The 144,179-nt window shown below is 44.2% G+C and overlaps 2 protein-coding genes, 1 long non-coding RNA gene and 1 pseudogene across 11 annotated transcripts in view; 1 reads left to right on the top strand and 3 right to left on the bottom strand.

Moving 5' to 3' along the window:
- The window catches only part of Gm34574, a 15,413-nt gene extending 325 nt beyond the window's left edge, over positions 1 to 15,088 (top strand). Inside the window, exons 1-6 of one of the 7 annotated variants that reach the window (XR_871995.2) lie at positions 2,843 to 3,074; positions 4,973 to 5,060; positions 5,327 to 5,450; positions 9,329 to 9,480; positions 11,940 to 12,025; positions 14,950 to 15,088. This is a non-coding gene — a long non-coding RNA (predicted gene, 34574). Of the gene's footprint in view, positions 1 to 2,842; positions 3,075 to 3,107; positions 3,247 to 4,972; positions 5,451 to 6,966; positions 7,005 to 9,328; positions 9,481 to 11,939; positions 12,026 to 12,122; positions 13,363 to 14,949 lie in introns of those variants that run through there. The other 6 variants (XR_380729.3, XR_871996.2, XR_380728.3 and 3 more) reach the window with 6 other exon arrangements.
- An 18,602-nt stretch (positions 15,089 to 33,690) lies between these two features.
- Positions 33,691 to 124,683, bottom strand: Poc1b (POC1 centriolar protein B). Of its 3 annotated transcripts, NR_153333.1 has the most exons (13): positions 124,542 to 124,683; positions 123,889 to 123,973; positions 106,763 to 106,934; positions 102,103 to 102,282; positions 87,423 to 87,530; positions 87,171 to 87,286; positions 78,831 to 78,964; positions 76,628 to 76,696; positions 75,414 to 75,563; positions 67,158 to 67,179; positions 66,816 to 66,896; positions 38,768 to 38,983; positions 33,691 to 35,139 (listed from the first exon to the last, which is right to left on the bottom strand). NR_153333.1 is itself a non-coding variant. In NM_027740.7 (12 exons), the coding sequence occupies exons 1-12, from the start codon at positions 124,554 to 124,556 to the stop codon at positions 35,035 to 35,037; spliced, it is 1,431 nt and encodes a 476-aa protein (NP_082016.1). In that variant the 5' UTR covers positions 124,557 to 124,683; the 3' UTR covers positions 33,691 to 35,034. The 3 variants fall into 3 exon arrangements, 2 of the variants coding, with proteins under 2 accessions (NP_082016.1, XP_011241804.1); NM_027740.7 differs by lacking the exon at positions 67,158 to 67,179; XM_011243502.1 differs by lacking the exons at positions 67,158 to 67,179; positions 106,763 to 106,934; positions 123,889 to 123,973; positions 124,542 to 124,683 and adding an exon at positions 97,298 to 97,454 and having other exon boundaries at positions 102,103 to 102,192.
- On the bottom strand, positions 118,518 to 123,630 carry Galnt4 (polypeptide N-acetylgalactosaminyltransferase 4). Its single transcript, NM_015737.4, has one exon. The coding sequence runs from the start codon at positions 123,348 to 123,350 to the stop codon at positions 121,614 to 121,616; it is 1,737 nt and encodes a 578-aa protein (NP_056552.1). The 5' UTR covers positions 123,351 to 123,630; the 3' UTR covers positions 118,518 to 121,613.
- A 19,304-nt stretch (positions 124,684 to 143,987) lies between the features above and the next one.
- Positions 143,988 to 144,179, bottom strand: part of Gm51755 — a 4,044-nt pseudogene continuing 3,852 nt past the window's right edge.

The following is a 144,179-nucleotide window of genomic DNA, read 5'->3' as shown; positions in this document are numbered from 1 at the left end:
AGTTAGTATGTGACAGAATATGTGAGAAATGGAAATTTGCTGATTTCAAAGGAATGCAGCGAGTTAAAAAAAAAATCTATCAGGGGAACCTTTATTTCCATGGACTTATTTCAGGGTTTCTTAGTCCTTCTAAGTGAGGACCCTGTCATAAGTACCCTGCATTTGTGGAATGTTCTCTGATAACAAGGAGAATCATTTTACAGTAATATTACTTGGTTTTGTGAGAAACAGTGACTAGGAATTTTCCTGATGTTGCAGGTCAAAGAACTAAGGCTCAAATAAGTTCCTCAAATGCAGTCCAGTCATTTCAGTTCTGTCTAGAAGGTGGGTCCTCGCTTTTCCTAGTCAACGCCATGGCCTTCAGGCCCGCCCCTGTCTTGTCTCCATCTTTTTTTTTAATCTATCATAACGTGCTTGGATGCTGTGTGTTCTGTGAATGAGCCATTAACCATCGTATTCTGATGGGAACTCAGAATACCCCTCCCCATTATCACACATCCCTATTGAACACGCATACCCATACTTTACTATTATATGACTTGTCAAAAATTATTATTTGTTGGTCACATATATTTTGGGGGAAGCATGACTCAGAGACTACTCCGGAAGTATTGGAGTTTTCACTATACTTTGTTCATATATGGGTCGTCACAGGGAGTAAACCAAAGAGGACACATGCATCTAATTTATGTTTCATGTAAAAACATTAGGAGCAAAAATATTGCCGACATACTCTTTACACCAGTCTACAGAACTTTAAAAACATTCTCTACCTTTCATACCCATTTTCTTGATTCATTCGGATTTGTAAAGTTGATTGTCTTAGCAAGAGTGAGATGGACATCACAGAAACCATTACAAAACCTTCTGCTTGCCTTTGCCAACAGGAGCTAATGTTTTTCTAACATACACTATAAAGTCAAGTGGTATGCTCAAAGTTTCATGAGGCTAGCTCATCTAATCATTTACCCTGCTTTTCCACATTCATAGGTTATTGCTATAACAGTTTTATAGAAAAGAACATCAAGGTCCCAATGGTTCACAAGTTTGCACTAACACAGCCAGCCAACACAGTGGTAGAGTCAGGCTCATCTATCTCTAGAATTCTCTTTTCTAGTTATTATTATTATTATGTTGCTGTTTTATTGGAGGAACATATAATTAGAGTTAGATCCTACTTCGGCTCCCTATTTAGATGAGAAAGATCAGGGGTCCTAACAGACTAGGGACCTGGTTAAAGCACCAGGTTCCATTCCCACAAACTAGTCTCAGATGTGCTGCCATGTTACCTCTCTACGGGGGGAAAATGGTTAGAATAGGTCTTTTGGTATTTGTCTAGAAATGTATAAAGGAATATCTTTTGAGAGTTTGGGTAGGAATACCCGTGTCACATAGAGTGGAATCTTGACAATCCTCTTTTTTAAAAAAGATTTATTTATTTATTATATATAAGTACACTTGTAGCTGTCTTAACACACACCAGAAAAGGGAGTCAGAGTTCATTACGGATGGCTGTGAGCCACCATGTGGTTGCTGGGATTTGAACTCAGGACCTTCGGAAGAGCAGTCAGTGCTCTTAACCACTGAGCCATCTCTCCAGCCCCTGACAATCATTTTACTAATAACTCAGCTATGAGGTTATTGTCTCAGTTATGAGGCATTTTTTAAAGGAAGCCAAAATGGGCCATTTTCTAGGAATCTCCAATCCCGCATGGCTCACTTGGTGAAAGTAGCCACAGAGAAAGATGGTTTTATAATTATGTGTTTGTCTCAGGCTTTCAAGGGGGTCTGAAACCCTCATGAGCAGGAAGTTAATTGTGATGCTAACCATAGTAGGTCAGCTTATGCCACTGTTATTTTGATTATTTTTTTAATGACTCAAAAAAAAAAATAGAGAAGAAAAACAAACCCACCCAGAATGCTAGCAATTTATTAGCTCTAAAGGAAACATTTTAGCTCCAAGAAAATTCTTGTTCCTTCCTAAATCTGGACCTGTACGCACAAAAGCTCTCTGTTTTAGGAAAAGGCTTAGCGTCGGCTGTTTCCACAAGATTAGCCCCATGGATCCGAAGCACCTGTGCTTCCAGCAACATAGAACATTATCAACTTTTTTTTTCCCTCCTTTTTACCATTTGTTCAGGAAGTTGTGCTTGGACTAATATTATTTATACAGCTGGGTATGCTGACCAGGAAAAAGAAGATCAAAGCGGTTGATGGTGGCGTAACATCTAAGACGGGTCCTGATAATCAATCAAGCCTAGAGCATATGGTCCTGATTACAAAACAACCCGGATACTCTGTCGGGATGTTCAGTGGAGGCCGGAGCCTGTCAGTAACAGCTGTAATCCACTTCAAGCATTCGGAGGGCCTCTTTTTAGATCATTTGCTCTTGCTTCGTTTTCTGGAGAGTGTGCAACCCAGAGAGTGCACGAGATGTTGAATTTGCATCTGTGAGAATCCTGAGGTTATTAGAACATATCCTAAGGGTGTGTGGGGTCTGTGGAACTCAGTTTGCTATCCCCACCCCTACCCCCACTCCCAACTGTCGGCTCCCTGACTCCACTGCCGGCTCCCTCCACCCCGCCAAGCCTGCTCAGACGCCTCTCTGGAAGGATGCAGGGCAACTGTCCCCTCGCCACAGGAAAGCCACAGGAAGTACATTTAAAAAGACAGCTTATTGAGGGAAACGGCTCTTCCTGTCCTAGTGTCTAACCTTGATTGTTCGGTTAAAATACTGGGGCTGGAGGGAGGGGCAGGACCCCAAAACAGGAAAAGTCGGGAAGCTTAGGCAAAAAAAAAAAAAAAAAAAAAAAAAAGCAAAAAATAAAAAGGGCTCCACTTGCCACATTGAAACACCATGAAAATCAAATACCAAACAAACACCCCCAAGAAAGTAAAAGAGCAGTTTCAACTGAAGGATGCAAGAGTGAGCCGTAACCAGGGAACATCTAATGCCTTCCGCAGCAGAGCAGCAAGGGTGCGCAGAGCCATTCAAACCAGGCACCTGGAGCCCTGCAAAGGTCGGCGCTATGAAGGATGTCTGGCCAGCTGTTTGAAATGGAATTTGCACGAAGGTAGGAGGAAAGGGGTGCCAGCATGCCTCTTCCCTGTCTAGGTTGGAATGCTTCTCGGAGAACTTTAAAAGCTGACAGCTAAATTTAATCAGGGCTAAATCACTGAGACGAAGACAGTGTTCTTATGCAACCAACGAACAGCCACTCTGCCAATGTTTTCTTTCCCTACAAGGTAATGAATGGTGCAGGCTCTCAGGAGTGCTCCAGCCATTTGGAAATGTTATGAATTCAAGGGAGGCAGGAAATGTGGAAGTCTAGTTCATTGCTAATGTTGTCTTCCGGGGATTGTAGGCCTGTAGGTTGAACAGCAGGGTTCCACAGCTGCTGTTGTGTAATAACTGGGCATGAGCTGGTTCTCAGTGCTGCAAAAAACGCTTCATATACAGCATCCTCACTGCAGTCTATATTTAAGACCAGCATTTCTGTTAAGGAAGTGAGCTAGCATAAACCTTATAACTGGGGCCCGGACTAAACACCATCTCATTGTTGTGTTTGCTTCAAGAGTTTGCCAACCTCATCTGCAGCAGCGCGATCAGTTTAGAGATTATGCAGGTCTCCTTCTAGCTTGGGGGTGGCGGCTTTCCACATGATTTGTTTTCTTTAAAAATAAATGTTAAAATCAACAGCTATCATGAATGCCTGGTACGGAGTGCTGAGAAGGGCACTTCATTCACCTTTGATGTGTCTTTCTCAAAACCCACGACCCTTGCCTAACCTTGAGAAAAATAGGCCAGTGAGCTTATACAGGAAGCAGTCCTCTAATCCTCCCCAGGATTCTGCAAGTAACCTAGCTAGCATACAGGAGTCAGGAAAACCAAGCCTGAGCCCCCCCCCCCCCCCCTGGCAAATCAGTGCAACAAGGAAACAAGGAATCTGGATGGATTCCTGGCAGGACCTTAGGAAACCAAGCCATGGAAGTCTGGGTCCATGGCGTGCTGTCAATTTTGTTTCCTTAAGTGGTAGCAACTGTAGACACTCAGGTAAAATATTCATGACAGAGGAGAGTGTACTCTCTTTAGAACCTTACCAGCTTCATTTTTGGTTTGTTTGTTTGTTTTTTTTTTTTCCCTATAAATCTAAAACCATCTTAAACATCGCTTCTCAAACAGCCATTGTGCCACATTGTCTTGCCTCGTGCTTCTGTAAAACCAATCATGTGAGTTCATTTCAATTTCAATTTAGGTCAGGATAATGTCTCATTCCCAGGGTCTGCTAAGTAGTGGAATTTTCTGAGAGGAAGACTGGAACCTAAGAATAGGCTTGGTCTGAGGAAAAGAGGGACAAAGCCATGAGGAGAATCTTTTCTAGGTCTTCTCCATCTGGCTACACATTCTACAGCTCGGGGGACCGCGTGCAGGTGTCCGGCTCTCTCCACGGGAGACCAGGGAATAGAGGAATTACAAGTGTGGTTTTGTTCAGGGTTTCTGCATTTTGACTAGGGTGCTGAATGGTATTTGCAGGAAAGAGGCAGCTAGGATAGATAATCGCTGTTTGTGCCCAAGCCTACTACACCCCTCAGGCCAGCTGCTTCTCATGTGACGTGAGGCCAGATAATATTAGGGCAGTGGCCATAAATGATTCTTGGGATTATGACACCCTGAAGTGATTCAGGGATACCTTGTCTTTTCAAAGGTATGAGATATCGCCAGTGTCAGAGTGACCCATGGAGCTGGTGATAGTCGGAGCCAGGCTCTGAGAGATGACTCAAACTTTGCCTTTGGCCTTTAATAACCCAACACTGTACTGCCAGCTATCTCAACAAGTTCCCGGTTGGTTGCCAGGAGTCATCACAGCAAACTTCGGACTCATAGAGTCCTGAGTTCAAGTTCTCACTCCCAATCTGCTATTTCCCCAGCTGGATGACCTGGGTGTGGCTAATGAACTTTTCTGATCTTCAGGTTTTCCAGGAAGGACACTAAAAGCTGATCACAGGCTTGCTGTGAAATCATCAAAGAGAATTAACCACTGAAGATATCTGGAATACAGGTCAATGTCCCCGACTCCACCTGCCCCCTCCTCCCCTTCCATTCTCACACAACCTGGGCAGAGGGGTCAGGCACAGCTTGCACAGCCCTTCACGAATGTCCTCATGACCGGAGCATATCTGACAGGATCAGAAATTCTTTTAGTTCATGGGTTATTAAATCCTGAGGTTTGAATATAATCTCTTATGTGTGTAAAGTCAAGCCTCTAGGGATATACATTTATTTTGTTGTTTTTCAATGGCATTGACTCTAACGTTTCCCTCCTAGGGCTTGTCTAGGTGGTTCTCTCCCAAGTTTGGTCGAACCCAGGAGCCAGGCAATTAGATACTAAAAGAAGATGGCTTAAAATACGAAAGAAACCATTTGCCTAGAGGATGCCTCACAGCAAAAGGTGCTAGCATGTCTCAGGTTGTCTGTGGGAACAAGCACATCAAGCAAGAAGCAGGATGTGAGCCCAGCATGGTGGCACACGCCTTTAATCCCAGCACTTGGGAGGCAGAGGCAGGCAGATTTCTGAGTTCGAGGCCAGCCTGGTCTTCAAAGTGAGTTCCAGGACAGCCAGGGCTATACAGAGAAACCCTGTCTCTAAAAATCAAAAAAGAAGCAAGATGTGTACTATCCAGAGAGAACAAGAGGCAGAAGCATAAGTGGATAGACCAAGGCAGGACAGGAAGAAGGAGAAGAAAGAACAGGAAGAGAAGAACTCTCTTACTACAGAGAGGGCCGGGGGGTGAAAGGGTTGGCTGGGGCAGTTCCAATATGAAACCCTGACAGCAGCTCTCAGGAGAAATCTTTCCCAACTCCTGCCCTTTGGGTTTGTGAAAGACAGCTGATTTTATAGGAAGGGCGCTTCCATCCCAGCAAGTCGACCAAGTATCTGTTCAACCAGGCTTTATAGTGTGGCCTGGTGAAAGAATGATTCTTTGGGATCTTTCAGTATTTAGTCACAAAAGGATCTTCTCAACCATGAGATGGGGGAGGGGGCAAGTAGGAGTATGGGGGGGGAGCATTGAGAACACTAGAAGTAATCTTTGCTGTGCTGTTTTGGAGAATTCTCTCTCTTAGGGAAATCTTTTAAAGCTAAAATAAAAGTTCTCGTAATAGTGCCTCACATCTGTAATTCCAGCACTTGGAAAGTAAAGCCAGGGAGATCGTGAGTTCAAAGCCAGCATTAGATAATAACAAGTTCAAAGTCAAAGAGCTACGTGAGACGCTACCTCAAGAAATTAAGGGGGACTGGTGGGTAGAGAATAGGACTCATTGGCAGAGTACTTGACTTGGATTTTACATCAACCCCCAGAACTGAAAAACGTATAATAGAAAACATGAAAAATAGGAAATATTATTCATAAATTATTCCTTCTTTGTTACTATCAGAAGTTTGGTATATTTCCCTCAGCTCATTTCTCTGTGTCTATAAACAATATTCCTGTCCATGCCACAGTTATGCACACTAAATATGCAATTTAATATTGGGACACATTCATCTGACATTGCTACAAAATACTTCAAGGATTCTTTTTAAAAGTTTTAATTTTGAGTCTGAAGTTAATATCATAGAAACCAGTTACATCGTCCCTATATTCCTCTGCAATTAGGGTCTAGTTTATTTCCAGATTTTGTTGCTTCAAATAGCAATGTGTCCATAGTGCTACTGTAACACTTTGAAAAAATTATTCTGAGGCAGCATAGGAAATAGTTTAGCAACCTAGAACTCCACTTGGTTTGGACTATGCACACAGTCTTCTTCTAATGTTGCCCTTGGAAACACAGCATCCTTGTCTTGAGAAGTCAAGAGTCTCTGAAGAGTGTACCCAGCAACCTATGTGCATTCCAGGACCACTCTCTTCACTGAGCTGCATCCACATACTCCTCTGAACAATGGACTGTGTTTCTATTCCTTCTAGTGACCATCAAACTTAGATTCTATTCATCTATACTCTGGGTAGGTAAAGGTCTAAGAATAAGAGGCCAGTCCGGCCTGAATTGGTTTTTGAGTGCATACACAATAAAATAAAAACTATGTCCCCAAGTGAGCTTTTAGGCAGAATCTCTTATTTGCCATCTTATCTCAGTGAGTAACTGGGTGTGTATATGATGGAAGTCAGATGCATCGTGGGAAAGGATATGTGCATGGGAGGAAATGGTTATATAACGATCTGGCAATCAAAATAGAGAGCCATCCAAACTAAGCCCCTAGTAATCAAACTCCTCTTTTTGTGGAATACCATAAACAGAAGACCCGAGCAATAACTGGGACCTTTGAGTGCTCTCCCTTGTGTGGCTGCCTGCCAGCTCTTGAGAGTGTGTCTGATTTGCCTTGCTGGTTTAGGACTAAAGTTCCCTTGCTGCTTTTGCAAGTCCACATAAGCCTTTCTCTTGATTCTCTGAGTAAGAGGCCAAGCAATTGGAAATGCCAGACCCCAGTCACTGATAACAACCCTGGAGATAGCATGATTTTGTTTCTGTTAAAATTGTTTCTATGTGTATAATAGACATTTTTGACTGCCTCATGTAGAGAGAATACCTTGTGTATTGAGTGGCTGCATCATGTGTCAATTAAAAAGCCTATATAGCCTATGGCTTAGGCAGGAAATAGAGGGTGGGGTGTTGGGAGGAGAAAGAAAGAATTCTGGGATAAAACGAGGCACAGGGAGATTCACCACGAAGACGTAACAAGATGGACACATGGTACCTGAGCACAGGTAAATAGCCAAGTGACAGAACATAGGTTAAAATAAATAATAAAATAAATGGGTTATCTCTAGTTATGGTCTAGTCAGAGAAGATCCTAGCTATATAGCCAAGGTAAACAGCCACGTGACAGAACATAGGTTAAGATAAATGGGTTATCTCTAGTTATGGTCTAGTCAGAGAAGATCCTAGCTGTATAGCCAAGGTATCTGTAAATATATTTTAAGTCTGAGTCTTGTTTCTGGGAACATGGGGCTGGGAGGAAGAACCAGCCTAGCTTCTACAGTTTTATATATGTAGGGTACAGAGACACCCAGTGAATCAGATACAGGACCCAAACTTAGACAACTTGCCACTAATTGTGGCAATGCGGTATAGTTTGATCTTCTAGAAGGCAGTTTCAAGACCAGAGAACTAATGTACAAAAATCATTGCCACTGTGTATGATACCTCATAAGAACCCAATAGAAAAATGTTAATGACTTCAGCTAGCTCATTTCTGGTAGGACCATGGAAATGGGTTTTTCTATGATTCACAGTCACAGGAAAATAAAATCAAGAGAGCCACAAAAACTCCTCATAAATTAAAAAAAAAAAAGTCACTACACCAACACATAGCAAAGACTGTCAGATTCCCTCTAGTCCATAAGAATGGAAACTTCTGGAATCAATTTTAAGGATACAATGTCATTGCTGCTTAGATATTGCTAGGCAAAATGACTTTGCTATTCTTATAGCTTGGGTTAGATAGCCATTTCCAGGTAAGAGCTAAGCCAGGCTTGCTACATGTCTATTTCTATAAGGAAACAAAACAAAACAAAACCCAAACAGGTATATATCCATTTTGATCTGATTTGGTATAACTTTAAGAGCCACAGCAGAAGAGGGAACTCTAAAATTTTCCATAGGTAAGAGTTCTGGCATAGAATTCTTGATTTCCCTCACCGCCTTCAGCAGCCAGGACTTCAGATCTGAACAATGGTTAATGTTTAAAAAGGCACAGTGTGTTCTGTTTCATGACCTGTTCATTTCCCTTCCCTGCCAGTGCAGGCCTCAAGTAAGAGCTTGTTACAGGGCATGAAAAGACACAGGGAGTGATACTCAGGTCACAGGGAAGTTGCTTGAAGACGAGGGAGCTGTATCTCCAAGGAAACACTCCAAATGAGTTGCTGTGGGCCACCGTGGGCGTGGGTTTACTGTAGCTTATGGAAATAACCCACAGCACCCACTGAGATGTGTGTATAGATTGCAGTCAGGAAATGGAGGGAATCCTGCATTAAGCCGAAACGGTGGGATTTAAAAATGCCTAAGAGCGACTCTCTGGGTGGAATCTGGTCAGAGCACCCATCAGCTTTCCCTCTCATCAGCAGTTGGGAGAAAAATTACATACTTTGGATATCCAAACCCGAATCCAGGGTGTTCAGCCCTTCAGCTATCTACCTTTCTGTAATTAACCCTATTTGTCACCAATCCTCATACTACATGCTGTGAGGGCCAGCCAGTGCAGACCCTAACATCTCCTATAAACGAAACATTCAGTCCTTTCCCCACCAACCCTATTTGTTCTACTTTCAGTCTTTATATAACTCCCAACTCATCTTTTCCTGTGACCTCATCGACTGGTCCTTGTCACATCAGACCATCACCAGTTATCCGTCAACTCCGTGCTCACTCTGACTGTGTATTGACTTGGACCTGGCACCGGACTTGGTTCTGAGGATACATAGGTAAATTCCAGTCACGGCCCTCTTGGAGGTCATGGTTCAGGTGGAGAAGATAAAATAAAATATGTTGAGGGCAAAGGTCAAGCCTGGCATGTGGAAGCCAGTCATTCTCCAGGGTGTTAGATGGCTTCCTGGAAAGACCGATGCCAGAGCTGAGGATTCTGGGAAGAGGAAGCTTCGAGAAGGTGAAAAAAGGTGGGAATATGTAGATAGGTTGGCAACGGGTAGGGTGAATTGGAGGCCATGTCGTGCTGGCATCTTGAACTTCTGCTTGACGAGAGGGACTCTGAATATGCCAGTCTTTCCCTACAGTTGAATGAAATGAACTCTCCCATGGCCTTTGGTTGTTTGTTTGGTTGTTTGTTTGGTTTTGTTTTTCTGTCTTTTTTCTCTGTGGATCTATTCCAGTCCCCAACGAGTTTTCAAGGAATATGCTCCACCATTCCCAGCAGCACTTTGCCAGGTCACTGACCCACCTCGTGCCACACTGCCCACCATTGCCCTCAAGATTCTAGAAGCCAGTGGAAAAATGTCTCATGGTTTCAGCTGCAAGCCTCCGATCAGCCGTCAGGTGGACCCGAGAGCTCATGAGGTTCTGACTCAGCACAGACATGTGTGCCCGAGTGGAAAAACCATGCCAAGCCCACACAAAAATTCTATGAGTCCCCACAAGCTTTCGACTGCTTTTGACTTTTAGCTTTTCTATGATGATTTGCACTCTGAATTTCAAACCCCACTTGCCGATATAATATTTCTATTAATATTTCATTGGGCAATAATAGACCAAGCAAGTATAGAGTAGGAGTTCTTGTCATCCTACAGACAGGAAGTAATCTTTTTTTTTTAATTACTGTTTGAAAATTAGTACGGTGGATATATTTTATTGATATGGTTCTTTACTCCAACATTGCCAGCCATCACTGGGTGAGTCACTGTCTTGCCTGGATCCATCTGACTTTAAAGATGGGAAAATTTTGCCAGCAACAGGCAGTGGGGTCCGAGCCTTTCAGAGTCTTCCTGAGTCTCTCTGCTTCTGAGATATATGTATGCATATATGTGTGTGTGTGTGTGTGTGTGTGTGTGTGTGTGTATGTATATATATGTATATGTATATATACGTATATGTGTATATATATATGTATATATATATATATATATATATATATAGAGAGAGAGAGAGAGAGAGAGAGAGAGAATTTCCTGGCACCTAAGTAAAAGTAAACAGACTGCAGATATGGCACTGCTGCTAAACTGCCATTGGTCATACTCAGTTAAATCCCAAGTGTCTTTGCCCAAGCCTGGGGTCTGAAGTGGAGGGAGAGAAGAGAGCTAGAAAAACATGGCAGATACAAACAAAACAAAAAGACAGAAACTAGCACTGGGCAAATTGGGAGTTCAGCTGTTCCAAAACAGTCACCTCAAAGTTGTAACTTTTAAAAACGTGCACCCACGCACACTCATACACATAGAGGAGAGAGGGAGGGAGGGGAGAAGGAAAGAGAAATTACTGTCTGCCTCATCTGGTCCTTGGAGGGGGGAAGGGGGGAAGGAGTGGGAAGTGGGGGATGGAACCTCTTTGGACAGAAGACATGAAAAGCTGAAGTTGAAAGCCAGACAGTCAATAGGAAATTTGGGCCATTGAGTCCAATGCTTTTAAAACTCTCAAATAGCAAACAAGGCACTCTGTTTCTTATAGGCCAAGGGAAGACCTAAAGACTACTACTGTAGAGAAGGATGGTACTGAAGGATGCTACTGTGAGAAGGATGCTACTGTGAGAAGGATGCTACTGACCTGCTTTAAACACCCCAACTTCTTGCCAAGCCTGGGCGGGATCTTAATGAGTAGCATCTACTTAAGCTCAAGGCTGTATCCCTGGAGCTGGAGGAGACAAGCAGTGACTCCTTAGCCTTAGAAACCAGGCCAAGCCATCACTGTCAAAAATCTTAGGTGGATGTGTGTGGGAAGCCACATGTGATATTGCAGAGTAGCGCTGGCTACTGCTGGCCACCACACTTAAGTTTGGACAAAGAACCAATGTGTACATATGCAGTAAAGCTTTTTGCCAAGACACTGCCTGGCCCGGGCATGATAATGAGGTTTTGAGAGTATAACCAATTAGATGTGAGACATGCAAATGAGGTATGATAATGAGGCTCTGTGAGGTACAGAGAGAGAGAGAGTAGCCAATCAGATGAGGAACATGCAAATGAGGTATAGTGCATAACCAATCCGGGTGTGAGACATGCCTCTCCTAGGCCTATATAAGCAGCACCAGTTCTGGGCTGGGGTCTCTTCGCCTCTGCAATCAAGCTTTCCCAATAAACGTGTGCAGAAGGATCTGCTGCAGCCTCGTTCTTGCTGGTCGAGTCCGGCGCATGCCAGAGATGTGAATACTTTGGGGGAAAATATCGTTCTTACTGTCTTGATAGTTACTATATAACTCAATCAACTTATTTTCTAGTTCATGTTTTCCTTTCTGGAGAACTCACTGAAGAGAGAAACCTTGGCAGCCGTGATGGTTTTCCCACCGTGGACTGCGTCGAATAGGTAGATGCCCAATTCATACTCGTTTCTGTGCCTTCAGTAAACTGCCTTCAATCTTTCTCAACTTTTCCTCCTTCTCTGTCCCATCATGGGATGCCAGGAACACTTGAATGCCTTCGGAGACTTCAGTGGCCTTTCCCACCTTTGAAGACAGAAGGGATGGAACCAGAAGCAGTAGGGTTATTTCCTAACATTTGTTGAGATAATTACAGGACAATGCCTGAATTTCCCAACCAGGGCAACATCACTGGGGAGAGTACCTACCTTCTGAGTGTCTTTTGAAGCACAACCATGGATAAATCCAAGTTCAAAGTGATTATCCAGTCAAGGGTGGGTTTTACAGATGACTCTGTGGTTTTGTTGAAAACACTCCTTTAATCTGTTGCAAAATACCAGCACTCTTGCAGGGGCTTCATTGATATCATCAAACACCAAACAGGGAAAGTTTGGGAAGACCTGAGATTGTCGGGATAAATGCATCCTGCAGACAGATACAGGGTGTTCAAAATTACCCCATCTTCCACTTCTCAAGTAAACGAAGTAAAAGTGGTGGAATTGTGATCTGCCCCAGATCACCAGGCCAGGCAGAGGTTAAGTAGGTTGGATGTACCTATTTCTCATGGTCTACAGTACGATGAATCTACTTCTTAAAAGAGTATAATTAAATGCCTACGATAGCCTCAGTGTGTTTGAGATACACAGACAAGCATGATGAGATTCCCTCCTCTACGGAGCATAGAAGGAATGAGAAACAGAAGATTGTCTATCTCTGTGTGACAATTTAGACTGATGAACCCAGAGCCAAGACCCCGGTAGAGAGTGATTTAGCCACTTTGAGTCCAAAATTTGAACAGACACTGATAACTCAAGAATCAAGTAATATTTCCCCAATACAAATAGTGTCAGTCTTGCTGGATTTTTTTTCTTCTGCCATATGCTGCCTGGGCTGTTCCTACTCCGTCAGGCCAGCCCTAATGGCCATGTGCTCATGATCCACACGACCTCAGGGTGACTTCCTTTCTTCCTCCTCTCTCTTCCTCCTGATCCCAAATCTCCGACCTCAAGCCCCAGTACTTTTGCTCCACCCCTCTCTTCCACCCAGTCTAGGCTGCAGTCATTATTAACCAATCAGTGATAACTTGGGAGTGGGGGTTGGAGGGGGGACGACAAGGATTCCATAGTCTCATCTGGGTATCCACATCTTGGGGCCAGTATTTATCATTTGGATACATAGCAGCACCAGATCGACCCCCTACCGAGAATGGATGATCCTAGAACATACAATATTGAATGAGTTCACACCATCTCAAAAAGTTCACATTTTTCTACCATATGTAGAAACTAGCCAAAAAAAAAAAAAAAATATATATATATATATATATATGTAAGCAATATACCCATGGGTATGATAATCAAAAGGCTAAATGTAAGCCAGGCAATGGTAGTGCAGGCCTTTAATCCCAGCACTCTGGAGACAGAGGCAGGGTAGACCTCTATGAGTTTGAGACCAGCCTGGACTATAAAAGGAGATCCAGGATAGCCAGGGTTACACAGAGAAATTCTGTCTCAAAATAAATAAATAAATAAATAAAATAATACACGCTAAATGTTAGTGGATGAAGAAGACTGAGTGCAGGAAATGAGCTAATTGTTTTTCTAGTTGTAACCCTATTGTGGATTTTTGATTTTTGGTGGTAGGTATGTGCATCTAACGAAGAGTAAAATCCACTGTGAAGCTCTTCGGCTTCAGAATGGCTGACTATTCTAACTATATAGGAGTTCATTGAGACGGCAAAGACTTCGGGGGTTTTTGTTTGCAGGGTTTTGGGTTGTTTTTTTTTTTTAAACACAATTCTTTTGTTGTTTTTTATTTCACATGCACTGGTGTTTTGCCTGCATGTATGTCTGTGTGAGCATGTCACAGATCCCCTAAAACTAGAGTTTCACACAACTGCCATGTGGATGATGGGAATTGAACCCTGGGCCCTCTGAAAGAGCAGCCAGTGTCCTTCACCATTAAGCTATTTCTGTAGCCCCTGTTTGGATAAACAAACAAACAAACAAACAAACACACACACACATACATATATATGCACACACACACACACACATATATATATGTATATATATATATATAGTAAAGTTTAAATTTATTATTATAACACTACGTTGAACCTTGTGCAAAGGCCTCACTCATCTCCAAGAGGGTTAACGAAGCCACACTTACTCGGACAGGGGTGAAAAGGTGTCACTTAGGTGTGCCCAGCAGAGATGCAAGGCCTTTGAGCTTTCTTTGCAAAAGGCCTACAGGACAACAGGGCCTTGATCTTTGTTAGCATCCTATAGGTCTCTGTGGTCTTTCTTGCTGGGAAAAAAAATGAGGATTCAAGTTTAAGAAACGTTTAAAATATTGCAATCAAGATGAAAGATGAGACTGAAAAACATAAATCCCACGGCAAACACTACAGGGCTTCAAGTGAATGAATAGACAGCATGGCCCAGGCCAGCCCCGGAAGATATGGAGGCAGATGCTCAGTTTCACACGTGATGTAATCACTGCAGAGCTTAGCTGTCTGTTTTCCTCCCAGCCATCCTCTCCAGAGCCGTCCGCAAACTCTTATAACATGTCTGATCCTTTCACTTGAACAAATGGCTTGTATAACACCCCCACTTCCAATGTCCCCCTGTCTCCACACCCCACTCTCTTCACACCCCACCCATACTGCCGCTTGCCCCATTTGTCCATCACAGAAACGTGGATTATCCCAAAGGATAATCCAAAATTTGATTATCGTGAATTTGCTATCTTTGGACTAATGGCTAACTCTGAGGAAGAAGGGTAGAGGCGGAGGAAGAAAATATCTTACAAACGATTGCTAAAATTCAATTCACTCAGCTAACCCTGTCTGGCCGCTATTTTCTCGTAGCAGCCCTGGAGTCATGCCGTGCAGAACCAACTGAGAGCTTCTCCATCCTCTAGCAAATAGCAGCTGTGGGGAGCCGCCCTCACATTCGCCTTACAAGATGGTGCTGACATCCTGTGTTCTAAGTGGTAAACAAATAATCTGCGCATGTGCCAAGGGTAGTTCCCCACCCCATGTGCTCTGCCTTCCCCGTGACGACAACTCGGCCGATGGGCTGCAGTCAATCAGGGAGTAATACGTCCTAGGCGGAGAATAATTCTCCTTAAAGGGGACGGGGTTTCGCCATTCTCTCTCTTGCTTTTGCTCTTGCACTCTTGCGCTCTTGCGCTCTGGCTCCTAAAGATGTAAGCAATAGAGCTCTTGCTCTCTTGCACTCTTGCTCCTGAAGATGTAAGCAATAAAGTTTTGCCGCAGAAGATTCTGGTTTGCTGTGTCTTTCCTGGCCGGTCGCGAACGCGTGTAAGAAGCAGCCTGTATCCACAAATCCACAAATCCAAACTCTAGCACTAGGCTTGTTTAGTTTTAGCAACCTGCCTTTGCACAGTCTGGAAGCTTTCTCTATTAAATGTGTCCAGTCATTTACTGGCCAGGAGAGAATTTTTCCCCCCTAATTTTGAATTCCTACCATTGTTAAAGAACAAGACGTGTATATTCAGACAAGTAGATGGAAGACAGGAAAAATTCAGGAGCCTGATAAAGTCAAGACTGCTATCAAAGGGGGCAAAATATCACTATCACAGACTGATTGCAAGACGCGACATTTTTGCAAGGCTATTTAAATGCATGTGGGTGGATGCGTGTGCAAAGTGTAAATGATAATACACATTAAAAAAAATAACCTGAAAGTGGTTTTTACAATTTTATCTAGTCGGCTTTCTCCAAAGTCACATGTAAACACAGGGAAAAGAACCGCAGCAAATGAAGGCTGGGCTATGAAGCTCAGGAATATAAGTATGATATTAAAACCAAGATCCTGGGATGGGATATACGGTAATTGGTAATGACCATTCCTTGCATGTTGAACTCTGAAAAATGGTACACCGTTCTTTCAGCCCCTGCTCCCAGAATGACTTTGAGACTATTTATTAATAAATGTCACGCCAAAAGCTTTGGCTCAGTTCCTGACTAGTTCAAAACTTATTTAATCCATTTAAACTATTCTATGTCTACCACGTAGTTACCTTTCTTCAGTCCCTGCCCACTTCTTTCCTCATATCTTCTCAGGGTCTACCTTAGCTATTCTCTCAAATCGCTCTCCTCAGGTCTCCTGGCTTCTCCTTTTATTCTCTATTTCCCAGAATCCTCTCTCTTCCTGCCAGTGTCCCACCTCTGGTTTCCTGCTTGAGCTCATTGGCCATAGGCTTTTTGATTGACAGGTGATGCTTCTTAGAGATTCTACTTTGGATGGGAGATACGGGTGAGCAGTGAACAGAGAGACCTCTCCTTCTCAGAGTTTTGCTAGCGGAGAAGAAAGGATCCTAGCTCTGCAGGTGGAAATGGGAGCAACAGTAGGAAACTGTCTACCCATTGTTTAAGGAAGGAAGAAATAAGAGTTGTGGGGAGGCTAATGAAAATGATCCACCGGAAATACAGGCAGGAGGAAACTGGTAATGGAGGAGATGTAAAAGAGATTCAGCTCAGCAGTGTGATTGGACAGGCTAGGGGAACAGGGTCAGAACCAAAGAGAAGCCAGCTCAACTGCCTCCAGGGACCTAAGCTAAGGACATGGACGCAGAGAGTGGAAAGTGGGTTGTGGAAACTTCCAGTAACATCTATTTTCTCACAGAAATCGGAAGCCCTGCTATCAGCTGAGAGTGGGAAGACTGGACAAGCAGGAGTTGCCGAAGGAAATATGATATGATTACTGGGAAGTACGAAAGAGGGAAACAGATATTATTCAATACAATGCAGAAAAAAAAAAGGAGAGAGAGAAAGAAAAATAGGCATGAACTTTCACTAGGCGTTGCTACATCTGGGGATTTTTCTTAAGGAAATAATCAAGATCCTTTGCCAAATTGTTCGCCCGCAGCAGTTTTCACAGGAGGCTGGGTTTGGAACACTTGCCCCTGGCAGTCAGTTCATCAGTGCAGGCTAACCATCACATGTCGTGGGCATAGTAAGGTGAAAGGCTGTGGTTATGGCCTATAAGCCCAGCCGAGGGAGGCCGAGGCAAGAGGACAGCTTCGAGGCTTATCTGGGCTACAGAGTTGAGCGGAAGGCCAGCCAGGACACCCTAGTAAAGCCTGTCTCAGAACTGAAAAGGACACGGCTCTGAAGCTCAGGGACAGAGCACTTGCCGGCACACAGGCCCCTGGCTCAGTCTTCAGTGTAAAAGAAAACCAGAGAAAATTGACCATATGCTTAGAAGAGAAAGAAACTTTTTTGTTTGCTTTTGTCCTCCCCCGACCCCCTCACAGGGTTTCTCTGTTTAGCTATGGCTCTCTGTGTAGCCCTGGATGTCCTGGGACTCACTCTGCAGACCAGGCTGGCCTCGAACTCAGAGACCCACCTGCCTCTGCCTCCCGAGTGCTGGGGTTAAAGGCATGCACCACACTTTTACATTTATGAAGTGTCTCTGTCCTTACGTGTGTTCATATTTCCTAGCATGGATGATGGGGTGCCCACACTTTCTTTCTTTCTTTCTTTCTTTCTTTCTTTCTTTCTTTCTTTCTTTCTTTCTTTCTTTCTTTCTTTCTTTCTTTCTTTTTTTCTTTTTCTTTTTGGCGACTGCATTTCTCTCTGATAAACAGAATAGAAACGTGTAATGAGACAACACTTAGAAAATCTTCTCTGTCTATGAACTCCTCTGTTTTGGGAATTCTGGAGCTGCCTAAAGCCTAAAGCCTCTCTCGTGCTTCTTTTGAGCTTCCTTAAGGTCAAAGCAGTCTATTAATGCCATGGCGTTAACAGCTGCACAAGTATCACTAAGTCCATGCTGGCAAAAGAAATAATATGCAATATATATATGAATATATATATATATATATATATATGTATGATATATGTCATAGAATATATATCACCCTTATGATTCCAGCCCTTTGAAGCTGAAGCAGGAGGATTACTATGAGTCTGAAGCCAGCCTGGGCTGAAAAGGGAGACTCTGCCTCAAGAAGCCAAAAGTCGCCCTTTCTCACCCACCTTGTTAAGGTATTTTTCCTACACTAAAAGTATCTAGTAGACCGAGAAAGCCAAGATTTTGCAAATAGAAGTGAAATATATTGGTATTATAAAGAACTCTTAGAAACCATCCCTGGATTTAGAGAAATAATTCATATCATCAGTATTGTTAACTTTCTGCCTGTAATACTAAATTATTAATTGGAATGAGTAAGTGGGCATATGTGTATATATGTATGTATGTGTGTGCCCACATGTGTGCATGCATGTGTGTAAAATTCTATATTTTAGCTTGTACATTCAAGAAGGTAGACTGAACAGAGTGGTGGCACACACCTTTAATACCAGCATTCAGGAGGCAGAGGCAGGTGGATCTCTGTGAGTTTGAGGCCAGCCTACATAGAGAGTTCCAGGACATTCAGGGCTACATAGAGAGATCCTGTCTGAAACAACCAAAAACCAAACCCAAATAAAGGAAACTGAAGTGCTAGCTCAGCCTTCCAGGCTACAAGCTTTTTATTTTTCATTTGTGAAATCAAATCAAATATCCCATGTCTCCCTCCTGTGTTTCGGCCCTCAGTCTAATATCAACTCAAGGGGGGAGTCATTAATGTATAAGGTGACCAGCTCAAAACCAACTTTTGCGGTAGATGATTTTTAGCATATGGAACGGACTTATTGTAGACAACTCCTGAAGGTAGTAGTAATACAGAAACCGTTAGAGATGGTGCTTTGGCAGGGTGGGAGGGTGGAGGGGAGAGGGGGGCAGGGCAGGACCCAAAGCCCCCTCAGGGACAATGTTAGGAACTGGCTGAGCCTGACATTCCGTGCCCACTCAGGTCTGGTAGATCATAAGCCTGGGTTCCTGGAGTCTATGGATTTTTCCATTTTCTAGGTCCAACTCAAACATTGCCTGCAAATCCCGTGGTGAGTATGGAAGGGGGTCTGGTACTCCCTGGGCTTCTGCTGAAAGGTATGGGAAGGCGGGACTAGTGGCCAGGATTGAGCGGTTTGCAATCGTGATTGGCTGGGCCTGGCTCTTGCTGACATGGGCTCCCAGGTTTGTTTATGATTGAAGGCTTAACTTGAATTTCAACACCCAACTGCTTTTAATCAAATCACATCTACTGGTCTCTTAGAGGGGACTACCGTAATTTACTGGAAAGAGCATCATAATTTTCTCTTGACCAGTCACTGCACGTGCTGTGCGGTGGACATTGTGTGGCATATGAATTAGATGTAAAACCAGAATTGGTAGTGGAGGCAGAGGTAAGAGGATTAGTTGTTACACAGAAAATTTAAAGCCTGCCTTGGCTACATGAGACTCTGCCTCAAAACAACAAAACCATACTGAACCCTGGTGGCTCACACCTTTAATCCCAGCACTCAGAAGGCAGAGGCAGGCAGACTTCTTAGTCTGAGGCCAGTTTGGTGTACAGAGTGAGTTCCAGGACAGCCTATACGGAAAAACCCAGTCTTGAAAGAAAAAAAGAAAAAACACCCGCCCCTTTCAAGGAACAAAAACAAAAATAAAAAGCATAAAACAATGATTCATTAAACAAATAAAGGATAAGTGACGTGGATTTTGCTCTTATTGATTTTTATGTTTCATAATTTAAGTTGAAAATCTGAGTCACTCTGACTTTGCTTTTGGCAGCTCGTAACTCTCTTTTAAATCACTTGGTTCCTGAGGCTCCACTCCATTGCTTCTGGTGCAGCCCCTACCACAGGAGTCTTGGGGGGTCTGCTGGAGGCTATGGGCTTGCTTCTGGTTAGCCACTTCCATTAGAAACAGCTCCCTCCCAGAAATTCACAGTTACAGCACCACGCAAATATCTCCCCAGTGCCCTCTCAACTGCTTCTAATGTGTGGATTCCACTGGGCACATCTGAAGTTAAACCTCATCTAGGGTCAGGGTTAGGCATCGCTGCAATAAGCAGGGTGGATCAATGAGAAGAGGCAGTAGACACCATGGCCCAGAGTAAACTCAAGGTTTGACATTGCACAACAGCGTTATAAAATTTAACAGCAAACATGGTACTTCCTGAATGTGTCAGTCGCACAGTCATAACACACCCTTGTCTATTAGGAGAAAAGAAAAAAAATTGTATTTTTCTTTGCATTACTAATCAAGGACATTATGAAGCTGAGGAAATCTAGTCACTTACGTCCTGTACTTTCTTGGGGTGTATTTGTGTTGTGTCGTTCCTGTACAGGGCTGGGGCAAGGTCGACTACTATACTCAAGTGTGACATTTAACCTCTTCTACTTTGTGTTAAGCGCATCTGCTTGGTTTTGTTGAGAGAGGAAAGTATCACTGACACTGGGACAAATTGACCTTGGGTCTTCCCTGGTATGACGTTCTGAAGAAACATATGACATTTACCATATACCTGGCCAAATGCATATATCCATCAAAGGGACATATCACACAAATCCAAGTCCTACCAACTAATGAGTCAAGTCTTTGAAAGTACAGAGGTGGTGAAAGTGAAACTACTGTAGAACCATTGCAGGCTGAAGCGACATCACAAGCAAATGTAACCCTGAGTCTCAGACAGCATATCAGAAACAGAAGGGAAGCTCATTTTTCTGCGTGTCTCACACCAATCTGACCGAAATGGGCCAGTTAAACAGCGATACTACACAAGTATCAACTTCCTGTGCTTGTTGACTTGTTTTTGGCCTTTAACTCACTTTGTAGCGGAGGACAACCGTGAACACTCGTGCCCAGTTGCTGGGATTATCGGCGTGGCACCACACCTGGTTTATGTGGGGCAGGCAACCTACCAATGGAGCCACATCTGTTAAGCCAGAGGTTTGGGGACAAAGGCAAGATGGCCTAGGTCAACAGGTCCCTGACATATTTTCTGACCAGAAGCCCACGCTTGCAAAAGACTCACAGAACACTGGGCAAAGCCAGCCCCTAGTTCCGGAGTCCAAAGTGACCACTGGACCTAAGGCCCACCCACCTACAGGGCCCTAAACTTACCAAACAATAAACAATTGGCTATAACCCAATACCCCAGCATCACATCACAACTCTGCCCCCTCCACTCCCCTTTTAAGAAACCTGGCCTTGCGTCTTCATCTTGCTCCTGTGAGGTCCATAAAGCCACTCTGAACACAGCCCCAATAAACCTGCCTTTTTTTTTTTATTACAAATTCAGTTCAATTCCATTTATTATGTTGGTGGAGAAGCTATTCAACATCAAGCCTGAACTTTTTGCTTTCATAACTGAATTGTGGTTATTTAGACTGTCCTTATAGATTAGAAATCCATATCCACAGTTCCAGTGACCCGAAACACCGTCTCTAATTTTCAGTTGTCTCAGGATGATGATGATGGACAGATCCTTGATGGTGATCAATCAACACTGACAAAACCTTAGCCTTGGAAGCGTGGGGGTGTGTTGGGTAAAAGGTATAGAGCAATCCTTTCTATTATTTTCCATGTTTTTGTAAATTTGGAATTTGAAAATAGAAAGAAAAGGGAGTAGAACTATTGTATTTTTGTTTGGTTTAGTTTGGGTTGGTGTTCTGAAGTCAGGTACCTCGTAGCCCTGGCTGTCCTGGAACTCTCTTTGTAGACCAAGCTGGCCTTGAACTTAGAGAATTGGCTTCCTCTGCCTGCCAAGTGCTGACCGAGGGATGTAGGCATGCCCCCTTGCTTGAGCTCCTCTGGGCTCATTCCAGTGGTCTCCAGGGACCCAATCACATCGCCCCATCCACAAGGGGGCGAGTGGGTAGAAGGGTCTCTAGAATATCCTCAGAATCTGGTCGTGGACCAAGGGAGCTCTGCATTGCTTTTGATCTCTGACAGCCTGGTCTGGGATGTGGAAATGGTTCCACGAGGTATAATCCCTTCCTCTTCTGGGATGGAGGATGGAGAACAGGGGCTGGCCGATCCCAGCAGGGCAATGAGAAGTCAAGAAGCCAAGCTTTTAGGAGATTGCCTTAGTGATAAGGCAATTGTGCAGCATGTGGGTGTCCTCGGATTCCGCTACAGCATTCCACACAAAGGAATGAAAAAGACGAAAATCCATCCGGAAGCACTGACAACCATTTCTTGCCCGTCCCTCCCTTTCTTATTCAGTCTTTTCACACACGTGGGTTTTCCTTTCTCTAGCCCCACCCAGGTTTCCTGTAAACCCTGGCTTTAGCGTGCACCATTTAAGGTTGACCTACATTCAGTGCACTTCAGAAAGGAACCACATTTGCTCCCAGTTCCCTCCCTAGAGCTTGAATTCCAAAGGTTATTTTCCAGAAGCCGTAATCTTAACCTTTCACCTCGTAATTTTGAAGTAAAATCCTTCTCAGGACAGGTCTCCACAAAGGGCTGAGAACTGAACAATGCCATCCTTATGACCTTGGCATCGATTTCCAAGTGCCACGTGGCCAACTTCAACATCTGTAACTTGGCAGGAATCAGCCAGGCTGTGATCACACTGGGGCTTTGGGGTTGGTTCTAACAGTAAGCAGAAATTAATTCGAGTCAAATGTTCCCTCTTTCCCTGGGAAACAGGCAATCTTAATATCATAAGAATAGTGCTTTTCTAGATTGGATGGCCTTGAACATGGGTTGTTTCTCATGCATGGAAGTAGATGAAGGATTCTAGAGCTCAGTCAAGAGTTTCAGGAAGTCCCAGGTTTAGGGAGCAGGTGTCTAATTGTATGTCAAGATCACACCCTCACCACCACCACTGTGTGCGTATGTGCGTGCACAGTGTGTGTGTGTGTGTGTGTGTGTGTATGTACACATGCTCATCTGTGCAGAAGCTTGTGGAGGCTAGAGGTTAACTCATCTTAGATATCATGCTTAAGGAGCTGTCTAACCATCTACCTTGTTTGGTGAGATTCAGTTAACTGCCAGCCTGCAGTTCATCCATTAGCCTAGCCTGGTTGACCAGCAAACTCCAGAGATCCTTTGGTCTCTGCCTCTCTCCCCAGTGCTGGAAGCACAGGAACTCCCCACCATGCCCAGTTGGTTTTCTTTGCTTGTTTTCTTAAATGTGGACTCTTGAGGCTGAACTCAGACCCCCAGGCTTATAGGGCAAGCACTTTACAGACTGAGCCATCTCCCTCCTCCCCTTTCCCACCTTTTTAAACACAGGATTTTCAACAACCAATTTTTTTTTATTACGTATTTTCCTCAATTACATTTCCAATGCTATCCCAAAAGTCCCCCACACCCTCCCACAACAACCAATTTTAAAGCACAATTGATAACTGGTATTCACACTAACCTAGAAGTGAATTGGATTAGAAGCTTTTGAGGTCACCTTCGAGTACTGGTGACCTCTTTTTTTTTTTTTTGGTTTTTCGAGACAGGGTTTCTCTGTATAGCCCTGGCTGTCCTGGAGCTCACTTTGTAGACCAGGCTGGCCTCGAACTCAGAAATCCACCTGCCTCTGCCTCCCGGGTGCTGGGATTAAAGGCGTGCACCACCACGTGACCTCTTAAAGCCTGTCTCTAGCCAAAGCTTGTCAAAAGGGGTCAGACCCTGCGACTTGCAATTGTGATGACTGCAGTCATTCTGAAGAGTTCCCACCCTGGATCCTGGTTTTAGGTTGAGGAAGTTCAGCTTAGATCCTAACTCATTACTTTTCTAAACAGTTTCCATCACCTTCCTGGGCTGACATAACTGAGCTCTGGCCTTCCTTAGCGTTACATATGCCCTTTAAAACGACCCTGTTTCACTGATGTAAACCAAATGCATCCTGAATCCTTCAGCCACCAGAGTCTAACCAGTTGTTAGGGTCTTCCTGCCTTCTTTCAGTCTGGTCTGCACCATGTAGCCTAGCTTTGTGAGGTGACATTCAATGTCTTCATCCCATCCACATGCTGGTCTTCCCCAGTTCACATTTCTAAGTTTCTCTCACCTCTGAAGGTGACATTGGCATCACTGGTGAAGATCAAAGGTCAGCTTGAGCCGAGTGTCAAGCTCTCCAGCGGAATGCCTGTAAAACCGAACACATCTCTTCCCATTTGGAGAATGATCAGAATAAAGATTTCTCTACTCGGTCAGCCTCGTGGGAACCAGGGATTGTTAGACCCAAACTTGGGGAAATGAACAAAGTGGATGGTTACCAGCGTGGTCAGAGAGAGCAGGCAGTGTGGTTTGCTATTGATTTTTCTCACTAGCCTTTTCCATCGGAGCAGATAATCGAAAGTCTGGCTCTTGTTTCAAGTTATTTAGTTCTATTGGTAGAACTAAAAGCTAATGTGTTTGCAGTTACTAATGAGAGAAAGAGAGAGAGAGAGAGAGAGAGAGAGAGAGAGAGAGAGTGTGTGTGTGACATTGTTTCTAACCTGGGACAAATGGCAGAGTTGCCTATTTAACATATCAAAGCAGATCTGGCTGCCAGGTTCTCCCAGCATGCCTCAGTCCCTACCTGGAACAGGGCTTGGCTGCCATACCCCGCCTTCTACCCTAAACTCTCATAGACCAGGGGGTGGGCTGCCCTTCCATCTTAGGCTCTTCCCTATACAATCCAAACGTTTTGGTTACCTCCCCCACCCCCACCCCCTTTTTTTTCTTTTGACCTCTGGCTGCTGCACCTGGATCCTGTGTCCCCCCACCCCCCCTCATATTTGGTCACATATACTCTGGATTCCTGCAGACGTCCCTGTCCACGCCTCTACCTATGTTCTCCTACATATCTATATAAATATCCTCCACCATACCTAGAACTGTCATGCCTTTTCCTTCCTTCCTTCCTTCCTTCCTTCCTTCCTTCCTTCCTTCCTTCCTTCCTCCCTCCCTCCCTCCCTCCCTCTCTCTCTCTCTCTCTCTCTCTTTCTTTCTTTCTTTTTCATTCAATATTCAACACACACACACACAGCTGCAAGTAATTGAAAAGCTCACAGGGCTTAACCCATAGGGATAATACTTAAATTAACACAAGGGTTTTTGCTCTTGGTTTCTCTACCCCCTTAGAGGGTTGGTCTAAAACCTGTACCTCTCCTCTAGAACGCTGCATGGAATTTTATACAACTCTGTTTAAAACTGAGGGTCTTGAAAGTCTTGACCAACGTGAAGGCTTCCCCTTATACCTTATTAGCCAGCACAAGGGCAGGCACACGGCCAGTCTGTGCCTCAGGGGAGTCAGGGAAATGGGTATGTGACAAACGGAAGTGGACCGTGGTAACTGGGCCATGTGCCTATTTGACTGTGCTCAGAATTACTCACCACATAAAGTTTTATTGTTAAAATTAATGGGTGCCCTTTTGGAGAGAGGGGACAGGATCTGGCCAGCCTTCTGCTTCAGTCTCCAGAGTGCTCAAATCACAGGCATGCGCCACTGTACCAGTGTAATATGCAATTATTAAAGTAAGAGGAAATACCATGAAAACTTCTCAGATTGCTTCCCAAAGGCGCTTCTTGATACACCCTCGGGTTTCCATCTCCTTAAAACTCAAGAGTTCTGCACTGTCAACCCTGTGAGGTGGTGATCGCTCAGCCTCCTAGCACAAAAGTCACACCAAAAGTGCAGGTGTGGTCGCAAAGACAAGTAGGTCAGGTGAGTTGGAAGGTGTGGCCCGTGAAACCAAACACTTAACAAAGCTCTAAGCAAAACATGACAGCTAACACTCTAGCCTCCCACTTCTCAACAGAAGCCAGAGATTTAGCTTTCGATGTAAAAACGCTTTTTGAAGTCTTAGCACCACATTTAGAAACGAAGAGACTCTAGAGACCAAGTCATCTGTTGAGTTTGTAACTCAGGCTAAGAGCAGAGCAGCTAGGTTGGTCAAGCTTGGAATGGGGAGGGATGCAGGGAAGAGGGATGGGGAGGGATGTAGGGAAGAGGAATGGGGAGGGATGTAGGGAAGAGGATGGGAAGGGATGTAGGGAAGAGGAATGGGAAGGGGTGTAGGGAAGAGGAATGGGAAGGGATGTAGGGAAGAGGAATGGGAAGGGTTGTAGGGAAGAGGAATGGGGAGGGATGTAGGGAAGAGGAATGGGAAGGGATGCAGGGAAGAGGAATGGGAAGGGTTGTAGGGAAGAGGAATGGGGAGGGATGTAGGGAAGAGGAATGGGAAGGGTTGTAGGGAAGAGGAGTGGGAAGGGATGTAGGGAAGAGGAATGGGGAGGGATGTAGGGAAGAGGAATGGGAAGGGATGCAGGGAAGAGGAATGGGAAGGGATGTAGGGAAGAGGAATGGGGAGGGATGTAGGAAAGAGGAATGGGGAGGGATGTAGGGAAGAGGAATGGGGAGGGGTGCAGGGAAGGGGGGTTAAGAGGGTTGCTTCTTGGGGGGCTGGAGAGATGGCTCAGTGGTTAAGAGCACTGACTGCTCTTCCAGAGGTCCTGAGTTCAATTCCCAGCACCCACATGGTGGCTCACAACCATCTGCAATGGAATCTGATCCCCTCTTCTAGTGTGTGTCTGAAGACAGCAACAGAGTACTCACATACATAAACAAATCTTTAAAAAAAAAAAAAAAAAGAGGGTTGCTTCTCGGTGCCCGATGCTTCTGTTAAAGGTCAATACAGTGCAGGGGTTCACATTTCCAGCATCTTCTCTTTTAAGCTTTATTTCTTTTATATATGTGAAGAACACTGTCCCTGTCCTCAGATGCACCAGAAGAGGGTATCGGATCCCGTTACAGCCACCTTGTGGTTGCTGGGACTTGAACTCAGGACCCCTGGAAGAGTAGTCAGTGCTCTTAACCTCTGAGCCATCTCTCCAGATCCATTTCTAGTTTTTTGTGTTTTATTTTTTAAACATTGTCAGTGCCATTACTTCCCTTGCTGGGTCCACAAGACCCTCTGTGGTTAAGCTGGGCTTTGATGTGCTCTCTGAAAAGTAGCTGTCACTTAGAAACAAGAGTCAGGCCGTCCTGCTCCTTTTAAATGTATTTTTTTTTTTTTTCTGTTCACGTCTGGAGCCACATCAAATCCCGCGCCTTTTGCCTTAATCACGGTTTAAAGGTGAAAACGAAACTGGTGACAGTCTCCGGCTGGTGCTGCAGTGCGAGGAAGCCACCCAAGGAAGCCACCCGGGGAGGCTGACACTCTGGTTCCCCATCTATCTCCCCTCCTCACGGCAAAAACCAAGACTCCCTCCTCTTGCTCAATGAAAGTGGTGAATCGAGGGGGGTTTAATAACTTTGAACTCTCTGTGTGATTTCTGCCTTTGACACAGACATTATTAGAGAGTCCCGAAGAAACACATCCCCCCACCCTCCCACCCCCACCCCCGCTCGCAACACCAAGTTTCTAAATGATTCATCTCAAAGACCTTGATATTCAATCCAGGTGTAGGAATAAACAGTACAGCCCTCCGGCTCTATCCCGGGGCTTGGACAGGCTTCAGTGAAATTCTATAGCGAAGGCCCAGCCGCTTCCCTGACTGTCTCTTTGTTCTACTAACTTTTTATCTCTGAAAAGCAAAGGGATTTCCTCCAGGGATTAAGGAGAGGAAACAACCTGAGGTAGGATAGTGTTTCATTAGAACTAATTCAGGCAAAAGTATCCTGAAGCCATCTCAGCAAAAAAAGTCCTTCGTCCCAACCTTGGACTGCTCCCTGAAATCCAACATCCAGCCGGAGAAACACGCCTCGCCCAGGGAGCTCTCCCCTTCTCCTGTCTCCCCAGCCGGAGGATCCTGGGCAAACAGAATAAGGCGGAAGAGCGTCTCATCAGAAAACACGCCTTCCCGCCTCCTCCTCCCCCCCTCAGTATTTTTTAATTTCAAAACTTTTAACAGGTACTACTTTGTGGACACGAAATTATTTTTCGAAATAGTTTTAAAAGCAGTAGACGGGTTTGGTTTGAAGTAAAGAGACAGAGGGGGAGGTCTCCCCCCACCCAATCCGCCTGCCTCCTTCTCTTCCTCTCTTCCCCTCCCTTTCCTCAGCTCCTGTTCCGGATTAATCTTTTTTCGTGGCAGCTCAGATACAACCGGACGAAGAACTGGAGAGCGGGTGTGCTGGCCGAGGTTTCTGGCCTCTGTTCTCCTTTTTTATCGCAAGCCTGAAGTCTGCAGGATTAAGTGTGACAATACAGGATGAGACCCGGGGTTAAAGAGGGCTAGTGCGTTAGCTCAGCGGTAGAAGGCTCGCCTAGCAAGCGCAGGGGTCTGAGTTCCAAGAGGTGGGGGGTGGGGGTGGGGGGTGGGGGTGGCAGTGCAATGGCAGCCTGGCTCACGCATCTTCTGCCTCCCCTAAGAGTAGATGAAAAGCATACATTTTAGCCAGGACTAAAACACTAACATTTTACAGTTCAATTTGTCACCACCCACTTGGAAATCTTCAGTGATAACTGTCATGGCCGGTCTCTAAGGCCACCACATTTCAAATATTTCGGGAAGTGAAACAAGTGCTTTCTCTTCTGATCAATGACTAATCTCATTTTCAAAAAGTTAGTTACTCTGCTCTTCTTAGGCCCTCTTCCTCAGGTATGGCTACTCTAAAATTTTAGAGAGGTACTTGGTCCCGTCTAATTTGATTGAAAATACTTCGATTTACTACAACTTAAGTTTCCTTTCTCACATTTCTTGTATTGTTAAACATTAAAGGAAGAAACAAAACCACTTGACTACTCACGCCGAGAATCCATGGTGCATAGAATATTAACTAACTTTATATCGGTGGTCCCGAACACAAAAGTAGCCAATCTTTATCTCCTTTGATAAAAAGCCAAATCAGCTTACACAGAAACAGCTTTGCATAGTTTCATATCACAAATATCAACTGAACTCTACTTTCTAAAGATATTGGCAGTCTTAGTTTTGGTATGAATTATATATATTATACATATATATATATATATTCTATTCATGATTTTTATTCACGTACTCTTGTTTTTGAAACTTACTTTCTCAGTGATCATTTCTTTTATTGCCTCGTTCTGGAATGCACTTTCATTTGTAAAAAGTTTCAAGTTGGGAGTTGCTTTTGGAAACAGAGCTTACTATGCAGCTCTGGCTAGCCTCTAAATCAGAGATCTGGCTGCTCCTGCCTTTTGAGTGCTGGGCTACCACACAGGCGACGATGTCTGTTTCTAACAGGAACATGTTTGACATTTGACTCCAAGGAAAACACAAACCATCCTCCCTTATAATACGTGCACGCACACTATCCCTCTCTGTCCCTACTGTGACCTCTGCTTCATGACAAACTATTGACCTATTTTCCTAGCAAGCCCAGGCTGCCGGCTGCCATTGTTACCTGGTTGAGTCATAGCTGGAGACAGCCAGGCAATCACACTATGTTCCTAGAGTTCAATGTTCAACCCTCTGCTGTGTGAAATCTAAAACCCGTGCCCGCTACCAAAGCATAAGCCGTTTGGGAACAATATATATATATATATATATATATATATATATATATATATATATATATATATATATACCACGTGGTGCTGGTATGCCATCACTTCAGAACAACATCTAGTTTCTGTTTTATTATTAAATTTGCTCATGGGCTAATTATGATTAATTTGACTCAAATCACCAAGTACTCTGATGACCTTATCCTTTTGGTAGTTAAGAGACTTCTAGAGACAGATGGTTATCTTCCAGTTCCCTTGCATGTGTGAAATTCCTCCCACCCAGCAAAGAAATGTGAGGTAAGGATCCCGGCTGGCTTATCTTTATAGAGAGAGAAAAAAAAATTGGAGGAAATACTATTTGTTTTGCAAATAGCCAAAGGGCTGGGAAGAAGAGGTGCAGGCAAATCTTTTTCTTAATGACACTCACTTGATTCACATTCCAGTTCCCTCCTCCACTTCCTGTGCTTGCCAAGCCTTTAGTTATAATCAAGGCATTAGCATTCTCAGGCCAGTTCCTCAGGAGTTATTCAATGGCTGGCCTTAGGCCAGCACCCTAAGGTTTTCTTTATATGAGATGCTAATTTCTTTTATGTACTTATTCTTTTTGTTGAACTTAAAAAAAATGAAACATTAATATAGTATTAACTATTATACTTTCACTCTCCACCTCTTTAATATTAGTCTGTGCCCCTTCCAGTGACAATGGAAATTATATTACTTGTGAAGGGAGCCCAGTGATAAGATGTATAAATAACGGCCCACAATTATTGAACAGTTTCTCTGTAACGGCTACTGTATAGACCATTTTGCAAACAACGTATATAATTATTTTCACCTTTCAGAAGCAAAGAAACTAAGATTTGTGGATATTTCTCTACAGGTCAGACTAGTAGAGAATGGCCCAGGTTGAGTCTGGCTTCAAAGCCTCTAGACGATTACTGGGCTCAGTAATAGAACAAATACCAGGGTATGGTAATGACCACTCATTCTCAAATACACATACACTAAAAAAAAAATTACCCTGGCTGTGCCAGTTCACACATTCTACTTTTTACTGCATTGGGCTCTAAGAGAAGACCTGTGTTTTGAAAATGTCTCAAGTGAGAACACTCCTTTATTCAGCAACCCATCGCTGAGCTGTTCCTAGGAACCAAGTGGCAACGTTAAAGATGAAACTGTCTGCCTTCTGCGAATGTCAAACCAGAATGGAGAAGGCACAACTGTTAGCCACACTGCAACCTAGGTCAAGGGGCAAGGCCTGGAGAGAAATTAGACATAATCCATCTGGAAATGACATCACACTAATCTTTGGCTGAAAGAACTGAAAGGCCATTAGACTGAGGCAGTGCTGTTACCCTGCACATCTCTGAGAACAACTGGGAGAGAACCATACACCAGAGACTTAGCCAATCAGAACTTTAGCGGCAGATTTTTCTTTCTTTCTTTTTCCTTTTTTAGTGAGACAGTTTTTCTTCGTAGCCTGGCTGTCCTGGAATTTGCTCTGAACACCAGCCTGGCCTGGAACTTGCAGAGACCTACCTGCTTCTGCCTCTCGAGTGCTGGGATTACAGGCGTGTGCCACCATGGCCTAGTTCCCTGCTTCTAATAGCTGTGTTCTTGTGTGTGTTGCTGGGTGAGACTCAAACATTTTATAGTGTGGTGAGGCCTGGTTCCTGAGTTAGTGTCCACCCAAATAAATAATAGCAGGGGAATGAGCATATAGAGAATATGTATAATATACACTTGCATGAAAATGTCCTCTTATAATGTCATGAACAATAAGTATGCATAATAAAACTAAACAAAACAAAAACCAATAGCTGTTTAAGGGGATGGAAAAGCTAATTTGATTTGAGTATTCTATATTATACACATGCACTATCACTGTAAACTTCACAAATACATATAATTATCTGTTTATTAAAAAAAAAAGAAATACTGTTGCGCATGGGGTGGCATGTGCTTGTGATTCCAGGCCTCAGGAGGACAAGACAGAAGGATCCTGAATTTGAGTCCAGCTGAGGCTACTTTGCAAGACTCTATTTCAAAACAAACAAAATTTTAAAAGTAATAAAAAGGCCAATAATTTTTTTTTTTTTACTACGCTCCACTATAATCATTTGACAGGAACCCCAAGCTAGCAGGAAACCTTTACATCTGTTAATACAACTTGGATGAGTCCAGGAGAAGAATTTATATGGGGCAGAAAATCTTAAGCGGCAGCTAGGCAGAGAGGTTTGAGAACTGTTGGTGGGAGTTACCATGTCATTGGTTGGACAGGTTATTAAGGAGAAAGTGACAGTCTCAAACGATGTGACACATTGGTTCAGTAGGTGTTCTCCCTTGATCCCAGATATCCCAAGGACTCAGAGTCACTCATTACCTCACTTAACACTGAGATTCTTGCAATGGGCCGCTCGGGCATTCTTCTCAGAAGCCCCTGCCAGAGCAGAGTTGCTGCAAAGAGCCGCCTTCCTCTGTCTGGGACCCCCTGAGCAAGGCTCACTACAATCTGGGCCTTGTTCTCAGCCCTAGGGTTCTAGTAGGGAGTGGTAGGCAGAACTCCGGCCTGGAAGTCAGGTTTGCAGGAGGCAGGTAGATCAGAGGGTATGCACACTGGAGGAAGCCAGGCTGGGGTGTAAGAAGTATAGGGAGGGTTCCTATTTCAGTCTGGGAGTCTGGAAGTGAAAGGAACCTGAATGGAGAACTAACTCCCTCAAGGCAGACAATTCCAATCAAGGGAGGCCCAAGGGGGAGGGGTAAGCGTAATGGTGTTTACCCAGAGGAAGGGATACAAGGGTTGGGGGTGGACGGACAATGTGTAGTTAAGACTAGAGCCTTTACTATTTACTAGTCTTACTAGACTTTACTAGTCTTCCTCACTAGCCTTTACTTTGTTACTAAGATGGGACCATGCTTGGTTGCAATAGCCTTTTAGACAAGTCTCTCTTGGCAACCCATCTGGCTTCCTGCCTCAGCCTGGTGAACACTCAGATTGTAGGTCTGTGTCACCACCGAGAGAGAGAGAGAGAGAGAGAGAGAGAGAGAGAGAGAGAGAGAGAGAGAGGCGCTTGGTTGACTCTTGCTCTCCTAGAACCACGCTAGCCAGCTGTGTGAGCATGGGAAGGGGTGACCGGAGGGAGACAAGTTATGGGTCACCTGAAAAATGATCCAGGCAAGAGATGACAGCGATAGAGATGACAGAGATTTGGATTATTCACGAAACGGAGGTGGTAAGGAGTGACTGGGTGTTTTATATACTTGATAAAGCCTTCCTGAAGGGCTGAACTGTTGTTAGTGAGACAAAGCCGTTAGAATGACTCCACGTGTTGAATCTGGGCAATGAAGGAAGTTAGTCACTCTTGAGGTGGTGAAGATGAAGCAAAGAGCTCCTAGTGATGTGGTGTTCTGGGATGGCATTTGGCGATGCCAATGAAGAACTTTTTGGGTTTTTTGGTTTTTTTCTAAGCGTGGTGGTTCGTGCCTTTAATATCAGCCCTTGGGAGTCACAGGCAGGTAGATATTCTGAATTTGAGGCAAGCCAGGTCCACATAGCAAGTTCCAAGTCAGCTAGAGCTCCATAATTGAGGCCCTATCTCTACAAAAGTTTTAATATAGCCCAGGTTTGCCTTGATATCCTCATTCTCCTGCCTCCATGTACCAGTGAGGGAACTACGTGTGTGTGTGTGTGTGTGTGTGTGTGTGTGTGTGTGTGTTAGCAGCTCAGCTTCTTTGGGGAGCTCAGAGGGGAGAAACTCAAGTTAGGAAGCAGAAGGTGCTGCTGTTGCTGGAGGGAATTTCTTAAGAGCAAGGAGAAAGGGGTAGGGAAATCAGAAAACGACCCTCTTGGAAAAGTTTCAGGGCTTTTTGCCCCCCCCCCCCTTTGTTTTTCCGAGACCGAGGTTTCTCTGCATAGCCCTGCCTGTCCTAGAACTCATCCTGGAGACCAGGCTGTGTTCAAACCCAAGAGATCAGCCTGCCTCTGCCTCCTGAGTGCTGGGATTGAAGTTGTCCGTCACCATTGCCTGGCTAGGACTTTTGGTCTTATCGAGGTTCTGTGGCGATGAGGAAAGTGTGGTCCCCTCAGGCTGTGGGGACGGAACCAGCGGAAGCTGGATCACTGATCTCTAAATGGGGGCCCCAGGCTTGGAGCAACCAAATCAGCTTAAGCTTGTTACAGACGCAGGGCCCCTTCTGCAACTGATGAGTCACAAGCACTAGAGATAAGGTTAGAGATCGAGAGCTGGGAACCCTTCAGGAGCTTGCTATGCACACTGGGGCCCACAGGACTGCGGTAATAGGGTCAGTGACAAGGTTGTCAATGTTTAAAAAAAGAGAAGACATTGATCTTTTTAAAAAAGAGAAGTGTCTTTATTGTTTGAAGCATAAAAAAGAGGAAACAAAAGTTGGCATTACATTTCATTTTTTTTTATGTCGTCTTCTCAATGAAGGTATAAAAATACATGGCCACTTAGTTTTGTGAGCTGGGAAAAATGTCAAGATGGTTACACTCACAGGACAGAGAAGGCACTTACAACACACAGGAGACAGAAGAGAAAAGCAGCTCAGAGGCACAAAACCGAAACCGCTTGGAGAACAACCTCTCCATTCCCACACCATTGTTTCTCCATTTTTCTGTACACAGATGGCATCTGCCCCTGCTACACAGCCGTGCCGGCCTTTGTTCTGTGTGCCCAGAGCCAGCTGCCTTGAATTTGCCTTTTTTTTTTTTTAACTTTGATTTCCATTTTGTTTAAGATAGAGAAACGTTCTTAACTTGTGTTCAAGATCTTTTAGAATGCCTGACCCATTTTCATTTCAAATCACAATTCATTAAACTAAAATAGACGATGCACTTTTTTTTTTCCTAAATAAAAATGCACTTATTTCAGCCACCAGAATCACCTTAAGCAATAATACATGTGATTCATGTGTGCATCCTTTTCATCATTTTGGCTTTTTAGCGTACTGAAAGCACACAGGCATAATCTCTGTGAGCTGTGGCCACAGGTTCAGTATGACCCAGACCACTCAGTGTGTTCACCTGTAACACCAGAGATGCGCACGTCCCATGCAGTTCCCACCAGACAAGGAAAACGCCTGCCTTGTCACGTGAGCACGCTTGCTAATCACAAGCAGCTGATTCTTGCTGTGGCAATACTGAGGGAGGGAGCATGGTTTCAAGGCAGACTCTTTTTGACCTGAAAGAACTACGAGCCAGCTCAGTTTTCTACATCTCAGATGCTATCTGAAAGCAAGCGAATGGTTTCCCCTCAAGGCTGTGCTCACCTAAGAAACACATTCATTACCTTCAGGAACTGCCTGGGCATGGTCATTCTGCGATGGTGCAACAATAAAATCTAGAGGTCCGCTTACTTTCCTGGTGGGGATCTGCATGTTAAATAAAAGCTGACATTTCAAATAATATGGGGGAGGGGGGAAATGGGGTGATTAAAATGTTCATAACTTTATTACTGCAATTAGACCTGGGAGGAGCATAACTTGATCCTTGACATTGATTTGTGTGTTTAAGTCAGTCCCTGAGAATGCCTGGAACCTTTTCGGTTTCGTTGCTCACCCTCTGAAGAATCGGTTAGTGCGTGGCAGGGGTGTGGAAGGCCTCGGCTACCTCCAGAGTGTGTGAGCCCGTCTTCTGGCGACTGACCTGACCTCGCTCACGGCCCTCCCTGCTCAGCTCTTCTGTTGGACAGCGCTGAAAAGCTTTTGCTGATTCTCAAGGCAGTCTCTCAGCTTATCTTCTGTCAAAGACAGTCGCTGCTCCAGAATTGAAACAGTCTGCAAACAAAACAACAACAACAACAAAAAAACAACGGCGTCAGAGCCTGAGACCCTGCTCATGAGGGGGACAGTAAGCGCACCTCCATATGAGGCTCTTGTAGGGCCTGGATATCAAACACCTGGCCCCAAACTGGCTAAAAAAAACCGAGCCTGCCTGCAGAGCAAAGCACTATCAGTTATGGAGGAAACTAAAAGAAAACCACCCAACCCAACCCAACCCAACCCAACCCAACCCAACCCAACCCAACCAAAACCCCAACCAAAAACCTGCCGAATATGAAGAAAGAGGGCTCTGAGCCCAGGCCTCCGGAGAATATCCTTGCCTATGGTCTAAAAACTCAGGGTCAGAGATGAAGTCATCCCCAGTCCTCTAAGCCATACAGGTTAAAGCACACGTTCCCGGTGTAGGCACTACTGACGTGTTACCAGTGGCCACTTTGTCACAGTCCACCCTGTAGTGGCCATCCTTATAGCATTACAGAAAGGTGGAAGGGAGACTGCTACACAAACACCATGGCTGCCACCAGCTTGGCAGGAGGACTGATGAATCAGGAGTGTCTTAGGCTGCTGGACACACAGGACACAGTGGACTGAGGTTCTCCTAACTCCTTCAGCATAGAACGACGTGTGCGTGTAATAATACCGTCACACTGTAGATGTTAAACTTGGGAAAAATAATTGTGTTGTTGACCAGACTTTTATAGCTTTAAAAAAAGATTTATTTATTTTATGTATATGAGTGCTCTGTCTGCTGCACTCCAGCAGAGCTCATCAGAACTAATTATAGATGGTTATGAGCCACCATGTGGATGCTGGGAATTGAACTTAGGACCTCTGGAAAAGCAGTCAGTGCTCTTAACCTCTGAGCCATCTCTCTAGCCCTAGCTTTTCTTAAAAAAAAAAAAAACAAACAAACAAAACAAAAAACAAACCCCCCTTTTTATTATAAACTGAAATGTAGACCAGGAAGCCACATGAAACTTGCATGTTGCATGGTAAGTCTTCCTAAGAGACCAGCTGACATTCCCAGCCACATCCAGAACTTTCTGAGTGGCTTCCACGGTTTCATCCCGTACCCTCCTTTATGCCCAGCTTTAAATCACCGGCTCACTTATGGTTTTAATTCCCAAATGGTCACACCTCTCCCTTTTTCTTGACTCTCAACCACTAGCAGGCTCGGGCCGTTTGTCTATCCGTGACATTTATACTGATCTGTACTGCAGGGACTACCCAGTTAGCACACAGCTCAACCTGTCGTCTGAGGTGGCAGCAGGTGATCTATCTCCTCATGAGAGGGCACAGTGAAAGTGCCCGGTGTCTCCCCTTCAGGGATGTTCACTGACTAGTCACTAGGGAGTGGAATGATAACTTAGCACTAAAATTCTTAGTTTGTGTACTTAGTTGGTGTAAATAAGAGGGGTTTTCAGTTTTGTTGTTCGTATTTTTTGTTTTTCGAGAAAGGGTTTCTCTGTATAGTTCTGGCTGTCCTGGAACTCACTCTATGTAGACCAGGCTGGCCTCGAACTAACAGAGATCTGTTTGCCTCTGCCTCCTGAGTCCTGAGATTAAAGGTGTGCACCAGCACTGCCAAAATAAGTAAGTGTTCTTAAAAGGGGGAGAGACAGAGGGGGTGGAGGAGAAAGAGGGGAAGAGGAAGGAGGGAGGGAGGGAAGAGAGGGGGAGGGAGGGAGAATTCGCTTATTGATGGACTACTTAGTCATCTAGTAATAGGGTTCATACAGGAAAGGCAAACAAGATAAATGTCAAGATAAGGAAGTGACTGTCCTTCCTTCCTTCTTTGAAGGTAACAGTCATCATTTAAAAGCTTTCGCTTTCATATTCCATAGAACAATTCATCATTATATAAAGATAATCATGATGCTGATATTTTCTTAAATGTCTATTATGTACCAAGTAACTTGTCAGATAGTTATTACAGTTATACATGCTAAAGTTGTTGATGTGTGCATTATATTATCTTTGATTATACTTCCTCTATCAGCCCCCAAGTCTACTTGACTTTGCCTCTCTCCTCTCTCTGTAATATAGTTAGACATCCTGCAGCTTAGGTGATGGCTTGGAACACATTTGCTTTACTTGTGACTTGCCTAGACAGACTTCTTTTCTTCTGCAGGCATGCTCTGCCTTGCCTTCAATCCCTTAATATATAAAAGGAAATGAACTCCTTAAGGTTAACCATAACACACCCAAAGGGGAATTTAGTGAGACAGAAAGTGGTCCATTAACTGTGAACCAGGTAGAAAGGTGGGGGGAGGGGGAGGGGTAGAGGGGGAGGGGCAGAGGGGGAGGAGGAGGGGGAGGGGAGGACTCAGTTGGAGAGTCCTAAAGAGGACTTGACTGAGTAGTAACAGGAAGGAAGTCCTGTCAACTAAAATTGAATCTGGCATCTGAGAGGTTAACAGTTTCTAAAGGGAAGGATGTCTGGTAAACACAGGTGGGTCACCTGTAGCACACAATGTTAAAGTGAAAACACGTGAATTTAGTATGATTTTTAGTGAACAAATAAGACTGCAAAGTCTCACACGGGTCTTTCACACTGTATGACAGAACTCCACAACCATAGGCACGTAACTTCCAGGGCCCTGAGGTGACATCTTCTCTAGTTTTTACAAAGAAAGGTTTTACTCCAGAGAAAGGAAATGGAGCCTGTGGAAGTGAGACCTGGGCACTGCCTAAGCTCCAGCACTCCAGTGACAGGGGCAGAGCTAGAGCTGCGACCAGAGGTGATGTCCACGCAGGAGCCTCTGAGATTGAACTAGTCACTCTGGGCAAGAGGCTGGCCCTGCTCTTTCTCCCGTGCTCACCTCTTGCTCTGTGTAACTCGTGGCCAGTGTGTGCACTTAACAATGCTGCACACAGCAAAGCATAAGTGTGCAGAAGGAAGAGGGCCACAAAGGCAGAGGGAGCACTACTGCTGTCTCCGCTCCAACACAAGACTTCCCTTATATACATTAGGTCCATACCTCCCAAGACCTGGGAGGTTTTTAGTACAGTATTTCATGTCTATTATTATTCTTTGTTTTGGTAAAATGCTCCTAAGAGACTGGCTAAGATTTTAATAGGAAGACAAGCCTCCTTCTCCTGTAGAAGAAACTCTGGAGAGAGCTCTACATTACACACTGAGCTGGCAGAGTGTTTTCAGTGAAGACTATAAACTTTGGCAATATTTTGTACTATACAGGAGTTTTTACTTACAGTACATTTTTCTTATGCTATTAAATATTTCTTTATATGTGACCTAATATAAATATACCACATCACAAATTCACAGGATAGAACGTTACTGCTTAGGACCAACTGGCATTTATAGCACAGAATACTACCACTGATGTCTGCACAGATGATACAAATGCCAGAGAGAACAAAGTGCATGTGTACATATGTACACACACACACACACACACACACACACACACACACACACACAGAGGCACACATATACTGTTCTATATAAATTCTCTCAGACCAGGTTAGCCCTAAGTGCCTTGCTAGTGACTGACTGAGTTTGCCTTGCCAGGATAACGCCCCTGCTCTGTTAGTCTCACATCCTGCATCCCGGGAGGGCTCTGCCTATCTTACTCAGGGTGGCGCCAGGCCAGCCCACCTGGGTTAGGATGTTGAGTTGTTCCATAATGTGCTCCAGTGCGTCAGCCACCGCCAGCGGGACGCTCCTCAGGCTTTCGGAGGGCACATCACTTACATCTTCTGGTCTCTTTTTCACAGTTGTGGATGAACATTCTGGCATTAACAAAGGGTTCAAGAAATACCTACAGATGTCTTCACCCTTGCCTGGCACAGCTCGATAGGTGGAATCCGTCATCTTTAATGTCATGGAAAAGACAGAAACAAAGTTTCCAAACTTAAACAGTATATATACACATATGCATATATAAATATATATCTAACAGTTCCAGATTTATCTTTTTATGAATCATTTTATCTTCTTTATATAACAGAGTACATAAATTATAATAAAGAAACAAAGCTAGCAAGGTAGAGAAAAATTTACAAATATAAATTGTTTCAACAAAAGATGTGGGGGAAACTAGATACACTTGTGAGAATAAACTTGTGCTCTGACTTCATGTCATATACAATATTAATTCAAAAAAGGTCAGAGGGCTGGTGAGATGGCTCGGCAGGTAAGAGCACTTGACTGCTCTTCTGAAGGTCTCGAGTTCAAATCCCAGCAACCACATGGTAGCTCACAACCACCTGTAATAAGATCTGACACCCTATTTTGGTGTGTCTGAAGACAGCTACAGTGCACTTATTTATAATAATAAATAAATCTTTGGGCCAGAGTGAACAGGGACTGAGTGAGTGGGGTCTACTGGAGAGAGCGGGGTCTACCAGAGCGAGAGGGGTTGACCAGAGTGAGCAGAGGTCCTAAATTCAATTCCCAACAGCCAGACGAAGACTCACAACTATTTGTACAGCTACAGTGTATACCCATATACATGAAATAAATAAATATTAAAAAAAAAAACCCCAAAAAACTAAAAAAGGTCAGAGACTTAAAGAGAAGAGCTAAGACTATAAAACGTTTAGAAAGAATCAGGATTTTCCTGATCTGGACCTGGGACTGTCCCACCTGTTGACACAACATGACAATTGTATTCACTGCTGTCCAGGATACATGTGGCCTGGGTGAGATATTCCTGAACTATACAAAATGTACTTATGCATAACATCAAGATCAAGATGACAAGGTAAAAAATAAATTGGATGTAATAATTTGTATAATAAAAATGATACCACCAAGATAGCGAAAACAAATGGAAGAAACTATTTTTGAATCAAATACTTGATAAGGGCCTTGTACAACGACACAAAGATTTGCAATTTAAGGATTACAGATACATAATGTAATTAAACAGCTAATGATACACAAATGGCCAATAATCTCACAAGCATATCTTGAACATTATCAGCAATAGCAAATCCAAACTGCAAGGACATTGACTTCACCTGCACTAAGATGGCAGAAAAGAACAACGCAGGGTAACACGTGTCAGCGGGATGCTGAGAACGGGGAGCCCTCACACTGCTGGTGAGCGACAAATGTAGATGCCAGGAGACATTAAATATGAAATCACTATATGACTTAGCAAACCCAGTTGTCGATCTAAACCCAAGAGAGTGAACACTTATCCACGCAAGCTGTGTGAAAATGTTCAGGGCGGCGGTGATCATGATGTTCAAGAAGTTAGGAAGAATCCATGACACGGAAGAAACACAAAACAGCAAATCTGCACTAGGATTATTTGTTCACAAAAAATGGGAAACATTATAATGAGTTTTACAACCCAGTTGAACATTCTAAGCACTGAACTAGACACCAAAGGCTAAATATTAGCCAATACTATTTCTATAAAAAAAAAATCAAAATGAGAAAATATGGTAATGTACTAAACCCAGGGGCTGAGTACAAAGAACAATAAGGAGACACTGGGAATGCAGCTGGGGGTGGGGTGGGGTGGAACGCTGTTTTCAAAGTCCTTTGGGAGTGACAAAATGTTCTTTAGGGGCTCAAGAGATGGCTCAGCAGTTAAGAGCACTCACTGGCTGCTAGAGTTCAATTCCTAGCAACCACATGGTGGTTCACAACCACCTTTAGTCCTGTCCCTGGGGATCCAGCGCCCTCTTCTGGCCTCTCAAGACACTGTATGCACATTTAAAAAATTAGTCATAGTAAGCACAACTTTGTGTAATAAGTACCAGTGAAGTACACACGTCAAATGAGTCAATTTTATATTACATAAAATTTCTCATTAAAGTTATTATGAAAATAGGACACAAATAAATACATGCCTCAGAGGGTTGTTTGTTTTTCCAGTCTTAAATTCCTGGTGATGGCTAGAGGTCTGGGGGTTCCTGGCAGAGGTTTGTTTCTCGGGGTAGCTCTGCTGACAAAGCAACATGTGGAGCTTGCTCCACGCTTTCTCCATATTTGCTGATTTTATCCTCTCAATGATTCTGCAGGTACTCTGCTGGCTTCCATGGCCGCCTTTGGTGTGCTAGCGAGGCTCAATCCTTTCGGCGCTCCAAACTGTACTCTCAGTTTTCAAACAAGACAGACACTGAACAAAATCCAGCCTGTCCAAGGACACACATGCCACATATAGCGAAGAACCAATGTTAAGTCTAAAAGATGCAGAAGCCCTCCACACACAGAGCTGTGGGACGAGGCCACTGCTTTTCCTGACGTTCTACCATTTTTTAGGACGGTGGAACTTTCGATTTCCCCTCATATATAGAGATAATAATTCAGTATTTGTCAAAACTATTGAAAATAACCCGAGAATCCACTATTATAATCAGCTAGAGTGAAGCCGGGGCCTATTCACACTAAGCTTTGTCCTCAGCTCCAGGGCGTGACTCTCTTTCTTCCTTGATTTTTTTATTTTTATTTTCTGTACACTAGTGTTTTGCCTGCAAGTGTGAGGAAATTGGATCCCCTGGGACAGGAGTTACATGACAGACAATTGTAATGTATTATGTGGGTGCTGGGAATTGAACCTGGGTCCTTTGGTAGAGCAGCCAGCCCCGGGTCACTACTCTTAAGCGAATTTTGATTATAGGTCTAAAATACCTCTTTGCAACCCCACTGGGCTCAGCAGACCTAGCTGCCCAGAGTCTGTTTACTGAGGCAGTGTTTCTATATATTCACGTTCACCCTCCCCTGAAAAAACTCCTGCTCAAAGACGGCCTCTCTTGTTCAATGCTTCTCTACGACTTTCTCTGCTCTCCTAGCAAGGCCAAGTCCTTTTCAGACTGAGCTTTCTGCCTGACTGTCCTGTACTTAGACACATCTCTGACACTGCCCCCCCCCACCCAAAAGCCAGGCCTCCTGCTCACCAGCATGGCGTCTTCTTTTCCTCCAGTATTGTAAACACCAGCATGTATGGCGACTAGCTGCCTATTACCTTTCTTCTCCAGGAGGTCTCTCCTCATGGCTCTATCTTCTAACACTAGCAGGTCTTGACTTCTGATGGTGTTAATTATCATACCAAGTTTTCAGTGCTATCATCACGAGTTGAAAGCAAGCTCTCTATAACCAAGATTCCCTCCCCCCATTTGTTTTTAGAAAACGGGAGTCATAAGTAACACATTGAAGTGTTTCCGCAGCCACAAATAATCACGATAACAACAAGCCCAGCCCTTCGTGGTAACAGGTCCCAACCTAGTCGGTAGAGCAGCTCAATCAATGAACTTGCGCAATGCAGTCACACTGGTCATTAAGAAGAAAACAGGGGGGTAAAAGATTAGGAACATCGGAAGTCAAAGCAATAAAGGAACTCCAATAAAGTTTAATAGTACTTTTCTTGTTTGGAGACAAAAAACAGATTACCATCACAGAACATATGGGCATGATAAGAAAAGGAGGCAGGCAGGCAGGAAGAAAAACAACCAGTCCTTACCCAAAGCATCAGCCAACTGATGTCTTTCTATCAAAGGAATTAGAACCTACGTAGTGACTGATTCATTTCTACCAACCAATCCTACCTTTGCCTCCTGTCTGTAGAGAAGAAAAGTGAGATGCACACATTATTAAAAATTAAAAAGAAATTTCATTATCATAAAATTGTAATGCAACAATGTATAGATTTTGTGCTGATGACGTGAGTCTATAGTAGTCAGTGTCGGGAGTGAAGGCCTCGGGGCTCGACACCAGACCGAGCATTGCCAGCGCCACGCATGCAGGTGGTGTGGTGCTCATGCTCAAGTGCTCTCTACCGGGCTGGGGAGCTACAGACACGGCTGGTGCTAAGTGAGCAGAAAACACAGGAGGCAGAGGACTTGAGAGCTGGTAGGTTCAAAACGGAAGACAGCACACGGCATCTCGGGTACTGCTGACACCCCAGCAGCAGAGCACAGGGACACATTTAATTTTTAAATATTCTATGTGTATGTGTGGGTTTATGTGTGTTATGTATGCAGAAGCCAGCGGAGGCCAGAAGAGGACTTCAGTCTCTCAGAACCAGGATTTCAGATGGCTGTGAATCTGGGTCCTTTGCAGAATGGTTCTAAATGCTGAGACATCTCTCCAGCCCCAAAATATATTTTAATTTTAGTTGAATTGAAGTTGGCATCAGGAGTCTTCCTAAACACTCTCTAATTGAGGTAGGGACTCCCACTTGAACCCAGAGTTTGCTGTTATGGCAATTTTGACTTAACCAACTTGTTCTGGGATCATCTGTCGCTGTGTTCTAAGTGGGCTGTCACACCCACCTGGCAATATGTGGGTTTTAGGGATTCAAACTCTGATCTTGATGCTTACATAGCAAGCTCTTTAACCCTGGGGCCATCTCCCCTGCCCTGATAGGAACTATTAAACAGAAGGAAAACTGTAGAACACAGAATGGCAAGGGTGTACTAACTCATTACAGAGACAAGGTGGACAGTGGCAGATCTCCCTGGGGCTTTAAAGATGTCACTGTTACGTGAGACCAGCAGCTCAGCTACCTAGGCAAACAAACTGCACCACCTTGGTGCTAGGAGAATAGACAGAGAAACAATGAACCCAGATGGAGTTTTTGTGGGTATGCAGGACAGACAGACAAAGGGATGTAAAGGAACCAAGTGACCTAAGATGCCCAGAGAGAGATGGAGACATGGGGACCAGCAATGAAACTGCAGATAGCCTGGTGGCTGGAGTGTCTTCTGGGGTTTACAAGTCTTTAAATGGGAGGGACAGCAGTGGTGGCCAGAGTGGGAGGCACTAAGCAGAGTTTACCATCAGCACAAAGGATGCAGCCTGTCACCAAATTCCCAGAGCACCCTGACAAAGCAGGATGGCTATCTTTCATAGGTAACTGAGTATCGCTCTATGCTTGGTGCTTTTCCTAAGATCAAAACCATGCTAACATGAGTAGGTGGGAAATAAGAAAAAAACCAAAGGCCTCCCCTGTTGAATCTGTCACAGGGCTACCACAAAGATTTCATACTCATCTCTACAGGCTTACAACACTAGGCTGTTCACTTTGAACAGCGTACTACATATTCTTGTGAAAACTGATCAAGTTTGATTGGCTCCAATGCATTTCTAGGATAAAAATTAGGAAAATGTTATGTGAACTGTTTCTTCTCCTAAACTACGTTTACTAAGTTTAGAAAGTCTTTTCTCTCTCTCCTCCCTCTGTCCTGCCTTCCCTCCCCCCACCCTAGATGTTTGTATGGCTTTGGCTGTCCTGGAACTAGCTCTGTCCATCAGGCTGGCCTTACAAGTGTTGGAATTAAAGGCATACACCACCATGACTGCCCCCCTCAAATCAATCAATCAATCAATCAATCAATCAATCAATCACCGAACTAAACAAACCATACTCAACCATGATGGTTAATTTTGAATAACAGCTTCATAGGGTCTAGAATCACCCAGAGACGGGCCTCTGAACAACCATGTAAGGGCTGATCTAGATGAGGTGAGTTGAGGAGAGATGACCTATCCACTTTGGGGACAGCATTTGATGAGCTGGAGTTCTGGACTGAAGAACAAGGAGAAAGTGAGCTGATGGCCCATACGGAGTGTTTCCTACTTCAGTGCTCGCTCCTGAATCCATACTGATCTAGAGTAGAGGGGTTGCAGGTGTACGATTTCTCAGTAGTCCATGCAATGCCAGCAGCTCTCTCACACTTCTGACAGACTTGACCTCAAACTCAAAGCCAAAATGAACTCTTTCTTTCAGATACTTTGTTGCAACAACAAAACAAGTCAACTAAGAAAATAAACCAACAAAACCAACCAACCAACCAACCAACCCAACCAACTAACCAGCCAACAAATTATCCAAATAAACACATATGCAAAAGCAGAAAAATGCAAAACTGTTAGGCATAAAGTTTTTATAGAGTCTTGAAAAACAACCTGCCTATGGAGTTGTCAACTAGGATATGTGTATGGGGATGAGTTTGTTCCTTTGGGAACAACAGCTGCGGACACAAAGCAGCATTACTGTTGTTTGTAATTGTGATTTCCAGATTAGAGACAGACGTGTTTTGAAGGCATGCGTGGGTAGAATCCTGGACAAATGGGATTTATGTAAAATGCCCTGTGCTTTCATCTCTCACTATCTGCCTAAGAAAGCAAAGACTCTATTACCAAGTCTTTAATGGAGACCCTAATCCCCACCTGATCTGGAAACCTGCGCCACAGTAGACATGCCGGAACGAATGATTTAAGCACTGACTGCAACCATCTGCGGACTGGGCCCTAGGAATCAGTGTTCTCTCTTCTGAATCAGCCCTGAACTGAAAGGGCAGCACACGTACGCTCTCTCAATCTGCCGTGTAAACATGACACTAGTGCAGCTTCCTGCCAGCTCAACAGGGGAGGCAATGACCATTACTTTCTGTAGGTCCTATTGTTCCACTTCAAAGGGCAGTCAGAGTAAGAAAGTCAGACTTAGTCTCTCTTTTACATAGAATCCCCCAAGAATCATATATATACTATGCTAATGTATAGTTATCTTTCACTGTTTTTAAAAGGTATATATGCATGCACAATGGTGGAATGCTTGCCTAGAAATACTGAAGTTCTAGATTTGATTCCTACCACTGCAAAAAATCAGATTAAAAGTTAAGGTGCTTGCTGTTTTTCCAGGAGATCTGAGGTCAGGTCCTATTGCTCCCTCGGCAGGAAATCTCAAAGCCATCCCCAGTGACACATCTCCTTCAACTTTGGCACACCTCCTGATTCTTCCCAAATAGTTCCACCAACTGGGGACCAAGTTTCCCAACATGTGAGCCCAGGGGGACCATTCTTATTCATATTACCATCTGCCCAACAGTATTCCAATGACTAAGACAAGCTCACAGTGTTTCCTGCCTAATAAATGCTAACCAACAACAAATGCTAGCATGGTGCCAATCTTAGCAAAGGCTGCTCAAAGCAGTGGGATTAGCTTGCCATTCCACAGCCTCTCCTTTACAAAGACACTTAAGTGTTACATGTGTAAAATTCTTTCTTTTCTTTTCTTTTCTTTCTTCTTTTCTTCCTCTTCTTCTTCTCTTCCTCCTTCTCCTCCTCCTCCTCCTCTTCTTTTTCTTTTTTTCAAGACAGGGTTTCTCTGTATAGCCCTGGCTGTCCTGGAACTCACTTTGTAGACCAGGCTGGCTCAAACTCAGAAATCCGCCCACCTCTGCCTCCCGAGTGCTGGGATTAAAGGTGTGCGCCACCACGCCCGGCTACTATATTTCTTTAGTTGGATATCATAAATTTGATAAACAATCTAATTTAATCTTTGGCCAAGCTTTAAAAAATATTTTAGTATTTTTTGAAATGAAGTCTAATCCCCTGGTTTTCCCCATTGTTTCTTTCCTCCAGCTTTCCCCAGGCACCTTTTTCTCCCTTGCTCTCAGTTCATACCTCTGTGTCTTTAGCTGTTGTTACATATATCCATATGTATATGTATTTCTAACATATAAATACCACCTGCCCAGCCTGTATAAAGTTACTTGTCTGTATATGAGTTCATGAGCTTGGGCAGCCAAGTGGGGAGCTCTTCCCAGAGCAGATCTTAGTTACTTCTAAGTCTTTGACTAGGGTTGAGATCCCATGAGATCTGCCTCTTTCACGTTAGCATGTCTACTGGCGAGCACGTCTACTGGCATCATCCTTGAGTAGGTCATATTTAGGCAACCGTGTTGGTGAGACTTCATGGGCACCACATACCCCTGGTTGCATGGTGTAGTGGTTATTCCTGGTTGTCAACTTGACAATATTTGGAATGAACTACAATCCGGAATTGGAAGGCTCACCAGTGACCCTTATCTGGAAGCTTGGAGATCCTTATCTGGATCTTGGTTTGAAGATCTTGAGCCATAGTGAATATGGATTCCAGAAGATTGAATCTCCGAGTTTAAGGAACACACCTTTAATCTGGGCTATGCCTTTCATCTGGGATTAAAGGTGTGGTGGAACACACCTTTAATCTGGGCTACACCTTCTGCTGGAGACAATATAAGGACATTGGAAGAAGGGAGTTTAGCTCTTGCTCTTGCTCTTGCTCCTTTGCCTGCTTGCTGCGTGAGACTGAGTAACTGCTAGATCCTTGGACTTCCATTCACAGCTGCGACTGAACAATTGTTGGGAATTCGGCTGCCGACTGTAAGTCATCAATAAATTCCTTTACTATTTAGAGATTATCCATAAGTTCTGTGACTCTAGAGAACCCTGACTAATACACATGGTATGGAGAGAGCAAGCTGTCACAGAGCCAGAGCCCCCCATGCCCCACACCCACACCTCATTTCAGAGGGCCAGAAGGTACTCTATAGCTGCCGAGGGAGAAGAGTCTACAGCGTCAACCTTCTGGGTAAGTTGTACCCACTTGTGTAATAGTGACCTAATTGGTACAGGGGTAACCAACTGTTGTCTGATTAGATTTGCAGTCCACTTCACAGGAAATAATCTTTATGTGGTACTCAAAAGCCCACGAAGGGGGAAGATATAAGGAGCTAGGGGATAGGAACTAAATACTGTTGTTTGCTAAACTGACAAATTCAAATTTATTAATATCCAAAGACACTGACCAGTTTTAGCCATAATTAGAGAAGCCTCTAATTCGAGTGAATTAAGATCAAATCAGAGTCTATGGCTATAGAAGGTTCTGAGAATTAAGAGAGAGATGAGTGTTCATCCCTAAACAAGACATTTTAGAGCATCCTCTCCACGACTGTGGGGATTCTGCAGCAGATGGGGCAGAAAGGCTGTAAGTACTGGGAGATGGGGAGAAAGACTGTGAGACTCCATCTTCTGGACAATACACAGCCATTGTAACCAACACTCAACAACTCCCAGTGACTGCACTGGGCTTGCACAAGACTAGGCCCATCAACAGACAGACAAGGATGGAAGAGGATCGCAGGGAGCCCCACCCTCACTGATGCACTATTGAGGATCCAGGGAGCTCACCCTCACGGATGCACTATGTCCTATGGATGGATTTAGGGGAAGGTACTCTCATTAGCTTCGATGGTGTATCCAGGATGGTCCCACCACACTCCCATGGGTTATATCAGTGCACATAGATGACTTTGGTTAAATCAAATGGTTCATACAACACAACTACGTCATGAGTCTGGGAATGGATTATTATATAGCACAGGAAGAGCATGGGGTTGATAACAAGGGAAGGAAAACAGGGAATGTGGGAGAGAGAGTGACCGTCATGCACTATATATAAGTATAAAACTGTCAAAAAATAATAATATTGTGTGATGGAGTAATTAAAAAAGCTTCCAATTTCAGTCAGATGAAAGAAAGTCTATAATAAATTCGAAGTATAGATAGCACTTTTAAAAAATACTATTCCCATTATTTTAGCAGACAAAAATAATTTTCTAGCACTAGTAAGGGAACCAATCAAAAATTAGGTAATTAGCGCTATTAACCTCAGCTCAGATCCCCACTTGAGGCGAGCCTGGTGTACAGGCCTGGAATCCTAGCCCTGGGGAGACTGAGACAGGAAGATTGCTCTAAGTTCAAGAGAGCCTGGGTACAGAGTTAGTTGAAGGCCAGCCCGAACTAGCAAAAACCGGTCTTAAGAAACAAAGAATGGTAGCCAGTGGTGGTGGCACACAGTTTTAATCCCAGCACTCTGGAGGCAGAGGTGGGCAGAGCTCTGTGAGCTCAAGGCCAGCCTGGTCTACAGAGTGAGTCTCAGGACAGCCAGGGCTATGCAGGGAAACCCTGTCTCAAAAACAAAACAAAAACAAAAGCAAAACCTAAACAAACACAAAAACAAACCCCCACCAAAAACAAAAACAAAGAAAGAAAGAAGAAAAAAGAAAAGAAAGGAAAAAGAAACAAGACCCCCAACCCCCGCCAAACAAAAGAAAACAAAACAAAATCAGAATAGAACAAAGCAAAGATTATGTAACTTAGAATAGTTGAAAAAAAAAGTCTAAAAGTCTCAGAAAGAGCAGGATTTTCATAAGGCGTTAAGGCAATGCATTGTAATAATTTGTATGTATGTGAAAGGTATAGATGTTTTCTCTTTTTGCTATCTTATTGCTGGAAACTGAGACAAATTAAAAAAATAATGGATTTCATAAAGTTTTTCTTCTTAAGAACCATGAGGAAAAATAGCCCAGGAATGCATATCATTTTAATAAAACGTAGAACTCAGGTCTTTTCACAGATGCTGTGTGTTAAAGGGAATCGCCGTCCCTCTTCAGTCACGTGCAGACATGAATGCACACAGATGGCTGGGCAGGAAGTTCTAAGGAGGAAGTCTGCCACCACAAAGCATGTTCCTTTTGCCCAAAAGTACTGTCAAATGCCTACTTTTTATTTCTCGTTTCAGCTCAACAATCTATTATATGACAGTAACATTTGAAGACCCTGTCTTGTGATGACACCCTCTGGTGAATGAGATGTGACTGGCAACCATATCATATCACACCACACATCACCCCTATTATGAAGGTGTAGTATAGGGTAGGGTCTCCTTTTGGGAGGGAGCCTTGTCACTTGACTGGTGAGTAAGACTCTCATAACTGCCTTTCTAGACTGGATGCTCCACGCTCCAAATCTGCTGCTTCTTGCCTTAGTGCACAGCGCCATTAAGAAGTAGCAGATCCAAGTCCTGTCCTCCAAAGCTCTGCCATTTTCTCTTCAGCACTTCATGATTCAGTGTGGTGGGTATCAGGTGCTTGCCCCTGTGCATGCTGGGATTGCTGTGGCTGCTGCTGCCATCGCCTCCTGATGCTCCATGTCCACGGTCTCACTCAGCCTGCCTTTCTTACTAGGGTGATTATTCTGAAGCTCCAAACTGCTCTGACTGTCCTGGCAGAGAGCCTCCCACAGGTCGCCCCAAGGCTCCTAGGGTGAATATTCCTAACCTAGAGTGACCCTTCAAGCACTCATGATTGCCTCATGACGGCTGACTGACACATCAGCTTCTCTTTCCGGCCTCATCTACGGTCCTCAGCTCAATCCAAATGCGGTGGCCGAGTGGTGTTGCTCAGTTCTCTGAACCCATTTCCTTCTGAAGCCTCCTTGCCTTTGCAGCTGCTGACCATGCACACTCTGGTCCTTTGGCTGTTATTATAGACATTCTTATAACTTCAGCTTGAGTACTGGGGACTTCGGAGAGAGACACCGTCTCTGATTTAACTCTTCTGTCACCCGTTTAACTGTTCAGAGGCCATGCTTGTACACACCTGGCACTCACCTCATGCTTAGACATACCGTCTTCTCTGTAATTACTCCCACAGCAATTCAGGAATCCTTCACTAGAACTAGCCTTTCCTTTGTGTGTGTCCACTGCTTCATATATGTGAATATGTATTCATTACGTAAGTGTTCATATTCAAACGTATGAATAGGTACTCACGACTGAGTGCCTTCTGCTCACACCTCCCTCCCCTACTCACTCGTCAGATCACTTCATTCAGAGTGGTTTCTCTCTATATTACTTCATCAAACCAATGCGTCAAAGGGTTACCAATAATCTCTGCTGCGTTTGTGGGGGACTTCTTTCCTGGGTTTTCAGATGCGCTGACTGACCCTCTTTTGGAATGTCTTTCTTACCCACCGGGCTGTCCCGACACCATTTGCTGTTTTCTATGCTTCCCTCTAGTGTTTTGTTATTTCATTAAATGTCTCAAGGCCCAGCTCTAAATTTAAAGTTTTAATGGACTGTACATATTTGAGTTAACACAGTACTTGTACACGTTTTGAGGGCACAGTGTGGTATTGCCACACTTGGATACAATGTATCAGATCAGGGTAGCTGTATTGGCCACCGTGGGGCATGTATCATTTGTGTTACTAAACTTTCTTCTTCCCTGTGTTCTCTAGAAATCTTCTCTAAGCTTGCTTGCTGCTCCATTACTACTCACATGAAGAATATTTATACAATCTCACTTCTACACTGCCCTTCCCTTTAAGTGCATGTATGTGTGATCTTGTACACTTGCTATCTATTAACATTATCGAATGATTCAGACACATCCCACTTAAGGTGCCCATATGAAAACTTGCAAGGTCCCTTGCCTCCATAAGTCATTTTATCACTTTACAATCTAGAAATCTGGAAATGATACCTGACGATTGGATCTTCCAACCCATCTCAAACCTTATCAATTACATCACAAAGCTCTGCAATGAATTCCATTCTCTTGACCCCCAATAGTATGGGTTATTCCAGTTAGAGTCTATTTTTGTCTGGATTACTGACTTATGCTAACTGGGTTTAAGGTCCCTGATCAGTCACTAGGAAGATTATTTTCCAGTTGCAAAGGACAAAATGCATGGGTGGTCCCTACGATCTTCTCCAGACTGGGTTTATAACAACATCTTAAGCTACCCAGTCTCTAGGCTCCAGTCTTCTTCCCCCTTTTGTTCTCTCCTGCCCTCCTCTCAGGCAGTCTTTGCATTAGCTTCTGTATCCTGCTCTTCTCACACCATCTTCCACTGAAGCTTCAACAAGCACTTCTCAAACCCAACCTTAGTGAGACCAGAGACTGCCTCTTCACTGAGATCCTACAGGGTGCTCAGGTAAACTACTCAGGGGTCAATCTGGAGAACAAGGCTTTAGACCTCAGGCCAGTGCCTCTCAGGAGACCTGCCTCTGCTTTCACCTCACCAACACTACTGGTTCGGCTGATGCTCCACGGTCAGTTTCCTGTTTGCTAGTGAAATATTTCACGGCAGCTTTTGCTCAGCACTGTAACCCACACAGTCTCCTAACCTCCACTGACCCAGGCACATTTGTTTCTTGTGAGCGGAATATTTATTCCTCACTGAGTCAGTTGCTGACTTAGTCTCCTTCCTTGGTGATGCTGACCGACACCACGGAGTTCACTGCCCTAAAGTTAACCAAGCACCATAGAAACCAGGCTCATCTTTGGTTAACACTCAAGGCATTGCCCAACTCTGCTGCAGTTCACTCTACTGGGGTGTGCAGAGCAAGGCCCAGAGGTCCATTTGATTTGCTATGTATTGACAATTGATTTGCTATGTATTGACAATTGATTTGCTCTATGTTGACTTTTTCATTCTCACAGGCTGGCTGGCATTAACAAAGTCTACTGGTACTCCAGATTCTCCTGTGCATAGGAGAAGCAGAAAAGCAAGCAAACAAAAACCAAGACAAACAAGTAAACTAACCTAAGCAAAGGGCAGTCACAGCTGTCAGATCCAAATCGCCGCCTGAGCGGGAAGAAAGGCTCAGAGGAGGGCAGAGGCAGGAGAAAGAGGTGGGCACTTTAGTGGGAACTTACTTTTTGTCATTGAAACCCTATTGCATAAGCCAGGCGTGGTGGTGCCTGCCTTTGATCTCAGCACTTAGAAGGCAGAAGCAGGTGGCTCTCTCTGAGTTCCCGTTCACCTTGCTTTACCACAGTGAGCTCCAGACAGTCAAGTCTACACACTGAGGCTCTGCTTCTAATAACAACAACAAGCATACAAATAAAAAAAAAGCCCAATTTAAATAAAAATCATTGCTTAAATTTTTGCTAAATTCATTTTTCCTATAGGAAAATGCTGTAGGAAAATTACATGTTGATAGCTGAACAGAAAGACTAGTGCTTTTGTATATAAAATAAGCTGCAGCAGGGGGGTATAATTCACGCGCTTAAGTGTACCAAGCACAGGTTCAGAAGAAACAACATCACTGTTGCCCAGAAAACTGCCTGCAAGGAGCGCCGAAGCCAACGCTAAAAACCACCGAGCGCATTCCCACACATGCTCACAGCTTGGATGTAAGGCAATTTCCTTTGACTAATCAATGACTAATAATAACTGTCACACTTAGTATCAGAAAGGAACAGCTCTTAGCACTTAATCAAATATAACAATGCTTTTCTGAGAAAACATGATGAGTCTCTAAATGAGAAGTTTTAAATATATCCTAGTGGGCTGTGGTTTACTTTGAAATTAAAATTAAAACAACTTCTTATAATCTAACAATTGGGCAAATGTGTTGATGTGCTTGATTAAAAATACGTTTGGGGGCTGGAGAGATGGCTCAGCGGTTAAGAGCACTGACTGCTCTTCTGAAGGTTATGAGTTCAAATCCCAGCAACCACATGGTGGCTCACAACCATCCATAATGAGATCTGATGCCCTCTTCTGGTGCGTCTAAAGACAGCTACAGTGTACTTAGATTAATAATAAATAAATCTTAAAAAAAAAAGTATGTTTGGATTGGGGCTGGAGAGATGGTTCAGGTGTTCAAGAGCTCTGCTGGCTGCTCTTGCTGAAGACGCAGGGTCAGTTCACAGCACTCATGGTGGCTCCTAACCATCCCAACTCCAGCTACAGAGGATCTGATGCCCCCTGCTGGCCACACAGGTACCAGGCACAAACATATATGCAGGCAAAACATCCATAAACATTTATATTTTTTTTCTTTAGACAAAATCTTGTGTGGTTGGACTTCTGTAATTTAATTGTGTGCCAGTGAGACTGTTTTTCTCAGAACAGGAATGGGAGGAAGCTCTCAACTCATTAGTGCCCAAAATGTAAGGTCACCTGATGTAAAGAACACATAAACTTTAAAATACTGGCATTTGCCGCCAAGCCTACACATTCCTGCAAGTTGTCCTCTGCCTACACACACACACACACACACACACACACACACACACACGTAAAAAATTAACATAGCATTAAGATCAGTATGTACTGAACTGTACAAACATAGATTTTTCTGAAAGTACAAATCTGGAAGACTATACATTTTTTAGACAAATTCTTCTTCAGCTGATATTCCAAACACACAACTGTCTTAGCTTTATCCTAATCATGAGATTGTAGTTCCATTAAAAATAAAAACTTATTTCAATTATACAGGACTTTAACATGTTATAAATTATTATTCCCCAGTACATATTTCCAAATTTTGGGTATCATTTAGTGGAGATCAGCCAATGCCTGATGCTACATGGCAGTTAGAGTGAATGATGTGACATAGTCAGCCTGAGAGAGTCAACGAAGTAGGACATCTTTTACTGACCAGAAAGGTCACAACAGAACTCAGTGATTTACAAAGTGTGACTGTTCCACCATAGGGACAAAGAAAAGACACTGGAAGACACAGCACTGCAGTCCAGGCTGGAGAGAAACCGAGTCAGAGTCCCTAGGAACTATGATCTGAGGAGCCACAGTGGAAAAGATGGCCCAAACTCTGCACACAGCTACATTTCGTAAGAGTGCCTCATGATGGTAGGAATGATGACACACGCCAAACACAGTGGGCTTGCTCACAAGATTTTCCTCCCAACAAGCTGAGGATATTTATCAAGAAAACAGAGCTCTGTTAAAAAATGAAAGTCAGCAGAAAATACAATTCACTTTATGTAAAGAAATTGCTGTAAACTAACACAATATTCACATGTACTCAACACAGGCATTAACATCTGTACCCAGAGATCGATAGTGACACTGAAACGACAATAATAACAAACCCCAGAGAAGACCTCCCGTCAGGGACACAAGTGAGACTTGGTGTCTGCCAAGTGGACCAGCGACAATGAAAGGAGGCGGGCTCTTGTTGCTATGAGACAGATGGACTATCGGACAGGTCAGGAAGTCACAGTCACACGTTCCAATGCCAGAGAGAGATGCATGCATCTTGAACACAGTTCTTTATGATGAGGATGGAGCGTTGAGCTAAAGATGTGTGACACCCAAGTACAGCATATGACAGCATACGACAAGAATTTACATATTCTGCAAGAGCGTACAGGCAACAGGTAAAATCCAAGGTGGCCTCCATGACCGATGACCAAATGAGCAGCAACCTGACGACCTCTTTCCCCATCAGTGACTACGCCAGAAATCTTCAATACGTTTTCTCCTTCCTTCCTTCCTTCCTTCCTTCCTTCCTTCCTTCCTTCCTTCCTTCCTTCCTTCCTCCCTCCCTCCCTCCCTCCCTCCCTCCCTCCCTCCCTCCCTCCCTTCCTTTTCTTCTACCCAGTTACTAAGTCAGCCTTCTTTTAACTAAGTCACCACTACAGTGGTGAAGCATGGATGTGGTTTAAACAATGTGGGGAATGAAACTAAAACTAGGATTCTAAGGGACAAGGTAGGTGGCTGGGGTCTGAAGTGTTTGGGGAGCAAGGAACTCAGAGTTAGAACTTGGTCCAGACCAGGTATTGCTGGCCGTCCACACCTCCTAGTTGTGTAATGCTGGGCAAACAGCCTAACCTCTGTAAGGCTGATGTGCAAGGAGAGACTGTATGTGATGCTTAGGCAAGGAGGTAAAATGCTAAGCAGTGCATGAGAAGTGGTGGCTGTGTTTATGGGGACCACAGGAATGCGCTGAGGATACCTGTAAATCTGACTCAGCAAAGCTGTTAAATACCCACCTATGCCACCTCACTCCTCGGAGAGTGACACAAGCTATCAGCGTTGGCAATTATTCTCAAATTATTTTTATAAGCTAACACTCAGCCACAGAGTGCTCCGGTGGGCTGTTTTCTGGGAACTGGCTGAATAATCCTAAAGTTTATATAGATAGAGAGGGAGAAATGGGCATTTTTAAAGCCAAACAACTAACAAGGTATTGGTAAAGAACAAACAGAAAAATAAAACGGAACAGAGGCCATCAAAGGGAAGCCATGTCTTAGGGAATCACACAGGCAAGAAACAACGTGGACTGAGCACACGCTTTAAATATAAATCTGTATCTGACAACTCAACTAACCTTCAAAGACAAAAAACTTACTGTTAGAAATAAAACTTTAAAAAGAATACCTAGAGATAGATTTTGGAGTTTCTGAGGGATTTTTGTAAAGAATTAAAACAAATGTTAAAGACAGAAGAAGAATTTTCTAAATGTCAACACAGCTATCAAGAGTTCGGACAAAAATGATAAATGAGGGAAACTTATTTGTAGCTTCCACTAAAAGGTCAACTTTTTCAATTAAAATAACTTACAAATCAATTTTTAAATGACCAAAACTATAGGCAAATGAGAAGTCTATATAAAATGTATACACAAAATGTAGACAAAAGACAGGCTGAAAAGCATAGAGGAACTAGAGAAATCCCTAAAATTGAAATTAACTTGGTAATACTTCCTGTTTATCAAACCTGTTAATGCTTTACAAATTTCTAATAATCAGAAATAAACAAAAGGCCGGGAAGTTGGCTCAGCAGGTAAAGGCACTTGCCACCAAGCCTGACAGCCTGAATTTCCCTGAGCCCCAGAAGGCACAGGGTGGGAAAAGAGAACTGTCTCCCACTACGTATCCTCCGCCTCAGCGTCCATATTCCCATGTGCACGTTCTGCCCTCCAACACAGAAATGTAATGGAGTTTGCTGTGAGACAGCATTCCCTAGTAATGTCAGGAGCTACACGCAGGAAGTTACACTAGCACATCTGCCCACAGATAGGCTGAACAGGGACATGTCAAAGTGGACAGGGAGAAGTCCACGAGGCCCCAATCTGACACAAAGCGCCAGCTGAGGGATGTTGAGAATGCGAGAGGTGTCTGCAAGAAAAAGCACACCAACTTGGCATCCAGGGTCAAAGGGCAGCCCCGAAAACCCACATCCAAGTACCGTGGCATGGACTGAGTAGGTGAGATTAGGGACATATGTGTACACATACATGCACGGGATAACAGTACAAGAGGACATGGATTTGAAAGGGAGTAGGGAGGGGTACATGAGAGAGATTGGAGGGAAGATGTGTGCGCTGGGAACTGAACTCTGGCTTTCTCCTGACTACCGAGACATCTTTCCAGGACATCTTAGATATTACTACAGAGACCAAATATTTGTATACATGTTTCAGAGTGAAATTAATGCTCGGATTCTCTGTTTAAAAGGCTCTATCCTCTGGTCCAACAGCCCCTCATATGGCATAGAGAGGATTTCTTGGAAGCATATCCATGTTCGGAACTGTGCTGTGAAGCAGACTGGCACTTCTGCACGTCACGGTATCTCCTGACAGCAGTCCCTTTAGGCTTTGCAAAGGGAAACCACGACATGGAGACGGCAGGTCAATGGAGTGGAGACTTGCTTCCGAGCCCCTGAGCCTGGAGGAACAGGTCTCTTCTCCAGGATTCTGGATTCTAATAATCCCAGGGTCTGTCTGGAAGACTACATCAACGGGTGAACAATATCTGTTTCTGGCAAGATACAGCACATTTGTCTTGCCTTCTAAGTTTTTCAAGTATCATTTATTCTTTATAGAAAATTTGCTGTAGTAGAAGCAAATATTACACATAACTAAAAGCACATATTACAATGTCAAGTAGAGATCAAACTCTAGCTTCATTATTTGATGACCAGATGGACTTGGGTAAATTACACCAATGAGGTGAGACTATGATGTACGAAGGCTCAGAGAAGGAATTTTGTTCAATGGATAAACACACTTTTTCCTATTACAAACTTAAAATTACACACACACACACACACACACACACACACACACACACAAAACAAATTCTTTTTTTTTTTTTTTTCCCCGAGACAGGGTTTCTCTGTATAGCCCTGGCTGTCCTGGAACTCACTCTGTAGACCAGGCTGGCCTCGAACTCAGAAATCTGCTTGCCTCTGCCTCCCGAGTGCTGGGATTAAAGGTGTGTGCCACCACACCCAGTTCCACAAATTCTTTTTATATGGTATTTAGCGGATTTTCACTGTGACATAGAAAAATATTAAGTTTTGTTCCTTAAATTTTATTTTCAAACAGTTTCAAATTAGAGAAATGTTGCTATAAAAACAACAGAACAACAACAATTCTAATAATAACTTAGATTCTGTAATTTTGTTACAATTGTCATCTAGTTCTCCATCTACACCAAATCTTCTGACAAGTTGCTGGCACTGTGCACTTTTACCTGGATTATTACAATACTGTGTTCTAAGGAAAAGGCCATCCCTGACATAACTATGGCATTACTATGAAAACCAGCAAACTTAGCATTGGTATTCTCATCTAAAATTCAGTCTCTGTTGAATATTTGTCAATTTTCTCCTCTTGGTGGGGAGGTTGAACCTACTCCTCAAGTAAGACAAGCCATTGTCAATCAGATGCTGTAGAAGTGTTCTGGAGAAAGAGTTTCTACATGACCAGGATCCAGTAGAGAATTACACTGCATTAGCCTGCATTTAGCTGTGATTAAACACAGGATTCCACATAATATTCCATCGACTGACATACTACCCTTCTAGGTAACAAACACCTTTTAAAGGACACTTGTTTTATCTTCTTTTCTTGCTGGTTTTGTTACAAACACTGCTGGGATAAGCACTCCTTTGTATTTACATCCTGGTCATCCTTCAGGGTGACTCACTATGTATCATTTAGGGTCTAGCTGAGCAGCAGTAGCTGGAATGGTCGCTTTAACAGGAGGAACTCCCTATAGAGGTTTAGAAGTTTTCTTTAAAGGTGAGAGAAGTTTGGAAATAAGATGAGGTAGCAAATCCATCGACTAACTAACGACCTTTCTAAGGCCGGGGAACAAAGGGAAAGACTGGCTCTCAGATCCTAGACATTCAGAGGGACCCTGTGAAGCAAAACACTGTGTTCCCAAGGAGAGAGGAGGAATGTTCATTAAAAAGACATGTTGGAGAGGAAGAGGAAATGCCTGACATTCCTTCTCCAGCTCCTCTTCAACTTAACACAAACAAGTAAAGAACTGTACTACCAGAACCACAGAAACCCACCCAAAACTGCGATAATTTGGAGAAAGCTTAAAAGTACATATAAAATCGGAGTCTTATCGTTATCTCAAGGGAAGAAAACGAAAATGCCATAGGAATAAAAAAAAAAAAAAAGAAATCAAATTACTCTGAAATATTTGTCAAATGTAAAAGTCCAATCAAAGCATTCTGAAGTTTAAGTCCTGCACTGGCTGCCTGGCTCGGCAATACTGTTCTTTATCTGTGTTTGAGGATGTATGTGTCACATATGAGATCTTCTGTGATGTCTGACTGTCCCCAAAAGAAGGGAACTGACAAGAGACAGAACTAAGCAAGATCTAGTGCTGGCCTCAGTAGCCAAGACAATAAGGTTGTAAATCTCTCGGGATTTCACTAACTGTGAATCTAAGGACTGACAGACAGAAAGTGTACTTTAGCAGGCCACCCCCTCCCACCATGGAGCTCATTGTCAAAGAAGGATCAGGGCTAACTCCTCTATCTAAGCAGTACTCCAAAACTCAAACTCTAATGGGCACCATGCACAGAGGGCAATAAGTCAGGTCACTTTATTGCACAGCCCTGCAGATGGCCCGGAACTCCTCTGGGTGGCCAGGAAGCTCTTCACGCTGACATCCTCCAGGAGACAAGCATTTTCGGAGTGCTACCCCTGAGTAATTAATTTCCTGTGTGAAAGCTCGCTGCTGCCCTTGCATTCCTCAGGGTGCATGTGCTCTCATCTCAGAGGATGTTGCTTTTCCACAGGAAGAGGAAGGAACCAGTTGTCACTGGATGTGTGGGCTGAGCACGGCGGGCATTTTCCGCATGCCTTCGCCTCAGCTGTGGGAACTGGGGACGCAGCTTGGATTCCCGGCCAGAGAGGAGGCTGGTGGTGTCTCTGGGGCAGAGGCACAGTTTAGAAACACAGTACAGCAGGAAGTTAGAGGCAGAAATAAGATCTGCAGCTTCCACACCCGCAGTACCCAGAAATGTGCGCACTTTCTAAAGGGATTTGCAACATCTATTTACTTTGTTAGGCAGCCAATTGCATATTACAAGAAATTCTTTTGTAGAGTTTCCTGTTTTAAAAGATACATTTAACAGAGAAAAAGAAACCTCTCTTGTCACAGAAGTAAAGAAACAGAACAAAGTACTAGCTAACAAGGACAATTTATAAAAATTTGATTTGTATACAGTTTTTGGTAAATTCATTGAATTTTCCTTCCCTGTGACTTTGAAAAATAAAGAAGCTCAAATTAGCAATTTTAGGGGGGAGGGAAATACACCCCAATCATGTAACTTAGACTTCCTGTCATGATTTTTACTGCAGAGTCGATTACTGTAGGTGGGAAATGGCGCTCTTGGCCTACACCATTTTCCTTCACAGAGAGAAATTGAACAAAAGATAATGGGAACTCCACGCAGAGAAAGAAGCCATGCTCCTTTAACACACCAAACATTCCTGTTGGTGCTGCTTTAAAGTCAGTTTCAGAGAGGACGGGGAAGGGCCAGTTCCGCACTGAAGCTTTAGCCGTTTCCCTAACAGGAGGCTGCTGTGCTTTAAGGACAAGGACCTATGGGATCAGGAAAATCTCCGTTTCTGTTTCTTCTGTTTTAAAGACTGTATCTGGAAAAAAGAAAACATGTTTCCTACCTGAAGGAGGCAGGTGGAGATGCAGTACAGGAGCAAGACAGACACCTCAGAGCACCCAGACAGACACCTCAGAGCACCCAGACAGACCCCGAAAAGCACCCAGACAGACACCGAAAAGCACCCAGACAGACACTGCAGAGCACCCAGACAGATACTGCAGAGTACCCAGACAGATACTGCAGAGCACCCAGACAGATACTGCAGAGCACCCAGACAGATACTGCAGAACACCCAGACAGATACTGCAGAGTACCCAGACAGATACTGCAGAGCACCCAGACAGATACTGCAGAGCACCCAGACAGATACTGCAGAACACCCAGACAGATACTGCAGAACACCCAGACAGATACTGCAGAGCACCCAGACAGATACTGCAGAACACCCAGACAGATACTGCAGAGTACCCAGACAGATACTGCAGAGTACCCAGACAGATACTGCAGAGTACCCAGACAGATACTGCAGAGTACCCAGACAGATACTGCAGAGTACCCAGACAGATACTGCAGAGCACCCAGACAGATACTGCAGAGCACCCAGACAGATACTGCAGAGTACCCAGACAGATACTGCAGAGTACCCAGACAGATACTGCAGAGTACCCAGACAGATACTGCAGAGTACCCAGACAGATACTGCAGAGTACCCAGACAGATACTGCAGAGTACCCAGACAGATACTGCAGAGCACCCAGACAGACACCTCAGAGCCACCCAGACAGACACCTCAGAGCACCCAGACAGACACTGCAGAGCCACCCAGACAGACACTGCAGAGCCACCTAAACAGTGCTTGAAAACACACCAACCTGCCCGTTTACTGTAAGCCAACAACATATTTGGTTTTTAGAAATCATATGTGCTAAACTTACAAATCAAATGCAGCCTTATTCGCTGTAGCAAAGTTTAAAAACCTTAAAGAGAACCTGACCTTCTCCAAATGACGCCGTGAGTAAGCCTGGGGACGTAGTACAGGGAGAGGGAAGGAAGGCTGGGTGCCAGCGCCCCGTGACTTACGGGCGCTCCTGCATTATTCTTAAAACTATTTATTTATATTATCTGTGTGGACGTTTACGCTGCATGCAGAAGAAGATGGGTGCCCTGGAACGGGAGTTACAGATAGTTGTTAGTGGTCAATGTGGGTGCTGGGAATTGAACTCGGGTACTTTGGAAGAGAAACCAGTGCTCTTAACATACTCTCCAGCCTGCACGTGCATCTAAAGCTGTCAAAGTTGTACATTTTGGCTGAGGGACATTTGAATTTGCAGACACTGTGTTCTTTCAAATAAGTCCTTCCAAATCTTTGCTTACATAAGCAGTTAGGAACTGAAATAACTCTGAACTAGTTACACAATGTTGTCTAGTAACCAGGATGTACTGTTGCCACAACACCCGTGGAAATATTCTGTCTGCAAGTCTACTCTCCCTGTGTCCGCAGATGTGTCAACACAACATTGCTTTATAGGTAGTATGTACCATATGGTCCATGAAAGTGGGCAACGGCTCTCTTCCCTCAAACAGGCTGATGTAAAAAATCTTTTGCAAAAGAGAAACCAAGCGTGCTCTGCTGAGAAATGTGACTCTAAATGACATTTAGCAGGGCACTCCCCAAAGTCACAGAAAAGGCAGAGAATTTCCTTCCCCTGGTTCCAGAACCTAAGACAAGAAAACTATGATTATTTTTCTGTCCTTGGCTCTTTGTCAAAATGAGGTTGAGGCAGAAGATATTCCCAGCTGCCCTGAGATTATGCAAGGCTACACCTTACTGTCCCCTGGGAGAGGAGATAGGGAATCCCACAGCTGACATCCAATCTGTCAGGAAATCCTCTTGGCTCTGCCTTCAAAATATCTTCAGAAGCCTGCCATCTCTGACCCTCCCTTGCTCCTGCCTGTGTCAAGCCACTACTGCCTGAAGTCCATTAGTTCCTTAGTTTTCTAGGTCCTTGCCCCCAGTGCCACTGCGGCACTTACTCAGGCGGCACCTGCCATGTGACAGGTGTCTTGACCACACTCCTGCAGCCTCTCGCTATTGCCCAGAGTGCTTTTCTGCACTTTTGCAGCGTTTTTGATCCACTATCCTAAAAAGACTCTGTTTTTAACTGAGACTTCCCTGTTTCTCTGAGTGGGATGTAGAATTGAACTTTTCTGGACAGGTTTTAATTTATTGCTTCCTTTTCATTTCTTTAAAGCTGAGAATGGGGAATGACCACGGAGCAGTTCCTCAAGAAATACTTATTGCGGGAGGGACATGGACGCATATGAGAGCGAAGCCTGGCAGGATTCGGCCATATCTGCCACCTGTTGGTAAGGCAATGTAAAGGCCCCAATGTGCCACCTGTGAAGGAAAAAGGCTAAGGCAAGACAATCTCCAAGCCAGCTCAGGGAGGGAGGAACAAGGAGAGACCGTATGCGGGTGGGGGTGGGGAGACAGGATGCAAGGAGGAGGGATCAGAAGTAGATTACTGTGCATTTTATTATCATGGTGCACATTTTCAAAAAATTTTAAAGGAACATACTTGCATTCTTACCTGAAATATTCCAGTTTGAAAACACACAAACAAACTACAATAACAAATCCTACCCATCTCTGCTCAGGCTAACGGCTGATTTCTCTGGGAAAAGTCTTCTATTGCCTTCTCTAGGTGACTGATCATCTCTTTGGGAACACTGCCCCCACCAACATTTCCGTGACAATTCCCCATACAGGACATGAGGGGAACTCTCCAGCTGACATGTGTTCCGTCCACTGCTGTCTTCCTTCCCCTGCCCAGGGTGGGCGCTGTTGGGCCTTCTCACGGGAGCAACTTGCTGTGCTTCTCTGGGCGGCCTGTCTTTATTTTGGCTAATGGTTTAAAGAACTGCACATTCTGGGATTTTTTTCCCCCTATAATGTAACTTGAAAGTCTCAGTTTATTATAAATAACTAATTTGACCTGAATGCTGTCTCTAACTCTAAAGAAAGGCATAGTTATATTTGCACTATGCATTGTGCTCAGGATTGAGATAAGGAATCCAGTGTTTTAGCAATCCACAGAACGACGGTGAGAGTTCTGACTTCAGTTTCTTCATCTACTTTTAGGACAAATAATAAAATGAATACAGTAGGCTAAGTTGTGGGTGGTGGCGCACACCTTTAATCCCAGCACTTATGAGGCAGAGGCAGAGGGATTTCTGAGCTATAGGCCAGCCTGGACTACAGAGAGAGTTCCAGGGCAGCCAGGGCTATACAGAAAAGCCCTGTCTCAAAAGACAAAACAAAACCAAAACCCCCCAAACAACAACAATAACAAAAACCCCAAACCGTCAAAAAACTTTAAGACTACAATTTACCTGAAGGTAACAGGTTTCTTTGTGTGTGTGTGTGGGTGTGGTGTGGTGTGGTGGGGGTGGGGTGTATATGCCTGTAGTTGGCAGTATGTAGGTAAATGTAGAAACCAGAGGTTGAATTCAGGTGTCATTCTGGGAAGCCATCCACTTTGTTTTTTGAGATTAGGTCTCTGACTAGCCTGGAACTTGCTAAGCCGGCAAGATCGTCTGGTCAGTGAACCCTCATATCTGGGCTCTCCTCAGCTTGGATTACTGGCTCTCCCCACCAAACCCAGCTTTATATACAGTTTTTGGGAATTAAGATCCTCCTGTTCACACGGTACACTTTATCTACAGTGTCATCTCTTTAGTCGCAACAAACTCCTTCAATTATATTCCTATTTGAGGAGAGTGGCAAAGAGAATCTGAAATACCCCACCCTGTGTAGCCACATCATAGGTGGCAAATGCTAAAAGCCTATGTATAAATGTGCATGTTAGCAATGGAACTCAGGGTTTCTTTCAAGCATGCTAGCCAAACCTCAACTGCTGAGCTATATTCTAGCCATCTCTGATTCAAAGTCTGATGGCAGAACCATGGTCTATTTCTATGAAAATATTAAGAGTCAAACCAGAATCCTAAAGAAAAGAGTCTTTAAAAAGCCAAAAAACAAACAAACAAACAAAAAAACCAACCAAGTAAACAAAAAACAAAAAACCCAACCCTATATATGTGACTTGATTATAACCAAAATAAAGATTTTGAGGCGATAAACATTCTAAAACCATGACTACATGATAGCCAATACTTTTGCAGAGAATTATTTGGGGGTGGTACAACCAAGGTTTAAAAATATAGACTGGTAACAACTGATTTTTTGTTTGTTTGTTTGTTTGTTTGGTTTGTTTTTTTCGAGACAGGGTTTCTCTGTATAGCCCTGGCTGTCCTGGAACTCACTTTGTAGACCAGGCTGGTCTCGAACTCAGAAATCCACCTGCCTCTGCCTCCCAAGTGCTGGGATTAAAGGCGTGTGCCACCATGCCCAGCTTACAACTGATTTTGGTATCCAAATATTATATCAAAATTTCTGTCAGGCATTAGAGACAGAAGTACAAGCCACAAAGATACCAACAGTTACTTTGTATGCCTTAATTTCTCCTCTATAGTGAGACATTAGAGGATAGCTAAGACTCACCTTAGTGTAGCTTCTATGTGCTAGCCAAACTGCTACAGGCACACACTCCCAGCCCTTTGCCTTTCATAGTCTTACTATATAATTCATGCTAGCCTCAAACTCAAAACCCTCCTGCCCCTGACTCCTGAACTCTAAATTAGAATGTGCCACGATGTTTGGCTTTGCTACTCTAAAGTGAAGTCACTGGTGTTCGACTGGCTTTGTTACATAAAGGCAGCTTCACATTACTCAGGCTAGTGCTCCCCTCTTGTGGATGACTGACTGTTCTACTTAGTGCTCCCCTCTTGTGGATGACACTCCTTCATCACAGTCCCACAAATACCACATAAACTAGCTGATTCTGGTTCTTCTGGGTTACCGTCAAGGGATAAGTACCCTTTTGCTCTAGCTGGTGACAGGCCCACCTTCAGAGCAAACTTGGTTTCTTTGTTTTTTGTTTTTAAAATATGAGTACACTGTTGCTCTCTTCAGACACACCAGAAGAGGGCATCAATCCCATTACAGATGGTTGTGAGCCACCATGTGGTTGCTGGGAATTGAACTCAGGACCTCTGGAAAAGTAGCCAGTGCTCTTAACTGATGAGCCACCTCTCTAGCCCCAAGTCAGGAGTCTTTGCAAAGCTTAAAGGGTACCGGCAGGGGGAGTGAGTCTCAAAAAGAGAAGGAAAACTCTGAGACAGTTTCTAAGTCAGGAGCACTAAAGTCGAGCCTGCTGGTGACTTCCCAAGCTACCTTATCTACAGAATACAAAGTCAGCTCACTGGGACATATGGGGTCAGAGGCATGGGGTGTGTCAAGTTCATTGAAGACTAACTATAGGGAGAGCACTGTGCCAAGTTTTAGCTAGCTAGCTAATGTTTAGATAAATTTAATTGGACAAGTCACTCATTCGTGCAGAAATGCTGAGGGTTTGTGGATGTGAGCACGGTAAGTGCCCAGATCAGCTCCACCACAGACTCGTGCCTTCCCTTCACAGTGAGGGCCTGCTTGCTGCTATGTGGCTCTCGCTGCTGCGTCTTCTCAGAGAAGAACATTCTCACTGGCACTAACTCTGAGAGGACCCTTCATAGCTGCAGGACTGCAGTGCTTCCTGGGGACAGGCAGAACTCCTTTGCGCTAGATTTGCTTCTTGGCATCTACTTGAGTCTATATGTCAGGCTGTGTTTCTTTAAAATTTTACCCACAATACTGAACTAAATGGACAGCGTGGTGTCAGTGTGGTCACAGGCAACACTGTTCTTCCTGCTCTCAGAGCAGGGCTTGTGCTAATCAGCAGCGTTACTGTGATTTGTGTAGAAGAGAGGGCAGACACAGAAGGTAGATGGCTCAAACTGTCTCTGAAACCTTCAGATGCGCAACATATACGGATCATTTTTATAAACAAAATTGTAAGTAGTAGAGATACTTTATTTCTGGGTAATCCATCAAGAGAGTAACATAAACAAAGCAGAGGAACTGCCATTTTTAGGGCAGTACAGTCTTCTCTATGACAGCAGGGTAGTACCCCAGGACAGGGAGCAGGGGATAGGGGGCAGAGGATGGGGGAGAAGGGAGCAGGGAACAGGGTAGGCAGGAGGTAGGGGACAGGGGGGGCAGGAAATAGGGGGGCGGGGGGAAGTGAGCAGGAAACAAGGGGGGCAGGGGTACAGGGAGGGTGAGTTCGACTGAGTTTAAGATATTCCAAGGTAAAACTGTTCTGGAAATGGCTGCTGCTCCCCCTGGTGGTATTTTAGAAACGTAGAAATGACTTTGTATACAGCCTTGCTGTGCTGAAAGGTTAGGCCACCGAGCTCACGCTTTATCCCCGATTCTTTCACTTTGTAAGGAAATAGACTGTGACAAATGGTGCAGCACCGCTTAAGTTAGAGAAAGACTACTTACTGTGGTTGAATCGAAAGAAAGGACATCCACCACGGGGGGAGACGAGCTCTGCAAATCCATCACCTCACGCTTGGGATTAATCTGTGTGCACACATGAATAAGTCAACGGGACATCCTCTGTCATAAGGACCAATACTAAAAAAAGAGAAGTATTTATAATCTATTCTAAAAATAAAGCATATACTCATGGATAAGGCACAGATACTGGCAAAATATGGTTTCACTAAGCCTACCAATGTACACACTATCGACAATGTTGCAGTTAAGCAGGAAATGGCCATTTTCACATTCTAAAAGCAATGCAATTCACCTACAGAGGAATATTAAAATAGAAAGACCCACCTCAAGAGATGCAGAAAATATCCTAGCCAGTACATTAAAACAAGAAAAAGAAATACAATGTTAAGATGTATGAATCAGAGAGGAAATGATAAAGTTTCATTTAAAAACTCAGTGACTACCAATGGAGAGCTAAACAGGACCTACTTCTGAGCCCTCAGCCTCACCAAGAGAACCAAAGAGCACTGCCAGCCCCACTCAACACACAGACCCAAGTGGATTTTAACATGACGTTAAAATACGGACAGTTTCGAAAGTACTGAAGAAAACCCACCAGGAATTCATGGGAAAGACTAAGACTTCATTGACTCGAAAGTTTCAAGTAAACAGAAAGTTGTACTGTGGATGGTTTGGAAGAAGAGCAAGGCGTGGGTGGGAAACAAACACCATAAGATTCAATGGCATCTGTCTATAGACAAGGATGATGGACCGTTTTAAGAACTGGCTAGGTCCACGGATCCCGGCTAGCAAGGGTCGGCAGGAGATATGTAGAACCCAAACGTGATGATCAAACGGTAAAACCAGCAAGAACAAAAAATTTACGGTTATTATTCCAACCAGAGGTGGAGAACAGCATCTGAAAACCCGGAAAAGCAAAAGCTGCAAGCAAGGGGGATGCGTCTGTGATCGATCACGGATGCTGTGGGAGAGCTGTGTCACTGTGAGGATCATTATGAGGTCGAATACCGGAAAAGCAGAATATCTAATATCTGTACGCAAGCTTATACACGGAAATGTAGACAACAGAAATCCCATGGAAAAACAAATCTCAGAAGTGAAACCGTCAGAGGTTCTCTGCAGCAGTGAAAATGGCAAGAAGCACCATTGCTAACACAGGAGTGCTCCATACTGTCAGCAGCGCGCACGGCCCTTTGTAACTGTAGAGACTGCCTGCGAGGTAAAGCCACTGAGACACAAGGCTCCGTACACATATAAATGTGTCAGTTCACGTTATATAAACATCTCAGGGTTTTTTTTTTAAAGATTTATTTATTTATTATATGTAAGTACACTGTAGCTTTCCTCAGATACTCCAGAAGAGGGCATCAGATTTCGTTATGGATGGTTGTGAGCCACCATGTGGTTGCTGGGATTTGAACTCGGGACCTTCGGAAGAGCAGTCGGTGCTCTTAACCACTAAGCCATCTCACCAGCCCTCTCAGGGTTTTTATACGAAATAAAAAGGCAAGTTACAGGAAAACAAACTCAACACAACCCCATTTACCAAGACTTTCTGACCATTCAAAGCTAGAGAGTATTTAATTATAGATTTGAAAATACGTATGCAGTAAAATTGCAGGGAAAGGGGAACGAGTTCCTGGGTCGATGAGCACCTCCAAGAGGAACTACTTCTAAATTCAAAGGCCCCAAGGCAAACCAAAGAAAACACAACCGTTCTCAGTTCTAAGGAGAGAGCCAAAGAGAAGCCAGACAGCAGAGCCAACGGGACAGCACTCAGGGCCAGAAGAAAACCCTAGCTGGCTGCTCAGTGACAAAGGATTTAGAAAGGAAACACAGCTTGACACAGCTGCTCAACAAACACCAAAATAAAAACAAAATACACTTTAGAAAACAAGTCCCAGAGACAGGGTGAGCTAAAAGAGTCCTCCCCATTCCCCCCCCCCCCCCCCATCCCAAGCCTTCCTCCAAACCGGCTAAGCAGAGCCATGGTGCAAATGAGCAGTTGACAAAGGCCAAATTACAAAGAAATCTGGGAAAACCTCGAGGCTGGAGTCTAAGTGCTTTAGAGAGACCCATCTGGGGGAGTTGCTGGACATTGTTCTAACAGTGGGCCGAGCCCTAGGCAAGAAGAGCCGACTGCTGGATTTAAAGCACTCAGGCTTGAGGGGGCGGTGCTGTTGTGACGATTAGATTACTAGATTTAGATATTTGTACATGTGAGTGTGTGCACTCTTACACATGGGACTGCACCATGGCACATGTGTGGAGGTTGAAGGACAATCGGTGAGCTTTGGATTCTTTCTTTCCACCACGTGGATCCCGGGAGTGGACTCAGGTTGGCAGGCTGTGCTGCAGAAGCCTCTCTTTAACTGCTGAGATAGCTTGCTGGCCTGGTTTTGCATTGGGGATCCATCTCACCATGGCTATGCACCGGAAGCTGGCCTCAGTCTAGGTCCCCTTCCCTTTGACTCCCGAGTGTTGGGATTACAGGTGCATGTGCCACCATGCTCAGTCCCCTAGCTGTTGTTTTAGAAATACATCTTATGATTATTCAGCCCACTGTGTGACAGTGGAGGTGCCCGACTCCAAGACACAGTAAAGGGGGGATAGATTTGTGTACAAGAATGATGGAGGACAGCTGGCCCAGTTGGCCAACACGTCTTCCTTCCAGCCATTTTCCAGCAGAAAGCCAACACCTCCTCCACCGTCCCTGTGAAGCAGACGTACATGGGCCTCCTTTATGCCTTTTAGTCTTAGGTGAGGGGCCAGAGAGCCACGGTAGTCTTTTCTCTAGCGCCACCTAGTGCAGGTATAGAGAAGCTCATCAATTTTGCTTTGCTCCTGAAAGAGAAACTGCTCTGAAAGTTTAAGTCCTAACCAAGGAAAGAATAGGCCCCTCCTGTAGAAAATTGTTGACTTCCTACAAGTTTGTAATTTACTTAACTAATAGTGTTTTACTACACTGAAGAACAATTGCTGTCTCATAAACCAAGTGGCCTTGAAATGGGACGGATTGAGAGTTGGGCTCTCATTACCTGAACAGGGGGACAATGGAGAGTTATGAGCGAGAAGGTTGTATAGAATCTTGAAGGTAACCACGCTCCCGACCTAAGGGTCTACATCACCGAAGAGCTCAGGAACGCGCACACTAACATAGTCTGTAATGCTTCCCGAAGGGCAGGGCACGAGCCCTTAAAGCTGGGACCTCAGTGTCTGCTGACAGAACCAGATTTGAGCTCTTATTAAACCGAAGCACGGCAATAGATGGGCAGAGCTGCACAATGAGCCACGGTGCCAGGGCTGCACCTTGGGCACTGCCAGCTACTAGCTTTTGCATCTACTGACCTGAATTTTCATGTGAATAAAAACATTACTGACTTTCAATGGAAGTCATGGAAAAATACTGTACAGGCTTACATGTTCTTCTTCTTATTATTACTAGTGCCACATAAGCGCCTCAAAACAATATGTATACAGTTCAGCTAGAATTAAAATATAGAATTGGTAGACAGGAAATCCTATTTTCACCCTCAATGGTAATGTTTTTAACCTTATTAGCAGATTAAGGGAAACCATGATCTAAGATTTGAGGATTTCTATTCTATTCATCATGACAGAATTTTCACCAATGAACTATAAAATATTTAGTTATATAAAAAGATTGTTCTGTCCTGCTAAGTAACATAGAATTTCATACGTAACCTATAGATGATGTTGCTACTCAAGTGGCCATTCTGAAGTTGAAGGCAATCAAGAGAATGATTTCATTAATGATTTTGACTTCACTGCTCTCCCTGCTAATATTCCGTAAGGCTAGAACAACTATGTGACCCCCCAGTCTCACGAGGATCTATCATGATCCCTTAGGAGGCTTGCTGGGTTCCCCACTGTCTTAGGGTTTTACCATGACCAAGGCAACTCTTATAAAGGACAATGTTTAACTGCTGCTGGCTTACTGGTTCTGATGTTCAGTCCATTATCATCAGAAGTATGGCAGTGTCCAGGCAGGCATAGTGTAGGAGGAGCTGAGAGTGCTACATAAGGTTCCAAAGACAAACCAGGAGGGGGCTCGAGAGATGGCTCAGCGGTTAAGAGCACTGACTGCTCTTCCAGAGGTCCTGAGTTCAATTCCCAGCAACTACATGGTGGCTCACAACCATCTATAATGGGATCTGATGCCCTCTTCTGGTGTGTCTGAAGACAGGTATAGTGTATTCATATATATAAAATAAATAAAAGCAAACAGAAGACTGCTGCTCACAGGCAGCTAGGAGGATGGCCTACAGGGCTATACAGAGAAACCCTGTCTCGAAAAACCAAAAACAAAAAAACAAAAAAACAGCCCACCTGACAGTGACAAACATCCTCCAACAAGGCCAAACCTACCAACAAGGCCACACCTCCAAATAGTGCCATTCCCTGGGCCAAGCATATTCAAACCACCACACCTTCCAAATATGCAAATGAGAAGTAGACTGGACTACATAGGGCAGCGCCATTCAAATGTCATGTGAATACCCTTTGAAGGGAAAGCATTTTTTTCCTGGAACAGTACGGTGAAGCTCTTGCTTGTGGCCTGCTGAGGAAGTTGACATAAACTACTCTTAATTCAAATAGGCTAGAGCAAGACACCCGTGTGAAAACTTGGCCTTCCCAACAACATGGAAAGACAGTGTTCTTTCCTTAACTGTAATGAGGATGGAGGGCTTCAGCAACACGTCTGTCCGCAGAACAAGGAGGGGACACAGAGGGGCGTTCACATACGAGGCTTCTATGTTCCATGTCTTTTTCTCGTGGCTTCCTCTGGTGGATTTGCAGAACAATCTGGCTGCCATTCCTCTATTCGTGTAAGGATTAGTATTTCTACATCTGGTTGGCAGTAGCAGAGATCTGAGACTCTAATGGGTTTTGTTCTTTCATACAAATAAGACAAATGCTAGCAAGCCAGTGGCCTTTGCAAAGGCCAAACAATTCCACGCAGAAGGTTAAGAAAACATAATAAGATATAAATCATAGGGAGTCTATACTGCTCTAATCTCAAAAACCCAACACTCATAGCTACTGCAAAAAGAAGAGAAATTACTTCAATTCTATTTGTTAAAAAGACATAATTTTATATTTTTAAAAAATTCTGAACACAGAATGTTTTCCGTTTTAATTGAAGTGCACCTTCCTAAAGCTTTGAAAGAGAATTATTTTAAAGTATGATTTCTCATAAGTGAGCACAGTATTTCTTGTCTAATCTAAATCACATCTGTGGGACAGTTTTAGTTTTAAATTAAGCAGTTTTTTCTTTCTTCAAGGGATCTATAGTCACTAACATGAAGACTTTAAAAATAACTTGATATCCAATTATTTTTTATAATGTTAAAATATGCTCTGTACAAAAACCATTATACTTTGCTTTATTGTGAGTTTCATTTTTAAAACAAGATGACTCGCAGTTTATACGCAGAATCCTTTTACTTCTCTGGCTCAGCATCTGGAAGTATTTTTCAAAAGTCAGTCATACAAGACAGTTAACTCAAACAGCTCTCAGGACCTACAGGTGATTTAAACTGGGCACCTAAGGCCAACTTCCTCAGGCCCACACAAAATGTTCAGGCACATTCTCTGAATTATGTGCCGTACAACTGCCCTCTAGCTCCATAATGAAAAGGCAGCTTTTAATAGACGTGTCAGTGCACACGTGAAAAGCACAGCCGAGCGCGTCTCTGCGCAGCCTGGGTCAGCCTGACCGAACCACACAAAGGAGCTGCTTTCAGGGTTCTCAGCTACAGAGTCAGAGCAAGCCATCCAGTCACCTTGTGAACATTTTAAAGTCTAGCTCTCTAAAATGGACCAGGGCTGATGGTAAATCACAGAGGAAACAGCTTGAGTCTCTGGGCCCGGACAGCACAATGCCAGGGAAATACACTCAACTGGGACCTGTAGCTCTATAATACAGCACTTGGCTGGGTGCTGGGTAAATGACAGGGCTGGGGAGGGGCGGGTATTCTTCACACTGATCAAGCCCTGCTAAGTCATAGAAGTGCTAAAGTAAAAATCAAAACACTACTTTGGTAACACAAGAAAAGGACAGTCAAGAAAAAAAATTATATATAATATATATGTATTTACTTTGTATGAATGTATTATAAAAAGCCAACAGATACACATAACAACTATAACAACTGAGGAAAAAAATTTCTTCTTGGGCTGGAGAGATGGCTCAATGGTAAGAGCACTGGCTGCTCTTCTAGAGGTCCTGGGTTCAATTCCCAGTGCCCACATTCTGGCTCACAACCATCTGTAACTCCAGTCACAAGGAATGTGACACCCTCGTCTGGCTTCTAAGGGCACTGCATGGTGGACAGACATGCATGCAGGCAAAACCCCCATACACAGGAAATAGTAATTATTTAAAAAATTATATTCTCTTGTTCAAAGAGTGAAAGAGTAAATGAGGGCTAATGTAGCTCTGTGGTGGGTCACTGTAGCATGTAAGAGGCCTTGCGCTGGATTCCCAGCATCACACGTACACACATGCATGCATGCATGATCATGCTCGCGCGCGCGCACACACACACACACACACACACACACACACACACACACACATAGGCACGCATGTAGGCACAGTGGTTTAATACTCCAATGATTATCCAAAAAGATAAAAATTATAAAAAAAAAACAATTGAAAATCAACACTATTGACAAGAAACAACAGTAGAAATCCATATATATATATATATACACACACACATATATATACATATACATACATATATATATATATCTGGGTTAGACAAAATTTAAGAAACAATCTCCTAGGTGTTGTTGTGAACGATGGAAGTCCCAGCACTTGGGGACAAGGAGTGTGAGGTCAGTTTGAGTTAGTACTGAGAGCCCTTCTTCAAATCCAGTGAGGAAAGGCAAACACACAGAGCACGAAGTATGCATGCTTCAAGAGAGTAGGAGAAAGGCCTGAGACAGACAGTAACGAAACCAAAGCCAAGGAAGCGGCGAGGTGGGGAGGAGAAGGTGGACTGGGAGTGACGAAATGACATGGGCTGCGGTCAGTTTACGTCAGCACTCGGGTCGGGGTGCTGGTGGCAGAAGCCTGTTTTTTTTTTTTTTGAAACAGGGTTTCTCTGTGTAGCCCTGGCTGTCCTGGAACTCACTCTGTAGACCAGGCTGGCCTCGAACTCAGAAATCCACCTGCCTCTGCCTCCCTAGTGCTGGGATTAAAGGTGTGCGCCATCACCGCCCGGCAGGCAGCAGCCTGTTATCTGAGCACTTGGCAAGCACTGGCAAAGATTAGGAGTTCAAGGTCATCCTCCAAAACGCAGTGAGTTCAAGGCCAGTGTAAGGACAAGAGACCAAGTCACAAAACCCAAACAACAAAAAACATATATTATGATCGGGATGTAAAATGAATGAATAAATTAATAGTGGGAGATAAGAAAAGGAAGAAAGCAAAATAAATATTCTAAAATCAAAGCTCTGTAATAACAAAGAAAAAACAACCTCAAATGAACAGGACGCTCTTGGGACAGAAGCAGACTCTGTAATAACAAAGAAAAAACAACCTCAAATGAACAGGACGCTCTTGGGACAGAAGCAGACTTAAAGAGAGTCAGACGACGCAGACTATGAGACTAACGTGAGCTAAGGACTAAGCAAAATGAGTTTTTCTCTGAAGGGAGAAAACTCAAATCAATGGACCAAAATAAAAGAGCTCACTGGCAAAGAACATCAAGGCCAGTGTACTATATAAAATGAGGCTCCAACAAACCATTCCCAGAAAGAGAAACTATTAAAAAATTTATTCAATAAGGAACAGTGTGTGTGTGTGTGCCAGCATGTGCGCACGCACATGTGCAAGTGTGCATGCATGTGTTTAAGTCAGAGGACAATGTATGGCAGTCCACCTTGTGGATACTCCGGGAATTGAACTTCGATAGTGTCAGGCTTAGTGTGGCAAGTGCCTTTACCCAGTGAGCCACCTTGTTGGCCTGTAAAGGTAAGAAAAGTAGCCATCAAGGCTAGGGTACTATAGAAAGTGAGACTCCAACAAACATTGTGTGTGTGTGTGCGCACACACACACACACACAGACACAAACAAAATGGTCTCAATTATTAAATGTAATAATAAATACCTTATAAAAATGTTCATAGGTGGGGTTTGTTCGGCTATAAAAGGCCTCTGGAAACCTGTTTCAATAGTTATCATAAGAACATTTGCCTTTTGGTCCCACTCTCATGATGGCCATCAAACACCCTCCCTAAAGTGACCGGCTAGGAAGCAAACTCACTCTACAGCCTCGGATTTAATTCCTCATTTCTATTATTTGCAACATAACTTTTAGCTCTATTTCCAAGCCACTTAGAAGAGAATCTAAGCAATATTCACATCAGCACACACACTACTGCGTACCTACGGCTAGATTATATTAGTGGAAATAACAGAGTTTCTCTCAGTGTGGCCAAGTGCGGGACCCAGTTTTGTATACATCAGTGTAATTTTAAGCACAGGGCTCACTAACAGTCCTCCCATGACCATAAAAAATATAGGATACATGCACACAACATACTTCAATAGTCTCCTTTCTGTCTTCATGGGAATGCGGTGACCGTGGGTAGATGTCAAGAAGGTGTGGGGAGGCCTCAAAGTGCAGTCTTTTGAGGTTTCTTTTAGGATCTTTACAGTGCAGGTGAATGAAGTTGGTCCTCCAAATCAAGACCTGCAAAGTCAACAGTGCCAAAGTTACTGACTTGCATAGAAAAACAACAGAACTGACTTTAAAAAAAGCCCCAAATCCACTACTGCTCTGAACAGCCAGAAAGGCTGTGTGCGTCACTCTTATCAATATTTCAAGCATGGCAGGGAGATTTAGTATTCTGAACTGCCTTTATGCCCAACTTAAAATTCCTATTTCGGCCAAGCAGTGGTGGTGCATGCCTTTAATCCCAGACTCGGGAGGCAGAGGCAGGCGGATTTCTGAGTTCGAGGCCAGCCTGGTCTACAGAGTGAGTTCCAAGACAGCCAGGACTACACAGAGAAACCCTGCCTTGGAAGACTAAATAAATAAATAAATAAATAAATAAATAAGGAAAGAAAGAAAGAAAGAAAGAAAGAAAGAAAAAAGAAAAAAGAAAAAAAATCCTATTTTGAGCTGGAAGTGGCAGGACATGCACTTGGGAGGCAGAGGCAGGTGGGACATTGTATGTTTGAAGCCAGCCTGGTCTGCACAGAGGCTTAGTGACTTGTAGGCTAGTCAGTGGGACACAGTGAGATCCTGACTCAAAATATCCCCCAAACCCAAGCCCAAACTAAACCAAAAGCCTGTGAGTTCTTACTAGGTCATATTTTATACACGCACATATTTCTCCCTGCTTTTCTCCAGAGCCACACACTATGTTTTTGACTCGAATATTCATTTTATTTAATAACCTGGCTATGACTGACTTTTGGTTATCTCATATAAACACAGATTTGCCTCAGGAGGCTCAATATTGGAGGAAACAAGATGTACAGACAAACTCTCAGGCACTAACTCAGGCAAAAGGACACTGAAACTGGGCATTCAGTGTCAACTAAATGTAGTATTTAGTATAAAATATAGAAAGAGAAAAATACTTGTGGCATTCTTAAAACTATTCAACTGGAACTATGTGACAACAGACCCATTACTAAATTAACATAAACAAACTAGCATATACAAACTAGCTAGTGACGAGTGTCCTAGGAAGGCCAAAGCCTTCGTACATTAATCAGGTCTTGCGATCCCGTCAAGGGTGTACTAACCTGCGCATCTGCCCCGCCTGATGTAAGCAGCTCTCCGTCCTTCGAAAATGAAACGGTAAAGACGGGCCCCTAAGACATGAGGGAGGTAAAGAGGAAAGTATTGAGAGCTGCTTCCTGGTGACCAACAGGACTGAGTGCCCTTTTGCTATCTATGTAGTAACACGTGTCCGATAGACAGGCCTAGTCACTAACGAGGAATGGTGGCTGAGAACTAAGGGAGAGCCAAGCCAAGTATGTGAGAAGGCCAGCAAAAGAAGGGACGGCCCCTTTCTCCTCTCAGGAAAAGCCTGCTCAGGTGTAAGCTGGCCAGACTTTGCTAAACCTTCTCTAGCGTCCTGGCTTGGATTTAACCAATGACAAATATTAACTGAACAATAAACATGGAGGCCATACAAGGTCATTTGCTGCCACATCAGGCTCTACGGAGAGCTCTTCTGAAACAGGTCGCAGGGAGCCAGGGCACAGGAGGAGAACTGTGAGCAAAAAACCAGCACTGCAACCGTGGGGATGAGCAACTGGGAATCCACAGAACAGTTGGAGGCCCGCGGAGAAGTTACCGAAATTCTCCGAGATAAAGACACTTAACATGAAGTGATTCCCGAGAAGTTGGATGTCCGTGTTTTACATGGGATCACGGTATATAACCTTTCAGTCCACGGAGAGAAAAGAAATTATTTCTCATCTTGAAATAGTAACATTTGTTCATTTTTTTTTAGATGGATATACAAAGTTTTGGAGAAAACATTTTGCTTTATTCCATTAGACCCTGTGTTATGCTTTGAATGTGAAATGCCCCCCACAGGCTTTTACATTTGATCACTTCACCCCACCCCCACCCTCACCCTGTTGGTAGTGCTTTCTGGAAAGGTGTGGGACTGGAGGCTTGCTGGAGGATTTGCCTCACTACGCATGTGCTTCACAGTTTTATACCCTGGCTCCACTGCAGGTCCCGTCCCGTTCCCTCCCCTTCCGCCCTGTACCTCTTTTTTCCCCTCTCTCTGTCTCTTGTTTTTTTTTTTTCTCTCTGTGTATCTGTGTCTCTGTCGCTCTCTCCATCTCTCCATCTGTCTCTCTAGCTTTCTCTCTTTGCCTCTCTTCTTCCTTCCAGACAACCAACACAGTGATAGGCTGGCCTCACACTCATGCTCCATGACTTCCCTACCATGGTAGACTGTACCCCTTCTGGAACTATAACGGAAATAAGCCCTTTCTCTGACTGCTTCTCATCACAGCAAATGTTACCAGGACACCCTGTTACTGACTTAGGTTGTTGTAGCTTCACAAGTACTTTACCTCTAGATGAGAAATCTATGTGCAGTGTTTTTCTAAGCACTGCTAAATGCTTTCCCTGCATTTTGCTCTGTCGTTATTCCTAATTATGTAGTATTACTTGACATCTCTTGGCCACTGTTAGGGATTGTATTTATTTGCCCTAAAGTTGCATGTCCGCGTGAGACTGGGCTGGTTGTGTTTGGCCCTAACCCTGCCGTGGAACAAGCAGAGCAGATAGGCAGAAAGGCCACAAAGCCCATTCTATTATGAGATACGAAGAGCTTGAACTCACCTAAAAGAAAATTCCCAGTGGTGCCTAAGGCGTGAAAAAAGAATTGTTCTAAAAAGAACATTGACCCACAAGAGAAGGAGAGTTTACAGACTTAAGATGCACCAATCTCCTTTCCCTTAGTCCTAAGCCAATGAGAAGTAAAACAAAAGACTAAGGAACATGAGAACTAAACCATCATCTTTCTTTCCAGGAAGTTTGTTAAAACAGAATAGGGCTTATCTGGAAGGCAAGTGGGTGTCCTAGAAATAATATTTGGTAACAATTTGGTAATAATAATGAGCCAGGTGTGACTGCCTTGGTAACACGGGATGGGTCCCTGCACAAGAATTACCAGAGAGAACCCAGCATAGGCACGAGGGGAAAGATAAGAAGTATCCACCTTCCAAACAATTTGGTCTGTACTGAGACTGCAGTAGTATTTTCTTAACGAATAGCTAAAGTCATAGGTCTTGAAGAGTTACAGTAAATAATATTTTTAAGAATTGCTTCTAGAGATTAAAAACTTAGAAGTAAAATAAAATCAAGTTACAGGAGTAGCAGCAAATGCACATTACTACTAAACATAACAAAGGCACACACGAAATGAACCGAACGCTGAAGTGGATTTCATTTAGGAGACCGAAGTCTCAGTATTGGTACCGTATGTCCTTGAAGTGTGTATATGAGTCTTCCCTCTATGAGATCCAGCATCTTAACTGTTCCATCAGAAGAGGCGGTGACAAGGCTGTTACCCAAAGGATGGAAGGACAGACAGTTCACACCGCAGCTGTGAACTAATTTATAGAAAATAAACACAAATCAGAAAACAATGGTTTCTTCATGTCAAGGGGCTGTTAACATCATAACTGTAATTTGACATAACTGGCCATCTTTATGACCCTATTAATTTTTTTCAGAGAATACGTCTTAAGTTCAAGCACGTCCTTTTCTATGTTGGCAGCATCACTGTGAAAACACGAATCAGTCAGAGGCAGTCTCTTCCCTAACAGCAAAGTCAGCATGGTTCACCAAAGCAAGTGACGTATTCTGACATCACATGGTATTAAGCTTCCAGCTAATCAGATGGAATGACTTCAGCAATGCAAATGTGTCACATACAGAGAACCTCACTGGGCACAGAGCTATAAAGTTTTTGACTATATTACCAAAATAATTAATAGCTAATTATTATCAGCTCATATAGGTTCTCTAATTTAGCCATAAATTAAATTTAAAGAGCAATTGGGATGAAGGAGTGTCGAGTTTGAAGGACAGTTCTGTTCTCATGAGGAGTCACCTCTGGCCACCATTCTTCCAGCAGGAGGCAGTACAGCACAATGGTTTATACACTATGCTGTGTGTGTGTGTGTGTGTGTGTGTGTGTGTGTGTGTGTGTGTGCACGCGCGCGTACTACACTGTCCCAAAGTCTTAATTGGTTCTGTTCATTTTCTTATCTTTAAAATGAAAGAACTAATGATACCTATTAGGAATAGTAAACAGATTTACTAATATATTTGCTACGCAGAAATCATGGATACATGGAAGAAGTGATTGATATTTTTACGTGCAACAATGCAGTTTTAATATATATCTAATACAAACCAGAAAAACCATTGCCATCTCTTTCAGCTTCCGTACCCTACACAGAAGGAAGCTGTTTCCTCCATGTCAGTTATTTAGGTCTATTAACTTCTGATTCTCACATAGTGCAGACAACCAGAGCCTGAAAACTTCCACAGTAACTTTGTTTTTACAGCCCCCAAGTTAGCTCTGAAGTCACTTTAAGAAGATGGGTGGGGTGGAAGGCATGACACAGGACTTCTTTATCTACTCCTCTTCCCAGTGTGGCCACACTGAATAAACCTCACCCAGCTTTTTAGCATTCTTCCTCTCTTTAATTGGATACTGGGGATGTGTGGCCAAGCTCAGCTGTTAGGACCTGCCAGGGCCAAAACTTTTACCCTAATATCTCTCATTACAGCTTGGTCAAGCTGAACCAGGATCAAAGACACCTTTTTGGCATCAGCCATTCAAGCACCCAAGCCTGGATAGAGAGGAAAGGCTGGTGGTCCCACTTTTAGTCCAGGAACGTTTCTTATCTCCACACTTTGGCTGTGTTCGCTGCTTTCCGCTTAGATTTGGTGAGGAGGAGAAAGGAGTGCTTGGCCTCTTCAGGCCCCGAATGCCAAGCTTTAAGCTCTTCCAGTCAGTGCGTCTGAGCCCGGCCCTGTCTTTTTCCTCTCAGTTTGGAAACTCCTTTGAGCTCTCTGAGTTCTCTTTTGAACTAGTTTAACTTCTGATGTTCCTTGTCTTCTGAGCCGCTATGGGGTCTTTAAACCATTCGGGGATTTGCCAGTATGATAGGGATGGCTGCGTTCTTTACTTGTGTGTTAGTAACTATAGGGAATGGATATAAGGTCTTCAGAGAAGCAGCAGTGTTTGGGATATCTCACTGTAGCTTGTACAGCAACCAAATATGAACTTTGTGCTATGTTGGAACTTTTAGGGGATATTCTCATTTGTCTTTTGAAAGCTTTGGTAGTTTGTCTAAGATTGCACAATGAATAGTGTAAACTGTTATCTCTATATTAGAGTCTATGATAATTGGCTTGATGGATGGCTACTGTAACAGTACACTTAGAAACTGATTGAATGGAAGAGACAGTTTCCCTCTGGCCTGCTTTGGGTGACAATAGAGTCTTAATAGGGTGTCAGGTTATATGCTGTCCTGAGGTCTCATAGGGAACCACAAAGCCAATTCTTTGCTTGGAAGGACCCCAATAGCTCAACTGAGAGGTGCTTACCCTGAACTACTCCTTGATGTTGGGGCTTTCTGAGACATGTCAAAGGGGACAACGAGCTCACTGGTGACATTCGCAGAAGGTATCAGTATTAAGCATTACATCTTACTAGTTCAAAACTTTTGCTTAATATCCATCCTGGTTTGGCTATCCAGATGGACCTCCAGTCAAAGGACTGTTAAGACAACAGGGAAAAAAAACTTCATCTGATTTGGGGTTCCTGAATATGAGTAGCAAGCCTATGGACACTTCATATTCTGCACAGAACCAAACCAAAGCAAAAAGGCCACACACCATGGGTGTGGGGGTGATGTCCTTCCCCTCCTCACTTGCACCTGCAGCATCCAGAAGAATTAGCCGTGCCCCCTCACTGCTGTAGAACTGGGGTAATGGGCCCTGCACCTCCCCTGGGCAACACAGTGGAGCTGGTCCTGATGGTGAAAACACGGGTAGCTAGCCTGGAGAATGTGGGAGCAGGAGAGCTGGCCCAGCCCCTTGCGGGCTGCAGCATTTGGGACAGTGGACCCTGAACACTGACTGGGCAGCACAGTGGAGCGGGCTCTGGAGGTGAGCATGCCCCAAGGGCATGAAAGCAGGAGCGCTGACCCTGCCTCTGGCCAATGGCAGCATTGGGTGGCCTAGCCAGGGCAGTGCTGGTGGCGTGGATAAGGGAGACCTGTTGGGCTGACTAGCTCAGAAGTCACTCAGGCCCAGATCCAGGCTCTGAACTGGCCCACTCTAAAATTTACATCATCTTCGAAAGGTTGGGGCCAGTGAAAGGGCTAGTCCTGCTGTTCCAAAGCTGCAGGATCTCCATGACACAGGGCAACAACGGGACAATCAGGAGAAATCCTAATTAGGATCCAGTATTGATGTTGTCACAGAAGCCAGAAATCTCAAACCAGACCGATGACTCATCGCAGTGACCATTTGCAACTGAAGATGTGTGGACAGAGGGATGTCCTGTGGGACACACTGTGACACATTCAGATGGTTTCTATGCTTTGTTGTTGTTGTTTGTGTTTTTTATTTTGGGGAAGAAGCTGCAAAGAGTGGATCTGAGGGGACGGGGAGAGGATGATGTGAAACTCACAAAGAATCAACAAAATGTTATTAAAAGAAAAAAAGAAGGCCACACACTAAAACTGCCAATGTACAGAGAAATAGATGAAGATTGCTTTCTTCTTGAATCTTTGTTGAAAAAAGATTAAGAGTTAAAATTTTAATTAATATATGGAATTCTATTCCAGGAAATACAAAAGAATTTATGAATATCAATTAAAAAACTATTAAAGACATAGGTATTTTACTCTATTAAGAAGTAAGTCTTTGGACTAGAAATGTGGTAGAGTTACACAACCCTCAGTTTCATTATCAATACTAAAAACAATCCAATTACCTAATTTCAAAGAGCATTGGAAAAGGTTTTTCAAAATATGAATTTATCTAAAGGATTTACTAAGGTTAAACATTAATGTTCTGTTGAAAGAAAGAACCAAGTCCACTGTATTGAAAGCAGTGAGACTTAAAAACAAAATAGAACACAACTATTGTTCTGCTCTTAGTAATGCTTAAAAGAATTGGAATAGAGGACAAAGATGATTTCATTCAGAACACTGGGATTTCTGCTGAATACTTAAACCATCTTAAAAACTCAAGTAAGAGTTATGGTTAAGGCCCTCAAAGTGATTGCTTTATAAACTACTATTTAGAAGCAATCCTATTACAGTTTGTACCGTATGTGTCTGTGTCTGGAAATGGATAGGGTACAGGTTAGAATTTCATCAACATATTATGTGAAAACTGTAGATTATGTTAAAAACATGCAAAGTGACCAATACCTGCTCCTTTAAATGAAATCTGTTTGGCTTGATTGAACAAGCTTTTTTTTTTTTTTTTTTTTTTTTTTTTTTTTTTTTTTTTTGATATATTAGATACACACCGACATCAGAAGACAAATCTATTTGTGTCATCGGTACTTGGTCTTAAATTTGTAAGCAATCTAAAATTTTACTTTTTGCCTAAATATCTATTATTATCTTACTAAATCAAGAATTTCAAATTTTTGCTTCAAAAGTAGTCATGAGATGAGTAGCTGTGGTGCTAGTGGTTATGGGCTCCTTGGTATGTAAAATCTATTTATGGCCCTTGAATACATAAGCTTCCTAGACTTTTTGTTTTGTTTTGTTGAGCCAGGGTTACTCTGTATAGTCCTGGCTGTCCTGGAACAGGCTTTGTAGATGAGGCTGACCTTGAACTCACAGAGATCTGTCTGCCTCCTGACTGCTGGGACTAAAGGTGTCCACCACCCTCAGGCTTAGAATGTCAATCTTAAGGAAATACTCTATTAAGCTGAACTAACTCTCTCTCTCTCTCTCTCTCTCCCTCTCTCTCTCTCTCTCTCTCTCTCTCTCTCTCTCTCTCTCTGTGTGTGTGTGTGTGTGTGTGGTCTCTAGGTGAGTGTGGCAGGCCAGAGGGTGACGTCATATGGCCAGTCTTCCTTTACTACTCTCCACATTAGTTTTTGAAAGACAGCTTTGAACGGTGGAGATTATCATTTTGGCGAGACCAATAAGAGGCTGGGTTCTCCATCTCTGCCCACACAGATTTGGAATTATGTGTGTTGCTGTACGTGGCTTTTCTGACTTGTGGGGATCTGAACTCGGGTCCTCAGGTTTGCATGACAAGCACTTTATCCACTGAGCCATCTCCTCTGTCTCCTCTAAATGGTTACTGATATTAATTCTTCCCAGGCTTGTATTCACGAGTTCACAATCGTATCTTACCTGTCATTTCTATGCAAAGTTAACTAGAATGCTTCACATTATATCCATCAAGCAGTGATGTAATTCCTACTAATTTCCTACTAATTAAAAGCACAACACTGGGCACTTCAGGAGCACATCTCCAAATAGGCCCATCTACTTTAGTTAGGAAACTTGCTTATTCCTGAAAGGTGAAATTATTTGTGTGTACGGATTTTTCAGGGCTGACCATTGGTATTAAACAATCAGTTGGTGTGCTCTTTCTTGGGGGAGACTATTTCTCCTGCTCTCAAACTCCTTAGTTGCCTGCAGTTCTTTGTGTAGCTTTCTGTCTTTATGTCAGCATGGCTATTGGACTCGTACTTGTTCAGGCCAAGGCTTAGGCTTAGGCTGCCATGTTGGTGAGATTCATGGGATGTTCCCAGGAGACACAATCTTACAGCAAACTCCCTGATCCTCTGACAAACATCTTCCCACTCCCTCTTCTGCGGTGATCCCTGAGCCTTAGGTGGAAGGGATGTGGTATATACTCACAGGTGGAGGGGACGTGGTATATACTCACAGGTGGAGGGGACGTGGTATATACTCACAGGTGGAGGGGACGTGGTGTATACGCACAGGTGGAGGGGACATGTTGTATATGCACAGGTGGAGGGGATGTGGTGTATACGCACAGGAGGCATTATACAGACTGAGCAGGTTGTGTTCATGATGTTAGGAACAAACACACAAGCCATGGATTTAAAAGAGAGGAGGGGTAGAGTGGGGTGGAAATATCATGGGAAAGTCTGGGCTTGGACGCAGGCAAAGGAAGGGGGAATTAATGTAATTTTATTATAATCTCAAGAAGTTATTTCTAAAAAAGACAAAATTAAATGAAACTTGTATATAAAAGTAGCCTGTTATTGATAAACTATACCATTCTTTCAATGGAAACAAATTTAAATGTATTTCTGAGAGGAGAATTAGGATGGCTTGATAACCATAATGCTGTCAATCATGATACTGAAGGCAATGAAATTACTGAGGCCATTTTGCCAGTTGTTCGACTCCCTTTTTTATAAAATGATTTGTTTATTTATTTTAAAATTGTATGTGTGAGGTGTTACTTGTGTGTATGTAAGGGGCCGTAGCTGGGAGTGCCATGTGGGTGCTGGGACCTCCTCCCGCCCCCCAGCTCCTCCGGAAGCACCAGCAAGTGCTCCTAACCACTGAGCCTTGGCTCCAGCCTCAAAGTTTCAGCTTCTTGCGAAATTCTAAATATGCGTGGCCTAAGACTTTTGGTTCCCTCACTTTTGATCCTTGTCCAAAGCACTTAGAATCAAACTCAACAAAAATGACCCCAACGTGTACCTATTCTTGAATTCCGAATCTCTTTAAATATTTACTCTTGTTGGTGGTGATTTAAATTTTCCTTGTAAATTCTTTGCTTGTTGTCCACTAATATTTTGCATAAATATAGCTTCTAATAAAATGCCTAAAGCAATTTCAAGGGACTAGGATATCACCCACAGGTCAGATAGACTAAAACTTAAGAATGTGTTCCACCCAAAGGACTTCCTACGCTTGAATTTGGCCCCAAAGAGGAAGGATGACATTTAGGGAGTCTCCTTGATCCTGGCTCCGGGTCATAAGCCATCTCCCCTCTCCTACCTGAAACAGGACCAGATCAGACCAATGGGGACAGCCCTCATTCCAGTGACTAGGGACCGTTAAGATCAAATTACTAGGTGATTAATCAGCTATGACTTCAGAGAAAATTGTTTATAGACAATGGGGGATGTCTTCAGAGTCAAAATAAAGTTATGACAAGCATGGTGGAACATACTTATAGCCCTAGCACTTGGGATGGCAAAGCAGGAAGGTCATGATTAGGGCTAGCCTAGGCTATATACAAAGACCTCTTTATATACAAAGTGAACAACCAAAATTAAGTCACTGTGTAAGCCTTTCCAAAAGCAACTAAAGCCAAGGGATTCCAGAGAAATGGTTCTTACACATGGCTGCCTGACACCGCCTCCCTCCTCCCAGAGTCCGCTCTTAGTATCCATACTGAGAAAGCTCGTCAGGGAAGAGACTCCCCAGAGAAGTGATGGAATTAGATTTATTTTGGCCTCGGATCCTAGTGCTTTACTTTATATTGGGATTTCAACGTTTTGCTGTAAGCATCTGGCTTATTTCACGTAGATGCCCCAGTCATACAGTTTGTTCTCCTCTCAAGCACTCGTTTATTACTGAGCTATGAAAACCTCCAAGGCCAGACTGGCAGACACACTAACTCCCACGAGGTTAAGCAATACCCGAACACAAGGAAAAACTGAAATGGGGACTCAGGAGCTGCTTTTGCTAAAATGTCTACTCCTTATTTGAGCCACAAGCAACTGAAAACAGGATTAATTGTGTCTGTCTGTCTCCTTAGCTATGGCTAAACACACACACATGAACACATCCATGTCCTAAACCTACAGTCACCTTAGATCCCTGGAAGAACAAAACCTGTCAGGACAGACCAATCCCCCAGATGAAGATAACCATGAAGGTAGGCTCCACAATGGCGCAGAAATGACCTGAGTGTGGGAAGCAGATTCAGCCCCTCAGCGATAGAATAAAAGACTGTCTGTCCCAAGACCCAGAACCAGGGCAATGACAAGAAAACCCTGGCCAGGGCTGCTTAAATGTGCACACGTCCTTGCACCCTGCCGCATTTCTCCGTCTACTTAAGGTCCGAAAACCCTTCACACTATGCCACGACAGATGTGGGGGTAACTGGTCCTTTATTGTCTCACTCCCCCAACATGGTCACACTGAATACACTTGCTCTCTCTGCTTGTCATTAACATGTAAAATAAAAATAAAAAAGTCTTTCTACCTTTCTTTTCTTTTCTTTTTTTTTTTTTTTTTTTTTTTTTTGGTACTGTTTTAGAGCTTTATTGTAGAAAGGCAGGGAGAAAGAGAGAAGGTAGAAAGAGAGAAGCCGGCCACCATGTGGAGAGAGGGGGGAAAAGGAGAGAGAAAAGGAAGGCAAGAGAGTGAGAAAGGTGAGGGCTAAAGAAATCGAGGAGGGGCCAAGCAGCCCCTCTTATAGTGTGCTGGGCTATCTTGCTGTTGCCAGGTAACTGTGGGGAGGAGGACACCTGGCTATAGTCAGGTAGCTGTGGGGGTGGAGTCTAGCCAGAATGCCAGAAGCTTAGGGACATTGACTGAGTCACAGAATTATGGACAGGCACCTGATTCTGGGAACGTGGCTCGCCTTTCCGTCCCTTGTAGATTTCTCTATTGGGTGTTTCTTCTGTTGCCCCAAGTCAACTACTCTGCTCTCTAGCCAGGTCAAGGGCAGCCTATGACCCCCACAGAGGGACATAAACCAAACCCCAGGCCTTTCCCATCGTAGCCGTTTGATAGTGAAACCTCTTTTGGTCGGGGAAACTGTTACCTTGGTAGTGCTGGAGTAATTTGTTCATTCTTATATCCCAGATTTTCACAGCATGGTCAGAACCTGCTGAAGCGATGCATGTGCCGTTGGGGTTAAAATCCACAAAATTTGCAAATCTGGGGGAAAAAAAAAGAATATGATGGCTTGACATTTCAATGTCTTTACGTTCGTTTTAAAGTCTGAATTGTTTATACTGAAGCCCCTCCTTAGCGAGCAGACCCATACAAAGGTAGAGAGGGGGAACGGACTTACCCTACAGAGTCTGAGAAGTTATTAACGCACTGCTTATTGGTAGTGTCCCAAATTTTAATAGTTTTATCCTCACTACATGACACGATCAACCTTCCGTCAGGTGAAAATCTGGAAAGCAGAAGACTCCAATGAGAACAGTTCTGGAGAATCACCAGCACATGCCTGCGCACCACACACAAGTCAGGCTAAACAGAGGAGCTACAGAGGCCACTGTCAGCACGCTGCATGCGCTCTGTAGCAAGGTCAACACTGGCAACTAACACCTTTGCAGCTACGGACTACCGTGACAAACAGTGGAAAGGCAGAACATGTTCCGTGAACTATGTTCCTTTCCTCGGGTTCTGTTTCTATTAAATGATTTAGTTTTTTACATTTCCTGGGGGATTTTGATTCAACTCTGCACTCCTTCTAAGCTAAATACTTTGTATTTTTAAAAGTCCTCTTTTGTTTTTGTTTTTTTTAATTTTCAATTTTTCGTTTCTACCATTATCCTAGAGATTTATTTCTACCAAAAATCCAAGAGATCCTTTTTTTTTTTTTTCCACTCATCCCACCAACCTGGCGGTGGGACTTTTTTTGTTTTTTGTTTTTTTCCCAGACTGGTGGGTTGAGAAAAAGTTTATGAGCATCGACCTAATTCCTAAGGCCAGAGGCTTCCTGGACTTAGACTAAAAGCTGGATAAGTCACTCAGAAGAGCTGCTCTTTCCTGCTCTAGCCTATCACCAGAGTGGCCAACTGAGACAGGCGTGACGGGGGCAGACACCCTGTCTACTGCTTCTAAATGTGATTTCCACATTTATTCTTTGTTGGTAATGTTAATTGTCTTTTAAAGTCAGAAGAGCCGAAAACCAAACAGAAAATGAAGTTTCGAAAGTTAGGGAACTGCAGACGGCATTTTTACTAGTTCTATGCAGGAGCAGCCAAGGTCAGAAAGGACAAAATTCGCCACTGACCACCGATTATGACTGTGATGGTGTCAAGCTTCCCTGCAGCCCAGAGTCCAGACTCCTGTTAAGTTTTCAGTTTTGTGTGGAATGTGATGAAAGGTTTTGCTTTGTTTTCTCTGTACTTCTAACTTACTCTTATTTTTGCCCATGTGAGGGTCTGTGAGAGGGTGTCAGAAGCGCCGCAGCTGGAGTTACAGACAGTTCTGAGCTGCCATGTGGGTGCTCGGAATTGAACACAGGTCCTCTGGAAGAGCAGCCAGTGCTCTTAACTGCTGAGCCACCTCTCCAGCCCCCTAACTTATTATTGAGACCTAGAAAGGATTCTTTATGACTGAGAGTTGAATACTACACTTCTGAATTCACCACATAGAAACAAAAGACATACAGAAATGTCATTAACTCTGTGAGCTCTTAAAGCGCAGGAAAGTCCTTCAAGGAGGAAAATCTTCCATTCTTAGTAGTTTCCAATGATTTTAAAATGACAAGTAATATCTTACTATTCTTTTCCTCCAGAAAATACATGAGAGGTATTCAAATATGGAGAATAGTATTAATATTACAAACCTAAATTATAAAACCAAAAAAAAAAAAAAACCCACCAAAACCCAACCTCCCCAACCCCTTCAAAACTCCCCAACATGTAAATCTCCTCAAAAATGTACTTGTCATGAACTTGGGAGAAAAAAATGTACTCATTATCTCCATGGAAATAAGCTTCAAAGTAAATATAGACTTGCAAGGGATCAATTTACATTGCTTTCTCCTTCTCCTCCTGCTGAGAGAGGATCTTACTATGGATCCTGGCTGCTGTAGAACTCTGCGTAGACCAGGCTGGCCTTGAACTCCCAGAATCCACCTGTCTCTGTCTCTAGAACGCTGGGACTAATGATATGCATCACACCCAGCTTCTGTATTTCTTAATAAGCCTTATTTTTGAAAAATTACTTAATATGAAAATCTTAAGTAACAAAAATATTTTTAAGAGATGGAGTTATTTATTCCTAACATTTTTGAGGAAGTAATGATAAACCATTTAATCAACTGGAATGATCCAATTGCAAATGATTGTATTATTATTATTATTACTATTGCTATTACTGCAGTGTTAGAGTTCAAACCCCAGGCTATGTGTTTGCTGAACAGGCACTCTTCCACTCAACTATATCTTCTTTACATTATTGATCAAACCACTATTATCACAACATTACATTATCGATGTTTATTGATCCCATATATCATAGGATGGTTTTTAACACTTTACTTATGGAAACAAATTTAATATTCAGAACAATCCCATAAAACAGATATTATTGCTTGCCGCCACATGCAGGGAATAAACTGAGGCACACAAAGGAGTATGGTGGTTTCAATGAAAAATCTGAAATTTCAAAATTAAAAAAATCAGATTCACAGTCTCATGTATTTCTTTGATTACAGTTTGGTGGTGCTGCTGAGGGATGCTTATTAAGTAGGTATGGGCTTATTGGAGGTGGGCTTTAAAAGTTTAAAGACTCAACATCTGCCCCAACACCAGGAATAATCGGGACCAGAGGGACTCAGGCACGCAAGACCTCTGCCAGACCACTTGTACAAGTTCCTTCTGGTCTGTCTGGGCTGGTGCCCTTAGCAGACCTTGGGCGCAAACTCTGCAGCCAGTCCCACAACACCCAGAAGAAGCTCCACTCCCAGGTGCTCTAACACGTCCAGGATCAGAGCATCACAGGATTACAGGATCACAGGACCACAGGACCACAGCAACTTGGTCACACCAGGACCTCAGGGTCCCAGAGGCAGCTTGACTCCCAGGATCTCTAACACAGGATCCTAGAATCACAGGATTACAGAGACAGCTTGACTGTGAGGAGTTCTGACATAACCAGGATCACAAGAAGGACAAGCTCCAGTCTGATATAGCCAGGGCATGTAGCACTAGAGATAACCAGATGGCGGGAGGCAAGCGTAAGAACATAAGCAACAGAAAACAAGGTAATTTGGCATTATCAGAACCCAATTCTCCCACCATAGCAAGTATGGGATACACCATCACACCAGAAAAGCAAGATATGAATCTAAAGTCACTTCTCATGATGATGATGGAGGACTTTAAGAAGGACATAAATAAGTCCCTTAAAAGAAATAAAGGAGAACACAGGTAAACAGCTAGAAACCATTAAAAAGAAGAAACACAAAAATCCCTTAAAGAATTACAGGAAACACAATCAAACAGGTGAAGGAAATGAACAAAACCACCCAGGATCTAAAAATGGAAATAGAAACAATAAAGAAATCACAAAGGGAGACAACCCTGGAGCCAGAAAACCTAGGAAAGAGATCAAGAGTCATAGATGCAAGCATCACCAACAGAATACAAGAGATAGAAGAGAAAATCTCAGGTACAGAAGATAGCATAGAAAACATTGACACAACAATCAAAGAAAATGCACAGAGCAAGAAGCTCCTAACCCAAAACATCCAGGAAATCCAGGACACAATGAGAAGACCAAACCTAAGGATAATAGGTATAGAAGAGAGTGAAGATTCCCAACTGAAACGGCCAATAAATATCTTCAACAAAATTATAGAAGAACACTTCCCTAACCTAAAGAAAGAGATGCCCATGAAAATACAAGAAGCCTTCAGAACTCCAAATAGACTGGACCACAAAAGAAATTCCTCCCATCACATAATAATCAAAACACCAAATGCACTAAACAAAGAAAGAATTTTAAAAGCAGTAAGGGAAAAGGTCAAGTAACATATAAAGGCAGGCCTGTCAGAATTACACCAGATTTCTTACCAGAGACTATGAAAGCCAGAAGATCCTGGGCAGATGTCATACAGACCCTAAGAGAACACAAATGCCAGCCTAGGCTACTATACCCAGCAAAACTCTCAATTACCATAGACAGAGAAAACAAGATATTCCATGACAAAACCAAACTTACACAATATCTTTCCACAAATCCAGCCCTACAAAGGATAATAGATGGAAAACACCAACACAAGGAATGAAACTACACCCTAGAAAAAGCAAGAAATTAATCTTTCAACAAACCCACACAAACATAATTCTACCTCTAACAACAAAAATAACAGAAAGTAATAATCACTTTTCCTTAATATATCCTAATATGAAAATTAATATTATCCTAACCAATTGAAATTCAAAAATGTGAGAAATTAGAAATTTGTTGGCTGTCATCCAGTGGTCTCTCTAATTTGGTAATTGGAGAAATAGGTCCAATACTGTACTATCCATATACACTTTCTGCTTGTTTGTAAGTGACAGTGTCTTGCTGTGTACGTCATAATGGTCTTGAAATCATGCTTCTCCTAACTCAGCCTCTCTATTAGTAGGATTGTTTATTTGATGTTTTAACATTATACTATGGTTTTCAGAACAGCTTACATATTTCAAAATTATTTACACAGCCAAAAGAAACATAGACGATTAATTTGGGAGGTGGCTTGTAAGAGAACAACAAAGAGTGAGACTGAATGTTTTGCTTGATATTGATAATTATTGTACCAATTTTGAAGACAAGGACCTTATAAGGTATTCTTTTTTCTGAGAAGAATGCTTTTCAAAATCATCACAGCCCATGTACCAGAATCTTACCCTCACCTAACATCTGTACCACCCTCCAAGCAGAACCACTGTTCATTGAAACAGTTGATGAATGACTTCATGAATAGACCATCTTAATACACACACCATTTCTTAAATGAATGTCACCTGTTCCCTGTGGGCTAAGAATGATGACAATCACTCAAGTCAAATAGCTTTGACCATAACAAGAAATCTGTACCCAAATAATTGTGCCTACAACTCATTCCTTGGAGCAGCAGAACTGTCAACTCTTAGCTTATCTACTATAGAGGTAAAATCCTTTGGTGATGTGAGGAACACTGAAGTATAGCCTTATTACAATGAACTCCAATGTCTAAAAATTGTTCTTATTTGGGGTTTGTACCACAGTAAGAGCCAAGATTTTAAAGCTCTACTAAAAACAAAACAAACAAATAAGACTTTATCTACTTATGTTCATTTAATAACTTGTCCACCATTTTTATGATTGGTATAAAAATATAAATGGTGTAGAATATAATAAAAAATTAGTTCAATTAAAGAAAAAAGTTTAAAGACTCATGACATTTCCAATTGGCTTTCTCTGCTTCAGCCTGTTCCAATGTGAGCTATCAGTTTGCTGCTGTGGTTGCCACATCTTTCGCCTGCTGCAAAGCTCCACTGCCATCATGGACTCCTAACACTATGCATCCGTAAGGCCAAACTCCTTCTGTAGCCTTGGTCATGGTGTTTTTACCACAACAACAGAAAAGTAACCAATATAGAGTTTGTTACCAGGAGGAGGGTATCATTAATTACAATTTGACCATGTTGACTTTCTGGAGGAAGATTAAAAGGTTCTGGAACTTTGGACTAGCAATGTGTTTGAATCGGTAAGCAGATCCTGTTGGCCATCTCAGCAGGAGCTAGCTAGCGAATGGGCTCCAGGGATCTCCTGGCTCCTCCTACTCAGTGACAGGATTACAAGTGTGCATGTGGCTTTTACATGGGTGCTGGGAATCAAACTCAGGTCCTCACACTTGTGTATCAAGCACTTTACTACACTGAGTGATCTTGCAAGGCAGTGTTCTTGTGATATAGATGATCCTTTTACTAAATATCTATGTTGGGGGGTGGGGTGGGGGTTAGGGACAAAGTTAGAAGGAAGGGGGCGAGGTTTAGATTTGAGCAAAGCACATTACACGCATACAGGAAACCTCAATAAAAATGAATACAGAGAAAAATTACACGTACTGCCACTGGTTGCTACTAGCAGTTAAGTAAAATAAGTGTGGTCGCTTTCCTTGTGATACTTCATAAGGAGGCCAATCACTCAGAGATTGACAGAGCTCCTGCTAGCACACAGCTCTGGGCTGTTCCGACAGCAGGCATGCAGTTAGGGGTGAGATAAGAATTCTCTCCCAAAGCTTTCACAAACAATGCAACTATAGATACTGGCATAAAGAATATATATATATATATATATATATATATATATATATATATATATATATTTAGCAACAAGAACAACAAAATTGTGTCACCAGAAGCAGGGAAGAAATGGGGTTTAACGAGACGTGTCAGGAAGGAAAAGCAGGCTCTCTTCAGGAGCCAAAACTCACCCTAAGCAGGAGGCTCCGTCCTGGGAATAACTTCCTGGTACTAAAGCTAGGAAGGGGCTGTGCACCTCAGGTTAGCAGGAAGGGGAGGCGGAGGCTAGGATGCAGGAGCGTTGGGGAAGGAGGCTCTCTCCCCTGCCCCCTCACTCTGATTCCTCTAAGAGGTTGGATGTGAGTATGTTGATCTGTACATTAATTAGATACATAAAAAAAAAGTTAGCACCCAAAAGACAGGTTCCTCTTTGTCTTGACTTCATGAGGAGAAGTTAAGACGTTTCTTGTCAAGGTTCAAACAATATCTAGCAGGACTGTTAATTTTTAAAATGTTAGGAGTATCTAAGGTTTATATTGAAAACTAACAGACTGCTGATTCTCAATTTAGTTCTACCCAACCACCTTTTAAGACTCCAGGAATTAGTCAGTGGTGACTAATGGATTCTCTGAGCAACACTTGACAAGTCCACCCCAAATTACTGTTGATTCCCTTAAGGATCACTGGCACACCGAAATAATGAAGACATTTAAAAAGTTTTTTTCAAGAAAAACTGCCTTACCGGTCTTTGCGAGTATCCCCAATTAAATAACAAGAGCCCTGTAATTTGGAATATATGGAGTTTTTGACCTATATAAAGTTGTATGTCCGAGTTCATACTCAAGTGTTGTTTTCCTCTGGATTATTTTGTTATTTCAGTGGGGGGTGGAGATGCAATGCATGCTGGGCAAGTATGTGAACACTGAGTTAGAGCCATGGCTCTCCTTTGACTGTTTATTAGTCCATGTTTTTGTTTGTTTGTTTGTTTTTGTTTTTTTATTTTATTAAATAAAACCACACTTTCAGCATTTGGTGCTCTACGAACAATGTGGAGTACTGCTTCTTGATTGATGAGCAACATGTCCCTAGTAGGTATGGCAGAAAGAAGACACCCAAAATAATGAAATGCCTACTGTAGGCCTGATTCCAAGGCCAATTTCATGTTTTCCCCTCTGACACTCTAACACACCACCCCTCAGCCCCCACCCCAGCTATGTAACCCCATGAAATTCACTACACATGGGATCCAGTTTTCTCTTGGTGTAATGAGTTTAGATTACAATGAGATCTAAAGCTCTCATGTATTCATTACTAACTACTAATGTCAGATTTCTCTTTCATAGGTTTTAGGCTTACATTCTGAGGGTGAAGGCCAGGGGAACAAAGAAAACATTTATGTTTCCTTAAGTGGTAAGAAGATAAGCCATCTGTTGACGATGCTAGTAGAATTCATCCCTGCAACTATTGAGAAACAGAAGCCAAGTGAAGCTGGTATAAAGAGATTACATGTGGCATCAAACAGTAAGTAATTGTCACGCTGCTCTACCACTAACATTCCTGATCCCGGGATCCTTATTATAAATATAGCGGTTGTCAGGGCATCCGCTCTGAGCACCCAGAAAGCACTTCCAACACTGAACTCTGCACCATGTCCCTCCCCGAGTCATCTGTCCCATGGTTGATTTCCAGTCTTTCCCCGTCTTTCCTTGTCCTTGAACCTTCTCCAGCTGCACCTGGCACTTTACTCTCTCCCAGTCCACCAGGAACAGAAATGAACTTGAAATTTAAATCAAAGCAGGTCACTTTCCCCCTCAAAATGTCCGGTGGCTTTACACTGGCTGTGGGCCAAGTCTGACGTACTGCTTGCTGACTGGAAGTCCCCAGGACTGTCTGCCTCTTCATCTGCATTAGTGAGATCTTCCTGGCACTGCAGCAGCTTCTCTTAGGGCCTTGCTCTTCTTCACAAGCTGTCCTGATGCTGTACTCATAACTTTTATTTTTACCTCATTTTATAAAACAACTGGGGGCTGGGGAACGGTGATCTTCACTCAGGCCTTCTCTCCTCTTCTTTCCTTATAGTCTAATGCCCCAGTTTCACCCCCAGCTCTGTAGCAAGTCACCTGCTGTGGCCTTCCTCTCTGTCCTCTCTCCAGCAGATCACTTGGATCTTGTCCTACAGCTTCCCTCACCAGCCCCTTCCTTAATCTCAGCCTCTACCTTACGTAGCTCTCCATGGAACCCAAGAGCCGGTCACCACTCCTCCCTCGCCAAAAGCAGGCACACCCACAAGGCAGGCAGGCAGGCATCCTGCCTCTCCTCTAAACTCAGCTCACTCGCATCCACAGCTCTGTAGCAGACCACCAGCTGGAGCCTCCCCTCTCTCTCTGCCCCATTCCCAGGGGGCTAAGCAGATTCTGGTGATACGCTCTGCTTTCTTCCCTCTAGTGGAACTCTCCTAGACCCTCCCTTCTAGCCCACCCTAGTCTGTAGGTGTCAGCGCCCAATACCAGGAAGCCATTCTATTCAGAAGCAAGCCCAGTGGCCATACTTGAAAGGATCTCTGACGCATTTCATACCAGGCAATCTACAGCTATCACAGTCTCCTAAAAATTAGAAAGGACAACAGAAACTAAAGAGCTTAACATCCACCCAATAGGACAAGTCAATAAGTCAGCATGTAGAATTACAACCATCTCAAATCCAGATGCCTAGAAGCCAGCCTAAAAACAATCAATAATAGCCAGGACAATATGTCTCCACTGAAGCCCAGCAGCTCTGCTACAGTAGGCCCTGAAAAAAAACCATTAGAGGTCCTTAAGCAAGAAATAGAGAAATCTATGAAAAGTCAAATGAAGAAACTAGTTTGCCTTGCAGGTAGAAACAGAATCAATAAAGAAAACTCAAACGGAGCAAAGACTGTAAATGAAAAATTTAAGAACGTGAGCAGAAACCTCAGAGGCAAGCCTCTCTCACAATGAGAAATGGAAGAGAGAATGTCAGTCATTGAACATAAGAAGAAGAAATGGATATCCCGGCCAAAGAAAACATTAAATCTAAAAAAAATAACAACTACGAAAAATAACTAGGAAATTGGGGACATTATGAAAAGACAAAATCTACAAAAAATGGGAATAGAGGAAAGAGAAGAAAATATTTTCAACAAAATCATAGAAGAGAGTTTTTTTTTTCTTAACCTAAAGAAGGAGCTGTAGCAAGAGATACTTCAAAAGCTGTGATTATATATCTCTGAATAAGCATCCTTTATAAACGTGGAACGAAAAGCGAGGGGAGTCACAACCAGGAGAATGGCAATATGGGACATGATAAATGACATTTTTCAAGCTCAAGAAATGACAGCAGATGGAAACTGGGATCTATTCAAATAAGTAAATTATGCTGGAACTGGAAATACAGACACAAAATGTAGAAGCACTTTTTCTTACTTACTTTCAGAGAAAACCAGCTGCTGAACAACCCAGGTTTTTACCATGTGAACAAGTAAAATTGTCAAAAGGTGGGGGAATGGGGATATACTTAGTAAGTTCTAACATTTTGTCTAAAATGTTGTAAAATAAAATGTTATATATAATAGATGGTGTTAAGGATGCATAATCAGGGCTAGGCAGCGGTGGTGCACGCCTTTAATCCCACACTTGGGAGGCAGAGGCAGGCAGATTTCTGAGTTCAAGGCCAACCTGGTCTACAGAGTGAGTTCCAGGACAACCAGGGTTACTCAGAGAAACCCTGTCTTGAAGAAAAAAAAAAAAAAGGATGTATAATCAACTTCTAGATATTACCAAGGAACACAAAAATAACAGAGTAAATCCAAAATGTCAATAAAGGAGGGAAGAAATGTGGGAGACAAGCAATATTCAGCTGAAAGGAGAGCAGGAAATAAGTGAAATCAACGTAATAAGGAAATAAATACCTTGGCAGGGCGCTCGGCTAATCACAGGACCACTCACTAGCATGTACAGCGTGATCTGAAACTGGCAAGGAGAGATTCCAGCTGTGCACGATGACCCATCCTTACAATCTCAGCACCAGGTAGGCTGAGGCAGGACGAGCGTGAATTTAAGGCCAATCTGGGCACATAGTGAGAACCGTTTCAAAACAAAACAAGATTAAAAAATGCAAAAATTGCAGGTATAACTACTTAGAAATAAAATGACCTTTGGTAGTCCAGTACATAAAATACATTAAATAGATGACCGTTACTACCTTCATTGCATTCACCCAAATTATACATAACGACTTGAGTATCACATAAAAGTGACTCCGGTATAGCTCCAGGAAGAAGTCATGGAACACAAGGGCAATTGATGGCTGTCACTTGCTGATTCACACTATATGAAGGAACTACCCCAACTGTATTCATTCTATTCGAGAGTAGACTGAGGCCCAGAAAGGTTAAGTTGTATGCCTGGGGTCACATGCTTCCTTCTTGTAATGGCTCTGTGTCGTCTGTCTACTCAAACCTGCTGATGGTACTGCATCCCTGAGGGGGGAGTCGACTTCAACAGGAAGAAGGTGCCCAGCAACAGCAAGAGGCAAAGAGCAGTAGCAGCCAGCGTGTCTGCACCCTGGCTACAGGCTTAGCCGACCAGTGGAGCCGATGATTCTGTGTCCTTGGCATGGACACATAAGAGGCTCACTCTCTGAACGAGAAAACTGTTCTTGGAGACTTTCCCAATGAACCCCTCTTGCTTTAGTCCAGGGTTCAGTAAGCAACCTTCTGTACAGTATTCTGACATTGTTGGCAAAGAAGGCCCTAAGGAAGGCCTGCGAAAGGTCTAGAGCCTTTGGCAGCTGGCAGCGCCCGCCATTAGAACTCCGTAAGCTGCTTCCGTTCGGGCTCTGCTCAGTGTTTAAGCACAACTCAGTTCCTGCCGCGCTCTCGCTCCTCAACAGACCGAAATAAGGACCTTAAGCCATAGAGACCTTTTCAGTTCTGCTTTAGGACAATCTCGTCAAGGCTGGGTTCTCAAACAAGATATCCTGAGCAGTCAGGGACTCAATGGCCACCTAGACATTCCTCTTAACATTTCTGTTCTAACGGCAATAAGATGATCCAACATTTAAAAACGGGTATAAAAAGACTGCAAGAGTGCTGGAGAGCAGGCACATGGAAAGTTGCCCTGAGGTGAAATCCATTAACTTTCACCAGATTATTTACCAAGGACTATTCCTCGGGGTGGGGAGGGCCATGCGGTTCCACTAGTCACCCCAAGTAGCATGAAAGCAAGCGGTGTTGAAGGTCCCTCAGAGCCGCAGGTACCAGCAAGCCAAGGTAATCCACCACAGTTGGGTGTGTGAGGAAACACGGTTGGTCTGAGCAGGACTCGGCCAAAGGTTCCAGGAACAGGTGGAGCTGTGTAAATCCTTGGCTAACACGCACACATGATAGATAGGGGGAGTTTCTATTAAAGGCTCACGGAAACAACCTTGTCACAAAGAAACTCTCAAATCCTGCCACCAAAGTTAGCTGAGAGCACAGATCAGCATCTGCCTACACTTGACTTAGCCCACCACATTTCTGGGCAATTATTCTGAGCCCTCCTTAGCCCTAAAGACCGTGGTCCTTGCACTGCAGGGGAACTTTTCAAATGCCCTGTCCAGGTACCCGTGTCACTAGCTTCCTCTGCTCAGTCGGGCTTGGGCTCCAAAGTCAAATTAGTAACTATGACTTCTCCAACCTGGTGTGTGTGTGTGTGTGTGTGTGTGTGTGTGTGTGTGTGTTTTAATGTATTTGCTATTTGTCTCCCTAGGCAGAAGAGGCCCTGCCAGCACAGGGTTGCCCTGTTTCTGCTCCTCTTATACCCACAACAGAATTTGGAACAGCGCCTGGCAAGACAGCGCAGCAAGCTAAAATACTTGTAACTCTTAAGTCTAACAGGGGAGGAGACCTTATGCTAAAAGACTTCCGGGGCACTGGGACAGCAGCAGGCTCCAGCTGTTGCAGAAAGCCCCGCAGAGCAGGATCAGAGGGGAAGGCTTGCAGCAGGTGCAGAGACTCAGGATTCAGCTGTGCTGTGGAGGAGCCCTGCACAGCTGTGCGAAGGCAACTGAATGGTGAAAGGGACAAAGAGTGACAGTTTGTCACAGAAGGAAAACATGAGCCTGGCTAAGGAGCCACCCACGGGTCCAGGCTGGGAAACAGCATGGTTAGATCTGCCTTTTACAGAAGCAGTGACAAGTGCAGAGGTAGGTGTGTGTGTGAGGGAGAGAGAGCATGTGTGAGTGTGCATGCACATGTGTGTGTGTGTATGGTGCATATGTGTGGAGAGGTATTGGAGTGTGTATGCATGTGTGTATGTGTGTATAGCATATGTGTATAGCATATGTGTATATGTGTGCGTATGTGTGTGCGCACGTATACAGAAGATTCTGTGGCACAGAGACCATTGAAAAGATGACCTTATAAGTTCCCATAAGGGCCAACTAAGGCAGTAGGGTTGGATATGGGGACAGACAGGCATTTTCACTGGAAACTGAGTCTCTCCTCCTAGACTCTTCTGCTTCAGCGTCATCTCCCACAGACGCATCTCACATGCACAATCACAAAAGCAAAGAGGAGTACTCCAGCTCTCTCTCCTTTCTCCCTCTCATCCTCTCTGTCAGGGATGACTGTATGCAGAAAGCAGTGCACTCGATTAGAGAGGAAGCCATCTGTCTGTCTGTCTGCCCACCTCTGGATCAGCATCATTTTGAAGTCAGATCTCTGTCCAGGGCATCTCTTAGCAACTACAGACCCGACCCTAAGGAGGTGACAGGCTTAAGCATGGCTCACTTCTGTGGATGGAGATGCTGTGCGGCCCCCCCCCTCCCACACACACACAGATGAGGGAGGGAAGGCTCAGCCCTGCTACCAGCAACAGTAAGAAGCTCTGCCTTCCACCACGGTCCCTTTGTCCACTGAGAAGGGGAGGAGCATTTTCCCAGGCTCCTGTAGCCTTTCCCTAAGTGTCAGTGCCCAGCAGGAGGAGCCTGTCCAGCAGCAATGCCCATGAACTTCTGCCTCCCATTCTTACAACAGCCCGTAAAAAAGTGCCACTGCCGTGTCTGAATGCAGTGCATCCATGGTTTAGTCAGGCATAGCAACACAGGTACGCCTTGTCTCACTTAACTACCCGGGTTCTAACCACATCTGGTAATAATGCTCCAAGAGAGCAACCGGTCCCTCAGGCCACCCTCTGCCTTCTTCACACCGTTCCCTGCTAGAATATTCGGTATGAGTGTGAGTCGGCCTCTGGCCAAAGCAGCCATTTCTACCAGTATGAGCTTGGCATGAGGGACCTACCATTTCTCATCATTAGGCATAGGCCTCTTCTTGGGCCTGAGTCACTCCTGGACTTTTGTTAACAGAATAGGGAGGGAGGGACTTTTCCTGGGCATCCTCTAAGCTGGGAGGATTGACGCTTGGAGCTAGCGGTGGCCTTAGTAGCCCTGTGCTTGAAAGAACAAAGCAAGTATGCAGAGGCCCAGGATCATTCCTGGTTCTGCTTGTGCCCTGCTCAGTATTAAAAAAAACGATCCAGGCAGCCAACCACTGAGGAGGAAGGAAGCCCAACCGCAGCTGGGCTTCTGACACTTTCTATTAAAGGAGCCTCAGCTTTAACTCTCCATAGCCTCATCTGCCAAGAGGGGAAGCAGATCATGCCTTCCTCTGCACGAAGCAGAAGCAACCCTGCCTCACACAGCTTGGTCCTGACAGACTCGGGAGCCTCAGGAGAGCCTCTGTGAGCCCTTGCCAATCTTTCATTCCTAAAAGGACCAGTGCTGTGCTGACAACCCTGGAGATGTAGTGTGCACTCCTTGTTGTGCACCTGTGCAGTTCTTTTCCAGCCTGGAACCCCTCCCTCAGGTCCTCAGCTCGGGTTCTCTACTCGAGTAATTTTCATTTTTACAAGCTGCAGCCGTCAGTGGTGGAGCTGTGCCCTGGGGGGTTCCTTTCCTGGTGTCCCAGGACGGTGCTCATCTCTCAATGATGGATGTGAGCCGTGTCCTGGGGGTTCCTTTCCTGGTGTCCCAGGACGGTGCTCATCTCTCAATGATGGATGCTCTCTCTGTCTATGCTCTCCTTGTCTGCAACTTTAACAGTGTTCACATGCCTCGCCTCACTGAGCTTCACATGGTTCCTACCCTGTGGCTCTCTTACTGCAGATGTGAGTAAGCCCAGGAAGCAGTGGCCATACCACACCCATTTCTCTCACAAACAAATTAGCCCATTACTTTTTGAGTTCATTTCACTCAAGACATATTTAAAGATCTATTTAAAATGGCACAGAAGTACTGCTGTCATATATATATATATATATATGTATATGTGTATATACATATATAGATATGTATATGTATATATACATATATAGATATACATACTATATATGTATACACACATATATATACACATATATAAAATCGTAGATATACACACACATGCGTGCCTGCGCGCGCACGCACACACACACACACACATATACACACATATACACACATACACACACACACACACACACACACACACACACACACACACACACACACGAAACTCTAGAGCGTAACCTGCATGAGACCAGGGATTCTGGCGGTTTGGTTTATAAGTGGTCCCAGCACATAGCAGTCACAGAATAAAGTTTGCTGAGTGAATGAATGGATAAGAGCCCAGTTCCTTGTCTGGAGGTTGCGGGTGGGAGCAGGAGGATGACTGCATGAAGTACCATTTGCACTTACTTGGCGCAGCGTACCCAGTGTGTGTGTCGATACAGGGAGTAGAGGAAGCGCTGACGGAACATACTCCACACTTTAATGGATTTATCTTCAGATGCTGTAACCAAAAGCTGGCCATCAGCGGAAAAGTCCACACTCCGAACTGGGGCTGTGTGTGCTTTAAATTCTGAAGACTTCCCTTTCCTGGAAACACAGTTTAACAGTGATAAATTAGTTAATTTAATATTCAGTCACCACGCAGTAGTAGAAACTTAAACAGCTTACTGCATACAAAAACCTTAAGAAAGTATGTGAAGGCCATGTGGTGTGCTGGCTTGGTTCATGGAAATCACAGCTGACCCTTGCCTGCACGGGGTTGCTTGCCCTGCCCCTACCATGCACAGCTGCATAGACGCTGGGAAAAGTGGATTTTGAACCGGCAGCTACACTGTACTTTGTGTTGCTTTAGAAGCAGCAATCTGTAGTTTAAAGAAGTTTCCATTCAGAGGAGCAAGGTTGATTAAAACTGAGAACCCCAAGGCAAAGTTTTGAACCAGAGCCACTTGGAGTTGTGTGAGCTACCAGTCTGGGCTGGGAGAAGGTATTTTCTGTGCTACGCTTTTTTATACAGAACGTCTCCTGAGAATCTCCCTTTCCCTACTCCTTGAGCCTCTACCGACCAGCACCAATTACTGAGGCCCAGTGTACACCTGTGGCCTTGCTAACCCCATGGCTGTAATCTTACACTCATGAACAAAACAAAGGTGCTTTCAAGTTACATGTCCATGTTATTTTGTTGACTGGGGAAGAAAAGATAACAGAGCAATGGAGAAGACAATGTGAGCATTGTACGTGAGCAAAAATCTTTTCTTTTCTTTTCTTTTCTTTTCTTTCTTTTTTTTTTTTTTCGAGGCAGGGTTTCTCTGTATAGCTCTGGCTGTCCTGGAACTCACTCTGTAGACCAGGCTGGCCTCGAACTCAGAAATCCTCCTGCCTCTGCCTCCCAAGTGCTGGGATTAAAGGCGTGCTGAGCAAAGTCTTTTAAAATGTAGATGTGGGCTGGTACCTCTGGAGAAGCCCTCACCTAGCCCACTGTGAGTGCACTCTCTTCTTCGGACAGCTCTCCTGTTACCCTGTGCTAAGTAAGTTAAAATCTCTGTGAACACCCCAGCTCCTCTTCACTTCAAAGAAGAAGAATTCACTGCTTGGAGGTGCTGCGATCCAAAGGGAATGCTGGGAAAGTATCAGTGTTATGTTTTCGAGGCATGGCCACGCTGCACTCTAAAGAGGACCTGGTCACTTTGGCATTTAGAAAATCATTCCCTACACAGTATGTGGGGAGACGGCCACGACGCTCACGACGCTCGAAAAAGACAAGACAACGGGATTCAGCCAGCCATCTGTCTAGGTTCTCAAATCTCACATGCTCACCACATGACATGCAAGCACTTGTAGCTCATCCTGTGGTTGCTGCCTTGGGACTGGAGCAACAGCAGCATATCTGCACGAGAGGGGCCGAGAGGAGCTACACGCAGCTTCTCCTCCATGCATTACATCAGCAAACCCCGTGGCTACCTCTTCTTCCTCATGCCCTGAACAGCCTTCTTTTTACTACACCAGTTCTGCTTGCCTTCAGGAGCTCACATCCTCAGCACCCTTCACCTAGATTACTGCCAAAGCCTCTTAGACGGTCTCCCGGCCCTAATCCTCTCCACATCTGCCCCCAGTCACCTACATTCTGTGCCTGTCCCTTGTTGAAAGGCAATGCCATGCTCATAAAGCCGCAGTGTAAACATGAAACTGGCTCTCTCACCGTAAAGAACACCACCTTCCGCTCACTGGCAGGATACCCTGCCGCTGAGGGGAACTTTGTCCCCAGCGTGGCCACAGTGCTTCAAACACAGCTGTGCCTCTGCAGTCCTGCTGGGGAAGACTTTCCCAGCTGGGACCTCAAACCACATGGCTGCTGACCTGCAACAAGGAGTTGAATGACTGCGGTATATCTTGACTTTTGAAACCTAGGTGATTTCTCTTCTCCTAACAGTGTGTGTTCTGAGGACAGGGGTGACATTACTCTCTGTGAGACCGCCATTTCACGTATGTCAGGGACACAGGAAGAGTTCAACAACAGTCTGTTGAACTTCATTGGGAAGACTCAATACTTTAAAACTTCTTGGATTCAGTCTGGTTTGCCCATCCAGATGCCTATAGGGGCAAATGTCACTTAATCATTCATTTCTATCACCAGGCATATGATAATACATATTCAATGACTGATATTATCGATCCAGAACAGTATACTCAGGGATTATATTTCAGTTCATTTTCAAGGGGAGCTCTTGCGAGAAGGAATCAGGTTCACCTAAGCTTGCGCCCATTCAATCCTCGAGACAACAAAGGGAAGGCTTACCCTGTGCAGTGACCAAGAAGCCACAGCCACAGTCAATATCATAAAAACTACTTCCTGCACTCCAGGCTGCACCGCACCCTCAGACTGCCCTACTACACACGTCCTTTCTAGGGCCTCCCCAGCGGGCCTGGCCCGACCTGGGCTCTGCTGCTCCGGAAGCGCAGCAGATGCCAGCGTAGCAGAGTTCCTGTGCTGTTGGCTGGGCTGCTGCCTCGCTCCTCTGTTCTGAATCCAGTCTGACTTCTGTGACTTACTCTGTCCAGCACGAGCAGTACTGTGCAGTCAGCACGAGCAGTACTGTGCAGTTGAGGGCCGAGTCCTTGACAGGTCCTGCAGCTTTTGCTGTTACGGTCCTGGAGCTGTCAGTCGGGGAAAGTCTAGGCTATCCCACAGGAAGAGCAGGCTCAAGGAAAACCAAGGTCCCGGACTTGTGACTGAGGCATACACTTTCAATCTGAGTGGCTGTGTGGGTAACCTCAGCCAACACCAAAATACCCCAAATACCCATAGAATAAAGAGAGGTGATAGTTTTTGGATTAAGGTGCTAACTACGGGGGATTTTAAACAGAAATAGGCAACTAATCACTGATATATAATTCCCAATTGCTCTGGCCTGACTATGACATTTAGAAAGAGAAACCAAGGTACAGAAATACAGTCACTTTGTAGATATATACACCAAGTTAATGATTGGAGATTTTAGCCCACCTACCCGGCTAAGCTTTGCTTCCTGAGATGTCCCAAATCAGTAACACACAAAAGGCTGCAACTCCTTAAACCATGAACTGTCCTAGCTTTCCGAGGCTAAGGATTTTGCAGCACGTTTCTGCCTGAACCCTAAGCCCATTCCCTTCCTCCTCTGAATTTCCTGACAGTCCATGCACATTTCTGTGTCAAGTCTTGGCAAGAGTTTCTACTTCTGTTAGTATACCACTCAGATTGGCAGAATTCCCCTTGGGTGGTGGCAGAATCAAGTTGCTAGCAGCAGGCAATCACTCGTGAGCTTTCTTCCTCTGTAGGTGCCTGGCCCATTTAGTTACACACTGCAAATCAAAACCTGCCACAACAGAATCAAGAGAAATGCTGACACTCCAATCCTCTGGTACAGGACAGAGGAAAGTGGCAGTACATATGGGATTATTAGAAAATATAAGTCTAAAAATATCTAAAGAAGTTGGAGGTCTATATGATACAAGGATGGCTCAACAAGGGCAGCTATTAAAGTTGTTGGTGGGTACAGTGAGAAAGTGGGACCATTCATTTTTTATGGATCTGTGAAATTTTATATACTTAGAATTTAAAACTTAAAAGATATCCTAACTACAAAACTTTTATAATAGACAGGCTATCAGCTCATGTCTGAACAGAAGATCTATTATCAAATAATATAACTTCAGCAAATGCATTAATATAGTATATATATATATGTATGTGTATATATATATATATATATATTAATATATATGAATGTCTTTTCAAGACAGGGTTTCTCTGTGTAGCCCTGGCTGTCCTGGAACTTACTCTATAGACCAGGCTGGTCTTGAACTCAGAACTGTGTCTTTCTTCTCAGTGTTGAGATTACAGGTATATGTCACCATACTCAACAATGATTTATGTATTTGTCGGAAATGTTTTAAACAAGAAGATTCTAGAGCTCCTAAATGAATGATAACAATCAAAGGATGCTCCAGGCACAGGGGTGTCAGGCACAGGGTTGTCAGGCATAGGGGTGTCAGGCACAGGGGTGTCAGCAGGGTCTCTGGGGCCCTTAAAAACCCTGGCTGGGCAGGGACTGTGGGGCTAATAATGAACTTCTGATATACTCCACTGTGTTTCTTTCGGATTTACATAGATATTTCTAACCATCTCCCAAAGCTTCTGACATATTGTGCATATCTCCAGGTTACAAATGATTGTTCAAAAAGAGGGCATAATTTTGAGTTGAATTTTGAGAAACTTGTGTGAAATAGTTTGTCTTTAAAACCAAGGCAGTGGGGTTGGGGATTTAGTTCAGTGGTAAAGCACTTGCCTAGCAAGCAGAAGGCCCTGGGTTCTATCCTCAGCTATGGGAACAAACAAACAAACAAACAAACCTAAATACATAAATAAATAAACAAATAAATAAAATAGAACCTGGGCAGTATATCTGTGACCCTAATGAGTACAGGTCCCTAGGGAGTTGAAACATCGCCCCAAAAGGTGCATTAAGAGCAGGCAGGCCTCAGCACCTTCCACAGCTCCAACCCAGACCCCATCAGTGTTTGCACCTCTTACCTATCAAGAACCCACAGTCTAACAGTTCTGTCCCTCGAGGCAGAGGCTAATAGGTTTCCTTGTGGCGAGAACTGCAGGCTGGTTACAACATCCTTGTGGCCCACGTATCTGTAAGCTCTAGCGTGTGGCTTCAAACTCCATAGCATGAGAAAGGTGTCCCACGAAGCAGTAGCTGTCAGGAAAGAGGAGAACAGGCCGGTGTTGAGATACACGCACGCCTTATCAATAACAAGAAGACAGAGAACTTGGGGGTTGTGGGCTGGCCAGGTAATGACAGAAATATTTTATTATTTAAAAATATTTAAATTTTATTATGGGTCTTCTAAGTTGGTAGTGCCCTGCTACCCAGCAGGGTACTAGCCGCAGTGACTTAGGCAAGCTCAGGGACTGTGCCCTACAAGTAGGAGCACACTGGAGCAAAGTGCATTAGTCACCCTCCCTCAGTGTTACAGAGGGACAAATGAGGTACTTAAAAAAACTATGTGGATATGAGCTCACACAGAAGTCATATCTTAAATAGCACTACTACACCCTTAGCCCAATCCCACCTGTTAATATTTTATCTGTCTGTCTTTGGTTCTCTTTGTACATGAACACGTGTGTATGCAGAGACATTTTTTTTCTTGAACCATTTGAAGACGTGTTGTATAGATCACAGCATCCTCATTCCTAAAAGTTTCTGTGTGCTTGAGCTAAGAGTGTGGCTTCTCTCCCACAGTCACAGGATGGGTAAGCTTAGGACACTATCACCCACCGAGACACCCTACCTTTGTCAACTGAACCAGAAACGCTTTAAAGCTCGGTGAGATGACCTTAAAAATCTGTTTCTGCTCTGTAACTTTATGACACTTGATGATTAATCAAAAGAACTGAGTCAGAGGTTAGCTTAAAAATCGTTAAGTGGAGGAAATATGAATGTGATCAAGAGCGGAAATAAATTCCTTGACAAAGGTGGATTTAATTCATGCCTACAAAACAAGTTCTGTTATACACACATCCCAGAACAGGCCCAACAACGAGGCCTCGCAGGGCCAAGAGGGCATGGCAAGACAAACACACATACCTTGGTCCAAGTGTAGTATGAAACTGCACTTGGGTTTGGAAAAGAGGGTATTTCATGATCTGGGAGAGGAAAATTGTCACTGTCATGGGAGAAGAGATTTCCCTTTTCACATGAATCCATTCTGTATGCATTACAGATAAAATGTCATGGTAAGCTTTGAGAGAACCTAGAGTAGTTTTCTGACTGAGGGTGGCTAAGTTTGCATAAACAGCATATATAAACTATTCAGCATAAAGAGAATGACATTTTGTGCTGCAGTTAAATGAAAAAAAAGTTTGTTCCTTGAAAAAAAAAATCTATCACTGTAAGCAGTGTGTGGCAGCACAGGCCTTTAAATCCCAGTGCTTGGAGGAAGAAGCAGGCCATCTTCATGAGTTCGAGGACAGCCTGGCCTACATAGTTTCAGGCCTCTCAAGGCTGTATATTTCAACAGGCTTCAACCCTTGCTGTAGAAAGAAGGAAAGAAAGGAAGGAACAAAGAAAGGAAGGAAAAAAAGAGAGAGAACCCCAAAATAAAACAAAACCTCCCACTACTTTGCTGAGCATGATTGATCATGTCTGCAATCCCAGCACTCAAGAGTTGGAAGCAAAAAGAGCATACATGACTTAGAGTCTAGCCTGGGCTACAAAGAGTACATTACACGTCAGACTGAGCTACAAAGTAAGTCTCTCTCTCTCTCTCTCTCTCTCTCTCACACACACACACACACACACACACACACACTACACATACACACATACTACACACACACACACATACACACACACACCCTTATCCAAACGTTCACATTGAATGAGACACTGAGTAGGTCAGTCCCTGAGGACATGCACCGAGCAGAACTCTCCCATCATGCCGGCTGGTATCAGAAGTGGAATATACACCTATCCTTTAACTCAGCAGCTACACTCCAAGTTGTACATCAAACAGAACTATGTACATTTCACAAATAACATGTCAGTGTTTGTAGCAGTACTGTTCAAAGTATTCCAAACTAGAAACTCATTACCCATCACACAAAGTAGATACGGTTATGCAGTAGTCCTTGCATAACTAAGTCTCACTTATATAATGCCTAAGAAGCAAATTAGGAAGTAAGTTATGAACTTAGGAAAACAGATTATATAGATGACAGGGAAACAGCAACGTAGGCATTAAGTTTATCCAACATAAACAGAGTGACTTGAAGAATTCTGTAAGAAACTTCAGCTAAGTCCATATAGTCAAGGTTTGGTCAGTGGTATTATTAGGTGGTAGTGGATCTTTAAGAGGTGGGTCCCGGTAGCAGGGGTTAGGTTAAGGGGGAAGACTTTGAAGGGGTATTAGGACACCAGATCTTCCTGCCTGTTTCCCAGTCACCAAGAGGGGAGCAACTTCTTTTGCTGCTGTGACATATCACAATAGTACAGGCCCCAAAGTGACAGAGGTGACTCGGGCACCAACAGAAACCTCCACAGCTGGAAGGCCAAACACTTTTCCTCCTTGAATTACTAATCTCAAGTAACTCAAAGCTGACAATGAGTTCCTGGTGGTGAAGCTTTTGCCTCTAGGGTTACTTCAACAGGCATATCTCACAGAAAACAGGGAGGGAGCATAAGAAAGAAACCGACTCCGCTATCACCATTATGCAGTCTGGATGGGACGGTGATCTTAAAAGGTCTGAGGCTGTGGAAATTGGAGGGGTAGAAACTATGGGGTCTGTTAGCGGATTTGATGAAAAGAAGAAGGATCCTGGGACCATGAGCCCAGGAAAACCCAAAGGCTACTTAATGAGATGAGAAAGACCAGGATAAAAGGGGCCTAGGGCAGTGGTTCTCACCCTTCCTAACACTGCGACCCTTTAATTTGGTTCCACATGTTGTGCTGACCCAATCATAAAGTCATTTTTGTTGCTATATCATAACTGTCATTTTGCTACTGTTATGAATCATAATGTAATATTTTGGGGGAGATTTTGCCAACCAGGTTGTACCTCACAGGTTGAGAACCACTGGTCGAGAGACAGGATGGGGTGGGAACGAAAAGTTTGTTCAGATACAGTAGACTGGAGAAGCTAATGAGCTATAAGTGCAAGTGTCAGGTAGAGAGTATGTACCTGCCTGGAGACCAGGAAGATGTTTTAACTTCAGTCAGACGGCTAGAAGATTAGACTAGACAGTCAGATTTAAGTGAGGTCTACCATGTATGATATGCCAGCAACAAAGATGCTTCAGTCACAAGTCACAAGTGGAGCTTGGTATACTTCATGTTTTCTCTCACATTTTAGGAAAACAAAACATAAAAGCTACTAACTTTTTTTTAAAAATAGGGCTGGAGAGATGATTCAGTCATCAAGAGCACAGGATGCTCCTCTAGAGGACCTGGGTTCAATTCCCAGCACCCACAGAGAGCTCCCAGCTGTCTATAAACCCAGCTCCAGGGGATTCCACACTTACACAATGCAGGCAAAACACCAGTGCAAATACAATAAAGATAAATAATAAATCATTTAAAACAGAAAAGAAAGCAAAGCATGGTAGCGCACACCTTTTACCCCAGCACTACAGAGGCAGACGCAAGCAGATCTCTGGGAGTTCGAGGCCAGCCTGGTCTACAAGTTGCAGGATAGCCAGGACTGTTATACAGAGAAACCTTGTCTTGACAAAGCAAACAAACAAAGAACAACAAAGAGTAAGACTATTCATACTAATACTTATACCAACATCGAATCTCTCTCCTAAATTCCCTCCTTCCTTTGTTCTATCCCTAGCCCTCACCCTGCAGGGTCTCAGGTAGCCCAAGCTGGCCACAAGTTTGCCATGAGCCAATGATGGCCTTCCGTTCCCGACCCTCCTGCTTCCCAGTTGTTCTAAAGTGTTGGGATTACAGATGTGTGCAATCTTGCCGAGCCCTTAAGCTTCTTTCTTAATTAAGAACTGTTCAAGTAAACTCCAGCACCATTATAAAAAGTTTGCAAATATGAATATCACTGTAACCCTAGAATTAGCCTTCATGCACTTCTATGGAACCACACCCCATGTAAACAGTGCCACATCACTTAAGATGTCAGAGCTTACAGCATTCACCATTTGACTGCTCTATTTTAAGGTAAAATGTCCAAGGAAGGATGCTAAGGCAAATGTTAGCTAGTAAATATACTAATCTAATCTAAGAAAAACTTACACTTACACACACACACACACACACACACACACACACACACACACACACAAATACATTATCAAAATGCCATCCATTGTTTGAAAAGTCCTTATTAGGACATTGTGATGGTTTGTATATGCTCGGCCCAGAGAGTGTCACTATTAGGAGGTGTGGCCTTGTTGGAGTAGGTGTGTCACTGTGGCCCTGGGCTTAAGACCCTCTTCCTAGCTCTCTGGAAGTGAATCTTCCACCAGCAGCCTTCCAATGAAGATGAAGAACTCTACATACACCATACTCTGCCTACACCATGCCTGTCTAGATGCTGCCGTGCTCCCACCTTGATGATAATGGACTAGACCTCTGAACTTGTGTATAAGCCAGCCCCAATTAAATGTTGTCCTTATAAGAGTTGCCTTGGTTGATGGTGTAAAACCCTAACTAAGACAGGCATAGATGAACAAAGTCTTGTTTTCCCAGTTAGGTTTCTCTGTTGCTGTCATAAAACACTAACCAAGAACAACTTAGGAGAGGAACGAGTTTATTTCATCTTACAACTCCCAGGTCACAGTCGACCACTGAGGGAAATCAGGGCAGGAACTCATGCAGGGACCTGGAGCACAAACTGAAGCAGAGACCACGAAGGAGGGCTGCTTAGTGGCTTGCTTTCAACAGTTCAGCTTGATCCTTATTGTAGCCAGGACCACCTGCTCAGGGGTGGCTCGGACCACACACCCTCCCATATGAACCACCAAGTCAAAAAAAAAAATGCCCCACAGCAATACGGACAGGCCAACCTGATGGAGACAAATCTCCAACTGAGCCTCTCTCTTCCCAGGTGACTCTAGACTGTGTCACGAATTGCTGTCTTCAGCCCTGCTGTGTCTTTGGGGATAAGATCACAGACCTACTGGGAAGTGTGTTTCTTCACAATAACAGGAGGGTCAGCAGGGGCTGTTGTCGCTGTTGTGTGCTTGATTTGTCACCCGAAGCAACAGTATCATGGACTGGTCAACATGTGTTCTCCTCATCATACAGTTGATAAAAACTTACAGGGTTATCTGTCAGAAGTACTGCTTTCTAGAGCTAGGTGTATAGCGGCATACTCTTGTAATCTTTCAGCATGTGGGGCTGAGGGAGGGAGGGGGACTGTAAGCTCAAAGCCAGCCAGAGCTACACCACAAGATCCTGTCTCAGAAAGCCAAAGCCGAAACAAAACACAATATTATTTTCTAAAACTAGATGGCATTTTCTTCTGTTTTTGCAGGGCTTAAACATTCTCTCATGTGTCCTTTCAGTTGGTAAAATCAGTAGCTGATACAGAACTTGAATGCTAAGAAGAAACTTCCCTCTCCTTGGACAACAACCAGGAGTGGGAATTCTGTGCGCTCATGGACATCGTGTGTCATTCTCATGCACACTGTATGTGAGGGACGGCAAGCATTCACTCTTCTGCGCTCTGCCTCTCCCCTTCCCCTCCCCCTCCTCAAGATATGTGAGAGCTTTGTTAATATATAGAAATAGCTTATGCTGTCCCCTTTCCTGGTCTTGGTACATTTGAATGTTGATAATTCCAAGCCTACGGAAACATTCTAAGCCCGTGCAAGAGACCATTAATGATTTCCAATCAAGTTAGAACTTAGTCACTCATGACTAAGAGCTCTGTCCCTACTGAAACTTACACTACAGTTTAGTCCCCAGGTAGCAGTGTTCATGGGTGGTGGGGCTTTAAGTACTTGGAGTCCCGTAAATTCTGCCCTCCAAAGAGATTAACCTGCTCTGTTACCTAGGAAGTGACGCCATACACAGACACTGTTTTGAGGCTGTGCTCAGTAAGTTCTCAGGACCCCAGCCTGTCTTACTCCACATCTGGAACTGCTCAGCCAGCAGACCCGCAGCTGCTGCTGCTGCTGCTGTCCTACTTCTCGGCTGTCCTTGAGGGAGGGTGTGGCTAGGAAAAAAGCCAAGGTGTGGGGCTCACCTTGTGTGCTGCTCCGTCTACAGAGGCCAGGGTTTTACACTCCAGCTCAGGGTCTGAAAAGGGCACACTGTGTGCTGAAGTTACCCTATTCAGGTTGACTGCACGCTTGTTGCTTTCATAAACACATCATTCTGATAAATCTGTAACAGTTATGGGTGGGTGGAAGTCAGAGGACAGATACCAGATTCTTCTAAAGAGGTCCACAGCCATATATGACTTTAACATCATCATCATCATCACCAATACCACCACCATCGTGTGTGTATGTGTGTGTAAGAGAGGGAGAGAGAAAGAGAGAGACACAGAGGGAGACACAGACAGACAGACAGACAGACACTTCTATCATAGGGCAAGTGTGGAGGACAGAGGATGACGCTGTGGAGTCAGTTCTCTCCTTCCATCATTATGTGGGTCATGGGACTCGAACTCAGGTTGTCAGGCTTACATGACAGGCGCCTCTGCTTGCTGCGTCATCTTACTTAACCCATGACCCATGTCTATCTTTATAAATTGAATTATATGGTCTCTCAGGTCTTTTCATTCTACAGTCAAGAGGAGCCAGGTAATTCAAATCACCTTCGGATTGAAAGCCCTGACTTTTGCACAGTTACTTCGGAAGCCCCTCTGCGGTTTCTGCTTCAGCTCTTTGCTAGCACGAGTCTGCAGGCCCACACTCAGAACTGCTCCTGCAATTCAGTATCTCAGGGGCCTTTGGGCCACAGCAGAGAGCGGCAGATTGCCTTCCTTAGGGAAAAATAAACACGGAAATGATAAGGCTTTCTCTGTCAATCATTAAAAAAGTACAATGTAATCCCCGGGTACACACATTTATAAACCCAAATGGACGAGGGCTGGCCTGTAGAATCACAGCACTCTAACTGCAACTATAAACGTAAATAGTTTAATATGCTCAGAGTCTGTTTGTACTACCCAAGCACTGAACCGCACTTTCATTAAGTAATGGCCCTGACTGAAATGCTCTCTGTCCTGGAGGAGGAAAAACAAAATCAAAAGTTCTGTGTGTAAAGGGTCTGCGGGTGCTGTAAAACAAAAACCAAAACTGTAGGAAAGACAACCTGGAGAGGGAGGGAGGGATAGGGGGAAGGAGGGAGGAGGGGAGGAAAGAAGGAGGAGGAGGAGGAGGAGGAGGAGGAGGAGGAGGAGGAGGAGGAGGAGGAGGAGGAGGAAAGAGACAGACAGACAGACAGGCAGGCAGGCAGGCGCTGGAGAAAGGGAGGATACAAACACACAGGTCCCTCCGTGCTCCTTGCTTGGCTTCCTCCAGGTCTGAGCGGAAGCTAAGCCTTACGTCTCTGCGCTCATCAATCATGGAGTAAACTTACACTCCCATGGTGCTTTGCACATCCGCTTAGCTAAAGGCCCTGCACGAGGTTTTAGCTCCTTCCTCAATGTGACCTGAGAAGCGTGGACGCGTGATCTCCTTTACAGCTGAGGCCTCCTTAACCACTTCCAACTTCATGGCTGCCTGGGGACACCAAGTCTCCTGAAAGCCTTTCTCCGGTCACAGTTTACCCTTTTTGGATCATGGCTGACTCTCTCCCTGCTCCAACTCCTATCCCAATTAGTTTATTCAAGAGGACTACCTAAAGGTGGTGAGCTGGCATTCCCAATACAGTGACAGTGTACTTTGCCTCGGAAAGATGAGGGCCTAGGTTCACCAACCCCCAGAAGCCACATTTAAAAAACAAAACAAACCAACCAACCAAACCAGGCATACCAAGTCAATGCGCTTCCTGTTCAGTGAAAGATCCTATCTCAAAAAATAAAGGTAAAACAGAGTGAGAAAAGACACCTGACATCAACCTCTGGCCGCACACACATGTACCCACGTAACCAAACTGGTAAGTACATACACCACACACACACACACACACACACACACACACACACACACACACACTTCACATCACATAGACAAAACCAAACAAGGTAGAAATGGCCCCTGGCCCTGAGGCTGTCTGCTGTCCTCTGGCCTCCACAAATAGGTGTGCATAGGTGTGCCTCCACCCCACCCCCCAGTATCTGCGCTATTAACATATGAGGTGGGGGAGGGGTTGTGTTATTGTTTTAAAAGGCCAAATTGCTAAGTGAGGCATTCAAGTGGAGAATTGAACAAAAAAAAAAAAAACAAAAAAAAACAAAAAAAACCAAAAAAACAAAACATACACATAGGGAAAATGTAATTTAAAAATTTTTTTTCCTTTTATCCTAAATATTCTCTTCTTATACACTATATTCTGATGACAGTTTCCCTTCCCTCTATTTCTTTCAGATCTTCCCCACTTCCCTGCTGGATCCACACCCTTTAAATACATTTTTTAAATCCTTTTGCGAGTGTGTTGAGGGGGATGGCTAAAGATTGCATGCAGCTTTGCTGTGCAGAGATCTGTGTAAACTAGGTGGTTATGGGTTTATAGTGTGTGGGAAGGTGTGCGTCTGGCTCAAATATTATCTCAGAAATCCCAGGATGGCTGGATTTTGCCTGGAGAACGAACAGGGAGAGTGTGGGAGCGATGTGTTGCAGGCTGCACGGTGAGACCCGCTTGTGAGGAGACTCGGTGGCGTGGCGGGTGATGGAGGGGGCTGCTCCTGACAAGGTCCAGCGTGTGACCACAGTGAGCTACTTGAGCGGCAGGGGAAAGGAACGGGCCCTTCCCTCACTCTGAACTTTCACCACCTGTTTGCCCCGCTCACCCCTCCCTTCAGCATGTACCGCACCATAGACGGTGCCTTCTGAGTTATCCTCCACCATGTGTCTCTTGCAGGCTTTGCGATTCTTTGCCTATCTCTTTTGATCTAATCCCAGCGCTAGGAAGGACTCAGGCATAGGCCATCTGCTCACATTCTCCTGCTTCTTCCCTAAGACTACATCCCTTCCTTTATCTCCTAGCACTCAGCAAGTCTAGTTTGAGAATCTCGCTCCTCCAGCACACCCGTCCTGCGCACCGACACTCTGACCCTCTTCTGAGGGTCCTACAGCAGCTCTAAAGAGCTTTCCTACCTGCTTTGTTTTCATACAGTAGCCATAAGATAAGTTTGCAGCATAAATCAGATCTGATCGTAAAAGCCCTAGACTAAATCCCCAAGCCCTCTTCCGTTTCCTGTGGCTGCCATAACAAAGTACCACTAACTCAGACCGTTAAGACAACATCAGTTGATTCTCCGCAGTTCTGGAGGCCAGAGGTCAAGGTGTGGACAGAAAAAAAACAGTCCCTTCCGAAGGCCCTGGAGAGCCCCATACCCTCTTTCTCTGTGCATCTTCTGTGACTGCCTTCTGCAGTCTGCCTCTGGCTCCCTATAGCTTGGCCTCTCTTTATCTGTTTGTTTTGGTTTTTTGTTGTTTTTGTTTTGTTTTATTTTGTTTTTGTTTTTGACTTGTTTGGATTGGGGATTCAGTATCTAAGTAGTCCACAGGAATCTAAAATCTCGATAATCCCACCTCAGCCTCCTGAATGCTTCCCTATGATTACAGGCGTGTGCCACGTTGCCTTGCTGTCCACTGTTTTTTTTTTTTTTTTTGTTTGTTTGTTTGTTTTTTTGTTTGTTTTTTAAGTAGTTTTTTTTTTTTTTTGAGCCTGCATTTCACTGTTTCCCAGGTAGGCCCTATGCTCACAGACGTCCTTCCTCAGCCTTTCTAATGCTACATTACAGGCATGAGCTACTGGGTGTTCTTCTAAGGGTACTTGTAACAGAATTTACCACTCAGATGATCAAACCTCAAGGCCATAAATTATAACCACAAAACGCTTTTTGCCTAAATAAAGACACATTGTAGGGACGGGGGGACATAGGACACACAGGGACAAAGACAGGCAACCATTCTCTTCTGTAGGGCCACCAGCAGCTGCTTGTAGACTGAGTCCTAGCTAAGGTGAGCGCTGGCTGCCTGTCCCACGAGCTCACCTATCTCCCTTCGAGTCCCAAGCTCTACCCTCTCTGGGCATTTTCCTACTTCTCCTTAAGACAAGGTCGTTCCCACACCTGGTCTTTTCCTACACAGCCTCCATTCTGCTGTCTCCATAGTTGACTCCTGCTTTGGGACCTTACTTCCTTTATCTTGTACTCCATTTTGATTGCCGCCTGCAACCTGCTCCTTTTCCTCAGCGTGACTATTCCGTCATAGTTGACAGTCACACAAGGATTTGTGGGTTTCCTTCGCATATTTGTCTTTCCTACTGGACTGTGAACTCCTCATATCATTTTAGAAAGACATCTGTTTTGTTCTCTTGTACACATGCATCTCTAGCACACCTGTACCACCTCGCACACGGAAGCATGAACTAAAGGATTATTAAACCAACAGTCCCTCCCTTCCCCGTTTTGAATAGGTTAGAGAACTGCAAACAAATGACTTCAAACCCTGAGCAGACGGCCCGGGACACCTCTTAGCTATTAAGAGTTATTGTGCCCCACCTAGCCTGGGCAAGTCATAAAACCGAGCAGAAGGGAAAAGATGAATCTGATTATTATTAGCAAATAATAAGGATCTTTCTGCCAGGGGTACAGCTATGTGACCAAGGCACTCATCCCTGCTTTTGCACTCTCTGTCTTCTAGCCAAAGGGCTGGACAGTAGGTCCTCAGAATTTCCAGGAAATAATGATATAAACTGACTCCCCCACCCCCTTGACCCAATCCTGAGCCGCAGAATTAATGTATGCATTACAAAAATCTCTCTTTGGGATGCCTGGGATTTCCCAGGCTTTTCCCTCCCTCTCCAAAGCCCTGACAACCATGAAAAATACCCTGTGAACAATTTGTCCACTCTTCCCTTTATATTCATGCAACTGAAACAGGGAGATACAACCTGACTAACAAACTTACGAGTTGCTTAGAGAAGGAGCACCTGCATTTACAGAAACTCTTTGTGTATAACAACGAGAAAAGTGCTTAAAATATCTTAATACTTATCCTTGAATGGGGCCCCAATATATCTGATGCAAGCAGGGTACACAGAATAAACATCTTCAGGACAACACATCTCACTGGAGAGAGGCAAGGATACAAGGAATTTGTTAAGAGGTGGAACAAGAGGGTCAGAAGTTCAAGGTCACCCTTGGTTGCAGGGCAAGTCTGAGGGCATCTGGGGCTCGTTGGACCCTGTCTCAGAAGAAAGAAAAACCACTCATGCTCCCGGTGGAAAGGGACTGCACTTATGGACAGGGGAAGGGGTGCAGCTGCATGGTTTAGGGGTCAAATGTTTTCTATTCAGCCCAAGGTTTTGAAAGGAGGAGTGCCCATGTGCCCAGGGACCCACTTGTTTCCTTGAATAGTGGACAAAATGGGCTCCAGAGATTCTTATCATTTCCAGTTTGTTCGTAATTCATAATAGCACTAACACCACTTCCTTCTGGGCTGATGGTCAGGCAGGAAGCCCGACTTATATCCTGCCTGAACTTTCAGGTAAGCAAAACTATCACAGTTATAGAACTATCACACACACACACACACGCACACACACACACACACACACACACACACACACACACACACGCACGCACACACCCATTAATGTGTACATAGAAACATTAATGCCATAGACTAAAATCATCAGAATTGGTTTGCAAAAATAATTAGGCATACATTTTATTGCATGTCTTCGCCAATATTACAGACACCATTAACAAAAAGAAACAGTCACCGCTCAAAAGACAGAAATCTAGACCTCAGCTTTGTGCCCATTCAGAAATCTTGTTAAAACAGCAATTCCAAAAGACAAGTCAAATCTAAATTTTATTCATTAAAACTGAGACAATAAAATAACTGAGAGTATACAACTTAAAAACAAATCCTTTGCCTGGAATATTTCAATCTGCTAACATCAATGCACATGCAAGAGCCTACTATTTACTGGCTGAATAAACACACTTTCCCTTACAAACAAGGTGTTTACGGTTAGAGAGACCCTTCTGATGACTCTGTTACCATTTTAAAAATAAAACAAGTGCTAAGATGCTCATAGAGCCAATCTATTCACAGGACTGATTAAGTAAACAATAGAATGGGAAACTCCTTGCTCATCAAATATTTTCCTAACATTTAAACATGTAAATTCTACAGCAAAATGGAGAACTTGGGTGGTTGGCCAAAAACTGGAAATAAGTGAAAGCGTCTCTTGCATGTTTCACTATGGTGTGCTTTTGGAATGAAATTGGACCATGTCTGCATATAAAAACACAACTCCAGTTTACTTCATTATGTATAGTATTCTGAGTTATATTCTTCTGAATTACAGACAGAAATAATCTACCAGCCTAAAAAGGACCGAGGGGCCATAAGCACCTATAGAGAGACAGGTAACACAGGAGGGAATACTCTAGTCTTAAAAGCCTCGTCTCTCTTTGGCTAGGGGCACAGAGATACTAAGTAAAAGTATTTTCAATGGTCCCTTCTCAATTGCATCCATTTAATTCTCTCATGCGACAGACACGGGGCTTAGCCAGAACAGCAAAAGGATGGGGCGAGGTGAGAATGCATGTTGGAGAATTTCCTCCTGAATGAGCATTTATGTATATTTCCCTTAAATAAAACCCAGGGCCAACCATTGCTCATGGAATCTCTAGCCAGGTGGGTGGTCCATAAACTGTAAGGATGCTAGGTAACTTACAAAAAAGTAGTAAGAGATTTTCATTCTAAGAATCAGTGAGAAACAAAACAGCCACAAGTACACACAAACCTTCATGTTTTCAATGGTCACCCTAAACAAGCTACTGAAACTCAGAGTCTTCCCCCTCTCCATCCTGACAAGTGAACCCTGAAAACAACTTTCCTATGAAGTCCTGTGGGCTGGTTCTCTATGGAACATGCATTTTCAAATCAAAGTCAAAAACCTGAGACTCACTCCCAAAATTTGGGCTGTGCTGTCTGGATAAAACGTTAGTAGGGAACTAGTCAAAATATGGCAAAACGTGTACTTCTGAAATAATTTAGTTTGGGAAATATTTATACTCTTAGTCAAAAGAATTGCTTTGAAAGTTGAAAACTTTTTTTTAAAAAAGCACAATCAGTCTAACCGTTGTCAAAATAAAATGAGTAGAAAACTAGCTCTCATGATATCCTGGGAGAAACTCACCACTTCAGGGGAGCTCAGCTCATGTAAATATAAAAATTGCCTTTCCATCTTCCAAACTGAAACTGACCAGCTACTCAGCACCACCCACGTTAAAAGGAAAGACACAGAAGTGCTTCTCTCCAAGTTGCATAGAGGTGAGGGCCCCAGAGGGAGGTGCAATCGACCTTTAGGGATCCTCACCGACCAACTCAGCGAGACAGAAGAGGAAACTGAGGCCCAAACAAGAGAAACAACCCCTTCCGCTGAGACATCTGCTCACACAAGGTAAGAGCTGCCCAGGTGCCCGGCTGCCTTGTGCTTTCCAGGAGCTCCAAGGCACCAATCAACAATGACCAAGACAGCCTTTCCCCCACTGCAATAAAGAGGAAGCCTCTCCATTTCCAGGTCAGCGCCCACTCTGAGGGGAGTTGAACACTCTCTGCAGAACTGGGCTGGCCCACTTCAGTTTCACACATTTCGGTAAAGGCATTTGGGGTTGGCTTTGGGGAAGTCTCACTTGTGTTGACTTCAAACCATTAGACATTAAGGACGGGAGGCCCAGCCTTCTGAATGAGCTTCATTCTAGGACATCCATAACTAAGGAGGTGCAATCAGAAAATGCCCCATTACTCACAAACAAGTTCACAGAGAATGCAGCTTACAGAGCGGGGTGATGTGAGGTGTTGAGATATGGGCCAGTTCACTCCAACGGCTCCCGGTTACAGAGAACTGAAGGTGAATGTCCCACTATCTTTCTGAGATACCTGTCTGCCAAGAAAGACCTCCAAACCACCTGTGGTGGCACACGCCTGTAATCCCAGTACTTGAGAGGTGGAAGCAAGACTCAGGAGTTCAAGGTCAGCCTGGGATGCCTAAGATCTATCTCAAAATAAAATAAAATAAAATAAGACCTCCAAACTTGCATTCAAGACCAGGACCCTCTTCCAATGAAACATATATCAACCCCAGGCCTTTTCCTCAAGATCAAATTTCTTCAACTTTTATTTTACCAAAGACAAGTTGGTTTTTAAAAACCTAAAATGTAATGTGCTGGCTGAAAGAATGTAATCAGAAAGTAATAGTTCTAATTACACATTCACATGTTTTGATAAAGAAAAGAAGAGAAAAGAAAAGAAGAAAGAAAAGTACATGCAATGAATTTACAAATCAGAATGAATCATACCCCATTTTGTCTGGACTTTTATGTTCTAAATATTAAGTCTTGCATGTAGTTTGTGGTGCTGTGGGTCAGACTCAGGGTCTTGCACATGCTAGCTAAGCATTCTACTGCTAAGCTACACCCATACTTCAGTGTTTTGTGTATCTCAGTTCACAGCAGCTTTCTTTAAGGAGTTGCAGGAGACCATATTGACAAAGCTTTTAAATAAAACAACCCGAGAGCAAAGAAGGCACTTTGAGATATTGAGCAGCGGTGCTCTGTGTACCCAGCTTCAGAGTGATATCCCCAGATGAACCACGGCTTTCCAGTGTTCTTACAGACAGCTGCCAGGTGACTTCTGGTAAAATACAGTCATCTTGGGGCACGGTGACTTTCCGGAGGCTACTGTCAGCTCCCGAAGAGAAGGCGCTCTGCTGCTAGCCTATTTCTCAAACCTCCAGAGCTGGTTTTTATCAAGGGCATCACACGTTTTCATATGGACACTAGGTCGGCCCTCGGCTGTCCGGTAAGCACTAAGACACAGTCTTGTGTGAGGGTGAAAAATCGTTCCGTCTTCTTTAAAATGCCAAATGATGTTCACTGGAACTGGGAGCCCGTCTTTGGGGCAGTTTTGCATCCCTACATAATCCTTTTGTTGGGGGACCTCTGCACATAATTCAGTCACGGAATTGAATCTGATTTCTTTGTTTGAAGTATATTCAAAGAACTGATTGCCTCCTTGACCGTGGCATCCAAACAACGAAAGATTAGCCCCCGTAGGGTTGTTGTCGGGAGCGTTATAATCTAAGCACTCGGAAGAGATGCCCATGCTGCGGATGGCTCCGTGCCAGCCAGGTCTATCCTCGGGGACGTGTAAGTTAGAGAACACATTTTTCAGATACCAGTCGAAGCTCTTACATTTCAGCCGTTCCCTTAGTAACTTCCTTTCAGAAAGATCGCCATAGGCCTCTTTCCGAGCTGGGGGGTTTCGGTTATAGAAATGCTCTTTGTATTCATCCATCCACACTTCGGCCGCCCGCGCGGTATTCTGTAGGAAGTTGGGGCGAGCATAGGGCGCGCGCTTGGGAAACACGTGGCCCACGTGCGAGCATGGGTGGATCTCCAGCTTGCCGCCACACTGCCAAACCCTGAAAGACAACTCAAGGTTTTCGCCTCCCCAGACTTCCATGCCAGTGTCATAGGTGCCCAGGTACTGAAAATACTTCTTGCTGACAGCAAACAGTCCTCCTGCCATGGTGGGGGACCTGATGGGGTCAATTCTTGACGTTCGCCTGTCCCTTTCATGTTTGGGGACAGAATGCCACTGGAAGGTCAAACGCCAGTCAAACCCACCAATCATGGGCTCCCCGGTCTGCATGTAGAATTCGAAAGTGTTCCAGTCAATAGTGTCGATGACAGGACATACGATTGCGGTTTCGTCTCTACTGATCCTCTCCAAAAGTGGTTCCAACCAACCAGTGTTACACTCACAGTGACAATCCAGGAAAGTGAGGACATCCCCGGTGGCAAAAGTGGCCCCAATTAGACGGGCCCGGACCAGCCCCTCTCTCTTATTGGTTCTAATCAAGCGAACTCTCTCCAGGTTGCTGATGTAAGTTTCAAGTTGCGCCTTCAAATAAATTCTATCACTCAAGTCATCCACCAAGATGATCTCCTTTAAAAGCACAGCTGGAGAAGTTTCTAAAACACTGTGAATGGTCCGAAGCAGAGTGGACCAGGCTTCGTTATAGAAGGCGATGATAACGGAGGTGGTGGGGAGCGACCTGTAGTGGAACTTCTTGGCTTTACACTCATACATTCTTTTATCCTCTATGTGGCGGTGCAGGGAGATCCTGTCACTGAGGTAAATGTTGATGGCATATCTCTCAATAAGTTCTTCTTGCTGCTTCAGTTCCCCCTCGTTGAGCTGGAGTTTGCTTGCTCTCCCCCATTCCCCAAGAGCATGGGAATCTGCAGGGGGCTTTATATAAAGAGGCTGAGACAAATCCTCTTCCCTTGTATCAAGGTCCGGGAGCCGCCTTGGCCCCAGCTCCCTGGCACCGCCGGCTCCTGGAGAGGCATACAAAGTGGAGACTGAGAACTCCACCAGAATATAAGCCAGTGTTAAAAGGGCCAGCAGCAGGCAGCTCTTGCCTGCCCAGGTCCACCTCACGGCCATCCGGATCCTCACGGGTCGTGTGTAGACGCGGCCACCGAGCCAGCACGCGGGGAAAGCGCCGCGGATCCTGAAGCTGGAGTTCCCGGCTCAGGTAGGGGCGAACTTCCGAGAAGGTTCCTCCTTTCATGTAGGCGCTCGGCTCCTTTCCGACACCGGAGTTTCCCAGGGGTCACTTGAGACCCCCTCGCTCCCCGGCCTCTGGTGGTGCTCAACTGGTCGGTCCCCACTTCCTCCTGCTCGTCTCAGAACTTTTCACAAACTCTCCAGCCAATACTCCACCCTCCTCGGGCCGATCACAAACCCCTCCCCTTCCCACTCACTCCTCCTGGTGGTTAGTTCACGAAAGTTGTCTGTCAGGCCGGGACCAGTCGAGTCCTTACCCAGCAAAGACCCAGGGACCCAGAGTGGCCGGGTACATCCCATCGCGCCTGGCTCACTCAGGCAGGGATGGAAGAAAGGCTTTCTGCCAAGTGAGCTTTGGTTACTGTCAGAAAAGGAAAGAAGAAAGAAAGGAAAAACAAAAACAAAAACAACTTACCAATTTGTTTGCAGTTGGGGCTGAAGTCAGCGGAGGTGATGGCAGCTTTGTGACCTTTAAAAGAACGTTCCAGAATCGGATCCTCCTAGGATGGAAAGTTGTTAGGTTTGAAAGCAGGTGCAGAATTCCAGCTCTCGACATCAGACGTCAACGTTGCCTGTCCCCCGGGATCGAAGAGGAGGACCCCGCAGCATCAGCGGGCAGCGAGAGAGGCGTGGGCATTACAACCCGGCTGAGAGGCTCGGGCACTGCCCCAGCTTCCATCCGGAGGGGTCCCCACCATCGGGAGGAACCCCCAGCCCAGGCACCAGGGCGAGCCGCCGAGGGACCCGCCCACCGCACCGAGCTGCAGATGCTCGCCGAAGCCTCCCGCGCTCTTTAAACCTCCCTGGTGATTCTGACGCAGGCGCGCCGCGGGAACCCAGCCGGCGAGTCCCGGAGCCAGCTCCGCCTCAGCCCCGAGCGCCGGGATCTCTCCGGGAGCAGCGCTCACCGCTCAACCCGGGCACGGCGTCCCGCTCCGGGGAGGTGAGCGAGCTGCGGAGCTCCGGGTCTCGGGGCTACCTCCCAGGCCTGCCAGACTCGGCGTGGTTCCCCTCCTCCCGGTCCCGCCGCCCAAGGATGATCGGCTCCGGTAGCGGCGGGGACCTTACCAGGCCGGAGGCCATGCGGGGAGCGGACGGCGCCCGGGGCCTTGGGGGACCAGGGAGGGGTGGGGACGAGGGGGGACCGTGCGGCGCCCGGAACCGTCAGACTGGAGTGCGGGCGCTTCCCGGTCACTACAACAACGGCGGCCCAATCAAAGCCCGCGCTCCAGGCGTGGCCAGACGAGCCCCGAGACGCCGCGCGCGCGCGCGCTGCCGACAGCCGAGAGCCTGGCGGGAGCGCGCCGCGGGGGGTCCGCCGCGCGCGCACACAGCGAGCCCCGCGAGCTTCGGAGGTAGCGGACTACCGGGTTGTTGTCGGGAAGCGGGTTGGGACTTGGAGAGAGAGAGAGATGTGATCGGTGGTGGCGAAGCGGAGGAGAGTCGGTGATCGATGCAATCAGGATTCTATTACACCTTAAAGAGAACGGCGCCCAACTCGGCTACTCCGGAGAGGGGAGCTTGGGTGCACAAGCTAGACAGTAACAGGACGTTGAGCGGGACTAAGTTCCTTGTGTTCAATTACTGGTTTTGCACGTACTATAGATACAAATGCTGGCAGCACATGATGGGTAATATTTTATTCACATGTTCACCCTGTTTTTCTTTATTCAATAGTATTCTATTATCTATTTGATTTATTCTGTTCTCAACCGCTTGTTTGCATATGCCTTATTAAACTCACACACACACCTGAAGTGGTCGGAAGACTTGGAAACTTTAAAGTTTCTAGACCACGTGGTTACAATAACGGTCCCCACTTTAGACTTTTTTTTTTCCCCACACATACTATCATTTGTGCTTCAGCAACAGGGTTTCAAAGCTAGAGAATGTTGTCGGTGGCAGTTTGTACATGGAAGGCCACATTTTGATGCTTCTTCATACCCCTCGACAACAAACAACAGCATTAAACCCTGCCCCGGAGCATAAAAGACTCAGCTGAAAATTACATACGGAACACAACTTCTTGGCAGTGGAATGTCGTGATAAACTGGTAAGGTACATGTTGTGTGTAAATAAAAAGTGTAGTAATTACAGGTTCCCTCGCTGTATTTGCGTTTAGTCTTAACCACTATATAGCAATTATGTAAGTGCAATACCGTATTAGTTTGACACATGGGTGGATGTTAAATATCTGTTATATGTTTGACACCAAGGGCTAAACTTTGTTATAAACAAAACAAACCCCTGAATGCCAACATAGTTCCCTCCCCTCAAGAACTTGGCACTGGGATGTAGCTCAGTTGGAGAGTGCCTAATGAACTAAACCCTTGCTTGTATTCCCAGCGCCCTCATCAACACAACCTGGCATCAGTAACTATAGCCCTGGGGAGGTGGAGGCAGGAGGATCAGAGGCATAAGGTTGTCCTTGGCTATACTGTGAGTTTGATGCCAGTCTAAGCTACATGAACTCTGTTAAGCAAATAAAAAACAGACGACAACCCTGCTGTATTCTACCTTAAGGAGTCTCATGTTTTAGTATAATTGATGCTAGTTGCCAAAGATGCTGATTCAGCATATATGGGGCAGAACCTAGAGCCCTACAGGTATAACAAACTGCTTAGGTTTTGCTATAGGAGTCTTGGCTGTGTACGTGGAAAATGTTGCTCTAATAGAGGAAGGGATGTGTTAAGGGTCTTGCTGTGATGGAGGGCAGTGGTGTAGGTCGGGGATAGAGAATATGGTTAACACAGAAAAACATGGATTTGATCTCCAGCACTCGAACACACAGAGTCAGTCTCCACTTCTCATATGTGTATGAGGCAGAGACAGAATGAAATGAGAATCGGTACCAGCAACCTGTGATTTTGCCATTCTATGTTTCCCTTTTAAAAAAATGTTTAGTTTTGGATGCCAATTAAACATAAAAGTGGTATGGAATTGTGGGAAAAAACAGTACGGCATTTACTCAGAAATGAAATAATTTACTCATGATCCAGCAAGACAGGGACCAAACATCTGTATTCACTAGAGTTTGCAGCCTTAGAAGCAGCAGGCAAAAACGAGAGACAACTAATATCCAGCAAATGAGTGGGTAAATAAAATGTACATAATAGAAATAGCATTTGGCCATAAAAGCAGATGAAATTTTGATACATGCAAGTTATGTGATAATTGTGAACAAATAAATAGGCCACACACACACACACACACACACACACACACACACACACCAAGTTGTGTGATTAGATTTGCATTAGGTCAGCAGAATAAGTGGATGTTTATTTCTTGTATATTTGATCACAGGGAAATACTCCAATGTTAAAACCAGAAATCAAGGCTTTTGGATCTCTCATAGCTACATCTAATATTGGGCATAGCAGATTCAAAGACAGGAGGTTGGAGAGATGAAGTCAAAGAAAAGACAAACGGAGGGTTTTTTTTTTCTAATTGAGTACTATTTTGAAATCTTCAGTTATCACAAACGAGTTGTTAAAGGTAGGCAAGCCGGAAAGCCAGGAGGTAAAGCAGGTTATAAAAGCACCCTTCTTTGTCACTGTAAACCATCCCTGTACCTGTGGTAGGTAGGTATTCCACAGCTACTCACTGAGTTCCTTTTGTATCAGTCCTCTGTTGCCACGATAATGTTGTGTAAGCTATTTAAGGGTCAGTGGCACACAAAACTGGACTGCTGGTTTAGTTCATGAATAGACATGCTTTACATTAAATAGATGAAGAGATGGGCTCTGGACTGTAGCCTGCCACTGTAACTATACTAAATGCTCACATTGTCCAGTTGCCTTTTAAGCGTTTATGTCTATACTCATAGGCCTGGGCTACTCACAACATTGCTCAGAGAAGCAGCCTTTTACAGTCGGCAGCAGTCAGTGCAGAGACCCACAATTGGTCAAAGTGCTGGGACTAAGAGTCTGTGAATGCTTGTCCTACACAGGACACCTTTATCACATGCCATATCAACACTCCCTAAGTGTTGAGGAACATCACCAAAGAGCAACTAGAGAGAATGCTACGAAATGCAGTCTCTGGCCTGTGATGTGGCTATTGCACATGCGTAGTAGCTGCAGTTACCTGCACAAGATGGAGCTGGTGCATAGCGTGGATGTGGGTGGTGCTCTCTAGACCCCACCCCTAAACTGAGGAGCTATTGGCAGTTGGTAGCTACTGGGAAGGATGGATCATTCTAACTACTAGTTTTTTTCTCACCCTCCAGTGGACCACCCCATGCCGTGCACATATGGGCAGCTCCCGCTGGACTTGGATTATTAATGAAGATGGGAAGCTGCAAGAGGGGACCATTGGGAGGCTTCTAGGGGAAGTTCAAGGCCAAAATGAGGGGTGGGTATGGGTTCATTGTATATATGAATGATTTTCTTACAGAGTAAACATAAACTTAAAATAATAGGTGGAGGTAAGAGTTATTACGATCTCATCACTTAAAATTGACCTTAAAACCTTTGCCATATTCCCAGGAACAAAAGCAGACAAGATTGTCACATCCTATAATGTAAGTGCCTGTTTACATTTTGACATTTAATCATCATCATAATCATTTTAGAGATTCTTATCTTCCCATTTGAAGTACAAAGACATAGTTTCTGTCTGCTGATGCACAGAGCTCAGAAAAGGGAGAGAGAAAACATTTTAGACAATCAACAACTCCCTTCTAATCACAAAGTCCTGATGTCTCTTGTATGATTGCAAGTTGCGTTATTTTTTTGTTTGGTTTGAGATAGGGCCTCAGTGTATAGCCCATGTTCTCTATAGCCAGATTCTCTCGCTTCTGTCTCCCCAATGCTGCAATGTCCAGTACATGCCATCGTGCCTAGCCTTGTGATCACATGGTGTTGGGAGCCGCCCCCACATTCGCCGTTACAAGATGGCGCTGACATCCTGTGTTCTAAGTGGTAAACAAATAATCTGCGCATGTGCCAAGGGTATCTTATGACTACTTGTGCTCTGCCTTCCCCGTGACGTCAACTCGGCCGATGGGCTACAGCCAATCAGGGAGTGACACGTCCGAGGCAAAAGAGAATTCTCCTTAAAAAGGGACGGGGTTTCGTTTTCTCTCTCTCTTGCTTCTTGCTCTCTTGCTTCTTACACGCTTGCTCCTGAAGATGTAAGAAATAAAGCTTTGCCGCAGAAGATTCTGGTCTGTGGTGTTCTTCCTGGCCGGTCGTGAGAACGCGTCTAATAACAATTGGTGCCGAAACCCGGGACGAGAAAAAACTCGGGACTGGCGCAAGGAAGATCCCTCATTCCAGAACCAGAACTGCGGGTCACGGTAATAAAGGTTCCCATAAAACAGACTGTTGAGAAGGATTCAACTACATGAATTCAGAACTTTTCAGCTGGGGAACGGTGGATACCAGTAAGTATAGCTTTACGAGGTACGCCTGGCCTTGAACTTTCTAACGAAATTCAAGACAGTCTATCAGAAGTAAAGTGGGAAATAGCTTTACAAGGTACGCCTGGCCTTAAACTTTCTAACGAAATTCAGGACAGTCTATCAAAAGTAAAGTGGAAAATGGCTTTACGAGGTATGCTTGGCCTTAAACTTTCTCTAGTGTTAGAAGCCCTTTTGTTCCTTTTCACATGTTATCAAGTGATTAAGGCAGGGCTAAAAATTCTAGATGAAATTCAGGACAATCTATCAGAAGTAAAGCGGGGAGAGAGAGTAGGAGCAAAGAGAAAATATGGTTCACAAAATAAGTATACAGGCCTTTCCAAGGGTCTTGAACCTGAGAAAAAGTTTAGGTCAGGTAAGAATACCTGGAGAGAGATTAGAAGGAAGGAGAAGGAAAAAAAAAAGAAGAAAGATCAATTAGCGGAGGTCTCTAAGAAAAGGAGCCTGTGCTCATCGCTGGATGGGCTCGGGGAGCCAGCTCTTAGTAGCTCTGAAACAGGTGAAGAATCCTCCTCTGAGGAAACAGACTGGGAAGAAGAAGCAGCCCATTACCAGCCAGCTAATTAGTCAAGAAAAAAGCCAAAAGCGGCTGGCGAAGGCCAGTTTGCTGATTGGCCTCAGGGCAGTCGGCTTCAAGGTCCGCCCTATGCGGAGTCCCCGCCCTGCGTAGTGCGTCAGCAGTGCACAGAGAGGCAGTGCGCAGAGAGGCAGTGCGCAGACTCATTCATTCCCAGAGAGGAACAAAGGAAAATACAACAGGCATTTCCGGTCTTTGAAGGAGCCGAGGGTGGGCGTGTCCACGCTCCGGTAAAATACTTAATTAAGAAAAAGTCAGGAAAGTGGAGACTGCTCCATGACCTCAGAGCCATTAATGAGCAAATGAACTTATTTGGCCCAGTACAGAGGGGTCTCCCTGTACTTTCCGCCTTACCACGTGGCTGAAATTTAATTATTATAGATATTAAAGATTGTTTCTTTTCTATACCTTTGTGTCCAAGGGATAGGCCCAGATTTGCCTTTACCATCCCCTCTATTAATCACATGGAACCTGATAAGAGGTATCAATGGAAGGTCTTACCACAGGGAATGTCCAATAGTCCTACAATGTGCCAACTTTATGTGCAAGAAGCTCTTTTGCCAGTGAGGGAACAATTCCCCTCTTTAATTTTGCTCCTTTACATGGATGACATCCTCCTGTGCCATAAAGACCTTACCATGCTACAAAAGGCATATCCTTTTCTACTTAAAACTTTAAGTCAGTGGGGTTTACAGATAGCCACAAAAAAGGTCCAAATTTCTGATACAGGACAATTCTTGGGCTCTGTGGTGTCCCCAAATAAGATTGTGCCCCAAAAGGTAGAGATAAGAAGAGATCACCTCCATACCTTAAATGATTTTCAAAAGCTGTTGGGAGATATTAATTGGCTTAGACCTTTTTTAAAGATTCCTTCCGCTGAGTTAAGGCCTTTGTTTAGTATTTTAGAAGGAGATCCTCATATCTCCTCCCCTAAGACTCTTACTCTAGCTGCTAACCAGGCCTTACAAAAAGTGAAAAAAGCCTTACAGAATGCACAATTACAACGTATTGAAGATTCGCAGCCTTTCAGTTTGTGTGTCTTTAAGACAACACAATTGCCAACTGCAGTTTTGTGGCAGAATGGGCCATTGTTGTGGATCCATCCAAACGTATCCCCAGCTAAAATAATAAATTGGTATCCTGATGCAATTGCACAGCTTGCCCTTAAAGGTCTAAAAGCAGCAATCACCCACTTTGGGCAAAGTCCATATCTTTTAATTGTACCTTATACCGCTGCACAGGTTCAAACCTTGGCAGCCGCATCTAATGATTGGGCAGTTTTAGTTACCTCCTTTTCAGAAAAAATAGATAACCATTATCCAAAACATCCAATCTTACAGTTTGCCCAAAATCAATCTGTTGTGTTTCCACAAATAACAGTAAGAAACCCACTTAAAAATGGGATTGTGGTATATACTGATGGATCAAAAACTGACATAGGTGCCTATGTGGCTAATGGTAAAGTGGTATCCAAACAATATAATAAAAATTCACCTCAAGTGGTAGAATGTTTAGTGGTCTTAGAAGTTTTAAAAACCTTTTTAGAACCCCTTAATATTGTGTCAGATTCCTGTTATGTGGTAAATGCAGTAAATCTTTTAAAAGTGGCTGGAGTGATTAAGCCTTCCAGTAGAGTTGCCAATATTTTTCAGCAGATACAATTAGTTTTGTTATCTAGAAGATCTCCTGTTTATATTACTCATGTTAGAGCCCATTCAGGCCTACCTGGCCCCATGGCTCTGGGAAATGATTTGACAGATAAGGCCACTAAAGTGGTGGCTGCTGCCCTATCATCCCCGGTAGAGGCTGCAAGAAACTTTCATAACAATTTTCATGTGACGGCTGAAACATTACGCAGTCGTTTCTCCTTGACAAGAAAAGAAGCCCGTGACATTGTTACTCAATGTCAAAGCTGCTGTGAGTTCTTGCCAGTTCCTCATGTGAAAATTAACCCACGCGGTATTCGACCTCTACAGGTCTGGCAAATAGATGTTACACATGTTTCTTCCTTTGGAAAACTTCAATATCTCCATGTGTCCATTGACACATGTTCTGGCATCATGTTTGCTTCTCCGTTAACCGGAGAAAAAGCCTCACATGTGATTCAACATTGTCTTGAGGCATGGAGTGCTTGGGGGAAACCCAGACTCCTTAAGACTGATAATGGACCAGCTTATACGTCTCAAAAATTCCAGCAGTTCTGCCGTCAGATGGACGTAACCCACCTGACTAGACTTCCATACAACCCTCAAGGACAGGGTATTGTTGAGCGTGCGCATCGCACCCTCAAAGCCTATCTTATAAAACAGAAGAGGGGAACTTTTGAGGAGACTGTACCCCGAGCACCAAGAGTGTCGGTGTCTTTGGCACTCTTTACACTCAATTTTTTAAATATTGATGCTCATGGCCATACTGCGGCTGAACGTCATTGTTCAGAGCCAGATAGGCCCAATGAGATGGTTAAATGGAAAAATGTCCTTGATAATAAATGGTATGGCCCGGATCCTATCTTGATAAGATCCAGGGGAACTATCTGTGTTTTCCCACAGAATGAAGACAACCCATTTTGGGTACCAGAAAGACTCACCCGAAAAATCCAGACTGACCAAGGGAATACTAATGTCCCTCGTCTTGGTGATGTCCAGGGCGTCAATAATAAAGAGAGAGCAGCGTTGGGGGATAATGTCGACATTTCCACTCCCAATGACGGTGATGTATAATGCTCAAGTATTCTCCTGCTTTTTTACCACTAACTAGGAACTGGGTTTGGCCTTAATTCAGACAGCCTTGGCTCTGTCTGGACAGGTCCAGATGATTGACACCATTAACACTTTGTCAGCCTCAGTGACTACAGTCATAGATAAACAGGCCTCAACTAATGTCTAGATACAGAGAGGTCTCATGCTGGTTAATCAACTCATAGATCTTGTCCAGATACAACTAGATGTATTATGACAAATAACTCAGCAGGGATGTGAACAAAAGTTTCCGAGATTGTGTGTTACTTCCATTCAGTATGTTAAATTTACTAGGACAGCTAATTTGTCAAAAAGTCTTTTTCAGTATATGTTACAGAATTAGATGGCTAAATTTGAACAGATCCTTCGGGAATTGAGACTTCAGGTCAACTCCACGCGCTTGGACCTGTCCCTGACCAAAGGATTACCCAATTGGATCTCCTCAGCATTTTCTTTCTTTAAAAAATGGGTGGGATTAATATTATTTGGAGATACACTTTGCTGTAGATTAGTGTTGCTTCTTTGATTGGTCTGTAAGCTTAAGGCCCAAACTAAGAGAGACAAGGTGGTTATTGCCCAGGCGCTTACAGGACTAGAACATGGAGCTCCCCCTAATATATGGTTATCTATGCTTAGGCAATAGGTCGCTGGCCACTCAGCTCTTATATCCCATGAGGCTAGACTCATTACACGAGATAGAGTGAGTGTGCTTCAGCAGCCCAAGAGAGTTGCAAGGCTAAGCACTACAATAGAAAGGCTCTGCGGCATATATGAGCCTATTCTAGGGAGACATGTCATCTTTCATGAAGGTTCAGTGTCCTAGTTCCCTTCCCCCAGGCAAAACGACACGGGAACAGGTCAGGGTTGCTCTGGGTAAAAGCCTGTAAGCCTAAGAGCTAATCCTGTACATGGCTCCTTTACCTACACACTGGGGATTTGACCTCTATCTCCACTCTCATTAATATGGGTGGCCTATTTGCTCTTATTAAAAAAAAAAGGGGGAGATGTTGGGAGCCGCCCCCACATTCGCCGTTACAAGATGGCGCTGACATCCTGTGTTCTAAGTGGTAAACAAATAATCTGCGCATGTGCCAAGGGTATCTTATGACTACTTGTGCTCTGCCTTCCCCGTGACGTCAACTCGGCCGATGGGCTACAGCCAATCAGGGAGTGACACGTCCGAGGCAAAAGAGAATTCTCCTTAAAAAGGGACGGGGTTTCGTTTTCTCTCTCTCTTGCTTCTTGCTCTCTTGCTTCTTACACGCTTGCTCCTGAAGATGTAAAAAATAAAGCTTTGCCGCAGAAGATTCTGGTCTGTGGTGTTCTTCCTGGCCGGTCGTGAGAACGCGTCTAATAACAACATGGATGTTGAAAATATACAGAATATTGCATCTTATGAGGCCGGCATGATGGCTTAGAGCACAAAGGCTCTGGCTGCCAAGACTGACAGCCCGAGTGGGAGGAGAGAACCCACTCCTTGCTGGTTGTCCTCCGACCACAACATAAACTTCACAGCACAGCCCTCATTCATGGTTCTAAGCTATCTCTCCCATGGCCCTTCTCATGTTTGATTTTCTTTTCCCACCCTTTCTGCCAGCAACCAAAGCTCACAGGCAGACATCCAGAAAACCCACCAAAGCCAAGGAACTATTTTTTGCCCTCAAACCTGCGTGAGTTCCTGTAACTCACTTGCTATGGCGATTATTTCGCACCTGACAAAATGTCCACTTAGCACTGGCATAGAAGGAGCCACAGGCAGGGCAGATCAGTATTTGTAAATCTACAACGTGTCACTGGAGACTGCGTGTTGGGTAGGGCTAAGTAGCCTTTCGTTGACTCTTCTTTTTCCAGGTCTCCCTTAGAATATATATTATATGTCTGCTTCAGCCCTATAAAGGTTTCTTTTTTCAGTGCATTCCTAGGTTAATGGTGTTGCATTTTGGAAATTCAGGCACTTAAGTGGCGCCACCTACTGTTCATCGTATGGGATGGCACTTGTGTTAACCAGCTGTTTATAGGCACCGCCGCCTTCTTGATACAAGGGCTCCCAAAGTGTAGGAAGGAGACTGCGTAGACAGGAGAAACGTGAGATAAATATGCATCATTAACCCATCGCCCACATTTGGAAAGGCTGTGGATGATTTATTTCAATCAAAATTCAGCTTCTAAATCTACTGATTTAAATCCTAGACATTCTAGTTGCCTATTTTCTGTCCCTCTGGTTCCTGCCACAGATTAGATAGGATAGACAGGTTTCCTTCTCTGTTTCCTGGAGTATTTTCGTAACCCTAATGTGCTGTTTCCTGACTTCCAGACTTTCTTTTTCTGCCCACCTTGTTTACTAATGACAAATGAGGACAGCTTGCTCTAAGGACAGGTCCCTGAGCCTCCGGAGCCACCAAAGGTTTTGATATAGACGATCTGGTGTGAGCCCCAGGAATGTACATGCTTTAAGCCCGAGTCTTGAGCAGTTAGAAGTTGCATTGTCATTTGGGAACTCTGCGTGTGCTGGGACATAGCTCTCTAAAAATGCCCCAAACCAGCTTCTTTTTTCCCCATATCTAACCTTCTGTACCCTGGGGCCAATACAAAAGCCACTGCTTCTCGGTCTGCGCGCCCAGACTCCAGAGGCTTTGCTAGACCCTCCCTGAAGTCGAAAATGCCCGTGTCACTCTTTCCAACTCGGCACACGACGAGACCCAGGTGTTTATGTGAAATGATGGTCTCCCAGCCTAGTCCCACAATAACACATAACCTATACCCACTTCCGTCATGTTCCCTTCCTTGTTATGTACAGCTCCACTGGGCATCGTTTGCGTTGCTGCATCCTATCTGTGTTATGATGTGTGTCTACCGGCTGCCATCATGGTGAAGGGCCAGTCAAGACAGCCGGGCTGCATTCCTTCTGGTATCCTTCTGCAGACTCTCAGCCCCTAAAGCACAGTAGAGGCCTTAGCATCTTTTCAAGAGATAGGTTACATGAAATGATTAATGGGAAAACAGTCAGTACAAAATTAAATTACGTAAAGCTACGAACAGTCCATAGGAATCATTGAGATGATACAAATATCTGTGTAGCGATCATATTGTTTTATAGCCGCAGATGTACTGAAGACAGACTAGTCTCGGGAGATGTTCTTCAAAAAGATTTTATCAGAGAAGGGGCTCTTCAACAATCATTTAAAAAGTCATGCCTGACAAGAGTTAGATTGTAAACACATGAACAATGATTACTGAAGAGAAAGGAATTGCATTTAGGGAGGCTCATGCTCTGGAATTAGATGGTAACTAATGAACATGCTAAAAATACTTAGTGGGTTCTAGAAGCTTTTTGTCTCTTTGAGATGATTTATTCGTGTAGCCCTGGCTGTCCTGGAACTCACTCAGAAGACCAGGCTGGCCTTGAACTCAGAGACTTGCCTACCTGACTCCCAGGTAAGAATCTTTCCAAGGTTTCATTGCAGTTTTCAGAGTTCAGAGTTTATATCTCAGTAGGGCTGGAATAAGGCGCCCAGTATTTTGCACCTCCCACCAGTGCAGATCTCCAGAGGAATACTTAGGCTGCACGTACACTGACGGCGAGAACAGTGGGCTAAACAGGAAATAGGGGAAAGGAAACAAAATAGAATAGCATCCGCTGGGAGTGGGAGAAAGTGGGAAGGATGGCCTTGCTCAGTGGGCAGAGAGATTCAGTCTGGAGGTGAAACCATTCTGTAGGTGCATAGTGGTGCTTGGTCAGTATGTCTACACTTCATGGAAATGTAATCACAGAACTGGTTGAAAATGTTGTATGTCTTTTACTACCATAAAGAAGGAAGCCGACTGGAGAGATGGCTCAATGGCTCAAAGCACTTAGTGTTCCTGCAGAGGACCTGGGTTCAATCCCCAGTCATTCTGTGGGCGTTCACAGCCATCTGTAACGCCATGTCCAGGGGTCCCAGTGCCTCCTCCTTATCTTTGCAGGCACCAGGCATACACACGATGCACAGAAATGCAGGCAGGCAAAACATTTAACCATATTTAAAAAAAAAAAAAACCCAGCAAGGGATGGGTGCTAGGAGAACAGACATGATTAAGGTGTTAATCATGGGATGAACTTCGTTACAGTGGAGATCAGAGGGATGCGATTCTGCCCTACTGGAGCAGTGGTAGGAGCAGTGTAAAGAAAAGAGAGAGAATAGTAACAAGGAGACATAATTGTGCAGGTGTGACTAGAAGTGAAGCTAAGGGCCTAACACTCCTGTGCTGTCCTTGGTCCTGAACCAATAACCCCTCTCTGCAAACATTTCTCATCTATCCTGATAAGTTGGTAACACTGTATTTGCCAATTTTTAATTTTCTAATTTAAAAAGCCCCCACAAGGCTTCTAGCTTTAATATTTAAGCCAATCACTAAAGACACTGCAGCTTTTTTAATATCTCAGAAGCAATAGAGCTATGTTTTATTTAATCGATTCTTTTTAAGTTTTATTTTTATATATTTATTCTTGTTTGCATGTGTGTCTGTCTGTCTGTCTGTGTGTATGCATGTGAAACTCAAAACAACTTGTGAGAATTAGTTCTATCCATTGTGGGTTCTGAGGACCAAACTCGGATTATCAGGCTTGGCAGCAAGTGCCTTTACCCCCTGAGCCATCTTGCTCTGTGTGTGTGTGTGTGTGTGTGTGTGTATGTGTGTGTGTGTGTGTGTGTGTGTGTGTGTGTGTGATTTAGCACTTTTAGTAGTTTCCTACTTAAGGAATGATCTCCCTTTTCCAACTAGAAACTCATGCTTGCCTTCCCTTTCCATCTTAATTTAGACAAGGCGCTGTTGTTGAAGCATCAGTAGGACTTCCCAGATGACTATATAGAAGACATAGGGGTGAAGACAGAATGGGGTGACTGGCAAGTCTTTGCTAAAGAGGTTTCTTGGAGCCTCCAGTTGACTTGGGCTTTATGTCCCAGGAAGCCCTGATCCTCTGATGCCTGTCTCCACCATTGGTGCACAACTCACTTTGCCTCTGTTCTCACACATGTTCTGAAGGGAGCACCTCATTTCCTCCCACTCTGCGCTTCCTTCCACTTTTATTCAGAAGTCTGTGCCTTCCACCTTAAAAAAAAGGCAGATAACGGAGTTCACCAAAGAAGATATATAAATGACCAATAAGCACACGGGACAACCCCCATCTTAGCTGTGGGGGTGATGCAATCAAAATCTCAATGAGATACTGCATCACACCCACTGGCGGAGCTAGGATCACAAAGAGTTGCTAGCAAAAGCCAATGGGGATGTGCAAAGGCTGACAAGTCCGGATACGTTGCTTTGTGGGTATAAAATGGTGCAGTAACTGTATTGAGGGATGGATGTCTGGGGCCTGTGGAAATATGTTTAACTTCGGTTGCAAGTCCGCAGTCTGTCGTCCTTGGTTACTGAAAGTGTTCAAACATTAAAAAGAAAACTTAGGTAGCATAGAATCCTCCCACTTCCAGGCTTCTCCTTGTGACAATTGGACACATCTGAACATCTGGAAACAGACCCTTGTTCATAGCAGCATTACTCACAACAGCTGGAAACAATTCAGATGGCTTTCAACTGATCGGTAGGAAACAAAATGAGATTCATGCAAATGGGACATAATGACCCAGGGTTATAGAAGAAGGATCGAGGGTACTTCAACCCCAGATACCTCAAACATGAGGACGGCAGAGTTGGCTATCTCCTCACTTCCAACCTGGTGCCTGCCAGAAAGGTGGCGGTCCCACCATCAACCCCAGCAGGAATCCATTTCCTGACAACTATCAGGTGTCACTCCCTGTTTGATCTTACAAGGTCCCCACCAACCCTTAGTCTGTAAAGGAAGTATCTTCCAACACCCCTGCCTGGCTAATGGACACAGCCCATAAACCTTATCCCAGGGACTCTGGCCATCTCCTCAAGGGTATAAATGCCAGCTCCCCAACCCCAATTGTAGGCATCATGTTATTGTGCACAGTGTAAAGTCTACCCATGTATTATGCAAATGCGGAATTCTCAGTTCCACTCTCTGGTTTTAACCCAGGCATGACATTGCAATGTGCATGTAAGGAGTCTCCTGTCTCAGAGTTATGTAAACAGTGCTTTCCATTTACCCTTTGCCACGTCAATAAAAGCTGGACAAGCCAATAACTAGGAAATAGAATAGGGAAGGACCTCCACCAGCCAGGGGAGGGGGAGAAAGAGGAGGAAGAAAGGTTTCACTAAGAAGAAGGGGTCAGGAGAGACATCAAGGTAGAACACGCCTGAAGGCCAAACAGCAAGACCAATAAAAAAATGCAAGGATGTGGGCTTAGAGGCAGCAGATTAGATCAGAGGATTAGAATAGAATTATGATGCCTAGTTACTGGTACTTTAAGTTGAAAATCTTGGTCTCTCTCTGGCCACTGCGTTAATTTATTGCGTCAATTTATATTAACTGTTACACCAGTAACTGACCTAGTCCTCCAGACTGGGTGTGTTCATTGCTCACACCCACATTCAGGACCTAGATCCATCACTCCACTCACCCAAGCCCGGCTGAGCTTCCCTCCTTCCAGCTCAGCTCGATGGACAATGGGCCTGGCTACCCTGTGGGAGAAGCAAACATGGGTGGCACATGGGTGCAGACTGGGGAATACTATCTGAGCAATAAAAACAAATGAAGTGCTTGTTACTGCTACAATGCGAATGAAGCTTAAGAACATCATGTTAAGATGATAGTGGGCTGGAGAGATGGCTCAGCGGGTAAGAGCATTGACTGCTCTTCCAGAGGTCCTGAGTTCAATTCCCAGCAACCACATGGTGGCTCATAACCACCTACATTGGGATCTGATGCCCTCTTCTGGCATGCAGATGTAGATGCAGCTGGAGTGCTCATACACATAAAGTAAATCTTTTTAAAAATTTTAAAAGAATAATGAAGTTGATAGCGAGTATGTAATCCCACCCACATGAAATGTTTAGGATACAGAAAACCACAGAGAGAAAATGGATTGGTGGTTGTCCCAGCCAACGGAAGAAAGGGATACAGAGACACCTGGTGACAGCTCTTCTTCGTGATCAACTTGACTGCATCTGGAATTAACAAAATACAAAAATGGAGCACAACTGTGAGGGATCTGTTGCCTAATGTGGAGTGAGAAGAGCCACTTTTAATCTGGGTCTTCGAGGTGGGAATATACACCTTCAATCCAGATGTTTGGAGCTGTGAAAACCCCATCTTAACCTGGGCCACACCTTCTGCTGGAAGAGGGAAGCTTTTGCTCTTTGCTTGTTTGCTTTCATTTTGTTAGCATTAGAGACTACTTCTTTGGCATCCCAGAGTGCACTGAAAAATCAACTCAGACATCCAACGTCATGAGCTGAACAACCAACTGAGCTTTTGAACCTTAAATTCATTGGCAGGTACTGTTGGATCAGCTGGACCACCACCTGTAAGTCATTCTAATAACCCCTTTTATCTCTATAATAAAACGAAGGAGGCTTCCTTCTGGGATGTGAAAAATATTTTGAGACTCATAGAGATGGTTTTGTAGCTTGGTGTGTGTACTAGAAACTACTGATTCTAACACTTAAAGAAGTGAAATATGACTTTCTTCAAAATAAGCAAAAATAATCTCTTGTTTCTTTCCAGAATATATGCTGAGTTACTTATTAGATCTGGAGTGTAACGACTTGGTTTTCAGCTCATGGTGGGATTAGAATCTCTAAGAATGGGTTCTCAACCTATGGCTCTTGAAACCCCGTGGGTTTGTCAAACAACCCTGTCCCAGGGGTTGCTTGAGACCATTGGAAAACACAGATGTTTGCATTACAATCCATAGCAGTCACAAAGTTACAATTATGAAGTAGCAATGAAAAGAATCTTATGGTTGGGGGTCACCACAACATGAGGAAGAAACTGCCTTACAGGATCGCAGCAGGAGGAAGGTTGAGAACCACTGCTCTGAGAGACACATCTCAGTATCATGGCTGTAACTGTGTCTCCACAGACCAGGAAGCAGAGAGTGAAGGCAGAAGTAGAGTCAAGTATAATGGTCAAAGGTCCTCCCCAGCTAGATGCCACCTCTGAAAGGCTTCATAATCTTCCAGAATAGAGCTACCAGGTGGGAAACAAGCATTCAAAACAAACCCATCAGGGACATTTTAGATTTAGGAGTCATGTTACGCCAGAGTGTAAACCCAGTATCTTAATCTGCTTCAGGTCTTGAATGTTGCCCCCCAAACTCATTAAAATGTGATCTCTATTGTGAAGTGTGAAGAAGGTGGAAAATGAACCCCACTGTAGGCAGGGGTTAGCTCACCCTTTCCTCTCAGGAAAACAACTGCTGGACTCTGTCACTTGTTCCCTCCTGCTGAAGGTACACTGTTTCCATTGCTAATTATTAGACTAGATTGTAAGTAAGGATGGCCTCCAACGAGCCTGTCACCATTTCAGGAGGGAGAACACAGCGTCCCAGTAGTTAGTGTTTAGCAGGGGTTGGTTTTTTATCCTTTCATTTCCTGACATCCTAATGTTTGCTTAAACATTACAAGATAAAATTGTTTTTTTATTCCTCCTAAAGACCAGCATCCAAGGCATGGATCCCAGTGCGTACCCCACATGTGTTTGCAGAGTGCAACTTATGGGACTTGGCTCTCTTCTGCCACTGCTCCTCTTGGGTCCCAAGGCTCAAACTCAGGTTACTAGACTTGGCAGAAGGTGCCCTTAGCAGCTGAGCCATCTCTCGTGCCCCAGGGAGACATTCTTACTGGAGGAAGGAGGCAAACACTATAACACCTCGGTTTACCTAACCCAGTGAACATCGAGCCTTATAAGGAGAGGGAAGAGAGGGAATCCAGCAGAAGCTGTCTGATGGCCAAGGCCCTGCAGGCGAGGTAGGAAGCAAAGCGAGGACAGACAAGGAGTCCCGCAAGACCCTTACAGCCCATGCATTTTGTCAGTCAAGACTTCAGAGTCCTAATGGAGTTGCTGGGAAATGCCCAATTCCTTTGGATAAATTAAATCAGTGATTCTTAACTAGAGACAACTTCCCCCACAGGGAATATTTGTCAATGTCTGGAAAAATGTGTTTATCGCTACTGTATGGGTGCTACCGGCATCTGGCAGACAGATCACAGGTATTGTGAAACACACTGAATGCACAGCATTTTCAGCGCTGACCCCAAGAAGCTCTGTCCAGCTTTAGTTGTCAATGGTGGTGGGTTTGAGAAGCCTGGATTTACATGACAGCACTTACCCTGACATCTGCTAAAGACACTCTAAGTCAATTCACTCTTGGTTGATTTCCTAGTGTTCCTAAGATCTCGAGGTCTTAACAATTGTGACTTAAATTGGCATAAGATGTGATTCTAGGTGGCCTTTCCCCCTAAGATGCTGTTACCCAATCATGCTACGCATGTCACAGTGTCCATGGCATCCTGAGCTCTTAAAACGGTCCCTGCAACTTCCTCAAGGCTTCCGCAGGATCTTCCTCAAAGCTGCTTTGCATCTGTTCCTGTTATCAGATCGGGAAATTTTTGAAATGGGGATGTGGGAGAGGAACCTATTGACATACTAGCTGATATGTTTCACCAGTTACATAATTAATAACTGGCTTCTCTCCTCCCACTGCTGAGCTATGTTGCAGTTATATTTTGCACACGCTGAACTTTCTGATGAATATTCAACACACACACACACACACACACACACACACACACACACACACACACACAAGCTTTGGTGAGCAAGCATTTCAGATCCTTTCAGAGATAGGAAACTAGAGACCCAGAAAGGCTCATTGACCTACCCAGCTTTGTTCAGCCTGTCAGGGACAGACCAAAGTCTCCAGGTTGGATCCTCAATCACGAAGGTGCAACCGTACCCAGCCTGAGCTCACTAGAAGGGAATTACTTTTAGCTTATCTTTTTGGATCACTGGTGTTTCTTTCAGATTATAGTTTTTGCTCTCAGCCCGTACTGGTATTTTATTTCCACAAATGGGCCACACAGTTAAATTAGGCACTGAGCAGTAGTAGTAAGTGTGGATGCACATAGAGAATCTATCTTGGTAGCCTGTGTGAATAAAAAGTGAGGTAGAGAGTTTCCAAGGCAATTTGGGTGCCCTAATTCAAGTGCATGAGTTATCTCTGACAGAGTTACGCTGTTCACATTCTGCTAATAATGGAATCCCTGCCAAACAACCTCAGGTTTACTGGATGCCTGTTGATATTTTGCCAAATCTGGCAACACTGACTGGCTGGGAACCACAGAGAGATGGAAAAGCCCATGCTTTTCTACAAGAGGCAGCTTCTGTGTCCTCTCAGAAAGTCTTTCTAAGCAGCTACACAGCCCTGGTGATAGCAGATTGTTGAATCATGATAAGACAGGAAGCCAAGCTTTTCTTAAACACCTTCCTACTAGTAGTAAATTACTATTAGTAAAAGGTATGATGAGTAGGACTGGGAAACTTTTCTTTTAAAACTGGGTTGTAGGAGAAAATTTTAAAACAACAGGATGCCCATGAGTTTCAGTAGATGTTTTTTCCCCAACCAATATATTGAGTACTTTTGAGGCACACACATCATGGGGTCTGCTTTGGTAGTAATTCTATAATAATAACCAACTTGGCTTTACTTACTACCAAACAGGCTTGCTAGTAGATTCTGAGTCGGCCATCACTGGAAGGAGAGGCCCATTGGAAACGCAAACTGTATATGCCCCAGTACAGGGGAACGCCAGGGCCAAAAAAATGGGAATGGGTGAGTAGAGAAGTTGGGGGGAGGGTATGGGGGACTTTTGGGATAGCATTAGAAATGTAATTGAGGAAAATATGTAATAAAAAATGTTAAAAAAATATCTCTTTCTCCTGAATCCAGTCCCTGACCACAAGCAAGATAGAAGTTACCCTACAGCGAGGAGAGCAAACCAGGTACCTCCTCTCTGAAGACAGAAACAGGTATACCTGGTTGAGTTGAGTATACATGGCTCCTTCTTCCAAACTCCCCAACGGCTTATCACACGGGAGACAGGACAGAAAGCAAAGTGAGAGGTCATGTTAGCTCCTAGGAAGAAGTCCTTCCACGCCGAAACAGGAACCGGGTAGGAATTAGTTGCTTCCTAAAGTCAGTTGAACTTTATGAAGCTTCATAAACCATGCTTGTACCTTCAGATTTATTTTCCCCACCCCCTGACTCAGACCCTGGCTTTCAGCATCCACAGTTCAACAGAGGGACTGATGAAATCAGTCAAATACATCAATATGCTTCCAGCTCTCCAAGGGACATCTGTGCAGGGACTGTGGCTTTGGTATAGAATGCCACCAGCTGCAAGGCACATTTGCACACCAGGGACTCTTCCTGCCTTTTTTTTTTTTCTTGGTGTCTGCTGAGACAATAGGTGGCCTGTTCTGCAGGTCTGAGGGAAAGAGATGACACACCACACAAGGTTTCCAAGCAAGAAGCAACAAATCGATTGCTCCCTGTTGTGACCAGAGTCCAGGGAGAGGAGAAAGCTTCATCTGATGAGATGATTACAGGTGTCTGAGAACGCATAAAGATGAATTGTTTTTAATGTGTATGCTTGTTTTATTGTGTGCCATTGCCAGTGGATATAAGATAGTCAAACCTATGAAACAGAAGCCTGTGGCAATTTGGAGAGGTGGGTGTTAAGGACCGGCAAGTAGAAGGTTATAGATGACAGCATGTGTTACAAAGAGGCTTTTGTACACACTTCAAACTTAGTTCTCTTAATAGTCTCTGATTTGTGAAAAGTGGTTTGAGAAACCTCAAGAACTATGACTACAAAAGCGAGCAGACTTTGTGGGATCTGAAGGCATTTGAGTTTGAAGACACTCCAGCAAAGCACAAGGTCATGTTGAGCTTTCTGCACACAGAACTGTTTCAAGTCTGTAGGTGCCTGGGAAACCTACCTGTGGTTGAGCCCAGCCTCCAGCTGGAGCTACAGAAACACCTTCTTCATGGTTGATACAT

Source organism: Mus musculus, chromosome 10 (genome assembly GCF_000001635.26).
Source record: "Mus musculus strain C57BL/6J chromosome 10, GRCm38.p6 C57BL/6J".
Lineage (NCBI taxonomy): Eukaryota > Metazoa > Chordata > Mammalia > Rodentia > Muridae > Mus > Mus musculus.
Note: the sequence above shows the minus strand (reverse complement) of the source record. Positions and strands in the feature narration are given on the sequence as shown.

Coding starts and splice junctions, on each gene's coding strand:
- Galnt4 (NM_015737.4), bottom strand. CDS start 123,350: ATGGCCGTGAGGTGGACCTGGGCAGGCAAGAGCTGCCTGCTGCTGGCC.
- Poc1b (NM_027740.7), bottom strand. Junction 87,531..102,102: donor CACTGGGTACGCTGCGCCAA/GTAAGTGCAAAT, acceptor TCTGCTTTCCAG/ATTTTCACCTGACGGAAGGT. Junction 66,897..75,413: donor ACAGAAAGGAGACTATTGAA/GTATGTTGTGTG, acceptor GTGTGCACACAG/ATTAATCCCAAGCGTGAGGT.